The sequence below is a fragment of the Leptosomus discolor genome, chromosome 7, assembly GCF_034619465.1.
Source record: "Leptosomus discolor isolate bLepDis1 chromosome 7, bLepDis1.hap2, whole genome shotgun sequence".
Lineage (NCBI taxonomy): Eukaryota > Metazoa > Chordata > Aves > Leptosomiformes > Leptosomidae > Leptosomus > Leptosomus discolor.
This window is the reverse complement of record NC_141397.1, coordinates 37,928,405-38,072,184: the sequence shown is the minus strand read 5'-3', so window position 1 is coordinate 38,072,184 and position 143,780 is coordinate 37,928,405. Positions and strand designations below refer to the sequence as shown.

Here is a 143,780-nt window from a genome sequence, read left to right as displayed (position 1 = left end):
CTTGATAGCATAACACATGTTCCTATTTGCTTACCCTCTTCACTCAGAAATGGTAACACACTTCCCATATCCACACCAGGAAAACCTGCTGGATGCTGTAACATAGCAGAGAAAGAGAAAAAGAATGAACGAGAGACACCTTCCCCAAGAAAGTGCAAATACTCATGGAAGCTGTCGAATTTGAATTGTAACAGTGAGCTGAGGAAGCTGAGGGCATGCTAGTTTTGCAAGGATTGTTGGAAATGGTGTGTTGGCCATGGTCAGGTTGGACCTTTGGTTGTGTTTAGCTACTGAAAGATTAGACCTTTTGAGAGTCTATTTTTTTTTTAACTGGAGTGTGTCTCTTCTCACTGTGCAGCAAGGGATGGATGTACTCACGAATGTGTAGGCTTTTCTTTGCAAACCTCCTTTCTTTACTTTGAAGCTTGGTATCTGTTACCTGGTCTCATGGTATTGCGTGTTTGGGGGGCTGGAGGCTCCCTTGTACCAGGATGAACGGGAACAGAGGTGGAGAAACTCCAGTCTCCCCGAGCCCCTTGAGAAAGACAGGAGCGGGGCTGGAGGCAGAGTCAGAGAGCCACTGGCCCCAGTGGTTCATCATCTTGGAGATACACGCACCTCTGCTGAAGGCTTTGGATACCCTGCAAGTGTACCTTGGGCAGATGCCACTGCAGATGTGTCACATGAGCTTTGAAAACATGGTTTTTTGCAGTTTGGACTTTGACCCAGGCAAATGTGGGAATTTCTGCTCAAGTGTTTTATTTCTGATGAAGCAGTGTTTGGTTTTATTCAGACAGGGCAGTGTATTTTAACCACTTGGCCTCATTTTGTGCTTGCAATAGGAAACAAGCATAGATTTTGGGTTTATCATTAATTGCTTGCCCTTGCGGTGATCACTTGGCACTGTGTTCCAGCACTGACTTAGATTTCCTTCTATTCCCCTTCCCATGTTGCAGGCTGCTGTAGACCTTTGCAGCCAAGTCCACCCCTGCTGTGACACCCCAGCGAGTCACCAGTGCCCTTTGATGGGCCATGGCAGGCTCCGACAGCACCTGCACTACTAGTGCCTGGACATGGTCATCAATGGCTCCCAAGGTGCTTCGATGTTGGCATCCACAGATCTCTTAATTTACCTTTGCAGAGAAGGAAATACTTGGTCAGAATGAGCTTGTCAAGTGATAAATTCATGTAGCTGTACCAGCTCTGCTTCTTCTCAAGGCACACACTGGCAGTCTCCTCCAACCTAGGGCTCAGGTCTGCCCCACAAATACAGAAAACTTTCAGTGCTCTTAAATATGTGTGCTTCACGAGCAAGTTAGTACTCCCCAGAGCAAGTGGCCGCTGTGGGTTCATCCTCAGGATGATTAGGGAATGTTGCAAGATTTGAAGGTGTCACTGCTTATTTGAGAGGAGGCATTGTAGACTGTTTGGGCATTTCTTAAAGTGATTTCTCCCAGCCTTTGTCACCTCCTTTTCATCGTCTTCCCCTTTTGGCAGCCCTTGGCAGACTGCTTCTCTCTCTTTATTGATCAAGCTCTTTATCAGTTGATCGACTGATCACTTGTTTGACCCAGAAGTTTTACATATCTGCCCCAACATTATTTTTTGTCTTCCCAACCTAGATTTATCACTGGTCTTTTCTTTTTGAAATGCAAGGTTTTGCTAATACTCATTGTCCTTCCACATCTCTAGAGGATATGGCCTTTCTTGTGATCTCTGTGATTCATTTGGAGGCACTGAGTGACATCTTTCTGCATAGCTTTCACTCTCCTGCTTCCTGGAAAAGCAGTCAACATCAGCATCTGCCTACCTCACAGTCTACCCAGTGTTTGGGTCAGGACAGGCAGAAGACCTCTGTTCATGGGTCCATCCTCTGCTCTCGATTCATCTGGATTAAACCCAGACCTTTCTCACTGCCTTTTCCACTCTTCTCTTCATGTTCCCTTTTTTCTTGTGTCTTTCCCCTCCCGACGAGTGCAGATAACACATTTCCTTGCTAGCAAAGCTGTTACTCTGTGGGTTTTCAATGGAATGGGTTTCATTCCTCACCCACCATCTCTGCTATGTGCTCTCCAAGCTGAAACATCTCCGTTTGTTTTGTAGGCCATGGAAAAAACAAAGCAGTGGAGAGGGACATAAGTACTCCAGAATTCATTTCTCTGGCAGCACAGTTAACTAACATTGACCCACGGCCACTTCTGTGGCTCTTGCATAACGCTTTAAATCGAGTGCTTCTTTTGTTTTGTCTCCAGCCCAAGAATTCATCTTTTAATAAGAATACTCAGAAGTGCCTCTGAAGGGTATGGGCTCATAAGCGTCACTACCGCGTCACAGATGTGCAAGCTTGCACTTACTCATGGGGTCCCCATGGTCTCCAGCTACTTTGATTAATGAGGGTCCAGTGTAGTCCTTGCTTTCTCTTCTTGCAGATGCACGCAATAGAGCCTCAGAACTGCTTTGCCTCTTCAGGCATCTTCTCCATGACATCACGTGTGCACAGCTGCTGCTTGGAAAGCCTCGGGAAAGGGGAAGAAAGGCTCACAATGTCTTAAGCAAGCGTCTGGTTTCCTTTCTTTTTTGCCCCCATGGCTGGAGAAACAGCGCACTTCTTGTATAACTTATCCTGCCTAAGGTCTCCAGAAAGTCAGCTGTTAAACCTGACTCCAGCTATTTGTTCTTTGAAAGTCAGCCCTGCCTTGCTGCTTGTCTTTCACATGCCCATATCCTTGTGATCTTTCAAGAACTTGTCCACCCAAAGCAGCAGAGACCTGCCTATCCTCCCATGCTGGGCCTGGGATTTGAATATGATGGGTGCTGTGGTCAGAGCTGTGCAAACCTGACCTTTGTTGGAGTTTAGGGTCCTAAATCACACAGGTTTATCTACAAATAAAATACACACTCTTAAGTGTCTCAAGCAGTTTAACTCATTTTGTGGGGAGATGTGAGATATTTCTAAATGGAATCAGGAATGAAGGAAGCAGGCTGCTACATTTTAATTCTAATTTTTCCTATATATCAAGCGTTAAATTAACATGCGAGGGAGAACACTACTGAAGAGCTATCTGCTGTTTAGACAGGCATATCAGGATAATATTACTCTGCGGTTGCCTGTGGTTTGTCTGGATACTCCTGGAGCTGAACCAGTAAAGACTGTAATTGTGCTGCTACTTGAGGCTTCAGACTTGGTGCTGCAAATCCTCCCCTCTGACTACGCAAGGTTTGCTTGATGGTGTTAGGTAACTATTCCCTGTAGGTGATTTTTACCCAGGCAGGGCGCAGAGCTCCTCAGAAGATGTGAGAGAAAAGGGAGAAGGGCTTGGGCAAGAGACTTTTGTTTGCAGTTCTGAGGGTGGTTGGCTTAAATGTTTGTTGGAGAGAGGTTTTCCCAGCAGTGTTTCAGTAGGGAGGTCTAATTGGCACAGGAAAGATTTTGCAGTCAAGAGGATGGTTTCTACTTCTGTATGGTTGGTGTAATGCACAGACTATTTCAATATCATCCTATAGATTTAATTTTTATTTTCTATAGTGAGAATAAGAATTGCTGTCACAGCCTTCAACTTGGAGTAATTGAGTTTAAAATCAGATCCCTCTTCAACATATTTTATTTGCTGCTTGATAAGGGGCACTGAGGTTTTGGATTAGTTAGCATCAATATACGCCACCTCTGGCTCCACACAGCTGGCTTGTACCATACACGTGCATGTCGAGTACTCCTGTCTCTGACTAAATGGTTCGTATTCACTTTCACTGAAGCTCAGTTATAAAATGCTTCAGTGCACTGAATATGATTTTTTTTCCCCTTCAATCCAAGTCCCAAGAGGACTCACTCCAGATATCCCCACTCAATGAAATATTGTCTCTGCAGCCGGAGGAAGCAGTCTCTTGAGTGTGGACCTTGAAGCAGAGGAACAGCTTATTTCTAAGCAACCTTTTGATATCATTAAACCTTCGATCTTTTTGGGATTTATGGACTTTGCTAAAACATAGGACTGACTCTGGATACTAAATGCTTCATTTTCACCAAATTTATAATTATTCCCTTTGCACGTTTCATGTCATATAGCTGTGTGGATAGTATCATTGTTCCCATTTTATAGGTGAGAGAGTTGTGTTGCAAAGAGATGCTTGGAAAATGTGCACAGGTCTATTCTGCATTGCTGACTTCCTCTTGCAGTGCTAGTACAGCTAAGGGGTACTTGTGTGTGCGTGTATGTCCTGATGTGTTTGTTGTGCTGACTGGTAAATCTGTTACTTCTTTTCCTTGTTTTTAAGGTATTCTAGCTCCCTCAGAGTGAGTGTTTCCAGAGGCGACCCTTTTCACCCATAGAGCAGAGGTGGGAAGAAATGGGAGGAAGCTCCCCCTTTTGCAAGTCAGTGTATTTGACCACAGTGACGGAGCCTGAGATTGTCAAAGTCCTTTAAGGAGTATGTGTTTCCAGGTGTCCTTTACTGTAGGAGACAGTAAAGCTGGACACCCAACTACGCATCGCTTGATCATAGGAGCTGCTGGTGTCAAACCACTGTGAGTCAGCCATGTGGGACAAACGACACTTGGAGTTCCCCTGAGTCCCAGGGGAATTGGCAAGTGGATTTGCACAGGGGTGGTGTGGAGACAGAGGTTAAAGCAAGCAGGGCCCAGACCAGGCTGCAACCATATAGGAGCTGAGTGGAGATATGGGTGGATAGGCCACCCTCTGCAGGAAACATGGAAAGAGGAAAATGCTCACTGCTGGGTAGACTGACAGCTCTCTGCCTTGCTCCAGTTCCAGCTCAGTGTTTTGTGTTTTCCAGGGCCATGCCAGCTCTTAAGCCAGGGACAATTAGGGCTGTCCCTAAGCTTGCACATAAAGACTATCATATCATGGCAATTAACCCCATTACAGGTCGGCAAGGAATGTCAGGACTGGTTTAAATTCCTTGCTCACTCCTCATGAGGCTAAGAGCTCATTTAATGCTACCACAAAACTCTGAGTAGCCTTGTGGACCTGGAGCTCATGAGATCTTCCTCCTTTCTCAGTCCACCAGACTGTCCTTGAATATTGCTCACAGTTGCTTATGACTAGCAAAGTCACATAAGAAAAACATGAACATTTTCACGTAGGGAAAAAAATAGTCCTTTATATAACAAACAAATTTTAATTAAAAATCTTGACTTCTGCAAATTTCCATCAAAGATCCATGAGGGTGCCAGCACTGCCTGTTCTTTATGAAGGAGTGTGTGGGGCTGCCCGTTGTACTCGCTCAGGAAGACTCCTGGTTTGAGAGGAAAGAAACCACAGAGACCACATCTGCCCATAACCTGCAACATCTGCTGAATGAATTAAAAGATGAAACTCAAACTAACAACTAATCCACAATTAAGAGATGTGAGGGCATGGTTCTGCAGTAGGTAAAGTTTGCATTTGAAAGGTTGCTGTGTGAAGGCTAGTTCTGATTTTTTCTATTCCTCCAAAACCCAACTCACTGGATGGTATCTCACCAGTCCTTGTTTTCCTTTGTCTTCCCAGTACACTCACACACACACCAGAGACTCAAAGAAGGCAGTAGCAGGAAGTTTAGATTTCATTTCCCATGCTTTCCTATCTGTAAAGCCGATTCCTGCTAGTACATGTTACAATACCCCTGTATTTGCTTGCAATGCTGGGGAAATAGCAGAAATTATAACACTCCTGATGAGAATGTTACAGCTTCTGATCAGGGTTGCCAAAAAATTCCTTCCATGCCAGTTGCCCTCCCTGAAGCTGCCACTGCAAATGCTTAACTTTACCCTGGCATCATCACTGATTGCCTCCATACCAACCTTTTGGACATGTTTATGGCTGGAATTAAGAATGTGTTTTTCGTGTCTTCCATGTTTTCCCAGGTCTCTGAGGCACCAGGTGCTACTGGAGAGGATGGGGTTGGAGATGCTGCCAAAAGAGCCACGAAAGCACAATGCAAACAGCCTCCTCTTACTGAGCTTTGGGAATGCTCAGATCTCAACTGCATTTGTACCCTTCAGGCAGTTTCTGGTTAAGAGGAAGCATGAGAAGTGCTGCATTGCCCCAGGTTTGATCTCCTGGGAGCTGCTGAGGTGTTAGTTGGTCCACCTTGTTGCTGCACACTTACCTGTTGTTTTTGTGCAAGCTGCATGGGTGCATCAGCACTAATTTGTATGTGTCAGAGACATATCAGTATAATACATGAAATGGCTTTTTTTTTTTCCCCACCCCCCACCTTTGCAGGCTCCCAGAGGCTGCCAGAGCTCCCCTTTGGACTCCAGAGTCCCATTGAGATCATGACAGCAACGTTTATGTGCTGTTCTAATGCTGGTTTTTGCAGCGTAAGTGCTTTTTAATGCATAGCATTACAGCAAGCGTGTCCTATTCTCTCCCTCACAGAATAGCTGTCTGGAGAGATGTAATTCCAGCTTCTGTCTCAGCACACCGTTATTTACAAGCATGGTTATATGCCCACATCAGGCATGGTTAGTGCCACTGCTGAGCACTATCTAGTTAATTAGGCCCACGCCATATGAGAACCATCTTGACAGAATAAATGTTTTCATCCTCAACAGGCTCAGGGATCCCATAACTGCATCCTGAAGGCAATAGGACTTTGGAAGGGCGCTCAGGGAGTGATGGGCAGCAGTGTCACCCAAGGAGACCATCATGAGGTGCCACCACTCCCACATGCAAAAATCCAGCAGGACACATGTAGTGTGTCACGTGGGGTGGCTAGTCTTGTGGTAGCTCCCTGGCCGCGGAGGGAGACTGATTTGCTGACTGCACCCCCACAGGCTTCTGGCTATGGGTTTGCAGGTACAATTGTAGGCATTGGCCAGGGCTGGTAATGCTGCTAAGAGTCAAGAAAGCACCACAAAAGCAGCCTCCTCATACTGGGCTGGTTCCTACAGCCTTTGGCTGTCCCAGAACAAAAGCTCTGCTGGGGACAAGAGCTCAGCCTGAAGCAATACACCTCCTGAAGGTACTCTGTGCCAATATCTCAGAGGGAAATATCTGATCTGATGGTGTTCTCATGGACCTTTGCATCTCCTGCTCTCAGAGGGACTCTTTCTCGAGGGGAACTGGAAGCATCTGTAGAAAAGCAAAAGCCTGCAGAGCGTCTGTGTGAGGCTAGGGATTCATTTACTCTGCTCCAGGGAGCTTGTGGGGGAAGATTGCATGCACTATTATAAGAGCCATAACACAATCTTAAAAGAAATGTAACTATTGTATCTCTGTTGCCACCTACACAAAGTATAGGTGAGAAAGCCCATGTTTCATGAGATGTATGAAGGCTCTGATCCACCTTCATCAGTGCTGCTACCTGTATAAAGTGAGTAATTGCAGTGAAGTGCTGGTCACACGCCCATTGTGTTGGGAAGTCTCCAGGAGAGCTTCAATTAGGAGGCAGAAGCCAATGAACTGCAGTGTGGGGAACCTCAGGGAACCTTTCCCAGATCAGTCATAAGAGCCAGCCCTTGTACTCTGCTTGTCACTGGCATGTGACAAAGTGTTCCATAAAGTGCTGCCTATGGCACTTCCCTTGCACAGATTAGGGTCATGGGTGAGCAAAATGTCTTGCCCAGGGTTGCCAGGGGGGCCAGAGGCAGAGCTTGGTTTCTGTGTCCTAGAAATGGTAGGTATCTTTGGCCTCTGCATTGAACAGTTGTTCTGTTCATGGAGAGATGTAGGAGTCCTGGCTGGAAAACAGCAAAGTATCCCTGGCCCCTGCAGCCCAAAGGACATAAGCAAGTAAGATATGATAATAACCAGTGCTTCAGGTGCTACCTGGAGAGATTTCAAACACCCTTGTTGTCTTTGGGGAGATTGCCAGTACGTTCATCTGTTCTCTGGGAAGTTGGCCACCCCAGGGGTGGTTTGCTCCATGAAAATGTCCATCTTCCACTTGCCTGCTGCTTCTTTCACTGCAATGAGGGGCTGCAGCCATTTACGGCACTGAACCTCCAACTAGGCACTGATATCCTGCTTCCCTGGTGGGATTCAGCAACCCTCCCAGCTAAACAGACCATCTGTCCTGGTCCTCCTTCTATTCAGAGGTACCGAAAGCTCAGCTGCTGTCTCCTGCCAGGGCCAGAGTCTTCCAGGGTATTCCCTTGGACTCATGGTTCCCTCATGAGCTAGGAGAGATGGTTCACAGCAAACAGACTTTACCTTTTTTGTCAAGGCCATCAGTTTCTGTATGTTGGTAGTCTGAGGTTACCTTGTCCAGGTGGCAAACAGGAATCTGCCTTCTGCATGCAAGAGCTGCCAAGATATAAAATCCAAAGATGCTATACTCTAAAAAAGCAAGAATTGTGTTACACTAAAGAAACCTTGCTGACTGCTTCTCTATACCTATCTGTACTATTGCTTTCCAGTGTCTATGCTTTTCTATATCCCTTGTGTTGCTGCAGAGGTTCCAGTTTGCCCTGAAGTTCAGCACAAATGAATTCCAAAAGCTGTTCACCTGGATGCTCCTGTGAACTCCTGGCAAGGAGGTCAGAGAGGATACGAAAGATGCTGGATGTCACACAAGGAGCACAGAAGCAAAACGTCTCCTTGGTGTTTCTGTAGCTGTGTTCATCTGAAGTGAAAATCCATGTCCCGTGCCTGCCACTAAACTCCCCCAGTTTGGGCATCCAGCGACCAAAATTTTCTCCAGTACCAGAGTCAGCAAAAGCCCAACAGGGGTTGTTGGGAGAGGCTTGGTGATTGGGAGCTTTCTGCCCAGTTGGTAGGCAGGGCAATGATGTCCATGGCTTTATTTGGGGTCTACTGTGTCTTGTAAAGATGAAAGGATGTTCAAAACTCTTGCCCGCTCTCTCAGCTTGCAGTGTGGGGGGATGGAGGCTGAGGAAAAACTGATGAGAAAATATTTCCTAGCCTAACTACTAAGTGAGGGCTTTCTGACGGAGAATTTAACCTCCAGGACATTGTTATTTCTGTTAGATTTTCTGTATTTTAGGTACTCAATAAATGATTGCTAAAGTAATTCAGCATTCTTCTCTCAATCAGAAAACAGCACCACGTCAGCTATCCAACCACACTCTCCTTCAGTAAACAAAACCCAGGCAAGGTAGGTACGTGGGTGAGAAGGTTCTGAAAGGTCTAAAACACAGGTCTGTGGTTGGCGACTGTAGGAATGAGGTAAGCAAGAGCTACAGGAAGACATCCACAGGGAAGTGACATCACAACCAGTTATGGGGTGGCAGCCAGGTGTTGCAGTGCTCAGCTATGCCATGGAAACATCTAAGTGACTCCCCACCACTGAAAAAAGTGTGGTTTTCTGTCTTTCAATGCCCTGGGGCTCTTCCTCATGTCTTGTATTCTCCCTGGAGAGGAATGGAGCCCCAACATTCACAGAGTGAATGACACTCAGCATTGCACCCTGCATCAAAGTTATCTTTCTGTTGTCTCCATCCCTCTCTTGGTAACCTTCCTGGGATGGACTTACTGTATTCTTCTTTGTCTGGTTCCCTCCAGCTGTGTGCGTCCTTTGCCTCCTTCCAGCCCAATGTACCAGCTCTGTAGGGCTGTGTCCCCTCTTCAGTGGGTGCAGCCCTATATCATGATGCCCACTCAAAAGTCTTTTCAGCCTTGTTGTATCTCAGATGGGTGAGTTTGAGGGCTGGAATTGGAGGTCTCAGGTTCAACTGGGGCTTCTGCCACTGTTGTCCCATGGGATCTGAATGCAGCTGTGTCCTTTCATCGCTGTGAGATGTAATTCATCCACATGTACAACAGAGCTCTTCCATTCTGCCTCTTCAGACCTGGGTCAGGTTTAATACAGTCTGTGAGAAAAGCTTAAAACAGCAAGGTATGAGATTGAATTATGGTCTGATCTGCCACTAACAGAACCTGACCAGCTCCATTATTCAATGTCGAATCACTGCATTTGCTATTAAAACACAGTCTGAACTTCCCTAATTTCTGTCAGGTTAGGACCATATCCATCATTCTTGCCTGAACCAGCACCGGGGCAGTGCAGATAACACAGACAAATTTAATGTGATAAATTCACCTTAAGAAGCTTGCTCTAGTGGTACTGGGAAGGGAGGGGCTGGGCAGTCCTAGGAGGAAAAGGATGGATGACAGCAAGCTGCGGTTTGACATTGCACGGGGTAATGAAATTGCACAGTGTCTCTTTAGGAGGGCAAGGTCTAACTGGCCATCGCACTTTGACAATCTGACTTAAAACTGTGCTTAGAGGGGAGGTGACAGAGGAGGGAGTGGTCCCATGTTCTGGTGCAAAAGAAAGGGAGCAGAGACACATAACCACAGTTTCTTCATGTGCAGGTAACACTACCCTTATTGCAGCCATCACATCATAAGGTTGCAGCCTCTTTTTCATGGGCTGTGAACATGTTAGAAACCAACTTGTGCTTTCTCCCCAGTGATGCCATCACCGGGAAGGCAGAGGTTTCACATCAAATTCTTCACCTTGGTCACTGGTTGGCATCAGCCAACCAGTATCTGCCCTCCATGTGGGTAGATACTCCTTGGGAAGTTGAACTTGAACTGCTTGTTTGCAGCATCCTAAATTGACCCACGAAGTCACCAGCAGATATCTGGAGAGTTAAACAAAGACTGCTTAACCTGGTTCAGTTGTGACTCATACCAGGATTTTAGCTCTTACTTGCAAAGGTGGAAAGCAAGGCCATTAACTTGCTGGAGCTCCAGACAACCTTTGGCAGAAACTCCTTGTTTATGTGCCATCTCTTCCTTTTCTGTCTTTCTTCTATATCTGTACTAATTTTAGAAATACAGAAGTATGAAAGTAAGTCTCTCCCACACTGGCTAAAAAAAGACAACTAGAGAAAGAAGAGCCCAGAGGCACACCAGGAGTGCTGTAAACCATTATAACCGTTTTCAAGGGTAAGCAGAGTCTGATCACAATGGACATTGACAGAATTCATTAGAGAGAGAAAAAATAAAAGACTTGTCATTACTAGATCTAATGAGTTGGCACTGGTGAAGAGGGACTTGTCACCATGGAAAAGACCAATATTGGGAAAGAAAGATAAACAATTCTAGCTGGATGGAGAAGAATTATCTGGCCATTATCTTCTCCTCATTGCTGGTATGAGTCCAACCAGCAGGACTGCCTTTGGAGAAGTTTGTGTTTCATTCATCTTTGCCTTCAGCACATCTCCTTTGTTGTAAGAACCAGGGAGAAGGCTTTGAGGACCCAGCTGACCTTCAGAAATTAGTGGATGAATCTACCTCACAGTCAGCATGCGGAGTAGTAAGTGTGTGAACATGTGAGCATTGCTCCTTCCAAAGGTGGATATCCCAGGAATGCTGAAGTCTATCTGGGTTAAGTCCAGTGTTACAGATTGTTCTCAGCTAGTAAAGCTTCCTGTGTCTTTGTTAGACCCTGTGTGTGAGGATTCAGCACTGGAAAAGCTTTATCCCTCTTTCTACCTGCATTCAGGATGCATCCACTTGTCATGACAACCTCTGCTTCTTGATCTCCCAAGGCTTCTTTCTGGGCCAAGTATTCATGGACAAGAAGAGGGAGCGCTTTAGCTTTCATCAAAAACAGCTTCTTCCATGTTATTGTCCTTTTAGAGTTGCCATGTACACATTCATTACCCAGGCACGAGAAGACAGTTGTTTTGCAATTCATCATGTCCACATCCTGGATCAGCACTCCCATCCTACTTCCATGACCCTCTAAACAGCTACCAGAGGATTTGGGGGGAGGTGGTGTGTACACAAACATCAGGCTTGTACATACTGATGGGCTTCACAGATGCTCCCCAAGGGACAGACGAGGAATGGAGCAGACACTAGGGACGAGGAAAGAGTGGGGTCATTCCTGACTGCCATCCAAAGCACAGCCTAGTGAGGCCAGTCCCAGGAGCTCTGTTAAGGTATCAGGGAACCAGATTCTCACAGAAGGTTACAGGTCTCTTGGGACAGGCAGCCAGCAAGGAAGCTGGACACGTCAGCTGCAAAGGTGCAGCAGTGCTCTCTGTGCAGCTCAATCAACATGGTGTTCATACATGATGGTACTGGGAAAGCACCTTCCTGAGAGGGTGAGAAAGGCACTGCTCATCCTGTAGGAGCAAGGCTGGCCCTGCCACAGCAGAGCATCTGCTTAGAGCTGATCTACCTATGCACCCTCAGAAAAGCAAAGGCCATCAGTGACTGAAAGGACACAGGCATCAGTGACCTTTACCCTAAAGCTGCTGTGGCGAGGGGATCTGTGCTTAGGTGTGCAGCTTCAAATCCCACAAGCACATACGTGAGGCTTCCTGAAGGAAAAAATATGCAGACAGAGGTAGCACCGGCTCTCTTTGTCTTTCTTCCAAGCCCATCTGGAAAGTGGTAATGCTGAACTAGAACAAACGGAGGTTTATTATGCTTCATGCAGACATTCCTGATACTTCCTACTAAATACTTGTGATGGGTTTGTTCAGGCACAGCCTTTGCAATCACCAGGATAAGGAAGGCAGCCAAACCCAAAACCCTAGTGCCAGAGCATTGGGAGTCTATAAATTGTGATGGCTTGTGCATGAATAGACATGATATTTCCGTGCCAGTGCCCAGAGTAGCACTCACCACAGAGATCTCCAGGGCAGTGTAGGCCCTCCGCTGTCACTGTCATCAGTGGGTGACTCTATTCATGTTTTCTTCTTACTCTTCAAGGGAGCAAGGAAGGTCTTATGCAAAGCAGCATCACTTAGCAGCCCAGTGGAGAAGCGTGTTAGACATATGCTCAAAGGAGTTTGTGAACAACACTTGCGTCCAGTCTGTCAGCCCAAAGGATGAGCCTGGTGACATGGCAGTCCCTGATGGGAAGATGCCAGAATATATGTGGCAAATCCAGTGGAACAGGAACTCAAAAGAAAGGTTTCTCTTTCTCTAGTCTCTCCAGCTTTCATCTAGTTTGCCTCTTCTGGGTTGTCCTCATTAGGTTTCTCCTAGGGTTGACTTTTTTTCTGTCGCAGGTCCTCCATCTCAAGTACTTCTGTGTGGACAGGATTGCACCCAAGGGAATATGTTCTTGCCAGGGTACTAAGGCAGTGTTTCTTGGTGATGTGTCTTAGCCAAGGAAAAGAAAGGACTGAGCTCAACATCTTGCAATTGGACCTGTGAAAAGGCATCTGACTCCCAGGATTTGTTTAGAGGGAACTAACTGGCTTCTTCATCGATTGTGCTGGTGAACTGAGATTGGGGAGGATCCGCATTCCCTTCTGCACCACCATCCATGTGCATTTGTGAATACCAGCAGATACACCTCGGATGGATTTGTTGCTGTGTATAATTTTGTTGACAGCATTATATTGGCTTGCATGTGGTCCCATGCATATCATCAGGCATGATGAGATGAGCAATACTCATTGCCCCTTGCCTCCCATCCTCTATACATCTCAATTAAAAGGTGCCATTGAAGATGGTTTTGTAAAATGAGCCATCGAGTCTGAGCAGCGCAATGTGTGGGACAGGGAATGCTGTGATGTCTGTGCGCCGCTCAATTATTCATTTCCTATTTCTGCATATACAAAAGGTTAATCCATGAGGCGCCTGCCACACAGGGAAAGCAGCTCTTTGGAGACAGCTCCATATTAATTTTTTTTTCCTAGTGGTTTTTCAAGCATTATCTCTCCTCTGTTTCTTCTCTTGCGGGGTGTGGGGAGGAGGGAGCATGAAGGATAATGAAGAGCTTCCTCTTCCCAGGCAGACAGCTTGAGAAGAAACTTGATGTGGCTGGTGTAGGCAGGACGGATGATGGGTTACTAAAATGTTGGAGTTTTAACATGGGAGTCCTCCACCTCTCTAGTCCTCACCTTCACCAAGCTTTACGCACTAGGAGAAAAATGCCATCACTGGAACTGTACCTCCCTCTTGTCACACTCCTGGGGAGCCTACCACAGAAACTGACAAATGCCCTCATGTTCAAAGGTGCTGAATAGATTTGTTGCCTTATTAAGAACGATGTCAGCCAGTCAGTCCTTTGGGCAGACTGTGCTGTGTCCTCCAGTTCACACTGCGGAGCCTTACAGTGGCAAAGTTTGTCCTTATCCCCTGACATTCAATGAAATGGTGCTTATAAAGCATTTGGAAGAAGAAACTGCCACTTTTGCAGTAAGACCAGCTAACGAAACAAGGGAGGAGGCAGAATGGCATGGCCAGTGCTACACTAGCCTAGGAAGAAAGGTTTTGGAGCTGTGTCCTCAGCATACACTGCCACAGAAAGCACTTCCTTCCATCAGAGTGGTTCATGAGAGAGGGTTGCAGAGCTCTACCTCCTCCTTCTTTCCCTGAAATATGTGTTTTTCCTTGACATCCAGGGGCTTTGTCTTGCAGAGCTTCCCTTCTGTGGGAGAACTCCAACAGGACCTTTGGAGAAGTGCCAGGAGACCTCCTCATGGCTGCCCTCCACTATGTCATGGTGCCTGGGACTCAGGATAAGTTTCTTGTGCTGCTCTGATCTGCCAGGATGTGCAGGTGAGCAGCGATCTGGAGTGGAGGCTGCTCCCCATGTCAGAGCCAGGAAGTGCTGTGTTGGCTCATGCTTCACCCTGAGCTGTCGTCTGGGTCGATGGGAAGCTGAAGGGACACAGTCAGCCAGGTGTGACCCCAGCCACCCATGGCCAGACCTTCTCTGAGTTGGCCAGTGACCCTCGGGCCCTTCCATTACTCATCCTGCTGGACTGATCTCATGGAGACAGTTTGATAGTTTGGCTTGGTATTAACCTGTTGAATGGGAAGTTGCTATGGACTGGAAATTGAGCCTGTCACACCAGAGTGATTCTCATTGATGGTGTTTGATTTGTCATTAATATTAATTGCAGTTTTTGAGGGACGATCACAAAGATTTGCCACATGTTAACTGTCTCAGCAGTATTTGCCATTGGAGAAACATAAATACTGTCCAGAAGTTGTTCTTGAAAGGCTGAACGTCCTCCTGTGATGAAGCACAAAGATGAACTAAGAAGAGGTGCCCAGAAGTCCTAAGTGCAGCAGGTGAAATGGAGCCTGTGAGACATGCTACCCTCAATTCACAAGCCATCCTGTAGCTCCTGGGGTAGGATGGGAGGGGAAAGCCGGAATCTCCTGAAAATCATCAGGATTATCAGGCAGATGTGTGAGGCACATAGGCAGCAGTTGGATTTCCTGCCACTGCTGTCCCAATGCCATGCAGACCAGGTGAAAGCTACTCTGTTAACTCAGGATAGCCTGTATGAAGACACCATACTGCATCTTCTCTTGCCACAGCAGGCCAGGCCATGCAAAAAAGGCACCTTGGAAAGACTGTTCCACCATTGCCAAAGAGCCAAATCACCTTTGTGTGGGTCTGTGGTTTCCATGGTGCATTTCTGCCGGTCCAGCAAGAAGTAACTTCATGGCTGGAGGCCACATCCACCCTCTTTTCAGTAACAAGATGGTGCTGCTTATAGAAATCGAGGTGGGTTTATAGCGTCTGTGGGTTGGCTGACGAAAAGGGGAGCCTGGTGTTTCTAGATGAATTGTACCATGAAGGGATGCTTTTCTTTACACAGTTATCGAAAAATAAGGCTGGTTGACACTGGTTGTCTAGGCTGCTTCTGTACTCCACTGAAGAACATGAACGGCTTCAGCTCCACACTCAGAGGCACTGGCGTTTGGAAAGAACAAACCATCCCTTGGTGGAGCCAGTATGCCCTGCTGCTCAAGGAAGAAGCACAGATGATATGATTGGATGAGGCACCTTATTTTTAGATGGTTGCAAGTCGTGAAAGGAGTTAGTGCTTCTTAGTCATTTGGTTGAACAGAAATACTTCACTGATATTTCTAAAAAAAGTCTCAGAGGAAACACCCAAGAAGAGTAGATGTTTCCTTTTGGTATTTTGAAAATTAAAATTTTTGCATTTGCATTACAAACACTAGCTGAGGATCAAGAGAAACCTAAATGAAATTACAAATAAAAGGGAAGAAAACCTATCTCTGCTAATAGGAAAGTTTGACCAAAACTGTGGAGTAAGCAGGCACCCTTTCTGCAGGAATATAGAACTTTTTCAATTTAGAGTTGGCCAAAAGAAACACCAGTTAAACCAAAAAGAAATTTTTTCTGGCAGTCTGCTACAAGTAGAGCCTGGGAGTCAACCGGGATGGAGGCAGTATGTCAGTCAGCTTATGTTATGTTAGCTAAGAAATACTGTTTCAGAAAGATTTTACATCTGGCTTGGGGACTTTGAGGAAGATCCAAAGTTAGGTTTCAAAGTGTGCCTGGAGGGGACTATTTGTTCTGTCATTGTCCGAGACAAGAGTCTGGTTCTTGGGTGAATATTTGTTTTAGCAGAGCTTTTAATCTATAGGCAATTGAATAGATACAACCTAGACGGCTGCTGAAAAGCCATTTGAAGGTGTGCAAGGTACAGGGGATAGAGACCTTGACTTGGGGCTGAAGGCAATCCTATCATATCATTCCGAAGTTATGTATTTGTGTCTCTTAAGTCTGTCTATATTTGTCACCATTTCTTTCAAGAAAGGTGCTCTAAAGAACTGCTCTACACTGCGCAATATTATCAGTACATTACTATTACGTTTTCCTGGGCAGAGACCCCAAATTTAAATCTACCTGATTTTGACAGTGAAAGCAGGTGAAATGTTTCTGATCCAGCCTGTAATTGAATTGAAATATGGCCTGTGAACTGAAAAGGTCCTTAGCTGCCATGTGAAACCTGGACAACCACTTTCAGGAAGACCTGAACCGTTGGTGGACACTGGAGAAGATGGACTGTGAACTTCTCCAGATTTAGTGCTCTGGCGCTTACAGCTCCAAAGTCCAGAGCTGGCCGTGGAGGAGGACTCCAGGCTGTTTCTTGTGGCCATTTTGCCAAATCTTAACACTCACCCGTAAGTAACTCAGGGAGATAAAGCTGAGGAAGGGCACTGATTTCTGTTCTGAGACTGACCAAGTAGCTTAGAGGCTGAGCATTTCCTAATTATGAAACCAGAGATGCTAATACCAGTGAGTATTAGCTAACACCCATTTCATTCCTGATGTAAAGGAGGGCTTGATCTGTTTGTGGCAATTGCACGTTGAGCTTTTTTTTCCCAAATGCTGTGGACAGCTTCTGTTGTCACACCATCCCAGGAAAGCTGTTGCATAACGAATGGAGAATCAGGAAAAATGTCTTAGAAGAACTAACGCAAGAACTACTGAAGATTTAATGAAAACTAAGAGATTCAAACAATCAAAGAAAATAGTTCTCATAAATTTGAGTGTTGAACTAAGGAAGTCCTTCGTGCAGGAAGCTACTGAGGCCAAGAACTGAGTAAGATCTGGGAGGTGATGCAACATTTGCATGCACACTAAGAGCTGTCAGTGCTGGTGCCAATAACTGACCTGAAAATGCAAAGGTGAGCAGAAATTCATGACTGTGTCCTGATCTCTAAATATTGGAGACCTTTAATATCACATCAAGGATGTGATATCAGGGTCTGAAGATGAAGGAAATGCAAGGCTGTTTGCTGTGTCTCTTTCATCACCTGATGAAGCTGGTCTTTGGACAGGTGCTGCATTCAGAGGGGCAATGAGGCAACAGATATTTGAACTGCACCTTTCCAGTCCCCCATGACTTGCCTGGTGAACGCACTTTGGTGGGAGGAAAGGAATATTTGCTGCATGTTCCAATGAGACAAAGACCTTGTGGAGATTTACACAAAACAATCCTCCTTCCAGACTGTTTAGAGTCTTACAAAACTCCTTGGTTTAATTGAGAGATAGGTGTTTCAACCCAAGAACACGCAGCTAGGAAACATGCTCATTTTCGTGCTGCTCTAACCTGCATATTAAGCATACATGAATCCTTCTCACATGCACAGGGGAGACCTAAGCGGGGCAACATCACAGAGATAACACAGCAAGTCACAGCCCTCTCCTGTCTCCCCAGCAGGCACACACCCACACAAATTTGAATGCAGGATTTTCTGCAAGTATTAGGTTCCTCCGGGTTTATCTGAGAGCAGGCTGCTCTAGTTAAAATAACACTGTGCAGCAGAACAGAAAATAAGATGTCACGGCAAACTAAACATCTTCACTTTCACCACATACTAAAAAGCTCTGGGGTGAGTAGAGATGGGCTAGCGGCAAAGGGACCATGCAGCCCTGCCTGGCCCCTTGATGGGTGAGTTTAACCGGTCATGCATTTCTATCTTGTCATCATTCCCAAGGAAGAGCGGCGTGAGAGGGTCACAGGCCAATCCTATCTTCTAAGACGTCTTTAATTTTTGCTACCAAAGAATATATTTCATTTGCAAGAACATCTTATTTTCTGTTCCGCTGCACAATTTTATTCTAACTAAGGTGGTTTTCTCCTGGCTAAACTCTAAAGAATGCTCCAGCTTTCTTTTCAGTAAGAAGAACTTTTGGAAAACCCACTTTTACTTATTGGTTCATTTTATTTCCTGTTCTTTTTCTGCCATGTTTAGTATGACTGAGTGACCAATTCAATAAAAAATGAAAAACTTGTACAGATTGTGTAATAAAGCAGAACAGGTTACTGAAGGCTCTGTATTATGTTTTTGATATTCTTTACAAAATACAGATTTGAAATAGAGATATGCTGAATAAGATGGGTTGCTGATATTTCATTTCAGTTCGTATTATTGCTATGAATAGGAACAGTCACCACTATATATCTTCTGAGACATCCACAGGGAATACACTCTTGGGAACTGCCCTGTCGTTCACTGTAAGTACAAACCAGAGCCTTGGAAGTGCTCCTTTCCAACCTCAGGAGATGAGACGGCAAGATCTTTGGGGCAGGAACTGTCATTTGCAATATGCATTGTGCAGTGCCTGGTGTGAAGGCATCAGCCCTCCCGCTCTTGGGTGCAGTAATAAAGACAACACTCCTTCCAGTTGCAGCTCCCCAACCCCTCTTGGATGAGGCTCACTCCACATCACCCCACTGCTCCCTTTCCATTACCAAGGAAACCCCACAATGATTAAACAGAATACTTTGCCCAGTAAATATTGATTTTCTGCCTGTGTGTATGGTGTATGTTCATACAATATGTGTTTTGCTGAGATGCCCATCCCAACTCAGCATGTCTTCTGCTCAGCCCTCATCGCTGACAACTTTCTGCATGCAATATTTGCTTTATTTTCCCTTTGCTGCATTGATATTGAAGGTTGAGTGCAGCAGTTGCTTGTGTCCAAGGGGAAAGGATAGTAACGAGGTGGTTGTTTTCTCTGTGTAAGGGATACTGCGGCTGGGTGATCCGCAGAGGCGGGCATCTGCAGAAATGGCACCACATTGGTAGGGAAGAACCAATGGTACATAAGACAGTGAGAAGCTTTTTTCCACCTCCTTTTTGTGGGAGTTGGCTAAGACAGAGTGTGGTTACAGTGCAATCTTATCTCTGCGCAACAGGGTTTTTTTGGGGTCACTTCCAGGTGTCTTCTGCCTTACTCCTGTGTTAGCACAATGGTAGCACTGCTTTGTACAGGTAAAAAGTTCAGCAGCTTATGGAGAAAATGTTATCCCTCAGCAGCTGCTCATGAATTCTTTTGTGCCAGCAGCAGTGCATGAACTATTCTTTGTTGTAAGATAAAATCTGACAGAAAAGCATAGCTTCTGACATAAAAATCTGATGCAATTAAGTTTCTGTGCACAGCTCATAAACTTTGATATGGCAAATAATGGCTAAAATTGATCTCAAATCCAACATTTAAAAAAGTACCCAACCCCCCCACGTTCCACTGAATTGACTCCAGGTATCCATCTATGCCAACTTTGTGTAGGCAGGTAATGTTTTTCTTTTAAAGAGAAATATTTCTCAACAACAACAAAAAAAATAGGACATTGCGGATAAATTCCAGGCAAAGGTGAACTTCTAGCACTGCATATTAGCAAAACTCATTCTGGGGAAAAAGCTGAACAAAAATGACACAGACCAGCCTTGAGGAATTTCTCTTCTTGGGCCAGCCATTTAAGAAAAAAACAAGACCACACGCTTGATTTTATCACCAGTTTAGATCACAGCTTTAACTGTGAAGCTGCTACCGGACACATTTGTGTCTCTGCCATGTTTGCATCTTTGATAAAAAGCATGCTTTGGAGGTGAATTAAGGTTTCTTACTTATGCCATATGAGTCAGGGGAGCAGGTGGGAGATGGGGACATTGCCACCAGTGACAGAAACATGGTCTTTGCTCGGAGGAGATGGGTAAAGACCATGAGCTGGGGACCAAGCATGGTCTTTAGAAGACATAAACAATGATGTGAGCATCTTGAGTATGAAGCAAAATAATCTGGAGAGGGAAAAGGACACTGTGAACACTAAAAATATCAAACCATTGCACTGAGCAGAGCTTCCTATAGTCTTAGGATAAACCCTGATATTTTCTGTTTCCAGTAGTCAGGGATGGGGTAGCACAGCTCTGGTGCCTGGTGCACTCCTTTATTCCAACTTCTAATGCAGCCCAAGTGAGCTGAATGTCAGCGTTTGTGGAATAAACTACTTTAAATACGAGCAAAGGCATCTGAAGTTGACCAAAGACTATTCATATTAGCTAAACTGATAACAACATAAAAGAGAGACTAATAAAATAATGTTTGGAAACAATCTTAGCTAAAGAAGGAGCACAAGATTCCCTGTGTCCATGCATGCAAAATACAGGGGAATTTTACTTCCACTACTGCATGCCCAGAGCCTAACAGTCACCGTGTCACCACATCGCTGAGAGGTGGAAACGAATACCTGAGCAAAACGTCCCTGCAAAGAGGAATTTCCTTAGATACCGCACTTTGGAGATGCCAAATGATCCTATTACAGACTTATCAAAGCGGTAGGGATTAGTAGAGATAAAACAACTTTCAGTACTGGTCTCTGCCTTTCTTTGCTCTTTTGTTTGTCTAAATAGCTGTTTTGGTGAGTGCAGAGAAATAATAGGAGGCAATTATTGCTTCATGTAATGTTCCATGTTTGGTTTTGTAATCCTTCAGTTGTGTTTATTTTCTTTTTAAGCAAAAAAGTTCCCCCTGGAATACTATAATCGTCTTTTAGCTCTCCTCCTGCAGAAGGGCTCCTGGCTTTGTATGCACCTGATGGCAACACAAGGTTAGCAGCATCCCCAGGGCTTGGTGCATTGAATGCCCCTTGTCTGGGCTGCAGTGCCGAGATCGAGACACAAAACAACGAGAAAAAATCCACCCAGCAGCCAAGCACAGAAAGCTCCCTTACTGGCATTCCTCTGTGGCATCCGTGGCTCAGCTCCTTTCACCTTCAGGAACCCAGAGAGGGATTTTGAATGGTACGGAAGAAGCAGAGGAAACCAGAGGGCTTTTCAAAAGCAGCTTTTCGACGCCTTTGAAAAAGCTGACCTTATCTGAGCTTTTAATCAGCTTTTAGACCCTGAAAATTTCTATCCATCCTCTCCTTAGTAGGTGATCTCTTCTAAATTCTCCTTAGGAAGATCTAGTGGGGGGTTCACTTCCATTTCCATGCCTTGTCCCTCCAGCCTCTCCTTAGGAGGAACAAGCAGATGTCCGAGAAGCACTGCTGTCCCCTGAGCACCATTAAGGGGGACTACTGGGGTCTGGAGCTACGGGATTTTTTGGGGGGGAGATTTTGCCCAGGCAAATCTGTGTCAAATAGTTCTGCAGGCAGCACTGGGGATTTCAACTGTAGGGACATCAGCTTTTTCTATTGAATGCCACCCTGGAGGCGGAATCAGTCGCCTTTGCTGGGAGCCCCAGCAGTCAGGTTGCAGGAGATGGCATCCCAGTAGATTTAAGAGCTGGTCCTGTCATATGTGTTGTGTATCTGCTGATTGAGGCACTCCAGGAGTGGGTCTACTGACTTGGTGTTACTGCCTGGGTCATGAAATCATGAAATCTCATCTTCGCTCTGGAGAAAAGTCGTAATGCGCCTGCTCCCTCCTGAAAGTACATAGCCCGTGTTTAGGAGGGTAGGCACAGAGCCAGTCTTTTCTGATGTATATTTGCATTCTGTGAAAATGTCACTTTGTACCCAAAAGGACAAAGTTATAACCTGTTTTCCCCCTCCACTCTTCAAGTCCCTAAAGAAGCGATGTAAGACTGCAGAGCTGTCTGGTGATCAGGTACCCCTATAACCAGAATTAGCAGATTGCAAAGTTTAAGCATATGTAACTTTTACTCATGTCACACAGATGACTGACTATAATCACAAGAATATTTGCATGACCCTGGGTTGCCAGGCTATAAATATAAGCCTATGAATGGTTGTGCAGAAGCTGGAAAGGAAAGACATGTTTAACTACTTTGCTGGCCTGAAATGATAGTCAGAGTGGATGAAGGTGTCGTCAATGGAAAATCATCCATGGTCAACTTGGAGGCAGAGGGTTGGTGCCTGGTGCATCTCCAAGGTGGTGTTCATTCTGCAGAGCCCTCTTGCAGCTTGGTCTGGAACATCACCAAACCAACAAGGTACACCTGAGCAGGGATGTGAATTTTACCAATTTGTATCTACTCTGACACAAAGGCACCCCAAACACTATGAACCTGTTTACGCCATGTTTTGAGGAAAATACCACTGATCAAAGCAACAGTCTTGTGGACTGTTAACTTCAGCACAGGGGTGCTCCCATGGACGTTAAACATAAGTTCACGCTTAAAATGTTTTGCTGAGCTGAAAGGGCTCTTCCACTTATGATTTTAAAATACGAAGAACAGCTCATTTGTTCTGCCTGGATTGTCTCTTTCATTTGTGCAAGTTAGTTTTGTCTGGCTCCATAAATCCTGCAGCTGGTCCTGGGGAATTACATGGGCCAGCACTCAGCATTAGCTTTGTGGGCTTCTTCTTACTCATATGCTTACTGGAGTAAACAAACCCGGGTGCCTTGGCTAAGTGTTCATAGCGGATTAAACACCAAGCCTTAACTGATACTTATTGACAACAGCTTTTGCAGCAAAGAGAGGACAGGTGATGAAATTCAAGAAATACACATAATAAAGCTCTAGAGAAGTGTGCTTGGGAGCTGCAGGGAGAGGAAGGAGATGGGGAAAATAATGCATAATTCACAAGGCAAATTAATCAGCCCTCTTTCCTCTGCCTGTTACAATTATATGGAACACGAGTAATCACCAGGTTACTATTTTTTGTTATTATTATTTTTATACCAGGAGGCTAAACTGGCGATGGTGATGTTTAAGTGAGGACGAGCCAAAAGCTGCAGTCACATTCAGAATGGTGCCTCACCAAGATTTCTATCTAGTTGTGCTTTCATTGTTGAAAGGGCTTTTTTTTTTTTTTTTAATTCTTTCCCCTTTAGTTTGGGGGGGAGTTGAGGAAAAAGGAGGGCAGGGGTTGGTGCGCATTAGAGCAGAGAGATTGGGTAAAATTATTTTCCTTCATGCTTGGCTAGGTCTCAGTGTGAAAAAAGGGGACCCAGCATAGGGCTGGTGGGAGATTGCAGATAAAAGCAGCTTCATTTCTAACTGACCTTCCATGCATTCGGCCTGGCCGGGGGAAGGAAGGGGAAGGAACAATGAGAGCCACCTCCAGAAAAACCATCCCTGAATACCTACACCAAGCTCTGGCGAAACGAGGTGGCAAAAAAATAAAAGCAAGAGGCAGGGCTTTGCCTGGAAACGTCTTCGATAACCCCCAAGGAGCTGAGGGCTGGCACTGCTGTGGCTGTGGGCACAGGGGTCCCCGGGACCTGTGGTGGTGTGGGATCCACACAGCCATCAGGTCCAGAAGCTGTCAAAGCAGTCTAAAGAAGTCAAATCTCAAAGCAGCTGGATGGTCTAAAGAAGGCAAATCCAAGTCCTGATTCAGCAAGAGATTTCATCTAACACTCCATTAGCAGGAATAGCTGCAGGCTTGAAACACACGCATGAGCACCTGACTCACCCAACCTTTGTATTTCAAGACTTTTTGAAAAACATATGCATTTTATACCTTAGGAGGAAACAAAACTTTGCATTATACTGACTGTGACGTGAATTGAGCAAAGGGTCTGCTGAAGGATGCAGGGTGCAGGTGGTCCTGTTTGGCACAGGTGGAGGGAGTTCAGTCAAGGTCTCCACAAGACTCACTCGTTTTAGCTTGAGAAGGTTGTTGGTGCTAGTTGGGTCCCTCCTGGAGATAAGGTGGTCTTTTCTGTATGCCTGAGTGGGAGGTGTTTCTTTATGCAGACCTGGAGTAGCTACTTCTTTTTCTGTCTAGCAATCAAGCATCACATTTTCTCTTTTTTTTTTTTTTTTTTTTTTTTTTTTTTTTTTTTTGGCTGTGTGTGTAAAATCAAAAAGGGGAATAAACCTTTTTTTTTTAACTTAAATTCCAACTGATGTAAGAGGCTCATCAGACCTTGGTGTTGCTCTGTGAAGTGTCTGTTCTCAGATGACAGCTTCGCTTAAATGCTGAAGATATCTTCCAGGTTTCTGGCCTCTAGCATAGTCCTGACAGTGGATGGTCTCAGGGACACCTGCTCCAAGATAGACTGGCCAGTGCAATTAGAACAGAAGGTCTCTAATTAGACAACAGACACCTTTTGGGATGATGCTATTTTGCAGCGGGAGTGAAGTGGTTTTGCTTTGCTTGTTTGTAAATTGTGCTGGTAATCAGGAGCCTATTTCCTGAAATTTTCTTGGAGATGTCACTTGGCTCCCTGGGAAACCCCAGGGTGTTACTTTCATAAAACTTGAAGTATTATAACTTCAAACATAAACATCAGATACATTTCAACTAGCTTCCCAGCTGAAGCTTTTCCAAGAGACTTTATAGTGTCTTCTTCAAAAGACCTGCATGTGAAAACAGCTAACAGAGACGCTTTCATACAAAAAGCCTGACATACAATGGTTTCTGTATATAAAATGAAAGGTGTAACACTTCCTTCTGTTCCTACCAAGTGCTTTTCCGGCAAGAACCAACCTCCTGCCATCAAGAGCTGGGCTCAGCTTGTAGGTATCTTTGCTGAACCACCCAGGTGCCTGTGCAGGACTGAGCTGAAATAGGGTTTGGGGGAGGTTTGCTGAGCAACCTGCCCTGATGTCTGGGCCTGCAGGGAGGTCCAGGGGTGCAGGTAGGTCATCACTCCAAGCTGCCTTATGCTGCTGAGCTGGGAAGCCCTGCTGTAAGATACCTACTGGATTTCTTTTTTTGGCTGCTGGTTCTTCTTGTACTCTTTTAGAATCCCCTAAATTCTGCAAATTCTTGTTGCTTCAGATCCTCTGTCCTCCCCCTTGACTGCCCCTGACATCAGGACAAGACAAGGACCAGCCCAGTGAGTCCTTTATGGAAGAAAGATGTGGAGTAAAAATGCTTTCTTTACCTTAATAAATAAATAAATAAAAGGAGGTTTATAATTTCTCCAGAATGGAATGCACCTGTCAGCCTCTTTTCTCAGGCCTCGGCTCTGTGGAGTACTTCAGTGCAGTTCTAACTTGAATTGAACGAGTTCTCCTCCTGCCTGGCTTTGGTTGGATGACTCATGGGTTCCTAAGTTGGTCACATCCTTCAGGGACTTGCCAAATTGAATGGAGCCTTTCCTTCCCTCCAGATCCAGGATGAAGAATCAGTGCTAGTGTCAAACAGACAGCTGATTCTTCAGCATCTCGCCAGCCTGCTTTCCAAACCTGCCTCCTGCCCAAGCTCATGTCAAAATGTTCTGCTTTGAAAGTTGCACTACAGTTTTGTTTGACAAGTGGAAGTGCAGAGGCATGTTAGATACTTCATAATGTTTCACATGGGAAACAATTTAAGCTCTTTTTAGTTTAAAAAAGTCTTTTCTCAATGTCTTGTTAACCTCTTGCTGCCCAACTGGAGGAAATATTCCTGCACACCTAAGTTTGCCCAAATCTTTATTTCCAGTCTTAGAATGGTACTGGAGGCACTGTTAAGAGAGCATTGACTTTGAGTCAAGTTAAAGAGACACTTTCCATCATGTATTAAAGCTGATGGACTTCACCAGCAGTAGCACCCCACCCACGATGACCCTGAGTGGGTTGCAGTGCCAGGAGAAGCCTGCTTTGCCTTCTGCGCCATCAGCACCGAAGGAATATCCAATGGACTTATAGGACCAAAAGGAAGTTTTCACTAGACTGTAAATTCAATTCTACCCACTCAGTGTTGCTTCCCTTTGATGCTTTAAAGTTTCCCAGGGAAATTTTAGCTGATCTCATCATTTCACTTTAGGTCTTGAGCATCTTCTCGGAAGCCCAGTGAGCTCTTTGTCCTGTCCCTTGCAGGCACTTGGTTACTCCTCTTGTTCCTTCTGGGCTTGTATTGATTAAGGTGTCTGCTCAAGCCTGCACATGAAATGCAGTACACAGCCCGAATTTCTCCTGTTGCTTCAGCCCAGGGAAATCATGCAAATGCATCCTGCTTATGCCACCTTTCACCAAAGGACAGCACTGAAGTTTAGTTGTATCTTGGGGAGAGATTTTGAGAGGTATGTGCTCTGGTCGTGCTTTTAGATCCTAAAGACAAGTGGGAGCTGTTGTTTTTTTCATCCTACCATACAAGTAGGGCAGAGCACAAGGGGCCCTGGGGCATGGGCAGCAGGGCAAATGCTGCTGTTGTATTTTCCCATCCTGTTCCCTCTTTAATAACAGCTGACTGCCCTGTTCCTTTACCCCACAAGTCCTATCTGATGTCAGGAAAGCCTTCTAGCTAACGTAGTTTTCAAATTAAAAAAAAATTACTTGTTATCCATCCAATTTCTGTGAGAGGAAATTCTATTAAATCCCCAGAAGAAAGTGCATTATAGCTGTACTTTCAGAAGCAGACCCTTGAATAAACTTTTTAGTTATTTCACATAACTTCCATTATGACTGTCATTATGAAGCAGATGAACATTTTCTTGAACAATTAGATGCGGGTGTGTGGAATAAAGAGTGTATTTTGCCAGAGATCATTGAAACCTATCTGTTTGGGTGATTCATTTTCTTCCAACTAGGCTGCCCATAATAAGCTTTTCTTCTCTGGCTTTGTCTTGTTTCTCATTTCAGTCAACCACAATGCCCGAAGAATTGAAAGAATGTCTTTCCTCATGTCCTTGTGCTGTGACTGAGCCTGGCAAACAAAAAAATAATTTTTTTTTAAAAAAAGCAGAAAAAGAAGAGAAGGAGGAGGCAGAGCAGATTAAAAATAAAACAAGCACTGTTCCTTGTGGTGATGGTAACTTGGGGCATGAGGGCCTTGAGAAATGTCATGGAGTAAAGGATGGGAGATGGACTCTTTCTGCTCTTAATTGGAAGTGAGAACACATCCGGGTGCATAAGAGATAGCAGAATATCTCTTGTATCGGCCTGGCAGTCATATCAGGTGGAGCCACATGCAGGCCTGAGGATGCACAGAAGACCTCAACTTCTGCTTCCACCACTTCAGTAAAGTAACCTGTGTTAGTAAAGTGCTCCTGGTGACCTGGTGGAAAATTGGTTATCCAGGGTGCATGTGTGTTGCAAAGATTTACCACCTGGTATGCAAAGCTGAGCCCAAGGAAAGGAAATGGTATGTAAAAATCTTTACAAGTACAGGGTGTCCTCTGTGCATCTTAATGCCTTCTTTGCCTCAGTCTTTAATAGTAAGACCAGTTGTTCTCTGGGTACCCAGCCTCTTGAGCTGGAAGACAGGGACAGGGAGCAGGATGAAGCCCCCGTAATACAAGGGGATACGGTTAGCGACCTGCTACACCACTTAGACACACACAAGTCTATGGAGCCAGAAGGGATTCACCCAAGGGTACTGAGGGAACTGGCAGAAGTGCTCACCAAGCCACATTCCAGAGAGGTGATCATCCCCTTGTACTCGGCACTGGTGAGGCCGCATCTTGACTGCTGCGTGCAGTTTGGGGCCCCTCACTACAGGAAGGACATTGAGGTCCTGGAGCATGTTCAGAGAAGGGCAACAAAGCTGGTGAAGGGTCTGGAGAACAGGAGGCTGAGGGGAGACCTTATCGCTCTCTACAACTACCTGAAAGGAGGCTGTAGCGAGGTGGAGGTCAGTCTCTTCTCCCAAATAACAAGCGATAGGACGAGAGCGGATGGCCTCAAGTTGTGCAGGGAAGATTCAGATTGGACATTACAAGAAATTTCTTCACTGAAAGGGTTGTTAAGCACTGGCACAGGCTGCCCAGGGAAGTGGTGGAGTCACCATCCCTGGAGGTGTTTAAAAGACGTGGTGCTCAGTGACATGGTTTAGCGGTGGACTTGTCAGTGCTGGGTTAATTGTTGGACTCAATGATCTTAAAGGCCTTTTCCAGCCTAAATGATTCCGTGATTTTATGTTTCCCACGTCACTACACCATGGTCTAGGATTGCTGACAGAGGTGCAACAAGCTCAGCTTAATGCTTTGCTCAGATCAGTTCTTCCTGACAGTTTTTCTTTGGAGCTGATCAAGATGTTACTGTGATTCACAACCAGGATCTGCTGTTGACATGTCCAGCAGCAAGGAGCCCCATCAGGCTCCAGTGTCTGTCCTGGCGAAGGCACCTCCTCCTCAACATGGCTCCCTCTCCCTAAGGGCAACAGCTTTATCCTGCATGTAAAAGTGCACCTTACTTCTCCTGTACCGCACAGATGGTTTTAGCGACTCTGATTTCAAGACGGTCAGCCTGGATTTCTTTGTTTTGATGATTGTCTTAAAGCATGCTGTGAAATCACGACTGCACCTCACACTCACAGGAGTGGGTGTTGTGATTCTCCTGCTTGGAGAGCTCATAAAGCAGTATTTTTTCCTGCACAAGGTACATAAATATACCTGGGTAATGAGAGATGACTGATAATACAGGTAGATTTCTTGAGGATGCTGTCACTTAACAAACAAGTAGGTTTGTAGTGGGCTAAAGCCATATTTCCATTGTTCATCCAAAATTAAATACCAGCCTGCTAGGTGATCCCTTACTGTTTTGCCTCTTGTTGCAGGCAAGACAACAGCAGTACAGCTGAAATCCATGTCTAGTGGCTAGGACTGTAAGTGCTCATTTCCTGGGGTGGTTAACACCCAAGGCCCTGTGCAGCAGCCTGATATTTAGTTGGTACTGCTGCAAATGATGTGGAAATCTCCTGGCCACCTCTAAGAATGCTTTGTATATCAGTTTGCAATTTAAGAAATTGCTGGAGAGTCTAAGAAAATAAAGAGCTTTCTTTGTTTTTTTTAAAACAGCAGAAGCAGCTGACTTGGGGTCTGCCCTGGGCTTCTTGTGGATATATATTAGCAGGGATTGAATTGAATGGAAGGTACTGGAGAATGTGAGGCAAGGGAAAATGTTTTCATAAGAAAAAGAAAAGGTAAAACTTAGGGGAGAAAGCAGAGAATGTGAGACCTTGAACTGAGCCTCTTCGGGGAGGGGGGAATAAAAAAGGAAAAAAGTGCCCACTTGAATAATGGACTAACTAGCGACCTTGAACATATATGGTGTGCATAATGAGAGTGAAACAAAGGAACCTCTGAATATGAGGCATTCTTAGACTGGAGAATAATAATCACAAGTGGCAAATTAAAAAAAAAAAAAGGAAGACATATAATGTAACAGGAGTAATGGGGACCTGAACCAACTTGAGATGAGAGAAATGACTGAAGGGGTTTAGCAATAGGTTGGGCTCATGAATGGCCTAGTTACTGCTTGCAGCATAACCAAGATTTTCGTTCTGCTCCAGGAGGATTTTGTTGATATTTTATTATCTTTGCCTATGTGTAAACTCCACTTCTTGCACAGACCCCTGGCCAAATTTGGGAGGGGGGAGTTTCTCAGCTCAGTTCTGCTACACAGCCCTACACAGTCCTCCCTCTGCCCTCCTTGTAATGCAGCCCAGCTCCAGCAGAATAGCTGGCAGGGGATGGTGGCACCCATTGATGCTGTAGGGTGGCATCAGTTCACTCTAGTGAGGGATGTGGCTTGATGCTTATCACTGGGCTCAATGGCTCTGGCAAGGTCAGTGGACATATGAAAGTGATAATGCTCCCAATTTGTTACCAGCATTCTCCATAGGTGGTGGGAACTAATGCACATCACCGTGAAATAACAAGAGCTCTCGTACTGATTCCCAGTCTATTACAGCATCTCAGATGAGTGGTGGCAATTCCTTAAGCCAGCTTGACCACTTGTGGATAGTTTGTTTCTTTCTGTCTTTGCTTGTGGATTGTCTATTTATTGCTTTCTTATTCTATTTTGAGTGCAAGTTTATCACTGTGCTCACCTGAAGCCAAAGTCCCTGCCCATGTTGTAGCTTCCCAGGCTCTTTTTCATTGGCTATGAGTGTTGCAGGATATTTAACCCCAACAGTGAGATATCTTGCACTTTTCCTGACCAAATCCTGTATGCTATAGCCCCTTTGTAACTGTTACTCACAGCTGCTTCTGATTTGACTTGAATACCTCCAGGAGAATTGTCGTAAATGCCTTCTCCAGATCATCAACGAAGATGTGAGCCTCACTTCTGAAGTGCTCCTTTGCATGTAACCCTAGTTTGGTTTCTTCTCAATAATCAGAGTTACTTCTTTATGTTGGTGGTTTTGGCCAGCTTGAGATCCACATTGCAAGATTTCCTCCCCGATCTCCCCTCAGTTTGTTGTTTGTCAGAGGCTGTGAGGGCTGTTTTACTTTAGCTTTCCTCTTCATCCCTTCTGTCCCCAGAGCTTGTGAGTTTGTCCTCCAGGACAATGCTGCTCCCTATGCCGTGGATGCATGCAGTCCCTACCTGACATCCCCATGAGCAGGCTGGCCCCACCACCTCCCAGATCTCTCATCTTCCCAAATGGTACCAGCTGAGAATAGGTTTTTCTGTTCACATCAGAGGTGGAATTTGTGTGCGTCTCTGGGCTATGGAGGTAGATGGCACTGCTTGTGTGCACGCGGTTTGCCACATGGGCAGATCTTCGCTGCATCTATGCCTATACCTTGGTTCTGCAAACTGGCACTAGAAGATTGCATATGAGGGAGTTTGTGGAGCCAGTTATCTCTTCCTCTTCCAACCCTGGCTGAAGCCTCTAACCACTGGTGTAGAAAACTCTGACACACGGATGTGGCTTTAGCCAAGCTTTGCAAAGCCAATGAGGCTGGATTTTTTTGGTGGGTTTCCTTCCTATGAGGATGCCACTTGGCTGCTGGATCCTTCTGATGGAGGACCCATTCCTTCACACAGCCCAGCAGGCCCTGCTATGTTCCCCTCTGCCTGGCTTCTACTGCTTTGTGTGGATCTTTGTGTTGTCCTCATTCTTCACACCACAAAAGATTAAAGATAATACTAATACTAATAATATAAAACGCCCTTCTGAGAATGGCCTGCCAGCTGGTATTATGCCATATAAAGACTCTGTGAAATAGCTTGGGTAATTTACACTCATTAGGAGGAGAATGCAGTAGATTAAAGGTAGCAAGGGTGAATAGCTTCCCATTTTTGTCAAACTTGCCTAACCTTTTATTCACCTGCTGAAGCCATTATTTTATAATAATAAAAAAGAGGAGAAAGAGCCTTGCATGAACTTGGGGAGAAAGGGAGAGAGTGCAAGCTAGAAGCTATTTTCTCAAGAGAGAGAAATGCAGCATTATAGATTAAAGGTGAAAAGACAGCCCTCATTTAAATCAATCCACCTCTCCGAAGCATATTTATTCACAGATTAATTAGAGTTGCAAATGAAAATGATCTGGTTGGTGGGAACATTATTGAGGCCTTTAAAGTGCGGGAGTGAAGATTAAAAGGAAGCACACTTACCCTTTCCTTATGATCTGAAGTGGAGATCAAAAGAGTCGGTGTCAAATTAACAGCCCTGATGATTTCTCTCTTCTTCTAGTTCTCTGTTTATTATCTAAGGCTCATGTTGATACACGCAGTATGAAGACCTGCTTTCCTAAGCAGCTGGTGCATGAAGTGTGTACGTAGGGACCCTTTACACAATTTGGATCAGGTAGGAAGGTCTGCAGCTCTCTGACATAGGGACATGGGAACATGTGTCTGTAGGATGGAGGGAAACCTTAACACTTTGCCTGTCAGATGACATGGAAGGGAGAAAATTTTCATTTTATGTATTGAGGTGTTGTAGGGATTTGTTCAAGCTTCAGTAATATAGGGCAGATTAGTTTACCTAATCTATGGTTAAAACTTGATTAATTGAATGCCCAGCCTCTTGTGAGCCTGTGGGATGGATTTGGGTCTTGCTGTTGGAAAAGAAACATGATTTTGCTCAGCTTGAAGGGAGGGGAGGCAGATTCAATCATTGTGAGACTCCACCAGGAGCAATACAAACACAGCAAAACAAGGAGAGACTATTAAACCTTTCTTGAAGATGACAGCAGAGGTGAATTGGCACCAGGCAAGACTGTACCTTGTCATGAGGTCTAAACATATGCCTGTTGGTAGGGTTAAGAGAACTGTAAACGCTGGTGCAGGCTGGTTGGAAGCAAGAGAGAGGCGACAATGCAGACCTGCCAGGGAACATCCCAGCGAAGTCCATCACACCAAAGCTTCTTGCCTCTTGAATTGCAGGTGCTCACTGGGGGAAGATGGTAAATGTCTGCATTTGGAGGCAGAGGGAAAGATGTGCCATGCTTTGAAGATCTGGCACCACACTGGCTACGTAGGGGAGGGAGATGCATTACTGACAGTGATACTGTAATGGGAAAAGGTTGCTGGTTTGAGAGATTGACCAGATTATGGCTAATTTAGCAGGGCAATTCTACCATCCTTCAGATGTAAGAAACCTATATAGTGAGTAGTGGTTGTAGATATCCTAGCTGTTCTTCATTTTCAAGGCAGTTTCCAGTCTCAGACTGGACTGGCATACTTGAGCTTGCTGGAAAGCATCAAGCTCCCTTACACTAAGCAAATAAGGAGAAGGAAAGATTAACAGCATCAGCCTCCAGGAAAAAAACTTCATCCTCATCTTGCCCTATGGAACATGTTATCATCTTCAAAAAAACTCCCAACAGGAGAGAAAGCAAGTTCACGCCCAGCCCTCTGCAACCCCAGGCTTGAGAATAACTCTGCTCAAAGAATCATCTCAAAAGGACCAGAAATAAATTCCCTTTGCTGAGATTTTTCAGAGCATGAAAGCTGTATTTAAATACACTAAGAGGAAGCATTTTGAAAAAATATGTTCATTATAATATCATCTTCAAAAAAAAACCCACCCTGGATTGTTCCATATTTAATTTTATAAAATGAAAAGAAAGATGCAAGAAGGGATGTATTGAAAACATTTTCCCTAAGCATGTCTCATCTTTTTTCTGAATTTTGAAGCTGGAAAAGAGACATCACCCGTAATCTTGTTTTTCTTACATGGTGGCCTTACCTGTGCAATGAATGCTGTATAAGCTGATCTCTCTCACCACAGACTAGCTCTGCTCTGGTATTTGGATTTGTCCCCATGTGTCTAGTGAGGATAATGGTAGCAGCAGTGTAGACAAGGCTCAAGGGGTTGTCCAACTGGATGGCTGCAAAATAACAGAAGTCACTCTCACTTTGCAAGCATGCCAAAATATTATAGATGCTGCATATGTAACATAAATGCACTTGCTGCAGTAGTTCATAATTTTTTTTCTGAGTCCTATTAGAAAGAAGAGATGAGAAAGGGAAAACCAGCTGAATACTCTGTTTGTGTGCTATCAGCATGGGCAACACAGAATGACCCTGAAGCACTTATAGGAAGGAGGAGAAGCAGCAGCTAGATATATTTACTGGCTCTTTCTGAAGCCAGACAAAAGCTTTCATTAAGAACAACAGTTTGGGCAGCTTCCTTGTGCTCATTGCCTGATAAAAGGGCTGACCATCACTCCAGAGGAGGCTATGCAGAGGTAGAGGCAGCCCAGCAGACTCAGCTGAGCTGTGGCAGAGAGTTGTCTCAGGATCTGGATCTGCTTTGAGGGAGTGCAAACAGTTGAGTCCATCCTGAGCTAGGAAGGCAGAAAGTCTTGGCTAGTGGTTTGGTACCGGCTGCAAGGGTTGGCAATCTTCTCCTATCAGTAGGTGCTGGTGAATCCAAATACATCCAGGTGATCTGGTCCATGGTCCTGTTTTTTATCAGGGGGAAATGATCTGTCTCGGTGCTACAGCAACAGGATGTGGCTGCTTTCCTGAAACCCATCCCTGAAAAGTATCAAATGACAACACAGTCCATCTCTCTCTGCTTGTACTGCTTAGGTCTATGTACAGAGGATGCCACGCCCTGAACTCCTGAAATGTAATATTTTTTTCTTAAGAAGTCCGAAATTGGAGACACGTGAGTTGGGTGCTAATGGCATGGCATGTTTGGGACCCGAGGGGCTGACTCCTCAGCAGGAGACCTGGCCACCCTGGGGCAGGCGAGCCATGAGTGATTCTCCCACCAGCACACGGCCTAGATAGCAGCTAACATAGGCTGAGGGATTGTTCCACCTATTTCTTCATTACCACACATCTCTGTTAATTTGCTAGGGTACTTCTAGGAGATTTGGCATGTTCCTGTGTATGCAGCTTTTCCTTGCAATTGATTTCTTCCACCATAGATAGCCTAATTCTTCCACCTTCTCTATAAGTAACAACACAGATTCACTGGTGGGGGGGTGGAGGCAGGATTTGCCCCAGCTTTTATTTAGCTTCTTGCTTCATTTTTTTTTGTTTTGTTTCTTTGTCAATCCCTGTCCTCTCCACTTTGCATGTCTCTCCACAGACATGCAGGCATGGCATGCTCTGCCTCCTGCTTGCCGTACCAAGCTACAAACACAAGTTGGGGGTGCTTAGGTATCAGGGGCTCAGCATGTTTTGGAAACTGTGCTCTGGCCATGCCAAAAGTTGGCTTGCCAAGTCCAAGAGAGGACTCGAGGCACCTGCTCCAGATGGTGTGGGCTCAGCCAGAACTCCTCCTCTCTGCTGCAAGGTGAATGAGCACCATAAGTGCTGTGACAAGCATTTTGTTGATTCCTTCTCAAACTCTTCTGTATGTCCTGAAAAATCCAGCCATGAAGAATTCCATGAAAGAGGTCAGATCTGGCTTGTGTAAGTGACTTGGGAATCTTTCTGCCATGGCTGAAATGGCAATTTCAGTTTAAAACATGCACTTTTCCTCTTGAACAGGAGTTTGTGTTTGAACGTGGATGCAAATGAGCAACCTAATCAGTTTTTTTTACTGCAAATATTTTGTTTCTGGTTTGAGAAAACAAAGCATCTGTGTGTGCTAAGCCACAGTTTGTGTTGAGTTTTCTGTTCTTATTTTGGTTTTGCCTTTGACCTGTCCATGTAGGACAAACAGTTTGCATCTAAATGATTTAAATGAGTCGGGAGACTTGTTCCCCTCCCAGCTCTGCTGACAGGTTCCAGGGTGTTTTCAGATGCTTTCCTGAATTGATAATTTCTAGGTCAAGGAGAGTGTTATCGTTTTTTGACCGTTTGTCTTCTGCTAATCGCTGTCAGCCTGGAGATTTATGCATTGATAGTGATAGCAGATGGGGTCACTTTTAAGAAGAATTCACACACCAAACAGTGAAAGGCCTGTTGAGCTCTATGGCATGGGAGCTTTTACCAGGTAGACTGCACAGGGACTCCACTGTGCTGAGAACATTTCTGTTTTTAATGGAAGTCCACAAGCTGAAGCCTTGCTATTTTTCTTGGAATAAATGCATTTACACACAATTTTTTTTTCATAGTTTTAATGGGAAATTGTCCCATTTGTTGCCCAACATCCATGGTTGCCCGTGTCTGCCTACATGCTTCAAACACACTTGGTGTATGTAGGTGGTCCTGCACTATGAATGGTGAATCTGGTTCAAGGGGTGTCCAGCTATACTCCAAATATTTCATCACTTCCTGCAATACAGACCTGTAGAACTGAATAGCAAAACATCTACTTGCATCCTGGTTTCTTTTTCCAGTGGAAGGAAAATCTGCAGTGAGAGAGCAAATCTAGAAAAGTCAAGAATGCCAGAACAAATCACTGCACCCAAGTGGCATCTCGTAGAAGAGCAGGAGGTGGTGGATCCCCTTGCAATCTTTACACTAGTATTCAGCTGTATGTAAAACTGCAGTTCCTAGAAAACCCATTGTGTTAATTTCTTTTGACCTTTTCAAGACCATATAAATCAAATCACATTTTTCTCTGTGGTGAATGTGATGATCCAAAGGATCATGACATACTTCCTAATTTTTGTAGTCTGCTTAAACAAAGAATTGGATCAGAGTTACAAAAATAAAGTAACCCAAATATGGGAAAGGATGCTTCTCATGCTGCTGTTGTGGTTTTTGTTTGTGAACTTTAAAGTAAGTTTATGTTAAGAAACATCCCTGCTTATTGTTAATGAAGAAATTGAGTGCAGACCTCTCCTCTTCTGTCCTTTGTACATACACAGATATTTGATATACGTATGTCTCCCTATATCCCCATCTGTTAACAGGGATTTCAAACTTGTGATTTGCAGTCCTTTTCTGAGTTTAGGTCTATTCTCTCCTAGTCACCTGTGTCTCCCTCATCTCATCTTTTACTTGAGCAAGCACATCCTTGGGACCCAGATCTCTTGTTAGTCTCCATTTCTTTCACTCACATAACATTGTACCATTTTCCTGTACAGATGTGGGAGCACAGCAGTATCTCTGCAAGTTCTTTCTTTAAAAGGGACCAAACAAATCAACTTTAACCAAAGAACTGTGTTTCAGGACAACTTCCAAATGATTTTCGGAGTGGGGAATTGTGACCTTGAGTCCTGCAGCAACCCAAAAATGTGTGATAGGGGACTATAAGGTTGTATTTTTCTATTTTCCTAATGAAAACTCCGTGCTATGGATCAGCTAATCTTGCTACACGCTAGGTTAGGGTTTTATCTCAGAGAGGATGTGATCCTACAGCTTTGCTCCGTGACTGGAGTGGCTTCTTTGGCATGAGTGGTGGAAACCTGGTACAGAGTATTGTCAGCTTCAACAGGTCAAAAGACATAGGAAAAAGGTTCTTACATAGTGCAAGCTCAGGCTCGCTCTTTGCCTTGTGGGTCACAGATGCTCATGATGAGTTCTCCCCTGCCCTCTTTTCTGTTTGCTGCTCTGGTAGCTGTGTCCTTGAAGGTCTGAGATGCACAAGCACATTTTGCTGACCTCTGGTTTTGGGCAAGTGCCTTGTTGTTGCAGGAGGTGGCATGTGTTGGGACAGCATATGTTGAAGGGGTTAAATTGGCTCAGCCACTATGTCATGCCAACCAGTAGTTTTATTGTCAGAACCCTGAAAGTTAAACTGGGTGAAACAAGAAACCAGCCTGTGGACCATGACTCTGCAGCCACCAGCTGCCATTGTTGTCTATGTGACATCTGGAAAGCATCCTATCCTGGTCTGGTGGGCCAGAGGGGTGGCAAAGGGCGGACATGAGATGTCCCAGCCAGAAAGTATATCCTGAAAAGAGGAGTTAGGATTCTCTTTGCCCACTTTGAGCCATGAGAAATGAGGTGAAACATCCAAGAACAAACATTTTGTGAATAGGTATTAAAAAAAAAGAAAAAAAAAATCCTCCAAGTACCCTTTGAAAGCTTCTGAGCACTGGGAGTGATGCAAAGCTCTGGTTAATGGACACTCCCTAAAGTTCCCCCCTCCATGTACCACAATTGATTGCAGTGAGATTACGATGCCATTAAAATTCACTCTGCCCATAAACTAATGCTGTGGAAAATGCTGACGTTTATAGCAGCTCCTACAAGAGACATATTTCAGTATGAAAGTGAGTCCTAATGCAAGAACTTTATTTAGGTAAAACAACATCCAGGGAGGGGGGGAGGAGGAGGAGAGGTGGTGGCGATTGCAGAGAATTTTATTTCTTTCAACTAATAGGTATACGGATGCTAAATTTAAAAGACATTTTTAATAAATCTATTGGCCTTTGACAAAATCAATCCAAACCCCATAAAGCAAGAAGTCACCCACTTGGTATTAATGAGGCTACATTTGCATTTATTTTTCCTTTACACTAGACAAACCATTAATTTCATGTTTATGCTTCCTTTGAAGTCTGAATGCTTGCAGATAGATGGCCACATCAAGTCTCCTGCTGCTACATTAATATTTTGCTATAAATGATAAATTTGACCATTTTCTACAACACCCCTTTTTTCTTTAAGAAAGCTGAGAAAATGCGAGCAATAAGTCTTAAGCCCCTGAAAGCTTAGCTGTTTTTTTAAATACTCTGTAGTCATTGATTATTAAAGCAGTCATAGCTTTAACTTTGGGTTGCATTTGATGGCACCCAGAATTTTGCCACTGTAAATTGAGAGATGTTCATTAACAAATCAGGATTGCTCTTTTGGGAGATCATCTTTCATTTGACTGATGCAAAAACTGGACACAGCCAAGTCACCTCTGCTTCACCCCATCTCTGGCCTCTGAAGGTCTCTTCTTACAACTTCTGGCTGTTTCCATGCAGGTGAACTACATCCTTGTGCCCTATCAGGACAGCAAAGGTATGTTTCGCCAGTTTTACAGTAATTCACTTATTTTGTTCTTTTTCTTTCAGGATGTTCTATCGCCTACATAGCTTTCTGGGAGTAACTGCTATCAGAAGCTCCCCAAAACACTGGGTCCTAGAAACAAAGGAAAAGACCCTTCTGAAAAACTTGCAGGAGCCTAGGGATATGGGTAAGAGGGAGACTTAACTCCTGCAAGGGATCTGGGAAAGTTTTGTAAGTTTTAGGAGTCTGGACCCTTCTTTCAAACCACAGTCCCAGATCCAGAGAAGGGCACAGGTTTGGTGATGCTCCATGTCCCCTTGCTTGATGTGTGTCTGAGAATGGGTTTTGTGAACTCAGTATTGGTGGATTAGGCCTCTCTTGGGTGGAGTAGGACAGCTGATAGCAAAGAGAGCCCTTGCAGCCAGTGCACGGGTTTGTGTGGCAGTAGTGAAATCCCAGGAAAGACCTAAGCTGGGGCTAGAGAAATGGTGACTCTCTGATGGAAGCATTTTCCTGTAGCACAGAATAAGGACTGGCTTTGAGGCTGATATTCACATCTCTCATACGTTGCTGGGCATGGTTAGCGGGGCTGTTGAGACACTGCAGAGGATGTACTTCTTTTTATACCACTTCAGTGGGACTGGGGAAGGGATGTCCAGCCGTCCTCTATCCAGCATGTTAGACCTTCTCCTGAGACACTCCTAGAAATTGGCCCAGACATTTCTCACAGACCCTGCACCTTAGAGAACATGTGGCATCCTGACTGTCTAGCCCTTCCACAAGTGCAACGCTTCTGCATGTGTGCTCTAGCAGGGATTTAGATACTAGCAGACACTCAGCTGCCAAAAGAGAGCTTTTGTGGTCTATGTTTCTTGATGTAGGTGCCTAAATTCTTCATTGATCACTCCTCAGGGGTTTTCAGGTCTAGCCTCTGCCTGTCACTCCTTGCTTCTGAAGAAAAACACAGACCTGGATCTTTCAGGGCAACTGCAGGGCGTTTTGAAAGAGATGATGATGTGTTTCGGTGCTTTTGTCTGACAGACAGAGCCCAGTGTTGCAGGAAGTCCTGCTGCCACACCGACGCTGCCTTTACCCATGGGGTGGGGTGCTAGGGTGTGAGAGGCAGATTAAGTGGGCTGAGAACTGCCTGAGACCCAGCTGTGACTGCAGTGAGCCCCAGTGCAAGCTACGTCTGCAGCAAGTTGGGTTTTGGATCCCTTCCAGAGTCGTCTGGCAGCATATACCTGATCTACAGTCCTTTTCAGCTCTACTGCTGTGTCCCATAGTGACCTGGGGATGCAAAAAATGGATGGGACGCAGGGATGGCCAATAATCTGCAATAAAACTATAGATTAAGGGCTTCTTCAGCGTCTGCCTCTTCCCCTTTCCACTAGATCTTTTATCTGTTATCTGACAGGACTCCCAGCAGCTTATGTGGTGGAGGATATGAGCTGCATTTTCCTCCTCTGCCCTAATTGGAACTGTCCTGTGCACACACTTCCTAAACCAGGAGCAGGGACCTGAGCATGAATTAGCAGATTAAATATAATATTTTTTTTTTTTTTAACAAAACATCCTTTATAGCTATGCTGGGGTTAGATTTCAAATAGCCCTTGTTTATTTTCTTTGCCAGATAGAGTTTATGGAGGAGGGAAGGGATGCTATATCAATAGGGGAGTGGCTATTGACACTTGGTGCTATGAAGTGCCTTTATGTGCTTTCAAATGGCAGGATTATACTCCGGATGGCTCAGTGCCTGAATTGTCTCATGCTCTATTAACAGCCTAGATATGGAGGCGTGAACTGATCTTAGGGGTCTGACATGAAGGAGGACTGAGTATTGAACATGCAAATTGTACCCACTCTGGCTTTTTCTTTTTTCCTTTTTTTTTTTTTCTTTTTTCCTTTTTTTTAAATTGAGGACATATTTCTACTTCTACAGATATTATGAAATTCAGCCTGCTGAGATTCACACCTGCTTTCCAACATACCGGGGAAGGATTTGTGCAGCACAACAGTCTGACACATCCCTTGCTAAGAGTTAGGCTGCTTAATTCATTCAGCTCCCAGTGTCTGGACTTGAAAGGTGCACATGTCCAGCCTTCATGCCAAAAAAGTCAAATGAGAAGCGTACTTAAAAAAGAAATGATGCCTTGATTCAGGTCAGTAAAGGATGTGATATTTCAGAAATAACAAGACTTTCACAAGAACAATGTTTAAGTTTCCCATCTCAGGGAGCAACACTGATAAACACAGTCTTAAGGCAGGTTTTGTGCCAATGAGTCCCAGTATTCAAGATTTGTGCCCAGCAGAAGCTCAATGTTTAGCCCTACTCCAGCTGACCCCTCTTTTGTGCCTGCCATACTGCCAGCTCCTCACATTCTGAAGACAGTGAATGTCTTCTGGCTGTATCTATGAGTTTTTTCCTTCCCCAATAAGTATGAACATGCAAAAGATCAAGTGAATGTGGTAGGCACTTCCCATTAATAATTACAAGTGTAAGCAAGAATTAAACAAATAAGTCTTGAGTTACTCTCATGAAAAACTGAAACTCAAATAGTGATTTCAGAAACCAGCCTCCTGCCTTTAATTTCGTATTTTGGCCTCTTTTTTCTTTTTTTCTTTGAAAAAAGGAAAATACGTCTAGCGTCTAGGACCTGGGAACCACTCCTACCCCACACGTCTCACTGTCATTAATGTCTCTTCTCATACCATAGTAATACCCATCTCAGAAAGTGTCTGAATATGACAGGGAGTTTGGGCACTGGGGATCCTCCCCACCCCTTCTGCAGGAGTTGTACTCATGCTCTGGGGAGGGAGATTAGCTGAGGAGACATTTCCCTGTAGCCCTCAAAATGTGCCTTTGAGTGGAGCTGGGTTTGTAGCCACAAACCAAAGGAAACCTCCCAAGCTGCAAAACCAAATGCAAGCGTAAAGCCCAGACAATTTTAATGGTGGTGGTTATTAATGGTTTTGCTGCACCTTGGACCTGTTAACTTGTACTCCTTGGGGGCAATGCAACATGCTTGGAATAACCAACTTTACGTGAGCAGATCACTTGTTTTCCCCTCTGGCCATCCACTCCTACTCTGATGTTCAGGTGTGTGTGTTCATAAAAGGATATAGTTAACAGCATCACCACAGCTTCAAGCTTCTGCCAAAGCTGGAACCTGTGCCCATCAGAGAAGAAGCAGACCCGGAGTGGTGGCTATTACTGGTCCTGATTCTGCTCATTGAAGAATATCAAGCAGAAACTCCTCCCTGTAGAGATGATCTGCTGTATGGCATAGAGCCATCACCCATGGGATGAGGCATCAGAAGATTACATGCTACTTCACATATATGACAGAGTGGGCATCATCAGTAACTTTATCATTATATGAGTCACTATCAGATCTTGGGGCGTGGATTTTAGCTGCTCCATTGGCCAGAGTCATCATTCATTTACTTCTCGATAGATCAGTAGCAGTTTTTCTTATTCCCATTGCCCCCTGCAGCCAGCACCTACTCAGCTAAGGAAACTTGGAAATGAGGGACTTTTAAGGTAATTCAGAAGAACGTGATGTCTTTGCCCTACTTCCACTGCAGATCACAAGGTGAGAGGATGATAATAGAGATTTTGTGTGCTGCAGGCTTTCTTCGCTCTTTGGTTGGATCCCTGCCCAAGAAAAAGCCACTTGAGGACTGTGGTGCCCCAAACCTTCCTCATTTCATCATGAGCACCAGTGACCTGGATTTCCCACCATCTGTTCCAGGCATGTCTTGGTGAGTCACAGTGGTGAGTGAGCCAGTGCCACAGAGTCCTCCAACTATTTCTGCTGGAGGGGAGATGAGCTGATGGGTTCTGCCCATCCTTTCAAACCAGAACCAGGGAGATGGAAAGGGAGGGAAATGGGGGGAAAAAAGAGGAAGAAGCGGAGACACAAAGACTGATGGTTTGCTAGAAAAGGAAAATAGTACTCACCAGTCTACTATCCGCATTTTATTCTGCATTACTATATGTTGAGACTTTCAAACTGGTTGCTGGAATCAAGGCTGAAATTAGTTTTCAGCCATTCATTCATAACTGTTATGTTTAAAAAAGAAAAAAAAAAAGAGAGAGAGAGAAGGTGGGGGAAACAGAAGTAAATACAAAAAGAGGAATGTTAACATGTGTGGCTCAGAATGTATACAGCAGACAAAGCTCTGCTTGTTCTTTGACAATGGCTTTGAAAAGCAGGTGTCATAGCAGCTGTACAAGGTTAAAGCACAGGGACCATTATGTACAAAATGAGTGAGTCTTTATCCAGAGTCTGCTTCAGCTCTTAAGAATGTGCTTCCTATTGTGCCAGTGTTTGCTGGAAGGACTCCATATATACAATGGAGAAATTTTTCATTTTCACCTTCCACCAACCTCCATTCCACCATCCAAATCTACAGTTATGGATATAATACAGACCTCTGGCATTCAAGGTCCTCATTGCCCTATACTTCTGAAACAAAAGCTATTGTGCTGCACCATGAAAGCCTGCCTGCGGCAGAATAAAGCCGTTCAGCAGTGGACTCTCAGAGAGTATTTGTGAGGCGCTTTCTAAAGTTAAAATCCTGTTGAAAACAAAACACTTCCAATTAAAAATGTTCTCTCATTTTGTTTTGTGTTTTTGGTTTCCTTTTCTCTCTCTCCCTCTCTTGGAGATGTTCAGAGAGATGCTCATATAAAAAGGCAAGGGACCTGTCCTTGCTTTCATTATCAAAGGGAGAAGATGGAAAAAGAAGCAGGAATGCACAGCTTGGGAGACAAGCAGTATCATTTAAGAAAAAAAAAAAAAAAGTTAAGAACCAGGCCAGGAGGTATCTTCTTCCCAGTAGGCAGTGGGATAGGCTGATGTGCTCTGAAAGAAGATATGAGGCTCAGCATCTACACTTTTTTTTTTTTTTTTTTTTTTTGGTAATAACAAGCATGGGGTGTAATAGAACCATCTCACTCCCAGCTTTTCCATACCCTTCCCCATAGCACATCCAGTGTGCCTCAGGTCTCTCTTAGAGGGAGTGTGACAGATGGTCCCTATGTTAAATAATTTGTCCCCTGGGCATGTCTTTTAGACATAACAGTGTAACAGGGTGTAAGGAAGGCATGGAGCTGGTAGCTGTTCCCATTGCCCACCCCCAGCCCAGCCCTACCTTGCTGAAAATAAGCCATCAGTGTCTGGCAACCAAATATATACTGAAGCTACAAAAAAGATTAGTGAGCACTTTGCTGTCACCACCAGGAGGTGGTACTGGGACAAACCCAACCCCTTATTTCAGAAATCCTGTCTATTTAGGGCTATCAGTCCCTTCTTTCTTTGGGATGTGCTCCCATACTTGTGGCACAGTCCTTGTTGGCCTGTACACCCTTTCTGGGCACTGGAAACATCAGTGCGTATCTGAGGAGGCATTGAAAGGCTTGAGTCTGCCGTGTGTGTTTGAAATGAGTCAAACATTGAAAGGTTAACAAACTGGCAGGGAGTGTAATGTCCCCAGGATGATGATTCACCCATCTGCACCACATATAGGATATGATGTACTAGAGGAGGAAATTGCTTGTTGTAAGGAGAGGTGTGCACAAGGGTTATTCTAATACCTAGGATTTGTGTCCTCTATGGCTCGAATTGCCCAGATTTATAATTGTATCTTGTCTTTGGGTTTGGAAAAAGATAGTAAAATGATTTGTGTGTGTGTGTGTGTGTGCAAATAGTTTGGGCTTAATTTTTCTGTGGCTGGCTCTTTTCTGCGTTGAGTTTTGCATTTTTTATTGCATATCTGGTGGGGGTGTGGACCCAGGCAAGGGAAGCTTTGATTCAGTACTTGCTGCAACCCATTGCAAGCATGACTCTGTGTAAGCAATGTCTCTTTGAAATGACTGCCTAGCTTATTATTGACACCAGCTTATAGCAAGTCTTTACATCCATGATGCAGAGATGGTGAAGTGGAACTGAGGTTGATAAGGAGGAGGAATTAAGCCTCAGGACCCCAGTCCTTGGACGCCAGCAGATGATAAAGGCTGGAGCTGTTCTTTTTCCAACCTTGGGAACTTGGGTGGTAGCTCAGATGCCATCTGGGAGTCCCTGGGCAAGCATTCTGCTCTGATCTTCTTTCCAGTGCACCCCGCTTTCCTGACAACCTCCCCTGCAGTATGTAGTTTTCATCAGGACCTGCTCACACTCTATGGGCTGTTCTCACTTCTGCTTTCAGCACTGATTGGGGTATGCATGATCACGTGCAGGTGTTACACGCTGCTTATCAAGCTTTGTCCATGTACAGTATTGGGTAGCATCTATCTGAATGTGAATTACTGTTGTCTACTATACTATATACTAGGCTCTGAAGTTCTAAAGTAAAGGCAAGAAGGGACAGGGCAGTGAGACAGGGGAGGTAAGGGTGATTCGCAAGTCAATGACAGCCTCTTTCTACAAGATCCCCAAAGTAATACACATGGTATTTCCATATCCACCAGTGCAAGGCCCTGAGGATAAGGGCACTTGGGGTGCCAGGGTAAAGACTGCCACAGCAGCCTCTAGGCGTGTAGGTGAGCAGTTACAGTACTGCAAGTGAAGGACAAACATCAAAATTGCATGTGGGAGAGGCCTTGAGTGCTACACAGGATACAGCACCCTGCACCATCCCCTGCCTTTTCTCACCCTCTTTTCTCTTACAATGGGGAGGGACCAAAGCAGGATCTGTATCTCTGGATGTCTTATGTCTGTGTCTCACCAGCAGCATATTGCTCTTTGGTTTACATTTGCATAGCTATCCATCCTAGTGTTATAACTTCTCAAAGTAGTGTCTGGCTTGAGTTTTGGGTTTATACTGAACATACTTCAGAACTGATTTTATTACAAGCCAACTTGTCTTGCCACTTTGCCATGCAAATACATTCAAAAAATCTAGTGAAGAACCTTGTTTCCAAATTGTTAGAAGCTCTTGAGCTTCTGGCTGTGTGCTCCTGAATGCATTTTATGTGTGTTGCATTGCAACCACCTGAGTGCTTATTAAATACTGCATGTAGGAAGCAGTTGTATTCACCTCACCTTTGTTCTTCCAAATATCAGTTCTACTCCCAGTTTGTTTCTGCTACTGGTAGTAGCACCCACGTTTTGTGATGCTGTGACAGGTCTCTGTGGGAGCTGCTCACACTGGGATCCTTGAGGAGCTAGTTCCAGCTGACACCTTGCAAATGACAGCTGCAGTTTCCCCACTGTTCTTGTTTTGCCCAGAGCACAAGCCCAAGAATGAATTAATGGCAGGCATGGGAGGAGGATGGACGTCATGGCTTGGTGTCTGGATATGGAGGTCTTCTGATTGTGAAAGCCAACATTTTGGGCCACAAAGGTAGAGGGACAACTTCATTGTCTGTTTCTTCTTCATGACACACTTCCTCCCCACTCCGCCCCATTCCCTTTTTGAGGTGAACACATGTCTTCCAGAATTAAACCATAGTAGCAAATGGCTCACAAACTGTCTTTCTGCCTCTTGCAAAATAGCCACCGGGCAGTATCACCATTCTCATAAGGGACTTCGTGGATTCACAGTTCTTGTGTGGTTTCAAGGAGAAGGGAGAAATGGAGCTAGAAAAGCAAGCCGATGTAAAGAAATGAGCTAATGAAGTGAGATCACAAAGTGTGCAACCCCAGCCGCTTGTATCTTTCTCTCCAGTTACCTTGGTAACTGTGTAGTGATCTGATGTTGCTTAGTTTTGTACCCTGCAAGTAAAAGAAGCTCAAAGTACCCATCACTGGCAATAATATTTGTAAGATATCAAATTCACCTACAAAACATAACAATTAAGTTACCGACTCACCAGATACTGTATTGAAGGGGGAAATACATCTTCCCCAAAGCCTGGATAAAATTACTTCTATTTTCCTACGAGCCAGCAATTTAGTGCATCTTTTGATGGGATTTCTTAGGGCCACATGAAAGGGATCACAACAGGACCACTTTTTTCAATGGCATGGTTAGCTGAATCTCTGCATCGTTTCAGTCTTAGGTGTCTCTGCTGATGATAATGTTGTTTAAAGAGAGATATGGACTCCTGTTCAATAGAAACAGACTTAAACTATGTTTGGATGGGGATGGACTTTCTTAATGGAGAGCTGAAAAAACCACCAGCTCACAGTGGTGTAGAAACCTCTCTGACAGATGATAGACATTGATTCTCATCAACAGTGAGTCTGGGTAGGTTTGGATCCACCAGCTGCCTTTCATGTCATTGGCAAGGCACTGCTATGAACTCACTGGTGGGAGCTTTAGTGATAGAGGGGGGTGACTGTCATGACCTCATTCTTTCCCCCAGTTGTCAAATATTGAGGCATTTCTTCTCTCTAAGTGTGACAGGGGATGCTACTGTATCCTGGTTACTTTCCTCATCAGTCCTCTATCTCTATGGCTGCTCAACACCACTGGGTAAGATAGTTTAGGGTGCTCAGCATAGAGGAATGGACCTTTATCCGGCCACCCTACCTGTCCAATCACCAGCTCTTGCTCCTATATCTCCCCTTTCCAGCCTCATTTGTGGCCCCTGACCCTGAGGTCTAGGGTAATGGTGTCATACAGGCTCAGTGTCTCTGGGCACCATGCTGTTCATATGGTTTGGAGCAAACTGTGGTCAGCTTCAGACTTCCTTGGTCTTCTTGGTCCAAGAGTTTCCTTGGTCTCTTTAAAAAACCTGCAGCAAACTATTAAATGAAAGGCTCTATGTAAGTTGAGGACTTGAACAGGAAAAGGAGATGGGACAAAGAGTTAAAAGTGGGACAATTCATCTGGGAGGAGAGGAAGCAGCACTCCTCCACTGAGGGCGGAAAAATGCCCAAATACCTTATTTAGTATTGAATGTCAACTGCTTTCCAGCCTCTGCACCTGCAGGCATTGAAATAGCACGAGGAAAGTTAGGCTTGGAGTATTGTCAGCTCTGGATTCAAAATCTGAGTGGCCAGAATTTTGCAGGTAAATTCAGCGCTTCTGTGGGGGAAATGTGAATTACATATTTGCACTGGCCTCTTTTCCCATGCTGTTTTCTGTGCAGTTTTGCAAGGCTCTGGGAGACTGGATGCTCAGAGCTGGAGGGAGGTGATTTGGTTTAAGAGCAGATGTCTTGGAGACAAGCAGGGCTAGATACAAAGCACTGTCTCCTTGTGCATCCAGGTAAAGTGTCAGAGGCCCTAGTGGGGCTGGCAAAGGTCTTTAACCAAAAAGTCCAAATCTCACTTCAGAAAAAACACATGGCTTGCCTTTGCTAATACTGTAAACCAGCAAAACCAGAAAAAAAATTCAAACAAACTAACTCTCTGGCTGGATATTAGTCTAGGGGCTGATCATGAGAGATCTGTATGCATGATTTACATCTTAGTTCACTGTCTGAACACTGACAGTCAATCAGGCTCACCAAAACATGGAAAATTAAAAAAAAAAAAAAGAAAAAGAAAAAGAAAAAGAAAAAAAAAAAAGTCCTAGGGCTCCCAACCCTACTTGCCTGCATAAACGTCTAATATTTGTCTTTTAAAGGAACAACTGTAGCCACATCATTACAGAGAGAACAGGTAGAAAGATCAGGCCAGAGGAACTAGCACTGATTTGAAGTTTGCAAAGTGCTTCCACTCACTGCTCAGACCAAGCCATTCTTGCATGGTGAAATTCACAGAAAAGAGGAAATGCAGGTCAGACATCAATAAAATGCTGTGGCCAAAAGCTGGTCCCCGCCTTTGAAAGGAGAGTCAGAGGATGATGGATGGATGGATGGATGGGCAGGGGGAGCGGGAGGGTGTTTTTCTTTTCCAGTGCCCTGAGCAGGTTTGCAGGCATCCAGCTTTGCATTCAGGGCTGTACAGCCAACTGGCCACTATTGACAACACAGTCTGACAAGTCAATAAAAAGGAGGAAAGATGAAGAAGAGCAACAAGGCACCTGAAATGGTCTGGAAAGACTGAAAAGACTAAGTATGTAAAGGCTGGCTAACTAGTGTCCTGGAGGGAGCAGCAAGGAGGGGGGTGGTAGACAATGTGGACTAACAGCCTTTATATGTGTGTGTGTATATATATATATATATATGTAAATTTTTTTAGTCCGTGTTCAGTGATTCTGCAATGTCTCAGATGAAGCGGCAGAGTTCTCCCATCAATTAACCCAACAGCCCTTTGCACCATGCCCTCGAGGGGTGCCTGTGTCCCGCTAGGGGAAACCCCTGTGCTGTGGGGCACAGGATGCGTGAGGGGGCACTGTCGTCCTTTATCTTTGTGCCATCTCCTTGAAACAACAAAGCAGGTCTCTGGATGGAAAACTGCAGAAAACTCCTCCAGACAATAAAATGATTCAATTTATTGCCTATAATAGAGAAGTCCGTCATAGTAGGGCAGAATTCCGGCCAGCACTGGATGGACGAGTTTCTGCTGCCATCCTGTGGCCACGGCCCCCGCTGCTTTGCCTGAGCCTGGTGTCTCTTTTTGAGAGATTTCTGGTCTGAGCACGGTGGAGGCAGATGTCCCTCGTGTCCCGTGAGCAGCTGCCTGCACCTATGGCAGCATGTGCTGGGGCTGCTCTTCTCCACATTGCTGCTTGGGATCTCCCTGCCATGTGCATGGCTCATGATGTGTGCTTGATGCATTGCCCCTGCCAGCCTGACATATTTACAAAAATACTTTGTTGTGATATTTTTCCCTGGGTTTAGATCTGCAGGGTTAATCTGTGCACTCTTCTCCACCACAAAAAGTTCATTTTTTCCCAAGCGGGGTAGGTGTGTTTCCATGACTCCTGCAACAGCAGAGTCATGAAAACTCCAGAGATCACACAACTCCCAACAAGACAAAGTAATTAAAAATCTTTTTATATTCAGGTCACAGTCCAGAGATTTCTTTTATTCAGATCAATAGGCCTATCAATACATTTAAAGCCAATATCAGCCAGGCACCCTGTGCAGGGTCAGGGTGCTCTCAGAGTGACATGAGGACAAAGTGAGAGGCTCTCGTACATGCCACATGCTCAGGGTCTGCAGGATCTCCTCCTTCAGCCTGTGCCTCATGCAGAAATTAATTAGCCAAATATTTGTGAGTTGCTTTGAAAACACAAAGCCCTGGAAATATTCTTGATATTGCCAGTGACAATATTTATAGTGTGTTTTTTTTTTTTTTTCTTCTACGTAATCAACACGTGTTAAACTTTGTCTTTGCTTTGGTTGTGATAATTTTTAATAATTTCACTACTTGCCACATCAGGAAGCAGCTTGAGAAAATAATGTAGATGAAAAAGAGGATGGAGGCAGGGGAAAGTTACACTTAAAAGTAGGAAAACCCAGGGGGGAATCTGGAGTTTTACCCTGATTTGCTCAATGAAGAAGAGGAGATGAGAGAAAGGTAACTTGGAAGAGAGCAGCCTGGTGCTCTGCATGGAACTTGAAATTCCCACCCAAGAGGGGAGGTTTGGCCAATACAAATGCAGTAATTTGGCACTCCTATCTTTTCTACTAAGACATCAACCCAGTGTATGCTTTAGACACCCTGTAAGTCTGAAATGGGGGCTCATGCAGCCTTACATTAATGGCATTGCACAGAAAGAGCTACACTCTGCATACTAGAATGATGTGCTAGCTCCATTTTGGTTGCTTTTCCAACAAAGTTTACCTAACAAAATGAGTAGAAGAAATTTTAAAATAGAAAATTGAACCTTTTATTACAAAAAAAGAGAATATTTGCTTTCCTTGAAAGAGCAAGAGACAGCAGCAAATGATACAGACACAACAAAAGCAAGTATAGAAAAAGTCTATTTTTCTAGAGTGAAACCGCACTTTTCTATGTGACTTTCTTGTCTAGCTACATGTAACATCGATGGATATATCTGAATGCTTCTGTATAAATTATTCACTAATGATAAACCTAAAATACAAATATAGAATGTGAAGGATCTTCAGGCACAGCCCCTAATAGTCTGGAGACTTCTTTTCCTTCCTTGCAAGGACACTCGCTTGCAGCAGTGGCTCTCACCGGTGGCAGAACTTCTCAATTCCCAGACTGTGTAAAAAGTTGCCCTAGAGGGGGAAAATAAATCCTGGCTCTTAATAGCTATGCAGGGGATGGTGGAAGAACTTATTCCTCGCCCTTTGTTCCCAGTGGACTCTGCTGGAGCCTTGCAGGGACATCTGTCCTCATTCCTCACATGCTGCATCTTCCCTCTTTCATTCATCCTGAAATCAGAGACTCATTAAAACCCCTCCTTGTTTCTTTTGCTCTACTCAGAGCACTGTAAAACAGGCTGAAAGGCACCTTGAGATGTCTTCTAGTCTAGTCCACACAGGCTTTCTTAGAAGTAAGAAGTAAACACAAGAAAAAAAAGTTAAAAAGAGGATGATTTAGATGAGTGTCCTAGGCACTTTCTGCCCACCAATGCAGAACACCCCTTGCCAAAGTAAATTTTGTCTTTCCAAAGAAACTGGAGACAGATACAAGTGTTCTATTCAATGCCAGGCTTTAGGTCTTGAGAAAGGTGGAGCTGTATAATTTGCAAGCTCAATTCCTGAATTTCCAGAAAGAATCTGTTGGTGTCAAAGCAATAAGAAGAAAACAAAGGCTTGGAGAAGAAAGACTTGAAATGGTGATTGTGACAGATGTGTCTGGACCTTTAGATTCTGTCCACAAAACCTGAAGCAGGAATTTACCATCTGTTTGGGCTTTAGGTGTTAAAAATCACCCTCCTTCCTCCACAAAAAATAGTTGCTGCTGGTGGAGTAGGTATAATACGGTTTTCCTATGTATAAGAATGATGTGGTTGGCACATGCACTGGTGGTATTTCAGTAAGTCACCCACTTCTGCCTGGATGACATAATGACTGTGATGGCAGCATCCTGGTGGGTGGGATGGGTCTGCAGGGGGTCACACCTGCTTCCCTGTGATGCGATGTGGGAGCACACAAAGGTGATGCTCTTGGCTAAGAGGGAACACTGATCCGTGTTGGGGCTCTTGCAGATAGGTGAGAGAAGCTGGGGTATGGTTGTATTCACTCTTATTTCCCTCCAGTTACCTTGGGTCACCTCCCAGGTAACCTCTCCACCCCTCCAGAATTCTTGCTTTGGTGGGCATCCATGCTGCAAAGAGATTTGGGCATAGAGAGGGTTTGCCAAGAAGATTTAAGATTGGGATTCGAGCTTGAGATACACAGATGACAGGTGGGGGCGAAGTGGAGCTTTTCTGGTGGTGAAGGTCAAGAGGCTGAAAAACACGGTGCTTTTGGCAAACCACAGAGAAGTAGGGCACCAGGACACACTGATGAGAAGTGACACCACAAAACACTAAGTTGTGCCTTCTGTGAGCGGTGCAGAGATCCATTTTGCATCATGAAACCACTGAATAAAAGCATCATCATCCTTGCAATAATGTTCAGTGTTAGCTCTATGCATGCCTTGGATATGGCAACTAGAACATGCCTGCTCCTCTCTCCCTGCAGCCTTTGTGCAATCCAGTACTTGCTCAGTTAAAGTGCAACATGGACTTTCAGAGCCATTTATTGAGGAATCATTAATAACTTCTTAAATACATAGAAGCTGAAAAATCTCTGTGGCCCAAATCAGTGTTTAAAGTTATTCTGAATGCCCAGGTAAAAGGAGTTTACCATTGCACGTCAAATTTACATACTTTAATGTATATAGTATGCAAAATCTTTCTTTCTGCCTTTGACAAGCGGAAAACTTCTTCATGAGTTGCTTGCAGTATAAAAATAAACGAAGGTAGAAGGATTCAGTACACCATATTGCCTTGAAATATTTGAGCAGCAGCATGTCATCACCTCTGAAGTCCTTCTGCACATCAAACACACTGACCTTTCAGGCCAACACTCCTTATGTGAAGACTGTAGAGGCTGAGTGTGTCACAACATGCATAGAAGATATTGCAGTTTTATTCCACTTTAACCTCCATTTCTGCTTTTCTTGGCTTTTGAGTACTTAAATATGCAACTCAGTGCTGTATTAGAACAAGAGGAACAGTTTGTATTGAGTTGTAAACATAATAACAAAACTTTGATACACTGGAGGGGGCTGAAGTTGTGCAAAAAATACAAGATTAGAGAATATGATTCATGTAGTGAGACGAAGGTATAACTCCCATGCCACCTAGAAGGAAGATAACAAAAGTGGCACACATGATATTTGTATACAAATGCATGAGTGGAAACAGCACAAAGCGATCAGGAAATTATTTAAGGTGGGAAAAGAAGGCCTATCAATCCAAATCTGGAAAAGAAAGGAAACCTAGGCTGGCTGTCAGCAAGACCATTGATTTATGAACAAGTACATTATGAAAAGGCACTGTGTGCTCACAGGAGCTCGTCCTTGGGGACCACTCCCACCTGCTTCTTCAAGAGTACCTGTGCTGTTTGGTTCACAGCACTTTGCAGTACAAGCTTCTGCTGTCACTCAAAGCCACCAAGTCAAATCGAGTACATCTATTAGTATGGGCAGTACTCAGATTCTTCCTTGCAAAGCTCTGATTCAGGAGAATATCCGCTGTTCAGGAATGTATTTAATTGTACAGCTCATTGCACATGTTCTTGACTTGTATTAGTGTCATTGAGGCAAGATCCTGTACCTGCAGCCTATTGCTTGTTCTTCCTTGCTCGCAAAAGTCTCTGCCCGGGGTCCCAGATGGAGCTTACTGGTCATCTTCCTCCAGGAACATGATTTAAACAACATGTTCCCAAACACCAATAAATCTAGAGAAGACATACTGGCAAAAGCCCTGCCAGCTAGGTTCATAAAGGTGTCTAGGTGTCAATACAAGGTACTGTAGCCCCTGTAACAGGGGCTAATGTTGTTCACTTGTCCTCTAGACCCACTCGAAGGTCCCAGCTCCTGTGCACTGGTCTGGTCTTTCTGCTTCCTTTGACAATAACCTTGTCTGGGTACACTTCAGTGCATGTTAGTTTTAAGACCAAAAAGTCAATGGTAGAAAAAGGAAGGCTGTAGAGGTAAATTGAGGTTGGGTGGGAACAGGGGTTTCCCTACATCTTCAAACACTATCTCTTGTGTTGTTACCTCTCCAGGGTGTTTCCTTATCACAAAACAGGGAAACAAACAACAATTAATGAGTTCTCCTGAACTCTTTTTGGTGGACAAAAGCACTCCTGCCCATACGTTTCCTCCTCTTCCTCCTGGGGACAGGCAGGAGTGTAGCAGTTGAGTGGTTGCATGTGGTTTACCCTTCCAGAGAAGCTCACCTTGCTGGGGCATGTACAAAGAGGTGTCATGGTTGAGATAATGAGCTTGTGGAGGGAAAGTGCTCCTTGCTTTTTGAAGACCCTCATGGAGTGAAGCCATGGTTGCTGCTCTGACCCACTGGGAAAAACAGAAACGTGCAGTGCAGCTTTGCTGCATGTGCCCTCCTGGGCTACAAATTCTTTCTTATCTTTCTCCTCTGAGTCACCTCAGCCAGCCAGTCCTCCCTGGCTAATTGCAAAATGTACTCTATGTAAAGTTTCCTGGTGTGCCCAGCATTTCCGGGACAAAGCTAACTATGCCATTCTGTGTTAGAGGCCACCCAGTGATGGAAGGAGTAACTTCTTGGTGTGGCCTGGCTCTTCTGATGGTAGCTGACTTTCTCACTTGGTGACTAACACTCCTGAGTCAAATTTGGCAATAGAAGTTATGGGCAGGTAACACCATTAGAGGTCTCTAACCTTATATAGGTAATGAAAAGCATAAATACATTTTTGGGACACGTGGCTAAAAAAAAAATCACAGGAAAGTATGTTTTGGCTGGAGTCACACATTTCTTCTGAACCTCCTTTTTGCATCCTCTCCTTTCCTTTTGCTTTCCTTTTTTAAATCTCTTTATGTTCTTGTAAGTAAAGTTAGAAATAGAAATGTCATTTTGAAATGAAAACTAGAAAAACTTTTCACTTTGCTAAATTTGCATATGAAGATCCTGGCTTCTCTCTCCCCAGATTAGTTTTTAAAACCAGATCTGGAAGAAAACTGTCCTGAGCTCATCTGCTGACACATTCACTCCAGTTCTGTGTTTTCCAGTATGTCTATTCTTTGCACAAATCCCAGGCAAACTGAGTGCCCCCATCTCCCTTAACCCAAACCCCTTTCTAAATAACAGTACTTCAGTGCCTAGTCCTGAAAATGGTTAACCCACCATTTCACCTGGGCATACCTTGTTTCAGAGAAGCATCTGATGCTTGTACCACTTTCCAAGCTCATTTTTACTGATCTCTGGCAGGTATCGCAATTGCTGTGCCTGACAGTTTATCTGCTTCACCATATAGGAGTTCAGCAAGGCCGGGAAGGAGGGATGCAAACAAAAGCATTATTAGCATGTTATTTGGCTCTTAATGGCTAGAAAAGATGCAAGATTCTTTTGGCACAGTGGTACTTTTTTTCTTCCAAAAAAAAAGGAGGAAAAAGGACTTTAATTGAAGCCTGCAATGTTGTATAAATGGAAGATCTAAGTTTTAATTGAAAAATAATTATAACCACTTAATCATTTTAAATGAGGGCTGTAATTGCAGTCAGTTCATAATAGCCAAATACAGACACTTAGATTCCCGCAATAAAGCAGGGATGGTACAGCTTGATTCGCTAATAGCTCTTCCACTTCTCTCCTCTTTTGTCTCAAAGATTAATTCAGGCAAGGGCTATTAGTGCCGTTAATTGGTTCTGCAATTTAGACCTTGTGCTCGTGAATGAGTGACTGATGCAGACCTATCAGCCAATAATGTGAGCACTTTGTCAATGTGTTTCTCATTGTCCGGCTGCACATAACTCCCCCGGCAGCTCCTCTGCCACCCAACCCTGGTTCCCCAAAGGGATCAAGAAGAGTGGGTCTCCGCTGGGGTGAGGGATTCACTTAGCTTTAGATAGGTCACCTAGATGCCTTTGAAATTACGGCTGGCTTATGAATAAAATAATTAGGCAGTCAAGATGTCCTCCTTGGCAGGGACAGATCCTGTATTCAACAGAAATCTTCTCCACCGTGCTGGAAAAAGGAGGTTCAATGAGGTTGTGAAGTTGGTGAGATGTTAGATGGAGAGCAGACATTACTGGTAGGAAGGGGCTGCTGGCTCTGGGCGGAGTCCGACGGGGTTCCCCTTCCTAGGGGGGGGTAGTGATGACTAAAGCCAGTTTAAATCACCAAAGTCACAAAGAACAGCACAAACTCTGCTCCCAAACAGGTATTATTTTTCACTTAAGCAGTCACGGCATTGGTGATGGGCAGTGGGAACAGCTGGTGGGCACAACTGGTGGGCCTTGGGCTAACAGGAGCAGCTGGTGGCACCCTCTCTGATGAAGTCCTTAGAAAAACACCCAGGGAAGGCTTTGCTCTTGCCATATCTGTTCTGTGGGAGGTAAGTGTCTGAGACGAGACTATGCCATTTAGTCTTTACCAGAAATAACTGATATTTTAGGTCTAGCATAAGTGAAACTGCAGGTCTAAACTGAATGCTCTGTCCTCCTTTTCTGTTCTGTTTAATTTTAAACTGGTCTTCTCCCAGAACTTTTATTTCTAAGTTGTGTACAATTTATTCTTTCTTTCATTTTATATTAATTATATTAATTTGTTGATGTCGATATGTTGCATTATACTGATGCAAAACTATGATATTTATGTATTCCATTATTTATTCGTTTTTTACATTTTATTTATCATTTTTCCATAGCTAATTTGAGGCTATTTCACAGAAAAAGCCAAACCCACCACCACCATTTGCTGAAAATCCCACTGTTGAGAGCAGTGTTGGCACTTATTTTTCTCCAGGCCTGTTTTATCAGCACAAGGAAGATTTTTCTGGTTCTACTTCTATCTGGAAGAAAACAGATGGAAGAAGCAGAGTCAGGCAGTGCCCTGGCCAGCATGGGTGAGCATCACCCAGCAAGCATTAAGCTGTCTCTCCCAAGGTCCATCTAGGGGTGTTGTCCTGAAAAGAGGTAAGCTGGCTCTCTCCACACATCTCTTCATGTGACACTTCACACATAAAGACCATTAACCCCTGTAGACAGGCAAACTCCAAGTCATCCACCTGTTGTAACATCTTCATCAACTTCAGAATCTATTTTCCTTCCTCTTAAGCTGTTAGTTTGGAAAATTCACATGGGTTTGACACCTAGGGAAAGAGTATGAAAACAGGTTGTCCTGGGCTGAGTGTTGCCTTACAGACATCCCACTTCTTCTGTCTGCAGGACCACCAGAGCTATTAGAGGTGGAGGCGGGGGGTGGGGGTGTCAAACATTGCTGAGGTTTGGTGGTGTGCACAAAGCACATGAATATTCACAGGCACGCATTTATGCTTTAATCTTATTTGTAGCATCAAAAATATATTTACAAATATGCTTCTGTAGAGTTCAGTTCTGGTAGAGTTCTTTTTATCCTGAGAGGAGATGCTGTGAGATCTTTGACTCTATGGAGATATTTTAATTTCCTGCTGTTTTTTTCATACTGGAGGTGGCAGCTATTCAGAAAGATTTCACACTGGCATTCTTTCAGTTTTTAGAAATAAAAAATATGTATGTTTTGTAGGAGAAATTTATCAGACCTAGGGAAGAGGTTGGGATGAGTTTAATTTTTCTGTTTAAGATACTAAATTAAGTACCAAAAAATGAAGAAAAGACACTCTTCACCCTCCTTTTTTTCTCCTGTTGTTTAAACCTGGTGCCTTACAATGACTAAATCCTGCTGATTAAAAGCGCCTGTATTTCATACCAAACCTTATTCTGACACTGTTCACTGGAGGGTGGACTAGTTCTTGCTGTGCGGAAAACTACAGTCTAGGAATAACCTTTTACAGAAAAGGGCAGGATGAATTTTATTTCAGTGCTGGGAAATCAAGAAGGAATTGCTCAGATGAGAGGCACTGTGAAAGGTGGGCAGAGGAGGGGAAACAGCGAAGGCAAGAGCCCAGGATGGTGGTTGATCCTCCCAGATGACCTGGGTGAGAGTTGCAGATTGCACTTCAACATGAGAAACAGTTGTTAAACGTGCTGGTGAGTTTTGAAAGAGGTAAATAAGTGGTACTCAAGTTGGTAAGTTTAGGTGGTTGAAGGAGTTCAGTCTTTGATTATTTTCACTGTGAAATGCTGTCAGTAGATAAAACTGTCCTTATGGTTATAGTCATGAAATTTCTGTTTGTGAACAATGCTACTCACACACCAGGATCCTACTCTTCTGTCTGCTGTACATTGGCACAGCCATTGAAATAAACAGAGTGATGATGTGGCCAAGATCCGTCCCTTTGCATGTATATAGCGCACCCCACCCAGGGACTGAGGTGTTCCAAATGGAGATGCATTTTTCAGACCTCCCAGGTTGATCGAATATAAGGTGAATTTATCTTTTTAGTTAATTTATTGAAAACAATCCCTGGCTGTCATGAGTCTTTCGCGTCACCAGGTGATTCCGGTTGTGACAAACACAGGGAGCGTATTTGTGCTCTAGTCGTAGGCTCTATATTTAGCTCTGTGATACCAGGAAAGCTTTCCGTGATTAAGCTATGTTGACCGATACCGAAAGTAATTATGGTCACAATGGGCAGCAGGTGAGGTGTGTCATTGGGCCTGGGTATCACTAAGTCCAAAAAAGGGTCTGGGAAAGAGAGTGAATTACAAAAGTGTACATGAATCACCAATCTTGTTCTTTTGGGGGAAAGAAGGAAAATGGGGTAATGTTATGTTTAAACCAGAAGACTGTTAGTGAGACACGTGGAGTTAGCTTTTCTCTGTTCAGTGTTTACTTTTCGGCACTACTTTTCATGAATGATGTGTAATAAACTTCAGTATCAGGCATAAGGTTTTCAGAATTGATTTTTGAGACTCTGGGATCAATTATCTCAAGTGAGAGAAACATCTCCCTCATGGATGCTCTCTGATGGCAGGCCAGAGCTTTATGAAAAGTAGAGTTGTTCTGTTTTGAGTGTGGGAATGGACTGGATGACTTTCCAAGGTCCCTTCCATCTTGCTTTGTTCTCTCAAAAAGATGCAGAAACAAAATGATCTCTAGGAGCCAACCATTATGTTATCACAATAGGTTGGATCTCATTCAGAAACAGCTTCACAGGAAGTCTGTCTACATGTGAGACCAAACATCTATGAGAAACTCAATGGTACTTGAGCAAGGGTGAACGCAGCTGGCTCATAGTGGTCCACTTCTTCATGCTCCCTGATGACCTTCCCCTTCCACCACCTAAATGTCACTCCACCGGACCCCACTTCTTCTGAAGTTTCCTTCCTGGACCCTCCATGTGCTGTATGTGAGTCTGGTGCTGCTGAAACAGGGCTCATCATCTCCTCCGTCCCACAGAAAGCAGCTCTCCAACAACATACCCCTTTATTCTCCAACTGTAAACAGTTTGGCACCAGTGGAAAGTTCAGCTAGGATGTGGTGGGGGATGTAGCAGAATGGGCAAATAGACACTACCCAACAAAGTGATTTTCTGTGATAAAGTCAAGTGTCTCATCTTACAGTAGTTTATAGCAACATGTCTGCCTTGCCGTCATCCTTTGTCCATCTAAACAAGTCCAAATTCATGTTTGTATGAGAGGGATAAAGCAATAGCAAATAAGGATACACTTTGCTTCTACCTATTTTTGCCATGGTCTGCCTGCCAGACTTGGTCCTCCCACAGCAAACTGCAAGTTCACACCATTCACTCTTCAGCAACTGCTGCCTTTCCCATGGGCTCCCAGCCCAACCTCACCAAGCAGCAAGGTCCGTCCAAACATTGGTGTACTGTCCTTTGCTATACGCTATCCTCTCTTATACACTGTCTTAAATGTTTTTGTTGAGCAAACATCCCCGGATAGAGGCGTGCTAATAAATGCCTCTCCACTTGGTTCAAAAGTATCATCCTTTCCAGGAGAGGATTAGGGTCTCCATAATTTTTGTGTTTCATTCAATTTAAACATCACTGTGTTTGGTCTCCTGGAGTGCGCAGTTGCTTGTGCAGAAGCTCTCCCCTGGCTGTTTCGGAGGGTCCCGCTTGTCCCCGCCTGCCAATGCTGGCTGCACCTCTGCCTGGAGGGAGAAGGTAAACAGAGCGAGACGTTCACGCCGTGCGTAACAAATGGCTCTTGGTACTGAGCAAGGGAAATTATCTCACCGAAACAGATAAAGGGAAAGGGTAGATTTGTATGGTGCAGACCAGATCTCTCCTGACTCCAGTCTGTGACGTAGGTTGTGCCTCCAGCTAAAAGTCCATTCTGCCCTGGCTGCCTGCCCCAGAGCTGGCTTGTGGAGGTTTGTGTGTGACGAGGACCTGCCTACTGAGCTCTTGGCACCATGTCTGTGACAATATGCCAGTCCATGGGCTTCGTGGTGTCCGCTTTAGGAATAGGAGGCATCATTGCGTCAACATGCATGGACCAGTGGAGCACGCAAGACTTGTACAATAACCCAGTGACAGCGGTGTTCAACTACCAGGGCCTCTGGCGCACGTGTGTCCGAGACAGCTCCGGCTTCACCGAATGCCGTGGCTACTTCACAATCCTGGGTCTGCCAGGTAGGGCTTGCTGGCCGCGAGGGCAGAGAGGTGGGAGGGCAGAGCCACAGGCAGGTGCCAGAAGCCATGCATGAGAGGTGGCGATGGGTGATTTTTGGTGCAGAGCTGTGAACCAGAATTTTAGCCAAAATGGACCTCCTGGAGGCTCACACTGTTTGGATGACAGGTCCTTTAGAGGTTTCTCAACCTGAACCCCCTCCCATGGGCAAGCTGAGGTTCAGCAAAACTCATTACAGCTGTTTATGAATCAAGTTCCTGAGGTGTTATCCAGGCAATACACCTGGGGCAGCAGCTGCTCTGTGGGGTGATTTTTCCCCTGTGGTGTGGGTGGCTTGGGTATACAGTCTTACCCCAGATGCACAGCTGTGCGTGGCTTCTCACCAGAAACCATTAATATTCTTGGCATTGGAGAAGATCCTTTTCTAAGAGGATATGTCACAGTTCAGCTCACTGTATTTCTGTACGGGCTAACACCACCAGGCTGGATTTCTCCCTAATTCTCCTTTGGTTCCAGTTTTTTCTTCCATGGGTATCATTCCTGTCCTGGTTGTGCACAGAGTATCTAGGGGTGCAAACAATTAGGTTACAACAGGATTATCTGGGTTTTCTTCTTGCCTTAATACAGTGAGAAAAAAGGCACTTAGACTATTGTATCCATCTAGCCTCTGTACTTTGACACAGCAAGAATGCAGGGAAGAAGCCAATTATATCAGCAAATCATTGCAGAACTTCTACAAAATGGCATTTCCAAAACACACAGAAATAAGCATTGTGCACAAAAATTGCTTCTTTCACAAGTAGTCTATCTCTCTGCAAATCAAACCAGTATAACCCAATGTAGCTGTGGCCTCAGACACCAGTAGGAGTGGTATTTCATCCCCTGAGCTGTATTTCCATGTCACTCATCACTGGATCCTTGCTCCCAACTGGTGTCTAGCGTTAGCTGCGCTGTACCATCCCTGTGCAGGTGCCAGGGATACCTGTGAGCACCTTCCTCTTGCTGGAGCCGCAGCTTTGAATAGCCCAGTTTGTTCACACAGACTCCAGGGTGCAAATATATATTTTTCTTAGAAGGGCATGGGCCTGATCCTGCCTGGGAATCCAGTTGCACAGCCCCTAGCAAAAGCTGTGCGCTTGTAGCAGGTATGAGTGACTGAAGGATGACATCCAAAGAAGGATGTTTGTGCAGATCTTATATTCACACACTGCTATCACAGTCAGTAAAGCCAAGCAGTTTCTCCAAGGGAAAATGAGTACAGCAAGAGGCAGGGGAGGCTGGTAAAACTTGACTCCAGCAGGCTAATTGCTTATAGGTAAAGAGATTAAAGCTGGTATAAGAGGAACAAACAGAGGTGTAAAAAGGAAATCTCCCCACTCACACATGCATCCGTAACACACTGCAGAATTTCCTTAGTTCTTCAGCTCTAAAAGCTTAAAATTACAGAAAATGTAACTCTACAGAAGAAGCAATTAAACTTTTCAAGTGTTCAGCTCTGGAAAATACTTTAATCTTTGAAGACACCGGAATAGTTGACATCTGGGGTTTTTTGTTCTTTCAAAATACCTCCGTTGCTAACCTCAGCATTACAGCAAAAAACTAGCAATTTTTTGCAATTCCCAAGCCTCCAGACTGGTGTCTGTAGGGTGGGTATTAATTTCCTAAAATGGAAATACACAGCAATGTTGGGGGGATGGATTTCCTTCATCTAACAGATGGGCTGTGGGAGATCGTTCTGTCCCTCTTTAGCTACATCCAGCAAGCTCTGTGTCTCCCTCCCAGTTGCAGACAGATAAAAGCACCCTATTTTAAATGTCAGGGTTTCTAATGAACAGGTCAGCTTAGAGTGGAGTTACCATGTCTGTTTGCTGGGCTTATTGCAGCTGCCTACAAAAAGAGATTAATAAAAGCCCAAAGAACAAAGCATAACCTTTAAAAATAAAGGTGGTTGGGACCCTGAATCCCCTGAAGTCACTGCCCTCATCCTTGGTGCTGTTGGAGAGACTGTGCCTTCCCTGTCGGTGTGTAGGTATATGAATATTTATATGCTTTTGTCCCGATGAGATGCTTTTTGTGACTGGTGCAATCAGCGCTGCCCTACAAAGTGAGGTGCACTATTTTTTCTTTTTTCCTTTCTTTTTAGTGAACAGGGCTTGCTCTTCTGAAGTCACTCCCTTGCTCGCCACCACTGCTTTTTCCTCCTCTTATATATTGTCTGACACTTGCAGTCTCTGGAGAAGCTGGTGCAAAAACAAGTGCCCCTCTGCTGTGCTTTATAGATTGGCTCAGTCTCCTGAACTCATCTGCTCCTACAGGCATTTCTTCCCACCCACTACTAGCAAAGGGCAACTGTATCCCAACCAGGGAGGGGGTAACCATTGCTAAAAAATCAGATTATTAATTTGCTAAGATGTTATTTAGGCAGGTCATCCCAATGTTTATTTTAACTGTGCTACACCTTGATCTCCATTAAATGCCCCTTGCTAACCACGTCATAGTTAATGGTTTGTCAGCATTTCCATTAAAAACCCCTATTTATTATTCTGACAATGGCAATTTATATTGGGAACAATAGTGCCAGAGTGAATAAAAATAATAGGACTCTAGCAAAGCAGCGAGGTGACCTGAGTACATCAATGAAGTTTTGGTTTCTGAGGAATTTTTTTCTCCATCCCTCGCTCCCATAGCAAAGATTAAACTTGTCTTGCCCATCATCTATCTTCAATTTAGTTGGGGGAATTTTAATTTCAAATAGATGGAGGAAAAAAATCAAATTAATAGATGAAAATGAGAAATAACACAGCTAGTTTATGGCTCTCACCCTTGCTGCTCAGCTATAAACAGTCAGTCTCTGGTGCAATATGTCACTCAAGAGCTAAGTCTGTTCTGATTTTGCTTTCTCTTACTATTTTTTGCTGTTTGCTTTGGTGTGTCTACAGACCTTACTGTGATTATCTGGAGGACACAATCTGAATTTGAACACACAAATAATAGACAAATAGCAATAGCTGAGCTCTAGTAAGGCTGGTAGTTTCACCTAGCGCGGAAGTCACAAGGCACTTTCTGCTAAAAGGAGCATTTTTCAGTTGCTTACAAGTTTCGTAAACTACAATAACATGGGCAGTAATTTTCCTGTTGTCTCCCTTCATCTCTTTTTTACAGACCTCTTCAGCTAGACCGGTTCAGCCATTTTTGAAAGGATATTTTGTTCTCAAGTCAAACCTCCTTTTGACCCTTTCAGAAAGGCTGAGGCATCTCTCTGCTGTGGAACAAAAGGCTGGTGGCTTGAAATATAAGAATATTCTTTGATTTTCCAACAGCAAACTTTGAAAGTCTGAAAGCACCCTGTTAAAGTCCTCCAACTAGTAAAAGGATATGTGTAGCTAGAGGGGTCGGTGTAAAAAATAGCCCATGGGAATGTAATCCTGACTGTCCAGAATTTTGCATAAGATACCTGTTTTTAGTTTTGCTGGTGCAGGCTACCAGAGACAAGAAGATGTTCACTGAGGAGAACTGATGTCTCAAAAGTCTTCATGCTGGCGTCTGCACTTTTTTCTCCTGTATTGATGTTCTGACAAGGTTTTCTTTTATTTCATATGACCAACTTACATTTTGTGGCACAACCCTAGTAAAACCATGCTCTGGGGATTTTGGAAACAGGGTAGCCCACTGGCCAAGGAAACAGCATCTCTGCTCCCTGGAACTATTTCATGCCTGAAGTTCGTAAGGATGGGGACTGCTAATTGCCACTGATGATGGCCATGGCATAGTCTCTTCTAAGCTCTGCTTGCTACTTAAAACCTTTTAACCCAGTGAGTTCAGCTCCAAATTTTGAAACATTTGCAGGTAACTGCTGTAACCTGCCTGAAGTCCTTTGAGACTATGTTTTGTGCGCAGAAGAGTTTAGGTAGCCCAGATGGGCTGGAAACTTGATATAACCTACCAAGAGTGTGCATGAGGCTGTGGTGGGTTTGAACTCGCAGTAGGAGCTGAAGGAGGTGTAGAGATGGGGAAAGAGCTAATGTGAGACCCTTAGAGAGGTCTCAGGCATGCCCGTCCCCGATGACACTCAAGGAGGGGAGAGGTGGCTGAGAGCCCAGCAAGGGATGTCAGGAAGCTAGATGCATGCATCACATCCTGGCTAGTGTCTTGTCATGAAATGACGAGAGATATGAAAAATGATCCTAAAGGATTTGGGCCAGAGAGGAGCCAGGCAAGAGAAATGGCAAACGGCTGTGGAGATGTGGGGCTGGGCTACAGCTTACAGGCGTGTAGGGAAGGATGTAGCTTCATGCACCCCAACTCTGCTGAGGGATCTCGAAGGCCCCTCTGGACCACTTGAAGACCAATGGGGTAGAGGGTCTGAGCTGGGATGCGGGCCTTCCGTGACCCCCTTTCCCCGTTGAATTTCAGAAAGACCAGCCAGCCACCCTCATGCTATGGACTGGTGGACCACACACTCCTGGAGGCTATGGTCATCACAGCAATGGAGGGACAGAAAAAGAAGGGTGGGTTTACTTTATTTCAGTCTGAACAAGCTGGAATTGACTGGCAGGGTGTGAGCTATATTTGTAAATTTTAAAGTAAACATGAGCTGTAGGCGACTTTTATGGGAGAGGCAGTGATAACATACAGGAGTTGCAATGGGCCCAGTGAACGGTTTTGAGATAATACAGAGTCCACGCCTGGGTAGATAAAGCAAGTATGAGCTGAAATAAAGGTTGTGGAGGGGAGCGGTCACAAAGTACCCTTCCTTTTCCTATGTTGGTTAAACCACTGGAGATGTCCCAATACTCAGAGTGGGAGCCCTGTTCTCTGCTTCTTGGTGAAAAAGCTTGGCCTTTTCACGAGCTGTCTCCACCGTGTCCCTTCCTTAGATTCTGCTCAGCATTACCACGTGGCATGGCAAGTCCCCTGGCCAAAGCATTTAACCACCTTGCTGGAGACTAAGCAACAGGCATGTGCTTGGAGGCAGATCCCCATCCTTCAGCAACTCCTGGTCGTAGACATCTCCCAGGGGTGGCTGGAAATGAGCATCATGTTGTAGTAAAGATGCTTCGACATGCTCTACAGCTATCCTATTACCCAACCACTTTTCAGGTTGTGCTCTGGGCCAAAAGTCCAGATAAAACTCTCAGGTGATCTTCTGTTATTGTCCTGGGTGCTGGGAGAATGGGGTGATGAGTATTTTGCAAAGGGAAATGGTTTTTTCCTTATCATGAGTAGCTCAGAAACAACCACTAAAAGTAAGCTTAAAATAAGAATATTTCAGAAAGGTGGAGAAAATGGGCTAGGTGAAGGGTTGCGCTGGAAACAAGTTTGTGGTTTTTCTCCAGAACTTTGCTTCAACCAGCCACTGAGGAAGATGTCTGTGGAGCTTTGAGTTCCCAGTGTTTACAAGTGTGATGCTAATCAGAGCACGAGAAATGTCAAGCAACTAATACTGTAATGGTTGGATAGCACCTTAGGCAATATTCTGAGAGATGAGCAAATAGAAACTCCCCCAAAACACAATAATCCTTTGAGGTCAACAACATGTGGAGTGCTGAGCATGGTTAGGTGTTTGTTGGCTTCTTAGCTAAGCACTGCAGCATGGACCTAATTACTGAAGGTGCTTTTTAAGCTCTATTTTTGGGGACAGCAAGCATGAGGTTTCAAAGGGGAATACGCAACCCAGTAGTGGTTTATCCTCTTCAGAGACATGATCTAATGTGGCCCTCAAGTCAAAGACAGACTGATTCCCCTGGGCCTTCTTGCATACCTCGAGGCTGTTGATGATATTTTTTGATTGCTCCACGATTGCTCTGGGGCTTTGATGCCCCTGAGTAAGAGGGATGATGAGAAGCGGCATTCCCCCATCAGCAGGGGAAAACTATATCCCCAAGGAAAGGTTAGTGAAGCAGCACTGCCTGGGTGGCAGACTCCAGCTCAGGGCACAATTAGGGGCAATCCATGGCATGGCCCTCTTTCCAATAGGTGTGTTGAGGGGAGCAATATGGCTCTATTTCACACTCCAATATGGAGTGTGAAATGGTGGAGGGGGAGAGGAGGAGAAGAGACAGTTCCTATTGGCTTGAAGAGCTGCTCCAGCTGCATGCAGCTGAACCCAGCAGAAAGGGTTAGAGGAAGGAGTGGTGGCTCCCCTCCCAGGAAAGCAAACACGCAGGCATGGCGCATGGGAGTGTCACCTCCACTGGTATTCATGCATCCATGCAGATGTCCAATTTAGCAGAAAAAACAGTAGTTTAAAAAGTGATTGAGGTTTTTAGAAAAAAAAAATGGTGCCCTTTGTATTCTCCCCCCCCCCCGCCCTTTTCTTTTTCCTCCCCAGGGGTTATTTTTAGCTGTGACCCGTCCATGGGTCTATTTTTCTGTGCAGCCCTGCAAGCCGCTGCACACCAATGATGCAGGATGACATCACCCTCGGGAATAGGGGTTATGTTTCAGAGGAATATCTGTTCCTGAGACGTGGTTTAAAGTAGTCTATCCTGGGAAAAGTGATGTGATCTCTTGCCACTAGATGGCAAAGAAGGTGGCAAGTCTTGGGGCATGAAGAAGGAGAGAAGTCCTGGACAGCTGCTGAGGAGCATCAGGGCCTAGGTGCAACCAGCTTTTCTGGATTGGGACACAATTCTGTCTGTAGGGCAGTAAAGGATGGGATGGAGAGCTGGACATACTACTTATTTTAGCACTTATTGTCCTACTGGCTTCTAGGTCCTCCCCAGCCCTTGTTGTCCTCCCAGCTTCTAGGTCCTCGCCAGCCCTGATTGATCACAAAGTGTTGTCCAAGATGAGGAAAGTTAATCAGCATGCCCTCTTCCCTCATTGAGGATAAACAGCTTTTACCCCCTCTGGTTCTTGAGGGCTCACTTCTATGTTTTTTTGTTCACATTATTATTTTTACTGGCAACTTCTGACCTTTAGATATGTTGGATCTAGCCCTTCCTCTGAGGTAAACTTGCCAAAGTCAGTGAAAATATCTAAACTTGAATAAAATTGCTGGAAGCAAAAAAAAAAATCTTGTGCCTAACCCAGGAGGACTTTGATGGCTGTGTTTTCTGGCCACTAGACATGGGAATTGTGCTCTATAGCAGAGTCCAGTGCAAAAGCATCTCTGTCTGCTGTCCACCAGCTGGCTGCACAGCCACAAAAGCAAAAGGGATATCCTGAGTGCTTGTTCTCCAGAAGGCAAAAGAAATAGCCAACATGTAATATCTCCATTGCAACCCATCCACCCACAGAAATCAGCCTCTTCTCTTTTCCTGGAGTCTTTCACATGGCATCACAACCAGGCAATGGTATTGATGGTGCGTGTGGCACACAGAGGTATCAGAACTGGTTAAAGCTGGAAGTTGTTTCTAGGTCAGGATTGAAGTAAATCAGCCAGAGCAGGGTATTAGATGAGAATGGATGAGCGTGAAGTCTGGAAGGTCCTTGTAACTCACTGTGCTCCATTGGCAGAGTGGTACAGTGAATTTATATTGCTCCCCCAAGCCCAGCACTTTTCCACTGCACAAAGAGATAATGAGTTTCCTAATTTTTATATCCTCCGCCCCGTTTTCCAGGGCCATTCCCTTAGTCAATACAGACAAGCACCTGTAAAAAGCTACTTTCCAAATGGTCCCCATGCCCTCCCTTTCCTTCTTCCCAAAAGTCTTTCAGTGGGGCCATATGAAGGGTGATGGGGGTGTGGGCAGCAGGACAACAGGTTTGCAGGAGTTTTGCTGGATCAGCTTGGGGCTTTTGGCTTTGTGCTGTGAGTTGGGCCATGATCAGAATCCGAGGCAACCTTGGTGACACTCGAAGTGGCTGCAAGGAGTGGCCATGTCCCTGATTGTTCTCTGGGTTGAGCCAGTGGCCCCGCATCCTCCTGCAGAGCTCACTGCTGGCATCCCTATCTATTACTGTGCCCCTTGTGTGGGTGTCTGCCTGGGTGACTGGGTGTAGTGATGTCCCTATCTTGGTCTCATGGCAGATCTACTCCCCCTTTGCATAAGCAGAGGGCCAGGGAGGCGGTGACCTGGGCTAGGTGCTGTGTTCAGCTGGGAACATGGTCCTTCCCTCTGCCCCTATCAGCACACTTGCACCATGCCAAGCATGCAGGAGAAGCCTGATGGACAGCAAAGGGTATCAGTGGGGGGACGGCACATGTTCCAAGTGGGTTGCCCAACACTTGACAGAGCGTGGCTGCTTAGCTTGGGAAGGACAAGCACCTCTAAAGGACAAAAGCTCATATCTCTGGCCCTGCCAGCACAAACCTACCCAGTGAGAGTAAAACTGGACTATCTTGCAAAAACACTTTGAGCAAACACACTGCTCAATGGAAAGCATCTGATAAGAGCTGCTGCATTTCTGGTGGCTCAGTCAAGAGGACTTCAGTGTTCCTACTGGGTTTGCGGCTTCATCAGGACTGTCTCACCTGCTCTCTCCAGGGGAGACACCATGTCCACGACCATCTGTCAGGTGATGGGGTTCATCATTTCGTCGCTGGGTGTTGCGGGGTGCATTGTGTCCACTGCCATGGATATGTGGAGCATGCAGGACTTGTATGACAACCCGGTCACAGCCGTCTTCCAGTATCAGGGACTGTGGAGGAGCTGCGTGCAGCAGAGCTCTGGCTTTACAGAGTGCCGGCCATATTTCACCATTCTTGGGCTGCCAGGTAGGGGCAAAAGATGTAACAGGTTTAACCTAGGTGCTTTCCTGTAGCTCTGCAGAGTTTTAATCCAAAAGCAGTAGCAGATGTCTTAAATCACTTTGCAAGGAATAAAATTTTCAGGATACTCAGTGTGTGAGTACAAAAATAGGTGCATATTTGTTACCAAAATAATAACTTTACTCAGTGGAGGTTACAACCTGGAGTGTATGTAGGAGATCTCTGGATGAGCACCATGGGTTCAGCCCTGTTGTTGGCATAAATCAGCACAGCTCCACTGATGTGAGGAGAGTACGTTTAAACCCACAGATAGTATGTTCCTTTGAATTGAAACACAAGGAAAACAGCTGCATGTAATTTTGCATTGTTATCAGAATAATGGTTTCTACAGAAAACAATTGTAATTTTTTTTTTTTTTCCAAAGAGAAAACTGGAGTTGAACAAATCTGCTGTGAGCAGTGTGTGTAGGAAAGGCAAGAAGGGGAAAGGTGAACTCAGTCACTTCACGTTACCTTCAAAGTTTTAGTGGTTACAGAATTAGATTGCAGAGGGGTATTACTTTCTCGTTTGCTTGTTTACTTTCCCAAAAGAACTGTTTTTCCCATCCCACTGCATGTGAGGGTATTTCAGTGCTCCCAAGCTAGCTGGACCCACAGGAGGGGAGTGACCAGCCTGGCTCGCCATGCCTCCCTGTGAACTGTCGTGCCTGTGCCCTGCCAGGTAGCAATAAGTACAGCCCTGAGAGTGTTTTTCACTCTTGGTGCACAATTGCAAATACGTAAAAGCAAGCAGTAATGTAACCAGGCCTTTTGCATCTGTTGATGGGTATGGAAGAAAGCATGATGTGGGCTCTCAGCCCTGTGTCTTCAGGGATGCCAACCTTGCTTCCATACTGTGAGGGAGGAGGGAGTGCTTTGCTGAAGACTGGTGTATTGGCTGCAGTGTTTGCTTTTTGAGAAAAGCCCGTGACAATCTTGAGGGGTGCAATGGAATAAATGTGTTTCTCAGGATTGCTAGGTGACTTCTTGTTCATTTGGAAGAGCAAAACAGATGTTTGTATTCCCTTTCCCTGTGGTACCATTTGTTTTAAAAAATAAAATTAAAAATATTTATTAAACAATATGCACGAATGTTGATCAATATATATACATATCCTTATAATGCTGTGTGTAGGTGATTGTGTTTTGAAAGAGCAATGAGGCAACGGTAACCATCATTTTGATGCCTATTTATCATAATCAAAATTTTACTTTCTATGTTATTTTTAGGTAACATAGCAATAAGGAAACATGCAAAGCAGTCACAGGCATTTTCTGTTGTGTCTGAGAGATATTCTGTCAGTTTTGTTCTCTTTGTGTCCATTTAGTTGATGAGTACCTTAAAACGTAAAGAAGGAATGCCCCTGCTTGAATTTGGTTAACTTAAAAACCTCATTTTCCCCCTAAACTTTCTATATGCCATTAATCACAACTAGTCATAAAGCTAATTTTCTGCCTTTGTATTTTGTATTAGAACAGAAACGCAGGTGATGTTAGTTTAGATGACTTTAAGTTTTACTTCACTCACCTCTTACTCCTCACAGCAGCACTGGGGAAAAATACAACTCTGCAATTTTGCTTACATCTGAAAAACACAGTGATGCAAACTGTGGTTTCAGATCACTGACATTTATTTTGGTGAATAAGCTTGCATTTTTACTATTTTCTGTGCACACCATCCCTTTGTATGGAAATCAGGTGTGCAAAATGAGCAACCATATGTGTGCAGGTATGAAGCAACGTTATCGTACCTCATGCAAAATGTGTATGCAAAACAGCAGGTAGTTTTTGTGCTTGACTTTAACTATAGGGCTGTTTGCTACCTAATGCTCCTGATACAATTTTTTTTTCCTTAATTTTGTTTGTCTAAGCCCTTCCACTCCTTCCTTCTAGTGAGGTCATTCTCCTTTATAAAGCAGCTCTATTCAGAGGACTTTTGATGGATGCCAAAATTCACTTGAAACTGCCGTGCTTTGCTTCCAAATAGCTCTCGCTTTCAGTCCCACAAGCCGAGTGGAGAGGCCTTCATGCCACAGCAGACCTGCGAGCACTTTCTTCTCCTTTCCGTCTCTTTGTGGAGATGGTGCATAAGTCAGCCTCATGGAGAGAGGAATCGCTGCTGATGGCTATTTTGCATTTTTTCTGTTGTCCCCTGCTGTGTTCCTCTCTCTCCCCTTTCCAACAGCTGCAGATTGCTCCATTTCAATGGAGATTCACCACACTTGGACTTCAGTGCTCCAGCAGAAATGCAACATCCCAGGAGCTGCTTGGCTTGGCTTGCCTGTTGCACCCCTCCATGGGCACCCAAAGCACTGGGACCTCTCTCCCGGGAACCCACAATACCTCTGTGAGGTCTTAGCTTAGGGTCACTTCTTAAAGGGTTGAGACCACCACAGTGATGGCACCTAAGAACCATAAGGTCTGTAGGAAGCATCCCAGGAATGAAGGACTGTCTTGGGGAAAAGGACCTTCCATCATGATCCATAATGTCTTACGCTGTCCGGGAGCATCAGCCTCTCCTGTCTGCTCTGAAACAAAAGCAGTTGCAAAGAAATTTAAGTGACTGTAAAGACAAATGAGTATTGTGATTTTCTTCTATTTTCAGCTTTCTGCTTTGCATCAGGTGCTGCGTGAACAACCTTTGAGGGCTGATAAGGTGTATCCACCAGCTTCTCATACTCTGATGAATAATTACTAATGAGCTCACACCTGTGGGCTGATGAATGGGAGATTGAAAATCCCAGGCTCGTTAGTACTTGTTATCAGCTGATAAGGGAAAATTGAGTCATAAGAGCAGCAGCCCCAGTGGGACTGTCAGATGGGAGAAGGTTGTGTATTCCCAGTCTGTGGAATGGCAGACTGCTGGCTTCTTTGTGCATCATGATGCCAGCACAGTTCTGCTCGGGTTCGTGGTACTCTACAAGCAAGGAGACCCACATGGGCACCCCAGCACCCACCCTTGCCCTCCTAGGGAGGGTTTATAAACCCTTCTCCCAATCTGTGCAAGGCCGGTGGGGTCTGCTCCTTGATCTCCTGCACCAGTGCCTCTTGCTCCACTTGGGCCATATGGGACCCTTGGGCACCATGGTCATCCTGGCCAGCCCAGCAAAAGGGGTGACAGGCAGGCTAACTGAAGTCCTTGGGGCTGTATGATATATTGCCTTGCCCTTCTCAGTTGTTCATGAGCCCATATCATCTTCTCTGAAGAGGGACAGTCATGCGTGGGGAGCATCAAAGCTAAACCTAGGGCTGTGAGATCTCATGGGAGGGCAAGAAGAGGCTGCAAAGATATGTGCTACCTTATTAGAAAATCACCATGGTATTCAAATGCATGGTCTTTTTCCTTCACTTCTCTATTTTAAAAGTTGCAAGTTTTTGCTTTTCCCTCTGCTTTTCTGCTCCAGCCAAGAGGAGTCTGGAGGGTTTTTGCTACCTTCAGCTGACTGACTGCAGCGCTCAGCTCCCACAGGCATGACCCATCAGCACCACAGCCTGACTCCAGCCAAGCATTCCCACCTTGGGGGGACGTCAGGCTGCTAAACAAATACAGGGCTGGGGTATTTGCGTTTTGCATTAATGAATGTGGACAGATTTATACAGGACTGAGGTTACAGTTACTCTTTGAAAGGATATGCTTGGGGAGGTCCTTGCCAAAGCTTCTTGCTGTCTCTTGGTGTATTTGTGATGTTTGTCAAGGTGATTTTCTTCTTCTGTGCCGTGTATTTTACTGTAAAGCAGGACAATACAGAACTCCATTTTGAGTCACACAGTAGTTGGAAATACCACAGATAGCTGTATGGAGCTGTCTGCTTTCATCGCTGCTTGGGGAGAAAAAAAAAAAAAGCTTTCTCAATCAATTCAGTTATGAAACAACTCATGTTTATCCCAGGTGCACACTAACTCCTCTCCACGAATTTCAGCTGAATTAATCATGATTGGTGCCAATGAACATTTCTGAAAAATTATGTCTAAGCCGTCAAAGTCTTTGGGAAGTTGAGACAAACAGCCACATTTCCAGAGGTGCCCCAGATATTGCCGAGAGTCCATCTGGTGCCCATCTTCCAAGGATTTCTCCTTTAATATCCTTATTTTTAGACAGAAACAATCTTCAAAAACCTCCTGGTCTCTGATGAATCTCATTTCAGTCACTCAGCACGGCTCTTGTCAATTTGTTTTGCAGCAATGTTCCAGGCTGTGAGGGCCCTCATGATTGTGGGTATTGTCCTGGGCATCCTTGGTCTCCTTGTGTGCATTTTTGCTCTGAAATGCATCCGTATTGGCAGCATGGAGGATTCTGCAAAAGCCAACATGACTCTGACCTCAGGCATCATGTTTATTGTTGCTGGTAAGTGGGTAGTGTCATGTCTTTCACGTGCAAGGCATTATAATTGCCTGGAATCGAGGACTGGGCAAGTCTTCATGCACTTCTGGTCATAGGAGCAACCCAAAGCATTGATGCTTGCACGAAGTTATTGGTGTTTGTATTCCAGCCTGGTCTCCTGGGGTCACACGGCTTCTATCTCTGCTTAGTGAGAAAACCAGAAGTTTGTATTGGACAGAACATGGAAGGCTGAAAAAACAGCCCACAGATAAAAAAGAAAATATATCTCTTAATTCGTTATGTGTATACTATTGTTACGTGCTATTATATACTTTATTTATACATAACAGTTTTTTGAAGAGTCTCAAGCTTTATACATAATACTTTTATGAAGACTCTCATGGCTGTGGTAGCCTAGCTTGTAATTTTTAAATACCTCGGGTTATCAGGAAGGCTGCAGGAACACCTAGTGTTGTGCAGCTTCCTCAAAATTGCAAATGCTTAATATATTACTTACAGGTTTTCCCACAATTTTTTGCAGGTGAGTAATCAAATCAAATCCATATCCTAATGAAGGGAAGGAGAATGTCCCTATTTGAAATCCTTACAGTTGATCAGCACTTAACTTTTGCTGAGATATGAGACATACAACACAACTTAATGATGTACAATAAGTACCAGTTGGAAAGAGGAAACCACCTTCTGCAACACAGCTTTAATTCTGCAATTAAAATCTATCATTTTATGTATTTGAGTCAGCGGATTCAGAATTTGGCTGATGAGAATAGTAGAAAAGCCCACTCATGCATTCCTGAAGAAAGGCTGTCTACAATGATGACAATGTGACTGACTCTTGGGATGGGACATCCCTTGGTTGAGTTCACCCATCTCAAAACAAGTCTCAGCTTGCTGATGAGTTGGATCCCCATGTGCTGTGGTGGACATGGCCCTTGGTCACACCTCTGTGAGCTGGAAGTTGCGTTTCTTCCTAAGATAAGTGCCACTCTCAGGACAGAAGTGTTAAAGACTGTGACACTGAAGTATAGGGGGACCTGAGGCACCCTCCCGGGTGCTATGAGTAACTGGGCTTCAGGAAAGACCCAGAGGTCTTGGTGGGTGTAGTGAGGATAAATAGGATTTGGGATGCCCAAAAAAGCTGGAGTCCATGTTTTTTGGCAACAAACACTGACATGACCTTTAGCTATGTTTTGTACCTCCTTCCACAGTGGTGTACAGTACAATGATGGCCTTTGTTAGCATAAATCACTCTGCTAAGGAGAGCAGTAGTGAAATGGCAAATCATAATGCCATTGCTGCCAGGCTCGTCATGGCTAGGCGTCACAGTGATCACTTGTGCAGATGAATGGCAGTTCCTGACTTTTGAGTCTGGTCTTCCAGGCTACCTGCAGAGTCAGGCAGGTGTCAATACCTGGTGATGAACAGGTTGTGAACCAAACGTATCTCCTCTTCCATGTGACAGACACATGGATGTTTTCCCATCCAAAAAAATAATTTCTGATAGGCAACCTTTTGTCCATGTTTTTCACTGTAAAAAACCCCTGTAAACTGTACTACTGGATATTTTCAGCAGCTAAAATGATCTGTTTGTTAAACTAATTTTCTGAGAGAAAACACATCAGCAGGAAGATTCTTACTGATATGACTTGGGATTTTGTAACGTGACATTATGTTCTTGCTGCTGGATTGTAAATGTGTAGAAATCCTGGCAGAAATGTGTAACACATTGTGGGTCCCCACTTCTGCTGAAGATACATTCCAGGACATAAAGCAGTACACATTTCCGTAGCTGTAAGGTGCTTCCCCCAGGCCAAAGGTGACTGCTTGTTCTATGTGGGTCTCAGTCTGTCCTTCTGTCTGATCTCAGGCCTGTGTGCCATCACTGGAGTGTCCGTGTTTGCCAACATGCTGGTCACAAACTTCTGGATGTCCACAGCCAACATGTACCAGGGAATACAGAACGTCCAGAACAGGTAGGTGGTCAACTGGCTCAGGGTGCTTCACAGTGTAGATCTCCCTCCGGGACAGGGTGTACTGCACCCAAAGGAAAGGCAAGCTCTGGGTGCATATTAGTCTGGTCCCATGGCTTGGAAGTTTTATTGAGTCTCTTTCTTATTTGCACTGGAGATAATTTATCCAAGCAAATTGGCTGGGATGTCTCTGTTCAGGCAGCACAAGAAGGAGGTAGAAAGCCGACTGATGATGAGTCTGCAGTTGGAGTGGTGCTCACAGGAACTTCTGCAGGGCTAGAGGGAGAATGACAATGTCCAGTGCATTTCAGAAGAAGCAGACTGGACCACTGTCACAGCACTAACCAGCCACATGTCTGTGTTTCGTAGGTACACCTTTGGCTCAGCCCTCTTCGTTGGCTGGGTGGCAGGTGGCTTGGCCCTCGTAGGAGGCATCATGATGTGCCTTGCTTGCAGAGGGCTGGTTCCAGAAGAATCACGGTAAGCCTCTCTGTGGTAGTAGACATGGGAAGGTATTGTGTGAAACCTTGGGTGTTGGGATAGCATACAACCAGCATACCACAGGATATGTCTGTGCATAATACCCCTGTTGCAAGAGTTATCATGATGATAAACTATTCGCCCTGTATCATGGTTCAAAAGTGACCATTTCCCTTCCCTCTTTATGTGAATTGCAAACAAATAGAGAGGGGAGGAGAGATCAACCTTAAAATCTAAAATTTGCAACGTGCTGGCTAAGTCAGGCCCATTAATTGCAGATTTGATTGTAAATTGCATAGCAGATCATCAGCAGGTGTAGATTGCATCAGCTGAGCTACGATTTACATCAGATAGGGCTTTGTACGTCTGCATATCTGGTTATTGTATGTGGCTCCTTCACTCAACCAGGGATTTACTCATGGGCAAGAAAGTATGAGTTTATGAAAAAACATGAAAGAGGTGTGCAGCCTGTCCATGGATGGTTGGCTCTGAGCTCATTGAGTGGCTCCAAGTGATGACACAGTACGAAGTTGCCTAAAATCCAACAGCAAACGGGATCAGAAGGTGCAATATTGGGTAGTCACAGACTCTCCAGTGGCTGATGTCATCTTTCATGTCCTTTTCAGTTACAAAGCAGTGTCCTACAATGCATCGGGACGGAATATTTCCTACAGAACGGGGCCATATAAGGTTGGTTCCGGGTATGAACCTGAAACGAAGACTAGGAAGGGTGCGGGATATGAAGAAGCTGCTCGAAGTGAGGATGGAAGACGCTCCTACCCTTCAAAGTATGACTATGTCTAGCAGACTCTCTGGGCTTGAGTTGTGCTATCTTTATTAAAAAATTTTTAGCTTCAGAAGCAAAAAGTATACACAAACAAAGCAGTCTGTAAATAAGACTGTGTTTTCTAGCATGTTTCCCCTGCTCCGAGGTTGTATCCTCACTTGCTATGAACATTGGTTTTATTCGACTACCTGTTACTATGCCTGCCATAAGGAGGTCTATGACGTAAGTAATGCCTTTTTATGCTCTCAGAGTAGAACAGTTTGCTCATATTTTACTTATAAACTCTGTTATCTGGGACCAGGATTGTGCCTTTGCCCTTTTCTAATTCTTCCAATAGGTTAAAATTCCCATTTAGTAATAGGGGAATAACTCAGATGTAAAAGTGATGTTACCCCATTGCCTTCTTCCCTTTGAGCAGGCTTTCATGCAACTAGGCAATGTCATCCCCTACTTTTTCAGAGTTTGGAGAGGTGAACAGTATCCCACAACCTCAGCGTCCTCTGTTCATCAGAAAAAACAATGTTTTGCTGAAATGATAGTATATTTTTGCTCTGGATTTACCACCCTTTTTTTTTTTTTTTTTTTTTTTTTTGGAGCAGGTTGAAAGGCAAAAATTGTAATCTAGTAGTCTTCTATATTATTTTGTTATGTATTTTAAGTAAACTCAGTTGTGTCCCTTTGGCTGTGGCCAATGTGTACAGACCCCATAGTCATGGCATTTTCCTCCCTGGCGACTGTTTCTACTCAGACACACCTTTGCTTTGCTTGTTGTATTACGATGCTGATCTGCTGTGATATTTAATCTGATCTATGTTACATGGACATTTGCTATAACCCGTGACACCAAAGTGTATTTATTTCTTCTGATCTCTTCAAGGAATATGTATAATCCACTGTTATTCCTATGCTACATATTTGCTATAATAGCTGAAATCCTCTGTGTGTAACCGGTGTTCCTGCAGATGTCATCTTTAATGAAGCCAGAAGAATTTCTCATTTAGAATTAATTAGAGTTACATTTGGAGCAGAAATCCCAGGGAGCATTAGATGTGTAACTCCATACTAACATCAGGACTTTCTTGTGTTACTTCTTCCCTCAATGATCTGAAGATTAACTCCTTAGAGGGACATTGCTTCTTTTAGTCAATCCATCAGAGATGAAGGTTATTTGAAGGGGTCAGAGGAAAAGACACAAGATCTTACATGGGAGAGGAGAGCTGTGTGCCATCAGCATGTCCTCCCACCTGGCCCTGCATCACATCCTGGCGAAGCTCTCGAAAGTGCCTGTGAGCACAGCAAAGAGTACTGAGGGAAAAATTAGAGAGAAAAAAGGGCTCCAAAACCTCTGAAGCAGCCATTTTGATAGACAGCTGCAATAGGTTTTAGCCCCACTTGTAATGATTATAAGTTCTCTGCAGGAGTTTACTGGCAAAACTGTTTTAGTGAAGTGCTGATAGTCCCTTGAGTCGTTTCATGTTCTGGAGGAATCAAAGGTAGAGCTGAACATTTCTCCAGAGCTGGACCTTTGGAAGGTCAAGCTACCAGTCTAGCTGGCATCTCTGGTGGCTTGTATGAATAGAGGGGACAGGCTGTCTCACTGAACATCAGTGCTCCCAGTGAGAACAAACTGTGCTCCCTGTGAGAACAAACCGTACTCACCAGCTCTTCATAACCATCACCCCTCCATAACCTTCAGCTCTCCATAACCACCAGCTCTCCATCACCACATGGAGGCACATCTCCAGCACAGGCCTGGGAGCTCTAGAGAGGTTGCACTATGGGTAGGTCAGTGAGAGGAGGAGGGAATGCCTGGCAGGGTGCTGTGCCAGAGGCTGATGGCTGGAGGACGTGACCGCCATGCAAAGAGGTGGGAAGAGCTTCCATCCAACAGAAGCTCTTGGTCCCATCTCAGTGTGGAGGTTGGCCTCTGCTGCCACCTGGGATAAATCACTACCCCTGCTGTATGACACTGCTGACTCTCACTTCTGTACTAGCAAAGGACTTATTTTAAGGATCTGGTTTTAAAGGAGAACAATTTCGTTTTGCAGAGGTAAATCCTGTCCTATTTTACCAATATGTTTTACAACGGTTTTGTCCCCATCTCTCAGTACAGACTCAGCTTTTTTTAGTACAGACTCTGCCTTTTCTTGCATGCTGGATTTATTTTATTTGTTTGCTTGTTTTTTACATGAATATTAAAAAAGAAAAAGTCTTTTAAGACCAAAAGCACTGTTTTCATTTGTTCTCTCCTCATCATGAACAGCAGGTACCAACATTCCTGCTCAGCTAAGTTCACCCCAGCTTTGGATTCTGCAGGTTCTTGGGAGCAGTATGGACAAGTATGTGTGGTTGAAGGAAAAAATAAAAGATGAGGTTTTTTTTTTCTTTTATAAGATATAGTTAGTTATATGCTGAGACAAAATAGCAGAAAAACAGATGCATAAGTTTCAGGGGACACCAGCCCACTGATGCAACGAAATCGGAGGTTCTTGCTGGGACCCTGGGCTTGCTGAGGAGTAGAGTTCAGCAAGTGCATTGTTCTTTTTGTGTTTGAGGCCACTTTGATCAGATCAGCATCTGCCAGACTTTCAAGGTAGCAATTAAACACTTGCAAATACTTCGTTGTTCTTAGGAGGGTGGAAAAAATGCTGATATGCTCTCACTCCTGACAGCCTCCACTGGAAAGGGGCTGAAAAGCACAGGAATGTTTAACTTAGATAGGGAACACTTAAGTGGTGTTAGGTAAAGGTACACAGGGTAATGAAAAATACAGAAAAACACCGAGGAAAATTTGGAATACAAGTTTCCGACTGCATTAGAACAAAAAAAAAAGGTGCACATGTAAAATCACAAGGAAGCACCTTTGGAAGTTACATGATATTTTTATGCAACACAAATACTCTGACAAACTCACCAGGCTGACTATCTCTTGGTTTCACTTTGATGTGTGCAAGCGTGTAGATGACAAGATTGCAGGCAGAAGCATTATGGAGAGCAGTAGAGAGCTGAGACAGAGCTGTATCTGGGAATTTCTGCCCTCAGTAGATTTCTCATCTTCCAACATCAGTTTTCATTTCCTTACTTTGGCCGAAAACTTACAGTATGAAAAATTTTAATGCAGCAAACTTGACTGAAGAAAATAAAATTCCAAAGCAGAGCATCATTTATTTATAAGCCTGTTTGCAGTGTAACAACATCTGATATTACAGATGCTCCCCTCTGTTTCTAGCCATAACAGACCTTATCTTGTGGTGGGCACCACTGTGAGTGGTGAGCATCGTGCATTGGAGGAATGACAGCATGGGGAGAACCAGCAACTGCAGCCATGGAGCTGCAGTTCCCGCTGCAGAAAGAACTTCATATTTCCCTGTCTTGGGACATGGACCCATATATCCCTTTTTCAGTTGAACTGATCTGTCTCCTGAAAGCCCTGCAGCTACTTGGGGAAAGCTCTAGATCTTTACTGAGAACAAAGTTCACATTTCCAGGCTGTCCTCTGCATCCCTGCAGGCTAGAAAAAAGATCAGGATACCCTAATTATTTCTTAGAGTTTGAGAAAAAAACAATATCCAAAAGCCTCCCTAGGATGACATTATCTTGGTGGCAGCTTATTGTGTCCCAGTGCTGTTATTGGGTCCCAATGCCCACATGCAAAGGATGCAAAACCCTGTGCCACATCCACAGCCCGCAGTGCTAAGTGCCAGCTGCATGGGGAGGGGAGACACCCCGGGGCCACCCACCCAAAGCACAGCCAGCTGCTGCATCACATACTGTTCCTGGGTCCCCCAGCACTGCAGGGAGGCACTTTACCCTAAAGCGTGTGAATTCAGGCTCTGAAACTCAGCACCACGTGTGTAACTGAGCTGCTCGAAGCAGCAATGTGCTGCTCTCACCCTGTTACGCCGCAGACAGAAACTCGTGGAGGGTACGGTGCCATACCGAGGCATGCAGAGCGAAACCATCGCCATCCTGCCTTGCTGCCTGGCTGCAGTTTGGGAGGAGCAGTTAAATATTTGCTTGGCTGAACTGGGCTGGCTGGTTTGACCAATCACACAGCAACAAGAACGTTTGTGCCTCTAGAAGTCTTTGGCTGAGTAAAGCCTGGCAATAACTGGAACACAGATACTGCAGATCTCTTGGCCCCGTGAATAAATCCAGTGTTTCCTCCTGCCACTGTTACTGGTGGGAGAGGGAAGACACCCCCACCACCACCACCACCCCCCCCACGACTATTTTGCCTTCATTGTCAGTAAACTTCAGGGCAAAGGATGTATTTGGTAGCACTTGCAGAGCCAAAGGAGATGAGTCAGGGAAACGGTGATCAGTGATGTGTGTAGGTGCATATGTGCTTGCACTCAGAAATGGTTTTGTTTCCATAAATTTGATTGTCCTTTGAAAAACGCATATCCTGTTTCAGCTAATTAAATATAGTCTTGCCTAACAAAGCAAATGCTGAAAAGACTGTGTGTATTATCTGCCAGAAAAGCTCTGTATGGGTTCTTTCTGAGCTTCTACAATATTTGTAAGTATGTGAGGGCACAGCAGATTTGCATGGACTTTGACCAAGGGAAGCAAAGTCGCATATCTGAAGCTACAAATTGGACTATGAGATAAGAACTCTCCTGAAATCTATATGCAATTAAAAGCCCAATCTTCCTTCCTATAGTGACAAGGTTATTGCTTTTATATAGCTGAACAGAGATGAATGAGTCTATGGATTAATAGCACTAAGATTTATGACACTGTGCTTGCCCCAAATATTATGGGAGAACAGCACTCCGGGTGAGATATTACAGCTGAATAAATTTGATAGGATTTTTCTTTTCCGTTTTTTTCAGCTTGGTATTACTTGGGAGAGTTGTGCTGCATTCAGAGATTATTAGTGTTGTGGTTTGAATATCTACTGGTTGTCCCATGTATATTCATGCTTTATAAAATTACTACCAATAACTGGAGCCCCACAAAGACAAATGTCATTGAGAAAAACAAAACACAAAATATACTATTTTGAAGAGCGTGAGACTCCAATGGCATTAAACTCTTGGCAAGGGCCTGACCAATGATTTCAGTATAGCTGTGCTGCTTTGTCCCCATGGGAAGGGGGTCATGCCTATGCCCCATGGGTGTCCTAAATGTTATGGCTCTGTTACAGTACCTGCAAGCTGTAAGCTGGTTGTGCAGGCATCATCTGGGAGAATGTTTGTAAAAACAGGCCTTAAATTTGTCATGGCAGTGCAAAGGTCCCTTTTTCAGAAGGAAACCCTGATTTGCATGGTTTCTCCTTCATTAAATTGGCTACTTCTCTATCTTGCCATCTCTGAACTTGTTTCACTGTTCCCAGAGACTCCAGAGAGGACCAAGCCAAAGAAGTCACTTCTGGTAGGAGAAACAAGATGTCAGCAATTGGTGAAGCCCACGGAAAACCCTCCATGCTGTGCTGAACTGAAGACAAAGTTGAAAAATTAGGAGGAGGAAAATAAAAATCTGGGGGAATTTAAGCGGAGCAGTTTGGGTATGGGGATGCAGGTAAGGGCAGAGGGTGAGGATTGGGCTGCTTGCACTGGAGGAAAGGTAAAACCATGCACAAGAAAAAGCATGGGTGCTGGAGAGGCCCAGCTCCTCCAAATGATGCCATGATTCTAGGGTTACATCTTCCACCATTTAACAAAACTTCAGGGTTGAGTGGGGTATTTTTTTAGCTTTTCAGGAAAAGCCTTTGGGTGTTAAGCAGCATGGACAGGCATGTGTGCTCCACCCATGGACCGAGCCTGCTCCACCACCCTCCAGCAGGCAGCAGACTGGTGGTGCACAGCCATCACATGCCTGTGGGCAGGATTTGACTGGACGAGCGGGCACGAAGGCTTGAAAGGGAGGGGATGCTGTGTCAGGCTCTGAGAAGTGCTGGTAGCATGAAGGCAGGTTTGCAGAGGCCATCTCTGCCTGCAGCAGACTTCCCATTGCTTTTGCTGCTAACAAAGTCACGTTGTCTCGTGGCATTGCAGCATTGCATCTTCAGAGGGTGAGGGAAATGGATTTTGGAATCAGCTTTTGTTCCATTGTGGTCCTCCTGTGGGAGAAGACGAATTTTTTTCCTTAATGCAGTCACAAAGAAATCTTTGTGCAAACAAAGTATCAGGACACCTGTCTCCCTATTTAACCTCAGCTGTGAGCGAGAGTCCCCTCTTCCACTTCTGACTTTCTTTTGCACTGTGTGCTTTCTGCTGGCTTTGTTTTCTTTTGCTTTGTTTTCCTTTCCCCTGGCTGCAGTGATTCACCCGCTCAGGGAGCATCCCTGCTGGTCGCTGCTGGTTTGGCATCGTGCAGCACGGCTTGAGCACTCAGCAGTGCCAACGGGCACAGGACTCATGCCAGGTACGCTGCAACATGTCCCAATTTGGTGTCAAGAAAAGGACAGTACTCTAAAAAGGGGCACACAAGCCGTTGCTTTATCCGGGGAAGGAGTCCATAAAACAACAGGAAGAAGAAATTCGAGTAAAATTTCTTTTCTGGACAAGACACACTGATGGAGCTGATATCGTTGGAGTCCTCTCCTCTCCTCTCCTCTCCTCTCCTCTCCTCTCCTCTCCTCTCCTCTCCTCTCCTCTCCTCTCCTCTCCTCTCCTCTCCTCTCCTCTCCTCTCCTCTCCTCTCCTCTCCTCTCCTCTCCTCTCCTCTCCTCTCCTCTCCTCTCCTCTCCTCTCCTCTCCTCTCCTCTCCTCTCCTCTCCTCTCCTCTCCTCTCCTCTCCTCTCCCCTCCTCTCCTCTCTTCTCCCCTGTGATAACCCAAGGTGAATCTCCAAGGCTCTTCCATGCCCACTGCGCATCCTCTGTCATGTGGCTTGCTGCAGCTTGCAGCATGCAGAGAACAACATCCCATGGAACACGCTGGCTTAAAATTTCCAGTCTGAAATCAAAATGCATTGACTGTATCTGTATTTATTTATTAGCCAGAGTTTGAATGTCACTTAGCACAAGGCTGTCAGCTATTTTTGGAGTTTCCCAAACTTAAGGGAAGTTTTTCCCCCACCTTTTTGGCACCATCTGGACTTAGTGTTGAGCACATGAAGCTCACTGCAATGGTTTGAAAGCACCTCAGGCATCAAAACTGCTGGTAAAATGAATGCAAGAGTGGTTCTTGCACTTGTCAACAGGTGAATAAGTGTAGGAGCAGCAAGAGCAGCCAGACCTGGGGCTGGCAAGGTTTGTCAGCAGCTGACAGAATGGGTGTGATTCAGATTTTAGCACCTTGGCACCGACCTTGCCACGTAGTCAAGGCAAAACTGCTTTTGCTTTCTGCCCTTTGTCTTACCTATTTGCTCTTTTGGGCAGAAGTTTATTTCCCCATTGGTTTTGGACCATGCCAGCACCAGACCCAGGGCTGCTGTATGGCAGGCAGTGAGGGCAGAGGTGTGTGAGTCAGGATAGGTTTCCTATCACCCCTCTCCCAGGAGCAAATGCTCACTGCTGCCTCCACCTGTAATTTTTTACAGGTAAAAACATCTTTTTTTTTCCCCAGCTGCCAATACCAGTGCTCTGAAATGGGTGAAATCACCCCTCCTTTATTTAATTTATTAAAATAAGTGTTTGTTATGATAGACATCCACCAAAAAGAACAACAGCTGTTAAATTAAGCATGAAGCAACATATCTGGCAATAGCACTCTAAGCAATGAATAACACAAGCCAGGTATAGTTCTTAAACTTGAATGACTAAAATGGAAAAAAATCCTTTTCAAGGTATGTAGCTACAGAGCCACCCATTTGGGTGGGTATAAGGGCACAGGTGACTGTGCACATATCAGGGGACATGGAGATTCGCAAAATATGGGGGAGTTTCTCCATGTTTGCAAACAGTTATCTGGAATACACTCTTGCTGTTCAGTAAAATTAAATTTATAGACCATGTTCTGCTCAGCCCTGGTTGGGCTTTCTGCTCCCCTGGCATTAAAATCCACGTGCAAACATTAGAAATAGGGAATGCTAGAAGTCTGAACCAGCAGTGGAGTGGGCTGGAAAAGAGAAGTGAAATTGAGAAGGGCCAGTTTTCCCTGTTGCATTTCCCAAAATTTTTTAATTTAAGGGATCAAGATCATAAATGCACTGCTACAAATGTACAAAATAGAGAGAATTAGGAAAATGAACTTAGTTTACACAGATCAGCATTATCAGCAGAATCAGGTTTATGTGGTCATGTTCACAGTGCAAAAAAAAGAAAAATCCACCAATTTAAGAAGGAAAGGAGGAGGGAGACAGCAGCTGTGGCTTGTTACTCTGTCCGAGTGCATTCAGTCCAGGTTCCTCCTAGAGCAGAAAAGAGACCTTTTCCATCACACTCAGGAGCACCAGAAAAGAGAAACACAAATAGAAGGAAAGCTGCGTTCTCCCCTCCCTGACTCTGTTTTCTGGATGCTTAACAGAATAAAAAAATACACACACAAGTGCCAGGTTATGTCCGGTGTGGAGAGCTGGCCCCAGCCTGTGGGATGCAAAGTTGAAGGACAGCTGCTGGGGCTCCAAAAGCTCATGGCACTGTCACAGACACTGTGTGACTGCTCATGTGCACGATGAAGGCAGAGCAGAAATCACTCCTTTTCAGACCATGAAACATTTGTCCTCCTTGGTGCAATCCACAGTGTCTGGCCAGGGAGGACCGAACCCCACTATGTTGTCTGGGAGAGACCCAATATTGGGGTCTCCCCAAAGAAGGACAACCGGAGCCCAGGAGCAGCCCTGGGGAGGCTGCAGAGAGGCTGCTGTCCGTTTCTGGTCTTGTGGCACCATCCAGTGGCTGCTGGCAGAGGACCGTCGCTTCCCTGTCACCACCACGTGTCCCCTGGCAGCCCGGCTCCCCAGGGCCCTGGGGACCGAGGTGGTCCCCCGAGCACCAGTGGTGGCCCGGCCAGGTCCTCCAGCGAGGAGGTCTCCAGGTCACTGCTGTCACCTGAAAACTGGAGAGGAGCACAGAGACAGTGAAGGGGAGCAGCAGGGCCAGACCCACAACCCACATTGGCACTCCATGCCCCCCTGCTACAAATCAACAGGGGTTTCTTCTCCATCAGCCTGATGCAATAATTAAAGCAAACAGGGCCAAACATGGTTCCATCAACACACCACACAGGAGATCCTTTCTCTGTTTGCGTGGCTTGCAGGTTGTCCCATAAACCTCATGCTTCCTTTTTTTTTTTTTTTTTTACTTTGCCTAGAATTTCATTGTCATTGCAAAAATTAAAAAAAAAAAGTATTTGTGCCAGGCCTTCCATGGGTAAAATCTTTTTAAATTTTTCTTCTTCTAAAAAAGCAATTTGATTCTGACACTGCCACCACTTTAATTACATCAGCTCTCCCCCACAAATTGAGGTTATGTTTAAGTCCTGTTTTAGTAATTTAATAATTTCACCATTGCATCACTCCAATTATCTCTGGATTTGTTCCAGAGACCTTTTCTCAATTTTATTCTCTGGCACTTACTGTTTTGCTCCCAGTTGGATTAATAATGATTTTTTTTTTTTTTCCCCCAAAGAGGGTGAACGGGCGAACATTAGGGGAAGGACAGACGTCTGCAACTGGATGAAGGGGCCAAGGGCCAAATCTCTGCTGCTGTGAGTTTGAACTCCCTGTGCACAGACTATGCCCTTTGGCACTGCTGAAGGGTAGGAGCTGAGAAGAGAGTATGACATGCCTTTTTCATTTTAATGGAAATTATGTCAGAAAACATTCCTGTGGCCATTTGCACAAGATACCTGGAGTTTTTTGGTGGGCTGGCTGGTTTTGGGTGACACCAAGCTCACAGCTGGAAAGAATTTCACCCTGCTGGGTGGTCTCTGTGCCACCGCATCCAGGCATCTCTCTCCAAAAGCCTCACCATTGTGGGTGTGGCTGTCTCTGTGCAGGGCAGAGCAGGTTAAGCAGGGAGCCCCAAGGCACAGTGATGGCACAGCTGGGTGAGAAGAGAGGGGACCACCAGCCACTCCAGGGTGAGTTGGCTTCTAAATAGCTTAAACTCACTAGCACTGTCTGGACCCATCCCAATGTTCCATAAAATCATTAAATTTAAAATGTTAGACCTGTGTGCATGTTTTGAAATCTGTAAGCATAGAAACCTCACCAGGTGATTGCAGTTTAGAAACCAGAGAAACTTGAAACCTGTTAAGCACCAGTGATGCTGTTTGAAAAACCCTTATTCCTCTTATTCTGATTTGAATATCAAGAATTCTAATTAGTAGATATTAGTAAGGATGACTAGTGATAATCTTAGGTAGATCAGTCTCAAATAGAATAAATGATTAAATATAAAATAAAATCTGTATTGCTTATGCTGCTAGCATGCCTCTGTAAAATTCCAGACCTAAGGTATTCATTAACCAATAATCTCTTAGTGGTTAGAAACAAGGACAGTATGTTGTACTCCAAGATGTCCGCAAGACAGGATTTATGACGGTACCCATTGTATATAATCTTTGAATTATGACCAAAGCAGGTACGAGCCAAGAGCCTGTGAGCCAAGGACATGTTCCTTGACCACACATGGTCAATTCGGGGAGTGGTCGAGACCTCCGACTCACGGTCCACCTACCCAAATTACACCACCTACTCAAAAGAGGACAACAGAGGACTAGGACTGAGGCTGCGCGCTAATTTGCATCAGAAGCGAGAAAAGAAGAACCAATCATCGAAAGGATGAAATTAAATATGTATTGTATAAATTAACTATATATGAATTTACTGTATAAATATCTGTTGATTGCAATGTGCAAGCGGACATCTTTGGGAAGGATCCCATGTCCCCGGTGCGCATGGTGCGCATCGTTATTAAAGGGCATCTCATCTAACTGTGTAGATAAGTTTTTCTCACCCACTGCAGATTTGCAACACTGGCAGAGCTGTTTCAGGAAGCAAATGTTTTCCGCATAGGATAAACAGGAGTTTCCCTCCCCAAGCAAGCACTGAGTGGGTAACACTCTGGTGCATGCAAAGATGCTGGAGGAAACCTCCATCTGCACACACAGCCTGGGCTAGCGGTGTGTGACACAGCACTGACAGCTCATTTTGGCCTTGGACACAACATAGCCATGGGCAAGGAGTATCTGCTGCTGTCTGCAGTTAATGCATAGGTGAGAGGTGTCTCCTGCTGTCCCACAACTCTCCAAGGGGCCATGGGGCAGTTCCCACATCATCCCCTGACACATGGCTCACATCAGGTTTTACAGCATATAGGAAACAGTTAAAACAAGCTTTCCTCCTTGTGTTTGAAAGCTTTTTGGGTCCTGTGGAGTCTCCCACATCCTCTAGACAGTCTGTTTTCCCCCTGCACAAAGAAAGAGCTGCAAGATTTGTTGCATCCTAGGAAAATACCCTGGCAGGATCAGGCACAAGTTGCTGATGCATAAAGCTACCAGTGCCCTGTTGCCTGGCTGGGGAGGGGGGATGGTGGGGTAAGAGTCGTCCCACTTCAGCCCCAGGAACAAGGTGACATGGCGGCGCTGGTGGTGCTAACCAGAACTGTCTCCACCACCTCACTGAACCACAGTGGTTGCTACAAGAACAGAGAGTACCTGAAGGAGCAGTTTCCTCCAGGTCCAACCCGTCGGAGTCAGTCTCATCCCCCAGCACCACTGTGGAGAGCACTGGCTCTTGCTCAGCTGTCTCTCAGGGGACAGGGTGGGCTGCTTCTCTCCCAGCATTACTTCTGAGCTGGTGCACAAAGAGATGGGTCAGGCATGGTGTTGCTCTGGCATCCCCCTTCCCTACTCCTGAAGCAGACGAAGGGAAGCCCTGTGGTGCTCTGAGCTGTGATCCAGCCCTGAGCAGGGCAGCCCATGGAGAAGCCCCACGTTCCCCATAGACATCAACAGGTCCATCACACCCACCAACTGCAAACACCTTGCTGCTAGCATCTCTCACAGATACTCACATCCATACCTTGCCTGTGTTTGGTATTGCTTTGCTTGAGTTTAAAACCTTGATCTGGCTTTCTTTTGCTCCTGGAGCAAATAAGTAACTCCTTTTCCTCACCTGCTCTTGGTCACAGACAAGCTCTTGGTCACAGACAAGCCCATCTTCCTTTCTGCTGCTGTCTCACACCCTCTCTATGTTGTTTCTTCTCTGCATGGTCTGCACAGTTTGTCCAAGATATTATTTTACATCTTTAATACTTTTGCTCCAAAACCCCAAGAGAACTCCTTCATCCCTTTGTAGAGGTTCTGGGAGGGGAAGAAGGAGGCAAACACCAGTGGGAAATGCCCCATGTTCTTCTCCAGCACCATGTGGTGGGTACAAGCCCTCAGGTCTGAATTTGCTGAGTTGAGTCAGCCCATATAGACAGGGACACCCCAGGAAACTCCTTTTCCAAACAAACCTCTCTGGGGTGCCACATCACCCACCACTCAGCAGTTTCCAAAGGTGCTGGTGTTTGGGCAGCATTCAGCATACTTGAGTCCAAGTTGTGGCTGAGGGTCCCAGGCACTGCCCGCCCGCCTGGAGACAAAAAGGAGGTAATGGGACTCACCTCTGGCGTGGGACAAGTCCTTGGTGGGGGCTGCTGGCTTTGGAGGTCTGCAGGGTGCTCCACAGAGACCTCGGGGGAGAGGCTGTGGGCGGAGCGGCCTCTGGTCCGAGGAGCACGCTGGGGGATCAGCTAGGCTCCAGGCTCTACTGCAGCTGGTAGCACCATGGACTGTGACCCACAAAGGGACCTGTGGCTTTTTGGGCTTTGAGCTGGAATGCAATACTGAGAGCAAGGAGAACCACCACCCACCCCCTGGTAGTCCTGTGGGCTGCCCTCGGGAGAGCTACGCAGCCCATCCAGCATGGTGTTGTGCAGAAAAATGGGGGAAAAGGGACTTGCAAACACTGCCAAACCTGTATTTCACTCTGCTGGGGCTTTTGGGGAGACCTGACGTTTTTTCCTGAACATGTCAGGCCGACCCACATGAGATCAACATACAGAGAGCCATTGCAGAGTCCTGTATCACCCTAAATGCCCTTTCCTGCCCTTCTCTGTCTTGTTGCCCCACTGGGTTAGGGCACAGCATCCTGTGGCCATCAATAGGTGGCCACAGGTCCCCACAGTCGGTATCTAGAGAGGACAGGAGGTCACTTCACCTGGGATGACAGAGAGGTGTCGAGGCAAAGCACTGATAGGCTTCTGGCATCGTTTGACTTTCCCCCCATGCTTGGACCAACTCGTCCCTCAGGTGGAGCAGACTGGGAAATTTCTCAGCCTTCTGTTGCTGCTGATACCTGACAAGAGCCTGGAGGCTTTTGTAGGTCCGAGTGGAGATTCCCTTCACAACCTAAAGCAGAGGGCAGCTGAAGAGTCTGACATTGTCCTCCCACAGCACCAGGTGGTCAAACAAGCCCTCAGCAGCTTTATCCGTATCTCAAGAGCATCCTGCAAGCTCCAAGCCCTGTCCAAACCCCAAGGAAGCTCTTGCCAGCCCTGACTAGCCATTGTTTCCCCAGCACAATGTATCCCATGTGAACAGCACACATTTGCAAAGCCCTCATTTGCTTTGGTAAATGACTGCTGAAGAGTAATTCTCACCTGTTTTGGGCAATTTCTAAGCTACAGGTTAAGTGCACCGTTTTCATGTGGGAGGTATTTACAGCTCGAGGAGGTTTTACAACCATGAATATCCTGGGCTTGTAAAGATGTAAAATGATGAGAAGTGAAGGGTGAAGGGAGGTGTAAGTCTGTGGGTCTGGCTTTGGGCACCTCTGCTGCACTTGACACCACCTGTGTTCCCGAATAACACGCTGCAGAAAGAGGGGACACACCACAGCCCCAGCCTGTGTGCAGTGAACCCACAAGTGCTCCTTAAAAGCACCTTCAGGAAATAATCACACGAGGAGTCATTCAGTCACTGCCTTCTCTTTGTGACTTCAGGACCCAAAGCAGAAATCCTGCTTTGCTCAGAAACCTGGGTCGATGGAGCAATGCAGGTCCCCAGCAGCCATGCTGCTGCCTGCCCGCTCACTGCCCTTGCATCAGCTCTGCAAGGTGCTAGGTGGTGGTGTTGCATTACCGGGAGCTCGGGAGGACTTGTAGGAGGTACTATTTAATATGCTTGGCATGAAAAGGACTTGGACAATGAAAGTCCCCTTGAAATCCCCATGACAGGGGCTGCTGTGCCCTCAAACACCCTCCTTCCCTAGAAAAGAGGGAGCCCCAGGTAATTTAGCATATGAAAGGCTGCTTGTGAGAATGATTTGCTGGAGAGCTGGTAATAACCGACCTCGGAGATGGGAGCATGGCAGTTTATTCTCTGTGCTACTGTGTGATTCTGCCTCCACCTTCCCATTTGCCTCTCAGGGTGTGATTGCTCCAGAAGAGGATTTTTTTTTTAATGTTTGTTAGTGCTTTGGTTGTTCCCCCCACAAAAACAATCCATTCAGAACAGTCTTTGTGTCCCTGCCACCAGCTCAGGTCTGGCATTGCAAATGCTGGCACTGCAAGGACAGACGTACCCTCTTGACCCCCACGTTCTCCAGCTTTTCCTCCAGCACTTCCCCCAGAATGGGGCGAAACTGCTTCAGGAGGTTTGGGTTTCTCCTCAGGGCTTCCAGCAGCTTCTGCTTCCCACTCGGGGTGGCCTTCTCCCTGTCTGGAGTAAAGGTGGGTGCTGGTACCAGTGCAGCAACATGTGGGCTGTGCCCTGGGGAGGGAGTTGGTGGGACCCTTCTCCTCTTTGAGGAGATGGGTCCCACAAGTCCCAGAGCAAGCAACCGGCTGCTCTCAGCAGACTACAGCCCTCTATGAAAGGGGAACTTTCTCCTCTAATTGGATTAATTCTTGCCCACTACTTTTCCAAAATCCCACCTGCAGCCCAGCAGCTGCCTGGGACAACTTTCCCAGGTGAAGCACTGTCAGCAGGGCTGGTCATGGTGCTGTTGTACTCTACACAGCTGAGAGGAGACCAGCAAGCTCATCCCCTCTGCCCCCAGCCCATCACCTCACTGCCAGCTTTGCACAACACCCCCTTGTCCTCACTGCACAACACCCCAAGCCAAGCGCCAGCTTCATCCTTGGGATAGGGATGGTCCCAACTCCAGTACCCACCTGATGACTCTTCATCACCCACCACTTTAGTCACCTCCTGGGTCACTGCAAGGAATAAAAGAGCCTGTGAAGGTCAAAGATGAGCTGAGGCCCAACCCCAGGAGCAGGTGCTGATCACTACCTGGTTTCCTATACGAAAAGTATGGACACACCCACCCCTTTAGGGATCCAAGGCTGGCCCAGGTCTGGCACCATCCCTTGGAGAACATCCCCGAGGGAAACCCCAGGGCACCCACTTGCTCTGCAAGGCCACTGGCTGGAGGATATCAGTGGGCAAACAGCCCTCTGCTACCCCTCAGGGCTGGGGTCAGCTGGGTATTTGCTAACAGCCATCCCTGTGTTACAGCTTTTTTTTGGTTTGTTTTCTGAACAGCAGCACCTGGCTGGCTCTGCAGCTGTGCCACAGGCATTAGGGAGTGGAAAAGTCCCTGCTTGCTTTCCCTGGCACTTGATTATAAAAAAAAACAGAGTGTAAAGAAGAAACCACTGCATGCCTCAGCTCCTTCTTTTTATGCAAATAACCACCGGCATCATTTTGGAGGAGGCACGGTTGTCCGTTTGCTGTGACCACTTGATTGAAATCTCATTCCTTTGGGGTATGGCTACAATGCAAAACCCATCCAAGAGACAAGTCAGTTTTGTGACAGCAACCAGAGCTGTTGTCTATGGTGTTACAGCAGGTAGTCAAGGGACTAGAAGGTGTCCACTCCATAGCTTTGTGTGAGAGGACATACAGCCAGCTCCCTGGAGAGGACTCCATGGCACACTATTATAGAGGGAGACAGAGAACACGTTGTGGTCTGAAGGGCTGTTAGCTACAAAAAATTTATCTAGACCCAAATTAATTCACTTTAAAAATGCAATCATTACCTTCAGGTTTGCTTGCAGAGAATAGCTTGATCTGTAAAGAAATGAACTGGGCATCATTCAAAGATCATTTCTTTGTCCATAATTTTGGGTAGTTTTTTCCTCTCTCTGCAGAGTATTATTAAATGCATTCAAACAGGGAGCAGAAAATAGTAAGAGCCTAAAGTGGGCATACACACCCCAAGAGCTATTTCCCTTAAGCAGACCATACCTGTAAGGGGTCAGCCTAGAGGCTTTCCTTTCCATAATACGATCACTAGCATATCAGATGCCATCCTGTTATATACACCACATGCTATTTATGAATCTGATAACAAGTAAAAGATGTTCCAAATTGTAATGCAAAGTGTTGTTCTGGTAAGTTGGTGGGCATGGTTCGTGCTGACGATATTCATGCAATGCTTCGTGTTTAATGAGTGCAAAAAAAGAGATGAACATAGCAAAGCATTACAGAATGGACTTGAAATTAGGCTTAGTCTTAGCAAATATTTTAAGACTGCTTAGAGTTAAACATCTGCTTAAACCCTCATGATGAACCAATGATGGGATTTCGTGACTTTGGGCTGCTCCCCAAGATGGGTGCTGAGAGCGCCCACCTGCTGATGGACACAGTCCATAACAGCCCGCTGGTCCTGGGATGCGGTGGCACGGAGTGTCTTGTTTTCTTTTTTCATTTGAAAGGGGTAAAAAAGGGAACAAGAAGACTTGAACATGGTAAAAAGGTTTGGAGTCACCTCTTCCCTTCACCAGCAATGGCAGCTTTCTGGATTTTTATTCATTATTGAAATGTACTCAAAGGGCAGATCTGGCCTTGAGGAAGATATACGGCCAGCTTCAAAGTTTGCTGGCAGCAAACTCGTGTCTTCCCATCATCCATGATAGGACACAGCTTTGGTCACTGAACATCCTTTATTCTTTCCCCTTGATAACATAATAAATATCCTCTGTTGCCCTGGGGTTTGAAGTCCAGCCAAGGCTCATTTAAAATGTGTGGCCCTGCTCTTTCTACCTACCACTTGCTGGGCTGACTTGCAGAGAGGGCATCCCCAGTTCTTCTGAAGAGAGGAGTCTCTTCATCTCCAAGCTTTGAACCATAAAGGAAACAAGGCCTTTTCTGACCGAGGTGCCTGGGAGCTGCCAAGGACATCTGGCACCTACCTGGACCTCCTGTGCCCAGCTCTCCATCTGCAGGTCCTTCGGTGCCTGTCTCTGCTTTGCCCTCTGCCAAATTAAACACACCGGCATTCCCTCCTCAGGTTGCAGGTTGGGGGCTTCTTGTGGGCATGGAGCCCCAATCACATCCATGATCAGAGAAATTCAACTTCCCTTTGGGTCTTGAAGGACGGTTGGCACCGTAACGGCTGTGCCACTCCCAGCTCACTCCGTGCTCAGGGGTACTGTGCACGGTAAAGCCTTCTTCAGATGCTTTTAGATGTTGAGAAGGAGGGTGATGCATGGGTAAATATTTCTTTTGATTATTGTGGTGAGCTTCTTCAGTGCTCTGGTAAAAACGGGTTTCCCTGCAGTAAGCAGGGCTGACCTGGGACTGTGACATGCCCTCTGCACCCTCCAGGTCCCATTTCTGGACTTGGACTGTCAGTGTTCTACACCAGCAGGAGCCCATTGCTACCTGAACCTGAGCTGAGAGCAGATATTCACAAAGCAGATGCATACAGAGGTGCATGGATGTGAGGCCATCTCCATCCACATGCACCTTCTGGGATGCGCAGTAGGAGTAAGGATATGGGTACTGCACTGCTCACCTTCACCGCCATCCTCTCCCGCTCACCCCGCAGCTCCACCCAGCTTGGTGCCCACCGCCATGCCTCCTTGGTGTCATCGTCCTGCAGAGTCCCCAGGTGGGACTCTGCCGCCTCTCTGGCCTGAAGCTCCTGCAGTTTCTGGAGCAGGGAGAGGAAGGAGCTGTGTGTCCCACAGGAGGTTCTGCTTTCCTCCGGGGGAGCTCAACCTTGGCAAGCCACTGCTTCTGACCCCAAAACTCTTGCGTGCCCCAGGAGCAAAGAAATGAAGCCTCTTTGGGTTGTACACCTGTGATGCCACCTGGACCAGGTGAAGCAGCAGGCTTGGACATCCCCTCGCCTGCCTTGAGGAGCATGAGGGGTGCTTGCTTACTCCCTCCATGGCACTGCTCCTGCTGGCCATGTCCTTGAACACTGTGAGGAAGAGCTGCCTCAGGCCATCTATCTCTTCGTGCAGCTTTGTCCTCTCCTCTTTCCACCTTTCCAAATGTCTCCTGCCCTCCTCTTCTCACTGGCGAGCTCTCTCCGTTTCTTAAAGGGCGTGGAAAAATCAAGGCAGGAGATGTCTTGGCTGGGGCTTCTGCCCTGGCGCCACTGGGATGAGCACCAACGCTCTCATTACACGCATTGCTGCTCAGAGCCTGCCTGCACACTGTTGGGAGATCGAGGCAGCACAGCATCCCAAGCAGGCACGCTTACACAGTCCTTATTTCCATGTGACCTTTCCCACAGGAATTTCTGAGGGCAAATTTTCCAAAGAAATAAACACAAGCCTCACCATAAAATATTATTCTGTGACTTTTTCACCTGTGCTTTAAAAACGTCCTATGTTTTACCATTGCTTCTCCTCCCTCCATTTTTTCCAAACAGGCAGCGATGCCCTCACCTCATACCTGCTCCCTTTGCAGCTTCTCTGCTTCCCTCTCTGCTTCCAGCTGCTGCTGTGTCTCCTGCAGTTTCGCCTTCAGCTCCTCCACCTCATCCTCCATTTGCCTCATCTGCTTCATCTTCTACCTCTCTGCAAAGCCCAGGAAAACAGAGGCACCATGAGCAAGGGTGCGATCTGCCAGCTCCTACTGTGATTTTGCTTTGGGTGGGGTAGAGGATCCTATTAAAGCATCAGGCAAAACTGCTGTAGGGTTTTCAGCGTGGAGAGGCAGGTAGGTGAGCTGCAGGAAAAAACATGACAAATGTGATCATGTGGCCTTTGATTTTTGTTAATTATTATTATTTATTTTTGTAAACTTGGAGAGATTATAGGCTCGTGGGGCAGCACGGCTTTGCACTGGGCTTGCTCTCTCCAGCAGCCAAAGCGCTCTGCTTGGACATTGCAGGCTGCACGAGGAAAGGTGCCTCTAGACCAAAGCTCAGCCTGTTGCATTGCATCAGCCCTGGGCTGGGGTTTCAACCTGCCAGCAAACAGTAAAAGCAGCTTTTTTATCTGCCAAGTTCAAGTGCCAGATGCAGGTGAAGCTGGAACAAGGCTCTGCGGCTCTCACGCATGTTACGCCTGCAGCTTTCAAAGCTCCTTTGCAAAGGACCATCAATTCCTTGCCAAAAAAAAAAGGGGCATGGGGAAGGTGAACTCATCTCCTACTCTAGCAAAACATTCTCCCAAATGCCTCAACATAGCTCCATCCCCACGGTCCCACAGAATCTTCAGGTGGAGAAGATCCTTAGGGAAACTGAGGCACAGAGATGAGCTGTAAATGCACACACAGTCTCGTATTCGACTGCATGTCCTACCTCTGATTGAGGGAAAGGCAGCAAGCTGAAAACATTCAGCCATATTAACAGAAATGTGGAAGAAGAAAGAAGTTATAAGAAGTTGTCTTTAACCTCCTGTGGTCACTTTCATTTCCAGCATCTACATGCAGTGGTGGAAAGCCTTCCTGTGAAAGTGAAGAGAAGTGCTCACCCTCCTCAGTGGCCTCTGCATGCCGGCGCTGCATGTGGTCTTGCAAGAAAGAGTTGTTCATGAAGGCTTTATCACAGAGGTGGCACTGGAGAGGGGGGAAAAGTCAGTGCAGGGATGGGGATCTGCAGAAAGGAGCACTCCCCATGTCCCCTGCCTGGCAGACAAAGCTTTGCTGCTTTAAAGCAAAAGGGAAGACTGCAAGGGACATGGCTGTTGTGTTGGAAGCAAATAGATGGAGGGTATTAGGAGTTGTTTCTGTTTGAAACCAAAGGAAGGGGAAGAAGCCAAGATAGTGCAGGGATACCACTTGGGGAAAAAAAAAATGCTGCTTTCTGCAACAGAGCGGTGCAACAGGAGGACCAAAGTAGCTGTAAGGTCCTGGTTATAACAGGGTCTTGTGCTTGCAGGGGTGACTGGGCTGTATGAACCTCAATCATCTGGTTTGAGAGGCTTTTACCTTCTAGGAGTGAATGAGTGCGTTGATTTGGTGATGGGGAAGCAGCAGATGAAAAAGGCACAGCCAGCAGGCTTCCTGCTCAAAGGGTGGGAAAAGGTCAGGCAGGGGGGAGCAAAATCACCACCAAATCCAGGAGCATCCAGAAACCTTCCACTGGTCTGGAGGATGCTTAAAGTCTCCCTGGCACAAGATATCCCCAGGACAAAGGGACTTCATGATACCTCCCCAGACAGCCCTCTACAGCCCCCTCTCACACTATGTGCAGCTCTGACTAGCTGTAGTTGGCATCTGTGGAAAAAAGGGAGCTTCCCTCTGGGCTGGCAAAGACTTTGTAGTCTCCATGAAGGTGATGAGCCAGCGCCAGCGAAAGCAGTAGGGCCAGACAGCACCTTTGCTGGGGCCAAGGTATAACCACAGCAGGCTACAAAGGCAGGATGCAGTAAAAAGCATCCTTCATGGGGCTGTGCTTTACACCCCTTACGCCTTTTCACCACACACCTTGCAGTAGGTGTTGGGGCCAGCTTGCTGGAGGAGTTGGTGTGTGGCAATGAGCTGCTTCTACCTCCTGCTCTCCTCCTTCACCCCCCGGAGCTGCACCGTCTGCTCTTCTGCCTGCTGCTGGGCGTGAGCCAGCAGGATATGGGCAGCTTGCAGGTGCTGGGTGTGCACGGCCAGGCTGGTCCCCAGGCTCTCTTGGCAATGAAGCAGGTACTCGATGCTCAGCTGGGCCATCCTGAGCACCTTCAACAGGACAGGGTCCGCCAGCTGCCCACAGCGGAGGCACCACTCCTCATCCAGGTTGCAGAAGGTGATGCCAGTGATGTGCTCCTGGAGAGTGGCCACATCCACCTCCCAGGCCACCTGCTCCACGTCGATGGCACTGAAGCGATGCCAGACCACTCCAACGCGACGGGGCTGGAAGTGAAAGGGGGGGTTCATTGGGATGGTGAGTCCTGGGGATGCCCATGGTACCCCTGCAGCCCTGGGCATGGGCTGGTGCAGTGGTTGGTAAAAGCCTGCAGAAAAGTGCTGGAAGGCAAAAGGGATGCATTAGAGCTGACTCCGCAGCCATCCTCCGGCTCCACTGCAGCCCCCGCCAGCCTGCACACACTGCAGGCACTGGGGAGCAGGTAAGCAAACAAAAAATGTGGCAGCAAACAAAAAACCTTCCTTTTCCCTCCCCATCCAGAACTGCTATCTACTGCTTTGCCAAATTCTGCAAAAAAACCCCATTCTGTCAGTTTGTTCACCATCTGCTTTTGGTAAGGGAGACTTCTAAAAGTGTCACATTGGAACTCCTTACAATAAACTATTCTGAATGAACTTGTAAATCCCTTCTGAGTGTATCTGTTTTAGGGAAACATGATTAGCCTGTTTGGAAAACAATACACGGTAAACACTGGACACATTTTAATATCACAACAGTCTGCCGCCTTCTGTGGTACCTTGCTCTGACCTAAACCTAGATCACTTCCAGAAGTGATGTTTGCTCATTTTCCTAGCTGTGTCCTAAACAATAATTGAACACACATAGTTAAAATACGTAGTTTTAAATCTGTGAAATCGACCTATATTGTTCTTAGTCTCTAGCTAGGGACTTGCTGCTGCCCCACGTTACAATTTCCTCTCTGCTACACCCACCTGCCACCTTTAAGATACTTCATATTTTTAAAAAAAGCTCTTTGCTGAAAGGCCACTTACCATATTTCTGGGCGTGGATGGTGCTTCCACACAGACTGAGCACCCCGGGACGCAGAGCAGCCAGCGCGGTGTTGGTGTGTTGCTGGGTATGCTGTGCACAAAGGTAATGCGGCTCCCAGTCAGCCCACTGCCCTGTGCATGCCTGTGCCTCCTGCACAGCCTGCAGCTACTTCTGTGCTCCCAAGATGAGGACAAACAAGGTCAGGCAACCCAGGGAGACACTGAATAACTGTGTGCATGATGCTAAAAAGCCAAGATTTCCTAGACTCTCCTCTGCTAACTCAGAGGAAGAGGGGAGAGTGGTTATTGCTGCCTATTTGCAGCAGAAAGAGTGCCAAAATCAGCTCTTTTGCACTAATTTCAGTTCCCAAAATGTTGTTTGCAAGCGGGAGGCGGCAAGACATTTCTCCAAGGCTCTGTCCCACCAGGCACACAGCGTGATGGTAGCATGGGCAGGGCAGGACAAGGGCAAGCAGCTGCCAGGCTGATCCAGCCCTGCCTGCAGGGTTTTCCAACCGAGAGCCTAGCAGAGCCACTTTTCATGGTGCCTGCATGTGTCCTGGGATGAAATGATCCCGTTCTCATCTCTTTTTTTGATGCTGAAGCAATCACAGGCTTTTTCCCAGGAGTTATCTGGGTTTGCACAGGGTGGAGTCAGTTAATACTGATACTGCAGCCAATGACATCTGCAAGCCCATCAGCATTTTCAATCCCATGGGACTGCTTTTCCACCCCTACACCAGGGTCTCCACTACCTTAAACGCCAGGATTACTTCATCTGCATGGTGCTTCCTGTGTCTTTGCAAGGCTGGTTTGCCCTCAGTCCAGCTCAGCAGCACTCAAACCTATTGCAAACCCTGCAGAGTCGTCTCTTACTCTCAGAGACAGAAGGTCTCCTCGTCCTGCCCTCCATAAGCCTCTTCACATCTCTATCTTTGCCTCTCTCTAGTCTGCTTAGTCAGTTTGTCAGGCACCTAAATAGCTTTTTGCCTGTAGTCCTGTCTCCCACTGGGGCCCCTCCCTGTTGCATGCAAATACTAGGGGTCAGTGACTGCTCTGAACCGGTCTGGGTTGATCTGGGTGGCTCTTTTAAGCACTTTTTTAGCTTTACACCTGTCTTACCTGACCCTCTCTTCTTTCTCACCCTTCTCTCTCTCTTTCCACTGCTTCAATATGGGAGGAGACAGGAAAGCCTTAATTCAGGGCTGCAGCTAAGCTAGGAAGAGGTTGCACGCTGCTGCAGACAAGGCATGAAAGCCTCCAGAAACTGTGGATCAGTGTTGACATTGTAGTTAACCAGTTTCCCTCTAGGGCTTGCTCATTTTTTATCTTGTTTGGTGCCTACCTAAAAACACCAGATCAGCAAGCCCTTTCCCTTCCAGGCTTGTATGGCCAGCAGAGATCATTATTGTTGTTATTGCTGTGATATATATACTGTTAGCAGCACTGCAATGTCAAACAACCCAAATCACTGCATCAGGGAAAATGAAGTGTACATATATAAGTACATGCATACATATATATATAGATAGGTGTATATACAGGTGTAAATACAGCCCTGACTCACAGCTGCATGTTATGTAGACCTGTTGGGTAATGGTGCATAGTCCCTGCAGGTGAGGTTTTATTGCATGAATTAACCACTCCTAAAGACAAGAGGTTTGTAGGGACCACTAATTAAAAATCCCCTAAGGATCTACGGCATACCCCAGGGGGTAGGCTGTGTTGCACAACCTCGTTAATATTAACAAGGTCTTCACGCACCAAAGCCAACCGTGTTTCAGCTGCCCGTCAATGCCGACCTGCTGCTTAGCAGCATGGCTGTGATTGCCCCATCGCCTGCTTCAGGCGTGCCTGTGAGTGCTGCAGTCTGCTGGCTTTTCCCCTCCATTTCTCACAGAATGCTATATATAAGCTTCAGCAGGGTGTTGGTAAAAAAATGATGGCAAAAGCCATCTTTATCACCTACGAGGGAAATGTTGGTATTCCTTCACTAGGACTGAGATTTTGCCCACTGGGTGATGAAGACTTTGCCCTCGAGGGGTGTGGGTCAATCGCAGAGGTAGCAGATAGCACCACCCAGCAGAGCTTAGAGCTGAAGGCAGTCATTTGTACCATTTCCACTCCACTGTGCAAAAACCAGCTCCGCCAAAGTGCTGGTAGAGCTGGGTCTCAGAAAGAATGATGGGCTTTTATTTTCCAGGCTGGGCAACAGTGTGTTTGCTGTCCCAGCTCACAGTTGCTTGGTCAGGCTGTTGCATGGTCCTTTTCTTTGCAATCCTTAGCCTTTTGCAGGGAAATCTTTCTGTTTCCTTCTCTTCCACCCTTCCCCATCACCATCCTGGTGCCCTCCTCACCTTCCTGAACTACTCAAGGCTTCTTCACTCCCTGCAAAGTCTAAGGGTGCCCCAGGTGCCAGCATTCCCCTGCTGATCTGGGAGCCTGCAAACTTTGGGAGATGCCTTGCCACAAAGAAGAGAGGTGTCAGGAGACCCAGACGCTGCTTGTGACCTGCTCGAGCAGCTTCCCAACCTCCTCCGGAGTCTTCCCAAATGCAGACATCGCCTCCCTTTCTCAGCTTCTCCTCTCACCAAAATGTGATCTCCTGGGACTCATGCCAAGCAGCAGCAGCTCACTCAGGCAGCTGCAGGAGAAAGCCCCCATGCAGGTTCTTCATCAGCCATGCTTGTTGCCATCAAGCCCTGCTTTACTAAAAGTCCTGACAGAAAACAACAGGCAGGAGAGAGAAGTGAGACAGGGTCGGACCTCATTTGCAGAGGAGCTGCTATGTAACACAGCAGAGCCTTGGAAATGTTTCTCGCCTGAGCTCATCTGCAAAAGGAGCTCGAGTGGGTGAAGTCTCCACCTGTCCTGCAGCCCCATCCCTCCCTTCCATGGACACAGCCATTGCCCGGAGAAGGGAGCCTGGAGAGTTGAGCCATAGGGCAGAAAAAAGGCAAATTACTCACTTGTTGCCAGAGACAGAGATAATAGACGGGATGAAGACAGAAGTGGAGCTATGAACGTGGGCAGAGGCAGCTGGGAGCAGCCTGGGGTCAGTCCAAAGCCATGCAGGGAACAGGGAGGACTTTCTAGGCTGTAACCCTACACTCCTCCCCTGCATCTCCTTAGCCCAGGAAAGTCAAAGTCATGGAGGAAAAGCCACTACCGATACCATAGGCAGGCAAAACCTGCTGTAATGGAGCAGAACACAAAGCTAAACCAGTGCAGACAGCACTGGGGTGTGAAACTCATGGCCTCAGGCTGAGCCATGAGAGCTTCACCCTGGGAAAGGGAACAGCAAAATATTCCCCCATGCCACGTTGCTGCTCTGACAACCCACAGCGCTCATCTTGGCTGCCCTTATGCTGGTGCAGCTTGACTGACTATCGGTTACTGGTGGGGGGACATGGGGCTGGAAGGAACCTTGAGCCCCATGTCCGAACACAGCACGAAGCGCACGTAAACTCTGTGTGGAGAGGGTTTTCTTCTCCCAATTAATCCTGCTGCGACTTCTAGCTGCAGAAAGTGGGCTGTCGATTGCAGCATGTTCATTAGCTGCTGTGTTTACAGAAGATAGCATTGTGCAGATGGCAAACATTCGATGACTGGCAACTGATCCACCCCCGCCTTTCTGCTCCCAAGTTAAAAACAGCTATTCAGACAGACTTAGAAAAGATTTGCAAGCTGGGATTCTTTTCCGGGGGTTGGGTGGATTGGCAGAGCAAGGAGTTGCATCGCTTTCTGGCAGAAAAAAAGTCACTGAGTGCACTGTTTGGGTTAAACGGGATTTTCGAATAGCAGGACAAGGTTGACCAGAGCTACTGCATCTCATTTCCAGGGTAGTTGAACTCCATTTATTTCAAAGGGATTTAGGAGCCCTGGAGGGCCATCCCTATCCTTTCTTTGTGCCTCAGCATCTCCTTTCCGTGAGTAGGCATGACTCTTTGCAGCCAGAACTGACCTCGGAGGATGGGACACTGCAGCTCTTTCCTGGAAGGAGCCAAAGTAAAAGTGCAGGAGTACAGACATTTAAAAGCGGGAGTCATTTTCCAGGGGCATGCAGGGGAAAGCAAGCTCAGGAGTGGTGGTTTATTAAGCATTTTATTTTCACTTGCACTGGTAAGGTCCCTCTCAAAAACGTAGGGTGTAAAGTTCATGTGAGAAAAACACAGATTAATGAAAAGACAGTGGTTTGCGCTTCTCTTCATTAGCAATTACCATCATCCATCCTCTGCTACACATTTACATTACACTTGCCTCAGAGGCTTCTGCCCAGTCCAAAGCCTGTTGTGTTTTTAACTTTTCTGACACATGGGTAGCTGCCAATAGGGCCAAGAGGTGCAGAGATGAAATTCCTCCCAGGAGGCCATGCATCTCTTTAGGAAATTTTCCCTTGGAAAAGTTCACTAGTAAGGCCTGTAAGTCGTTTTGATTCAGGAAGGTTTGGTTCATGAGCACCAATAAGAAAACAGAACTGAGGTAAATGTGTCCTTAGTGTCACGGGAGGCAACGTCCAACAGATACCCACCACCATTCTGCACATGTTCCTTAGTGTCCCAAGGGAGTAGGGATGGTGGTGATGAAAAGGTCTGTCTTTCTCCTACAAAGCCAGCTACTGACACCAGTGCTGACTGTGTTTTGGGCCCAGGATGGGGAGGGCTGGAAGGAACACCCACCCCTTCCCCCTTACATCATGTCATGCAACATCCTCAGAGTGTGTGAAATCCCTCAGCTCTGCGTTTTGGATCAGGTTCTGGTAGGTGGTGGGGCAGTAGGCTTTGTAAAGGTTTTCAGCCAGCGTGTTGCTGCCCGCGACCACGGTTTTCCGATTGTGGTTCATGAAGTTCCACAAGTGCAGCGCATAGGAGTGGTTGAAATTGGGGCTTTTGTCCCACACCTTGTAGTACCGGCTCCAGGCTGGATATGGTATGGGGTAGAAACGCTGAGGATTAAGGAAGGAGACGTTCTGGCAGCTGTGGTCCTCAGTGCCTTTGAAATCCGTAAGATTGCAGATGGTTTTGAGCATCCTTGTCATTAAAAAGGGCCCCTGGTTCCCCCAGACATTCCCATTGTACTTGAGAACAAAGTTTTCCATGCAGTCCCAAATAAATTTGTGGTGGGCAGGGAAGCCAAAGATCCCATTGCTGGAGAACTGCGACTTCTGTGCCGCTAGGAAGCTTTCCTCAGGGATGGGCCTGATGGAGATGACATCTGTGTCCATGTAGATGCCCCCGTACTTCCAAATGAGTGCCAGTCTGCTGGCATCAGAGCTGATGTGGACCCAGTTCTTCTCCTGCTCCGGGACAACCTGCAGGTTTGGAAAGGCAAGATAGTGATGCCACTGACAGAGAGCAAGCCACGTCCAGCCATTGGATGCAAATGGCACTATAAAAGTGCACCTGCACACCTGCAAAAGTCACTGGCTGCCTTTTCTTCCTTCAGCTATTGGATTTTATCGGAATAAGATAAGGGGGCAGTACAGAGCAATGCTTTGTTAATATAAAGGAATGCAGGAACATTTCATGGGTGTTTTGATGGAACTTACAATGTTAAATTAATGACACCATGAATCATTGCCTGCTATTTCAGTGGGACACAACCCACTTAACAGACTCCCTGATCACTTCCAGCTATTTGAAACAGGCTGAAGGGTTTTCATTGGCACTGTTGGTATTTGGAGTTGTTTTTTCTCAGGAGACGGAAGAGTTTAGAGGAAATACATCTGCCCTGCACAGAGATGGAGCCAAACAAATTTGACAAAAGCTACTTGCAAGAAGTTTGCCAGGATCGTATTTCTGGGGTGGAGCTTACAAGATCCCACCTTGGTTTTGTGTATTGCTGTTACAAAAACTAAAATGTCTCCCAAATCTTATCTACTGCAGGCTCTGTCAGTGTGTGGCAGCATTAACAAGCGCTCAGATGACTCAGACAGCACATTTTGTTCAACCAGCTTCTGTCGAGAAAGACTATTAAGCAATGTTTTATCAAAACATGTATGCAATCTATTTTTACCAATGTTTTGTTTGCCAAAAAATCTGATTCTCCAGATAGGGGGGGAAATGCTGATAATGTGTTCAATAAACAGATTAATACACTGCAAACATGGCAAAAATTAACCTGTTCTGAAGTAAAAAAAAAAAATTACTAATTTCACATAGCCAGTCCTGTGTTCCTCCATTCATTTTAAGGCTACTTCAGACTTTCCCCCTGCCCCTATTTATAACTATTTTCCTATTTCCCTATTTGCCCCTTATTACAACACTTACCTTGTTGTACCACTGGAGCAGAGGGGTCTCCTGGAAGACAGTTTCCATCTGAAGAGGAAAAATGAAGACATTCTTCATAGAAGACAAAAGCGAGAAGGCTGCATAGCTGGAGTTCATGTCCAATGCTGTGTCATTCGTAAGTCCCTTCATGAAGAGGATGATGGGCCGGTCCTGGTAAATCCTGGAGGCAGACTCCACGGAGCAGGACACCAGCGGAGGTGGCTCCAGCCGCTCCGTCGTCTCCAGAAAGATGATGCTTTTGCCGAGGTTCAAGACCTGCTCAGGTGTCAGGAAGTGCTTGGACATAGGCATATAGGAGAAAAAGCAGCCAGACAGCAGGGAGATCTCATACAATATACCTGAGACAAAGAAGAAGCAGAAGCATATCTGGAATTTCTTCAACATTCTTGCTTTCCGTGGGCCTTTGGGGTCATGCCTCAGATGTGGTTGCTAAGGAGAGACAAAACCAGCAAAAATATACACCAGTGTTATTACTTAGCAGGACCGGGAAAAGGTAGGACATAGCTTTGGACAGCATAGCATGAAGGCAGTTTGGTGAAGCTCATGCCTTTTCCCCAGGACAAGCCTGGCAAGATGTCTCATGGTGCAGAGGGCTCTGCCCTGTGGGGTGACATGCTGCAGTCCCACCTCCTCATCCCCAACAAGGCAGGGGGAACCAGGAGACGTCTTGGAGGAGGGACATGCAGCTTTGTCTCATGGCACAGCTATGTAGTCATTGGGTTGGCAGAGAGGGAAGGACCAAGGGAGAGATCAGGGAGAGCAAGGTGAGAAGGATCACCTTGTCCCATGGCAAGGCAAGGGCCCCCAAGCCCATCCCTGGGGACAGCTGGTGTAGCAAACTGTTCCCAAGTGCTGCAGCATCATGCCAATGTGTGCGTGTCCACAAGCAGGAGATGTCCAAGGGATCTGAGGAGCAAGTGTGCTTCTGGAATTAGGTGGCCAAGGGGACTATAAATGCCAGTGAGGGGAAGGTCATGATTACAGTTTGGCATCTGTCAGCCAAAGATAAAACATTAGCATGTAGGCACCAAAGTCCTTTGCCTGATCTGGCTCACGCTTTGACCCTGAAGGCCGTGAGGGACTTGGGTCCTGCAGGCTTGAGGGCTGCAGAAGGACCAGAGAGGGGCAGATTTAAGGATAGATAGCAGATGGGTTTGTACAAGCAAAGAACTAGGACCTACCTGGATTATTGTTCTCACAAATCCACATTTCCAGCTTGTTTTCTTGCCATCACGGTGGCTGGGCTCCCTTAAAGCCAAGCTCCCTCGTGAAGACACTCAAACAGTCTGAAGCATGCAAAGAGACTTCTGAAGGCAGGAGACTGATACATGGAGGAAAACTGGCTCTGCTGCAGGCCAAATCTCAGTCCCAGAAACGGTTTGGAGCCAATGGGACCCACCTAGAAGGACAAAGAAGGGACAGCTTTTAGGTGAGACTCATCTCATGCCTACATCAGCCTGACCCAGCTCCTCATTCCTGGTCTCACCACAACATAAGCCTGTACAGGATCAGGGAGTTCCTGCTGGTGAGAGGCAGGATTGAATCTTATCTGCATTGCACTGGTTGACAGGCTCATGATGCAAGGAAATTCCCTCCTGAGGTGTCACCTGGTTGCTCACAGCCCACATTTGCTCTGCAGAGATCATAAGCCAGGGTCCAACAGAGGGAAGACACTTTGAATGACAGCCAAATGTCCACACAACCCCTGGAAGTGTTTAAATCTGGATTAATGAAAAAGAATGGGAGGAAACACAGCTCTGTGTGCTCAGATAATTAATGAGACACATTACCATGTCACCCAGCCAGAATATAGAGAAGTCCACAGTGTAGCAAAGCCCGTGGAAATTCTACTGCAAGCACCGAGTGCATGCATGAAGCTGTGTCAGCTCCTGATCCATTTCTCAGAGCTAGGTCTCATCAAATTAAATATTAAAGTAATGACTGTTCCTATCAGTATGGCTTTCCGTGCTGCATAGCAGATTTTGTTGGTTTTGATTGCCACTGCACAGTTTCTCATTACATCCTGGGTTCCCACAACAGCATGGGTGAAGATACCAGGGGTGAAGTGGGTGATAATGCTATAGCCACCAGGCAGCAACGTGGCTGTGGGTATGACTAGCTAGACAAAGCAGTCTGCAGAGGAGGCAATACTGCTTTTTTATTATTGTTTTTTCCCCATCTTTTTTTTTCCCAATTTCTCTCAGTGCCCCAGCACTCTGCAGAGGAGCCCCTGCTGTGAGAGGCAGCACCTGGCACCCAGGGCCTCCCTGCAGATACTGAATTTCATTGGAAGACAGAATGGACAGCAAATACAAGTGTTTTGGAAACGACTTGTTCCCAAGCCTGCAGATAACACAGACTGTGATGCAGAGTGCTTCAGCCCCAGCAACGTTCAGGTGCAGCATGAATGCCAACTGCTGAGCCCAGCGCGAGAGGGCTCGGGAAATATCAGCAGAAGGGAGATGAAAATAAACTACGTTACTTGAACTACAAAATTTCCTTCCATGTTCCCCTTCTGTCTCTTTCTCAGACACATGCTTCTGACTTACTCCAGCCATTTGAAAATAAAACAGAAAGAAAAAGCTGCCCCCTTGCAGCTCCCTCACCAATATCAGCTTGGCCAGATTTTCAGGCTTTTTTTTTTTTTTTTTCCCAGTCCCGGCTCTGACCTAAACCATGCCTGCTGCTGTTTCTGTGCTGCTGTTCCAGTGCAGTCCAGAGACTGGAGCTCCCTCCCTCTGTTTCTTGCAATTTTTATATCTTGATGTTACTCTCTTGGCCATGTTTGCTTGAAGCAGAAAACCCAGGCTTTGCTTTGATTAGAAATGGGACCATCAGGACATTCCCATTACCGGGTTAATATTTCTTTTTTGATGGCCTAAAGATCTGATGTCTCAGGTCTTTATGAGCAGCCTAGCAAAAGCGGTGCTCGCAATAGTCGTTCAAATTTAAAATAGTCCAGGAGGCATTTTATTTGCAAATTATGGGGAGAGAATAAGTAGACACTCCAACAGAAACCAGCTCTATGTACAACATTGTGAAGAGAAATGCGAATCTTCATCGTCTCATTCTGGGAAATTGTTTTGCTTGGTTGGTTTTCCAAAACCCCTATGCGGGGAGTTACAAATTCTCATCACATTTGACCTGGAGGCTGCTGTTATCAAAATGTTCACTTCCCTGCTCAAGTTAAAAGGACTGCAGAACTGAATGTTAAAAATAAATCCTAGCCATTGAATAGATTACCCTGCTGAGTGGGTTGCTTTTCTAGATGCAGCAGACGGCATGCTGGCTTGATGGCCCATCTTGTAAAGATATTTCTTTTCTCGGGGCAATTTCAGTATTTCAAGTGCAGGATGAAAACAGGTGGGATACTACAAGAGAGATTACTACGAATACCAGTGCACTACAGCACTGTGACTGTTGTGTGATAATTCCTCCGAGGTGTCCATGAGACACATGTGGCAGGAAGGTACAGCAGGATTTTTCAGTAAATGCCACCGAAGGGAGCAAATCAACCTGCCAGGGTGTTGGCAGCCATGCACACCCCACACCCCCTGCACATCACAGCCTGACACCACAAATGCCAATGGCAGCCTGGCCAAAGGGATCCCTTCCCAGGGCAGCCCACCGGACATAATCAGCCCCGCAGGGACTTGGAACATGGGCTCAGCTTACACAGGGACCAAGTCTACACCTCATTTGCCAAAAAGATTTTTTAAAATAAAATAAAAAACCAACACCTGCAGCTTTCAGTTTGCACAGCCCTTTAGTTCAAATCTGATTCAAGTTTTAGACTATCTGAAGCAAGTCACCTGCATGATGAATTCCAATTTTTGCACTGCAGGTAAATAATACACATTTGACAATGCCAAACTCTGCTGTCACTGAATCCTCATTCCCATGGCTCCTGGGCATCCCTTGGGACTCAAAAGAGAGAGTCTTGTCAATCTTGTCTATGCTAAACGCTGCGGCTTTCCGCTGAGAACCAGAGGGTTTTGCATTTGGGTCCACACACACCCAACTTGGTGACTGTCCTTATTTCTCCTGGCAGGGGGAATAATCCCAAGGCAGTCCCTGTTTGTAACACACACATCACTTGAACCGACACTGGGTTTATTTTCATGTCTTCACAGAATCTGCTCAAGTAAATTACAGCTACGAACAAGCTAGCCCACGTGCATGCACTTCAAAGCCAACTTCCTTACAGATTTAACACCAGGCACATTTGGAAACCTCTTTCAAATGGAAAACCTGTAGAAGAATATAGAGTATTCACTGCAGACTATAATTAATGCAGCCGTTTGGACGTCCACATGCAAACGACGGGGCTTCTTACTGCACGGCTTCTCACCTGCTTTCTGATTATACAACCTGACACATTTAGAGATAAAGCAAAACTCACCTCTTGGCTGCAAAAAGCAGGAAAAGCGTGCAGTCTGTGGAGAAGCAAAGCCAAGCTGAACCACACTGGAAGGTATCCACAGCCGGTGGAGAGACCTTTGCCTGTGCCAGAGGAGCTACATTGCCTCTCTACTATCTTCTGCCCTGCTGGGGCTTAGAGCAGCCTCATGGCTTGCTCTCCACCAGCTCTGATGTTTGCATTCTTGGTGTGCTGAGATAAGGCCGGGCAAGGAGCTAGGGCTGTGTTTCAAAGGTGCAGGCACACAGGAGCATGCAGTGTAAGGTCCTTTGGGCTGCCAAAGGTGAGTCTCGCTGCTCTGCAAGAGTCAGAAGAGATAGGTGGGACTGAGCAAAGTGGGTGCCAAAAGGCAGACCATTTGCACCATTTGGGAGTGGTTTGCAGCATATTAAGCCTTTTCTCTTTCTGTCTAGGACTGTGCTAATGGAGGCTACTTTACTGTTCTTTGCCCTACAACACTTTGCTGGAGTGGCATTGATGCTCTGAATACTTCCAAGGAAGGTAACAACAGGGCTTCCTACACAAACAGATCCCAAATAACACCTCACATCCAGAACTGGATGCCTGACAAGCTCGCATGCCTGCCCAGCTGCCCATTGGAGATCAGGCATGTGAGGAGGTTTGCTGATCTGTCAGAGCCTCTGCTTGTCCCCACAAGGTGTCCTCAGGATGTCTCAAGGGGTACAGGAGCACCATCAGGTGCCCCCAGGACTGGGATGACCCACCTCAGGTTGGAAGGATTCCCCAGAGCTTTGTTTGCCCTGGGGTCTAAGGGCTATGAGCTTCAGTGGTCATCCTGTGCCAGGACAGCAGAATTTCTGAGACAGAGGTGGACTTGTAGCATCAGAGACCTCCCAAGTGCATTGCTCCTGCAACCCTGACCTGTGCTGGACCAGCACCACTCAGCCCATGCGAGGAGACTAGAGCATCCTGCTGGGATGCAACCCCTGGCTCCCAGTCACCCACAGCAAGCAGAATCTTTGCAGCTTCCTTCCTGCTCTTTTTGCCTTCTCCTCCTGATTTTTGGCAAGGCTATATATCCAGGGCAGCTTTGTCCAGCCAACGAGCGCCGGCAGCCCCGCATATTGTGCACATGCAAGCATGGCAAAACCACTCATTTGCCACTCAGAAAACCATCTTTCTCCACCAATAGCAACCGTTTAGTGCTCATAAACTACCAAAAAGCACTCAGCTCATCCCTCCACAGCTTGTGATGGCAGCAAAATGCCAGCCTGCCTGCTCTTAAAAATTAGCCACTGAATATGCCTAGGCTGTGCCTGTTCACTCCTGGCCAGCTCCGGGGCACCTCACCTCGCCCCACAGCAGGGTGCAAAGGGCCTGCCCGCCCCCCTCCCCCCCCTCCCCGGCTTTGTTTGCATTCCTGCATACGTGTTTCCTGCTGCGGAGAGCTAGTGGAGGATGCAAGAGCAGCTAATGTTGCCACAGCCAGGCAGAACAAACAGTCCCCATGGAAAGCCATTGAGATATTCAGGGCTTAATCAGCAGATAGCACCCTGGACAAGAATGCCAGGAGGTGTCCAAATCCAAAGTTGTCCCTTGGGCAATGACGTAGGTGAGGAGCCCCCACACCCCGACACACCTTTCTGTGAGAAACCCTTTCCTTCAGCAAACACTCGCCCAGGTCTGTTGTTTGCAGTCTGACCAGGAAGGAAATAGGATGGCCAGTGCCCAGCTCCAAAGCTGGAAGCTTGGCCAGGCATGAACACATCCATCCATCCATCCATCCATCCATCCATCCATCCATCCCTTCCCAGTGCATATATGTAGCATCTGCTGAGCCTAGAGGATACATTAATACAGGGGCATGCGTGGGAGCAGATAGCAGCTGTTATTAAAAGTTTCAGCCCAGCTTTTATCTTACACAGTGTGAAAGCATCCCTCCTCCTGCACCAGCTCCCCCCATTGCTTGGTGGGAATATTTGGGAAAGCACTTTAAGCCAGAAATGGGGTTATTTATCTTAGGGGATTTGTCTTTCTACCCCTGCACCTCTGCAGGCAGAGCCCCAGGATTTGGCTGGGCTCTGATCTCCTAAATGAGCATCTTTGCCTCAGAAACATGCTTTTGAGGGCTGGACTTATCCTGTCTCTTAATATGTCAGATGAAGTGAGGCAAAGCTCTTTGAACCCTCTCAGATCCTCACCTGGATGTCATGAGCTGTCAGCATCTCACCAGGACTCTGCTCCATTCTCCTGCTCCATGGTGTGATGGGCCAGATGCCACTGCCATGGCCTTGCCTGTGCCCTGCCAACCCAGTGAGTTTGGGCTCCCAAAAGCCTGCTGGAAAGGCAGTGGGGGGACGACAAGCAGGCTCACACACACCAATGAGCCCAGTCTGCATGACGCTGGGGGCTGTGCTGGTGGATGGGGCACTGCCAAGTTACTTGGACTGAGATCGCTGCATGCTTCACACCCCCACAAAAAGCATTAAATACAGGGAGTAGTCAAAATCCTGGTCTGCTCTGCATTGCCCTATATAGAAGCCTGTTTTCTCCTTTGCTACACGGGGAGCCCAGAGCAAGCAGAGGCTGTGCCAGGTCCACCTGCATCCCCAAGGGCTTGGTGGAATGGCTGAGGGAGGCAAAACTCACACCCCTGTGTCACATAAGACATCTGCAGCAGACTGAGGTCTCAGTTCCCAGCGAGGCTGGGCTCTCCATGAGCCCAACCAGCCACTGGTCTGGATTTGGCACCAGCAACATTCAAAACGATGATTTCTCACCCATTCAGAGGAGTAGCCAGGGCCTGAAGGCAAGCATCCCATGTAGGCACTAGTGTTCCCCTAGACACATAACACATTATAATATTTCCATATGCACCCTCAGCATCACCGAAAACAGGTTGTTAAATAATATTAAACAATATCTAATTTTCTAAACCTTACCAAAGGTTAGCGCAGAGGTTAGAGAAGTTCCTTGGGGGCTTATTACCTGCTCACACTTCCCATATCTCCCTTCTGAAACACAGACAGTTGTCCCAAATGAGCCAACTGATGCTGTTGTTTGCTGAAGTAGCTCCAAAGACCTCTTTCTAGAAAGTTTCAGCCCACCTGACAACTATCTTGGGAAGTTACAGCAATTAAACTCAGGTACCTGTTGTTCAGGAGCTGTGGTTGGTGCCCTATGCACAGCTCATCTTTTCACCATCACCTTCCACTGTTTTGCTGTGCACTTCCAAGATAAGTCTGGCTCAGCCTTTCCTATGAACTCTTAAATAGGGAGAGACAGTAACTAGACCCCCCTCACCTCCTCTTGTTCTGGGTTGGGCAAATGCAGCTCCCTTGACCTCTCCTTACAGACCCTCTGTAACCAACCTGGTGGCCCTCCACTATGCCCTTTCTGGTTTTCCAATGTCTGTCTTATACTGGGGCCCCAAAACTGGATGCAGTAGCCAGCTATGCACTCCTAAGTGCCAAGACAAGGGGATTACGCCCTTCCTCGCCCCACGATGCTCGGTTTTGAGTAAGACCTCTGGAAGACCAGTCTGAACGTTCACAAATACAGGAAGAAACGTGCCTGGATTTGCTCCCTTCATACACTGATCCCTTCAGGCATCCTACTTGCTGTTGTTAACTCCCAACATGTATATCTTTTGGTATTTACTGAAAGCCTGTGTCTTTTTTAGAATTATGTTGATACGGTAGAAAACTCATTTGCTCCTTTTGAGCAAGTTATAAAGTAATGCTTTCTTTGTTATTTTAACAAATTATTATGTTATTTTATCAATAGCTGTCACTTGGGCAACTGTAAACCACTTGTACCTTACATGCATAGGGACAGAAAAGAAGCGAAGGTCTTATCACTTTTTTATGAACAGAGGGACCCAAGAATTGCATGTCTCGAAAGCGAGTTTGTCAGTCAATTCATAGGAAGGCAGGGCCATAGGCACTAATGCATGAAGGAAAAAGTATTAGAGGAAGGAATGCAAGGAGGTGAATTGTGCCAAATTACAAGCAATTGTAAAGCAATGTGTTTGTGCTTAAAGGTTTCCATATTTATACTTCTAACACTTGCAATGTCCACACAGCTTTAGAGATAAAGCAAGTGTAACAACTAAACAGGCAGCCACCATATCTGCAATATGAGAAGAGTTTACTTTTATATGCCTAATTTTACTTTGTTAAGCTTTTTGGAACTTCCCAGCTTGTGATAGCATCACTCCCTGCAAACACACGTGCTTTATTATAGCCGCCTTCTGCTTTAATTTAATCAGCCTTTGTGATACGAATTTATACAAAGTCATATCAGGACTTTGGGGAACTAACTGATTTTGAGTGTTTTCTGCATTGGACAGCCTTTGTTTTTTTAAGAGGGGTTGTCAACTGAAGACATTTGTTGGTACAACATAGAGGGAGATGGTTTACTTGGGGGGGGGCTTCTAAATCTGCTTTTACTTCATGGAGGCTTTTTGTGCTGGTATATCAGAGTGCAAACACTATTACACCTTGGGGGCCTTACCTGGCAAAAAAAAAAATCTAAAAATCTCCTCTCATTAGAAACAGCTCTGTTCCCTCTGAACAGAGCCAGTGTAAACTACCAGTTTACATGCTACAGATTCTATTTCAGCCACTGAGATTCAGGCTGTGTCAATCCTGCAGTCCTCGCAAGGCAAAACCCCCCAGCAATCAGAGCCCACCAGCAATTTGCAGGCTGTTTGTGTGTGAGCAGGGCCGTCCAGAGCAAATCCACCTAGGTCCTACCCACTGCCACAAGCCTGGTTTTGCTGGACCCCACACAGCTCCTAGCCCCTGAAAAAGAGAAACACTGGAGGATGGTAAAACTCCAGACAAGTGGTTGTTTTGACTCTTAGAAAAGGGGGTTTTGTAACACAACAAGCATTTGTAAACACTCTGTTAGCACAGTGCCCTGAGCAGGTTGATCTACCCCACACTGATCCCTGCTGTCCCTCTGTTCTGCTCAATGGGGACAGAGCAGCTGATGTCATCCCCTGAATAATACCAGAAGGAAAACTCTGGCTGCACCACCAGGGGAGCAGGCATGTCCAGTCCCACCGCTGTTATTGTGAGAAGGTGGATCCAAACACACAGCAGGGCCAGGAATCGGGTGCTGAGCAGTGATGGATGCACGTCTGGAGTAAGTGCATTAGAGATCTACAGAAAAAGTCTATCAGAAAATCATGCTTGATTTTATTACCATTTTGTGGACAGCCACCAACAAGAGCTTTCTATATTCATGAATTCATCAGATTCATATTTCAAAAATAATATGGTGTTATTATTATTATTGGAATGAGTTTCTCTATTATGTACTGACTGATTGTAACTACTTACTGCCTCCAGCACAGGAACCACCTAAAGAATAATACAAGCGAATAATATTTCTGTAGTGGTTCCTACAGGGTCGTGCTAAGTTTTTTTTTAAGTGAGAAAGGTATTAACCAGAACAACAGCAACAATCATAACAGAAATAAAGTCATTATAAGTTTTTTTTTTCAGATAAATTTAGTTTGGGGCACATGACTTAGGCTTCTGTAAGATTTTTCTTGATTTCTTGGAGCTCTGCCTCTAATAACAGCTTCACACTTTCCGCCTGCTTTATCCTATGTACGGAGGAAGGAAAGGAAAACAAATCTCAGTGGAATGACTTCCTGATCCAAAGATTGCGAATGAAGACAACAAGTCTGTTTGCTTCAAACCCCTTATCGACACCTATAAGCCCGTTTGTTCCCATGGCCCATGTGTGCCTCCTTGGCTCGTGTACTTTGGAGGTGGGGCTTTCCCTGCTTGTGGGCACCTTTAGTACTGTAGCTTTTATTCTCGCAAGCTTGTCTGTAAAACGCTGTGCATTGACAAAGAGCAGAGGAGATGAACCAACTGACCATAAATTATGCACTTGCAAGCTAAATCTAGATAACTAGTGGACAGAGCGGATAGGCTGTGATAGATGGCTTTCCTCCAGCTAGCTGACAGCTTGGGGAGTAGAAAAAAGGCAGAAGGGGCTGCAGAGTTGCCTGGGAGGCACCTCAGCAACAGTGCTAGTGTTGCAAATCTGCAGTGGGTAAGAAAAACTTATCTACACAAAGTTAGATAAGTAGAGACGTCCTTTAATAACGATGCGCACCGGGGACATGGGATCCTTCCCAAAGATGTCCGCTTGCACATTGCAATCAACAGATATTTATACAGTAAATTCATACATTGTTAATTTATACAATACATATTTAATTTCATCCTTTCGATGATTGGTTCTTCTTTTCTCGCTTCTGATGCAAATTAGCGCGCAGCCTCAGTCCTAGTCCTCTGTTGTCCTCTTTTGAGTAGGTGGTGTAATTTGGGTAGGTGGACCGTGAGTCGGAGGTCTCGACCACTCCCCGAATTGACCATGTGTGGTCAAGGAACATGTCCTTGGCTCGCAGGCTCTTGGCTCGTACCTGCTTTGGTCATGATTCAAAGATTATATACAATGGGTACCATCATAAATCCTGTCTTGCAGACATCTTGGAGTACAACATACTGTCCTTGTTTCTAACCACTAAGAGATTATTGGTTAATGAATACCTTAGGTCTGGAATTTTACAGAGGCATGCTAGCAGCATAAGCAATACAGATTTTATTTTATATTTAATCATTTATTCTATTTGAGATTGATCTACCTAAAATTATCACTAGTCATCCTTACTAATATCTACTAATTAGAATTCTTGATATTCAAATCAGAATAAGAGGAATAAGGGTTTTTCAAACAGCATCACTGGTGCTTAACAGGTTTCAAGTTTCTCTGGTTTCTAAACTGCAATCACCTGGTGAGGTTTCTATGCTTACAGATTTCAAAACACGCACACAGGTCTAACATTTTAAATTTAATGATTTTATGCAACACTAGCATGGCCCAGTATCCCCTGCCATCCCAGAAGGGTTTATGGTAGAAGTAACGAGTCCCTCTTCACCCTAGTTATTTCTTCCCCATTGTGATCAGCAAGTCCCCTCACTACCTCTGTCAGGCTCCTTCCTGACCTCCCTTTCATGCGATCAACATGGTGCCCCCATCCAAAGAGCTGCCATGGCATTGTAATATAGAAAATTAGCAAAACACAAGACTTTCCAAGAGGCCCAATCTAGTTGTCAGCATATTTTGACGTGAGTCCAGTATAGCATGGATTCAAAAAAGATGGGATCCCACCATGCCAAAACACAACATTTGGTTGAGCATCTGCCAAAACAAAACTAGCAGACTGCTGGGAAGACTGCATTTTCAAGGGTTTTATTTTTTGTAGGCATGCACAATGGCAAAGAGGATCACTGTCAGCGTCTTCAGCTCCCCAGCTTATGTGAGCAAGTACCTGCTGATAGCTGGGTCAGCTGGAGGGGACATTTATTACAAATGCTAGGTAAAATTTAAACTTATGGCCCCAGTGTGATGGCAAGTTGCTCTGCTGTCACGTTGCTCTGCTGTCACACTATAATAATCTTGGCATACTCCCATCCAGAATTCAGGATTTTCCCCTGCAATAATGTGGAATAATTCTGCTGGTAAAGGTGGCAAGGATTGGTGAGTGAAGGCAGACAGTTACCTGGAATAAGAGGTGGGGAATGAAAACAGCCACATCTGCGGCGAAAGCAGGACCCTGGAGGGGACCCAGATGAAGCGTGAGGGGTTGGGGAAATCTCCATCCCATTTGGGGAGAAGCAGCACATGGTGTGCAGAGGGGAGAGCAGAGATTTCTAATGAGTTTTGTGGGTCAAATGGCACTGATAGAACCCCCACAAGCAAATGGATTATAAGGAAAGTAAGGGAAGATAAGGAAAATGAAAAGCATGAGCTAGCCAGCTATGGATGTGTTAACCCCTTTTTAGTTATACATGAGATTGTAGGACAAATTCTGAAGGAAACATTAATTAAAGGCACTGAGAAAAATGAGATAAAGTGCAACACAGGTTTACCAAAGGCAGTTTGTGCCAGACTGTGCTGACATCTTCCTTTGATAAGATAATTGGTTTTCCAGACAAGGGAAATTTGGTAGATCTAATCTATCTAGAGTTCAATAAAGCATTTGATATGGTGCCGCATGGGAAATTATTAGCGAAGCCTGAGAAAATGAGAATTAACAGAAGAACTCTGAAGCAGACGCAGCAGCAGGATTGTCACGGGGAAACAGGACCAGCGACAGGTTGCTGGTGGGCATTCGAAAACCCTGTCTTGAGGCTGATCCTGGTACAGGCCCTCCATCCCTACGGCTGGGAGCAGACTGGTGAAGTTTGCTTACTTGCCTGGGTTTTCCGCAGCGGGACTCAAATGCGCTTGGAGCTCACGACCTTGAATACTTTGGATGGTATCATTGCTGCAGACTTTGTAGGGATGCACTTGTACCATGAGATGGCAATGTTGTTCCACCAAAGAGCATCACTCTCCTCATCTTCCAGCTCTAGTTCACTGTCTGGACACATTTCAGCACGTACTCCAAGAAATATCAGTGACTGCAACTGTGAAATGATGATGATGGTGGAAGCTAAATCAGTCCCTGTGTGGCACAAGCAATGTGGCTCTGGACAATCAGCCTTCGTGTCTTGAGACTGAAAAGTCACAGGTGACATGGGAAGAGAACACATTTAAATACGCCAGGTGAGAAATAAGGCATTGCTATCTTCACTGCAGATCCAGTTCAAATAACCTTCCCCAGCGTACAAAAAAAAAAAAAACACCAAAACCAGGCAATGTTGCTCAGGGTAAGTGCGAACACATACGCATGTGTGCATGACAGAGAAAGAGGGAGAGTAGGAGACAATTTTATATAAAAATAAAATCTGCTTATCCCTTCCTTGTATTTTTAGCTTAAATTACACCCAAATGCCATCTGATCAATTCAGCTGAAATGAGCCCTTAATCCTAATAAGTCTTGATCACCTTTTTAAACCTGGCGAAACAGCAGGGAATATATTTGCCTTAAGTATTAACACCTTGATTCAAATTTCTTTGGCATGTATCTAACTTACATAAGCATAAAATGTTCCCGTTAATATTAAACAAGAAATTGGAGAGGGCCAAAGAAGTGCTTTGGGCTGCTTTTTCTCCCCACATATCATGTCTGTTCACTCCAGCTCCTTCCTCAAATGAGAAGGTATGGAAGGTACATTAAATCTTTACGAATGCACCAATTAAGGAAGCAGTGGGTTTCTCTGCCTGGGCTGAGCTAAATACACCCCATTCGGTCCCTTTCTGTGTACTAGAGATGTTTTAATCTAAAGGAAGGCAGAGAACATCAAGCGAATAAAAGGCTTCTGAAGACACCCGATATGAAAATAGCTGATGCCGAGTTTCACCTGTTCTGTGACAGATTTAGCCAAGGATAGGACTCATTATTTTCTTTAATTCTTTGATGAAAGCATGGAGGAGCTCATTATTCCTCAAACCTAGAACAATTTTGTCAGTTTTAATAAGTCTTCCAGGGGAATTTTAAATATTGAATTTGCCAAAGGATGCTGTCTCAGAGAAATGTGGGTGTTAGCAGTCCACTGTAACCCTTCATTCAATCATTAGCCACGATGATGCCTCCTGAATGTTGAAATTCATGTATTATTACTGTTACTTTCTAGATTTCTTACCTTTTTTTAGTACCAGGGCCATCACTTCTTTGCCAGTGGTAGCCTACACAACAAAATTGTTCCTTTCTCCCGCTCATTTCACAGCTACCCAGAAATTTCTTTATGTTGTCTATCACTCACTAAATTATGGGTTAAAGTTGTAAGAGAGGAAGGGCTGGTAGGCAGAACCTCTTTTTATAGCAGTCTTGCACAAGCCTGCCCCAGCTGTTCCAAACTAGTGTGGACCCAGTGGTGTAAATCAAGATGTATTAATTTGTATGCAGTTGTGGTTATTTTTCCCAGCTGAGTGTTTGATGGGGGGGTGGGCGGGGCTTTTTCTGGTAACCTGCTCATCACCCTTTGGGCTCATCAGTAGACCTGGTGTTGAGAGCGCTTGTGGAGTGTGAGCTTCCCTGGCCCTGATGGGAGAGGAAAGGTGTGGGGGAATCCTGAAGGTGGTTGCATTTCCATTGCTAACCAAGAACAAATTTAGTGTCAGCAGCAGTGAGAGCACCGGCAAAAAAATGGATGGTGCCGGAGGTGCTCCCATGGAGATGGGGTCAGCTGTGCCAGGGAAGGTGATGGGAGGCATCAAGTGTGCCACTGCAAGTGGGTATGAGGATGCGGATGAAATAAGCAGTGCAAACCTGCCTGTACTGGGAAATAAAGCAGTGAGAAAAGAATAAAAGTTATTGTTGCAGCCTGATTTGCAGCTCAGTGCTCAAAGTTGTAGGTCAGCTGGGTGGGAGACCCTGTGCAGGTCTCCAGCTCAGCTTTCTTCTGGGAAGACTGAATATAACCCATTGGGAATGTGTGTTACCCTGCAAGTTCACCTCCAAAGCAGGTGGAGGTAAAACTTTTGCAGGATGTTGATTTCTAATGGATACATGGAAATAAGGCTCCCCTCCTGGAATCCACCCAAAAGGCCACACCGATCTCACAACCTTGAGCAACGTGAGTCTTGGTCTCCACCTTCTACACATTCTCCTGCAGGACCAAACACTGGCTTTTTAAATCCTTTGGAGTATTACCCTACGTCACCTCCTTACAGCCGGAGCACTGTGGAGATCCCAACATGGTTGTGCAGATATCCCTCCTCCTGTCAGCATCTTCCTTACTGGAGCCCTGCAATGACTGAACAGCTGTAGAGCTCCCCTCCCATTTAGCTGTAAATAAAAGGATCGAGGTCTTCACCTCTGGAAACTCATTGTGACCCCATCATTATGCAGCCATGCCCAAAACATTGTATTAAACTGGCAGGGAACATAAATCTGTGAGGAACTAATGAAGATGCCTAGGACCACTGCTGTCCATAGCTGTCTTGTTAAGATGATCTAGGAAAGACAGGGGGGCCTTAAAAAAGAAAAAAACAAAACAGAGATAATAGACTTATCAAAGACAGAGACAGAATATTGTCAAGGAGGTGTTACAGCGCTGGATGAAGTATTGCAGAGCATTGCACTCACAACCGAGTACCACTGCCAATGGGACTGGAGGGGGCATTTATCCCTTCAAAACTTCAGTGACCTTCATGGCCCATCCAAAATCGGCACCATCCATAAAGGCAATGAAAGGTCCCATCCTGTGACCCATCCATCTCTGTGACCCATCCATCTTCTCACTGTTCAAAGCAGAGTAGACATGAAAGCCCATTTGGTTTTGTCTTCATGCCAGTAGGGACTGAACAGTTTGTGGACGGTGTGATATTAGGGTTTCTCACTCATTTAAAAGGCCTGAGATCAATATTTTTATGAGAGGCAGGAGAACTTTCAAAGGCACCAAGGGTGGCTGGAGCAGAGGACTGAGGTGTGAAAATTTGCCTAGGGGATTTGTACGCCCAGTGCTGGACGAAGTGTTTGGAAATCTGGAATTGCGTACAATAGACAGCATAGACATCACAGCTCATGCTGTCTTTCCAAATACTCAGGGGTTGGTACCCTCAGGGGCAATGAGAAAGGACATGAGTTGTTCTATTGGTAAAATTAGCCTCTACCAAGTCCAAGATCCTGAAGCTGGAGATGGCACTCGAAGTCTTTCAGTGAGGAAGGTGGAAATGCCAATGGTTTTGGGTTCAACTGGCACCTCTGCGATGGCTGATGGCTGAGCCTGGTGTGCTCAGGAAATTGTCCAGGTGGAGATAGTCTGGTTAGGAAGCCTTGGTGGCCAGAGTCATCTGCCTATGGATGACAGCAAACCAGAGTTTGATGCAGCAGTGAGCCTCAGGTCCCCAAACTTGCGCGTCCTTGCTCTTGACCTTTCAAAATGACTGGCAGATGGATGGAGAAATTGCATGGGACAACAGAGAGTCAGGTAATGATTTTAAAACTATTTCCAAACCTGCTGCTTTGTCACAGTTCTCAGATATTACAGGACAGAATTACGCTGGCTTTTCAGGTAATGAAGGTGCTGATTTCCCCTAAAATTGTATTTTGGCCACTCATGGTGCCGTCGCTGTCCCAGCTGCCATTGGGGATCCCAACGGCACCAGGAATCAGGTGGGTTCCCACTGTGTTCATCTGTCAGCAAAGACAACATGCCAAGAATGGATTAAACCTCAACACCAGAGTCCTCGGGAGGCCTGGTACAAGCCTGCGTTCCTCGCTAATCCTATTCTCTATTAATTTGTTATGCCATTAACACCTTGCACATTTCTTTCTCTCACTGCTGTGCTATCCTGAGAGACTTCTGGGGACCTTGTAATATGATATTTTGTTGTTTAGAGTATAAGCCAGCAAACTCTTCTCATCTGAGCCTAGAAATCCCTTGATAGAAAGAAAACCACTGCTTTGTTTCTTGCAATCAATACTCTCCATTAAGATCTGTGTCTAACAGCTCTGAGTCCAAGTGAATAACTCAATGAGCTACCTCTTGCTCTCTTAAACCTTCGGAAATAGTAAATGCTCTTCTAAAAGGAACAATTTGGTATCACAGCCCTGTCTAGATGAGGCAGGGGGGCAGCTTTCCTCTCTGATGTATGAAAACAAAATTGCTCATGATTTTCAGAGAGAGCAAGAGGGCAGAAAGAAATGTGCCCCCGCTTCTCTGGAGAGCCCCACAGTGGTGGGTGAGACATTAGCTGGTGTAGACCTCTCCTCCCCAGCACTCGTGCACTGGCATGTCAGAGCTTGCAGGAGGCATTAAGGTGTAGAATCTCCAGCATCAATCCAACAATGGTAGAAATTGTGCAGTTTCCTGTACTTTGGGGAACAGCTGTGAGCTGAGCCTGGCCTTGCTGCACTGGCTGAGATGTGTGGAGTGTGGCATCTCAGGAGATTACAGGGAACGTGGTGCTCCTTCTGAGCACAGCCGGCTTCAAGCTATAGGGCACCTCAGCATGGGCAGGATCCTGCTGCATTGTACCCACACTGAAAGTAAAAGTTTACCCTCTCCAGAGGGCTCAGTTAAAGCCTCAGGAGCCTCATGGTTAGAAACCTTCTTCTCATTCCTATCTTAAACCAACTTATACAAAGTTGTCCTTGTGCCTATTAATACAGGTGAAATCAATATTATTGCAATCAAAAGTAGTACTGATATTGATGCCCCTCTTCTCTTGGGAACACCAAAACAAACTTTCTGCTTTAAGCAGGGAACCTGACAGCAAAAGATTTATGTTTCCATCTACGATGGCAAACCCTTCAGGTGATTCTGCCATAAAACCATACATGCAGCCCTCAAAGATGTCAGCTGAGGCAACTGCAACAGAGTATTTCTCCCTGTCCACATTTCAGAGAGAAACTCCAGCCAGAAACAGGCTTAGAAAAGGCTAAGAGAGTGATGACAGAAATGGAGAGCCCATCTGAGAAGTGCTTGGTGCCCAGAGAAGCATGCTCATTAAGCATTGCCTGCTGCAGCGCTTTGCAAAACATGTGGACCTATGAAATGCTTTTCCTTTCCCACCTGTCATCCCACGGAGCATGCCACTGAGTGAACAGTAACTGAATATGCTACGGGAATGCGATCTGTGTTTATTATTGATGTGAAGGTTCATCAGTTAGCGTCCACATGATCAATACTTTATTATTCCACCAATCGATTCCTGCTTTGTTTGTGGACTTTGTCCAATTGATATACATTAAAAAGTTTAGCAGCATTGATAAGGTTTAAATCACAAGCTCTAGATGGAGAAGAAAAAGAAGCCTCTTATAACACAGAGCTCCCAGCACTGCAATATCTCAGGTGCAGTGAGACCATGCAGGCAGATACTGCTTGGATAACCTGGACTGCTCTTCTCTCCAGGCTGGACAGGCTAATGACCTCTTGGTCTCATAAAGCCTAATTAGAGCTAGACCCTGCATTAGAATAAGGTGAACAGGTTCAGGAGGGTTTGTGCGTGCAAAGTTGCTGGGGGAAACAATAGTCAAGAGGCTGTTGCTCCCTGACCATGTCCCTTGTGGGCCCTTCTTGGTATAGGGTGCTGTTTGTGCGGTGCTGGTAGTGGGCATCTTTCTCCTAAGAGCAGCTGAGCTTGGGCTACCAGAGACCCCATTGGGTTGGGAGATTGATGCTGGTGCCCTTTGAGGAACTCTCTGCCAGTCCAGACTCATTTCATGACATCCTGGCATCTATTTGAGTCCTAAATGTCCTCATCTCAGGGTGATCCTGACCAATGCAGTCTAACACAAGGAGCAGGAATTCTCCTGACAAGCCAGGACTAAAATTCCATGCAGTCCAAACCTGAACCTGTGCAGCAGCCTTGAAAAGAGATCAAGGAGCTCCTGGCTACTTTGCCTCAATGAGCAGGACCACGTTCCTCTGACTGATCTTCCCCTGGCCATCTGGTCGCAGAAGAAAACTTTTGGAAAAGATGTAGATCTGAAGTGAAGTCCAGTAGCTTGCCTTGTGGCCAGATGCAAACAGAAAAATGGCCCTACACAATGAATTTCACTGTTGCAAGACAAGAAGTCCCCATGCCCTGCCCAGAGAGACGAAACCAAAGTGGTGTTCAAGTTGTATACGGTGCATTTACTCACTATACCCTCTGCATACCCTGTGCAGTGTTTTGTTCTTGGGATTTCACACTGACTCCCTCTCCTTTTATCCCAGGCTCTGAATGGCTCTGGCTCCACATCCGCCCACTGTTTGTTTGCAACACCCTCTCATCTGCAAATAGGCGAGGGGGGTGAGAGTGGGAATTGCAGTGCTGAAGGCTGGCCACAGTGGCGTGGGGCACACGGCCACTGCTAACTAGTTATCTACCATACAAACAAACCTGGGGACACTCCGCTTTAGCTGGTGCCCTGCCAATCCCAATGGCCATGAAGGCTATTTCCTACAAGTGCTGTTTTGAAATGATTCTCCCACTTTATAATGAGGCGCTGATTGTCTCTTGACTCCAACGAAGAGTTACATACCCCTCCTGTACAGCCCGTTTCTGGCTTCAAAGGCACCGCAGATGTGCAGAGCCTGTCCTCAGAGCATGGCATCCCCATCTGACTTCTTAAATACTAGACTATGCCATTCTCTAGTATAGCCCTGGTAAGGACATCATCCTTTGGACTACCCCCTCCCTTTTTTTCCGATGATTATCAACACAGGAGTAAAAAATATCAAGCAGCTTTAGGAAAAATACCCCCCCCCCCTATATATATATTACCAAAAGCATCCTGATTAAAACTGATTTTATAGCAGGATGCAAGCTGCAGCTGGAGTCAGCTTTGATTTGCTGGCCCCTGCTCCCACCAAACTACTTGTATATTATTCACAGTTGTAAATTGCTTTGAGATTTCTAGAAGACATTAGAGCGGATAAAACCCTATTTCTCTGCAGTGCTTTTAAACGTCCCATTGTAAAATCTATTAACATTCAGAGGGATGCATAGGGATGAAAGGCAGGGGGAAAAAAAAAACATCGCTAAGAGTATACAGTGACCCAAGACTCATGCAATTTTACCTGGAAATGAAGCTTTCGTCAGTGTCTTTTCTCCATGGGGCTTTTCCATTCCTTGATGTAATCTGAACATTTTACTATTTCTGTCATTACTGAACAAAAGGGTGAAAATGTGATTTTTTTTTTTTTAAATTAAAGGGCTTTCCCCCCCCCTATAAAAACGGTAAAAGAATATCAAATTATGGCCTGACAAGGTACACTTCTGAAAGAGAATCACCAGAGTACAGCAGATCTATATCTTATCTCTCTATGAAATTGCATGTCTATGCGGTAGCATTGTAACAGATTTCAGCTGGGCATAAATTCGTAGCACTGCAAGGTCTAAATAGGAAGCTTATTGGAGCCTAAATTGCAAGTGAACTATGTATGAACCAATTTCAATACTAATGAGCTGTTAGCCACACAGTTGCAGAATATTAGCAAGAAGCTGTGGCTGAGATTGGGGGTAGCTATTCTTCCCTCTCTGCAAGCCCCAAAATCACATTAGCCTTTGCCTGGCGCCGGGACAGGGATGAAGGGAGACATAGCTCTTCTCACCATGGTTGGAGTCCTTAGTCAGCATGAGAAGCAGGAGGTGGGTCCCTGGTGGCAAAGGTTAACCCAAGGTGGACAGGCTGCTGTTTCTGCCTTCTCTTCACCCCATGAAGAATCAACAGATCATGTTTTTTCATGTGTGGTTTGTTGTTTGGGTTTTTTTTTTTTAATAGGAAATAGTGATTTTCAATAGAAGCAAAGGGACTTACTGTTCTGGTTGAAACATCATCAAAACTAATTTTGACAGAGTTGTTTTCTTTTGTCCAGACTTTATGGAGGATCCACAAAGACCCACCTGAGGAGTGCAATTAGCTAAGGGCACTGCTTTTATTGAATATGAAATAAACGCTTCCTCCTCCTAATACAGTCTCCTTGAGCTGGAAGTCCTTGCATATTTTTAATTGGTGGGTTTTCTTTTTATTTTGCTTTCATGATGTATCCTTTGAGTAATTCATTCAGATAGGAAATATTTTTAACAAATATTTTTTCAAATGGTGGTTGGATTACTCGCTCTAGTGTTCATAAATAGCTTTTCTCAATAATAAGGTTGCATATATGGTTTAACAGAGAGAGCTGTTGATTTATGGTAACATTAAGCATGTACGTGAACTCACATTTGAGACTGATAAATACGAGTCTTTAATATGCACATTCATCATTTTTATGTTTCTTTTACAAAGAGGCTTTGAGTTGTGCGCATATTATAAAATTACACCAAAAAGAATGCCTGCATTACATGGGAGCTAAGGCTGTTGAGGAGTAATGAAATATGCGTTTTCTGGTGTTCTGTGTGCAGGTTTGCTATGGGAGCAGTATAAAATTTATGATATCCTAAGCTATTCGTTTTCATGGGTTTTAAGAACTTGGGCCTTGTAAATGCTGTTATGGGTAACTGTTGAAGCAGTTGTTCGCTTGCAGCTTTAACTGCTTTTTTAATGACTGAGTTTTATTATTATCGTAATTAGTAAATTGGCCAGTTTTTGATTTTATGCTGTTTTTCTTCCACATTTTCAGCCTGGTTTCTTATGGTGGTGAAGTTGCCACGCTGGCTGACAAGATCTCCCGTAACCCTTTCTAAACTGTGGCTTATTTCAGCCAACATTTGGGTGTGCAGATGACACCTCCAAGATAATTAAGTTCCTGCGAGCCTTGTGAAAATTGCTAACTGAGCAAAGGGGGTGGGGGAGGTCGGCAGGATTTGGCAATTGGGTTTGGCAGCAGCTGGCTGCCCACACCAGCCTGGAGGAACCAACCAGCCAAACTCATCCTGCAGCTGGATTTCTAACAAAGGCATTTAGGTGATAATAAACATGAAGTCTTTTTCCTTCAACTCATAGCAGAGTTCCAGATAATGTTAACTGGGAGAAGCGTGTTTTGGTATATGGGAAGGCAACTGTTACAAGCAATAAGATGTTTTAAGTTCAGTCATTCTCTGCCCACCCATCTGCTCACCTCTGAAACATTAGTTTGGCTTTTTGGTTCCTCTCCTCTGTTTGTCCGTTTCTGCCTTGTTTCTCTGCTTTCTTCTTTTTCTCTCAATTTTATTCAGCCCAGCAATGTGCAGTCCTTCCTCCCATCCTACTTCTCCTCAATCTCTCTCTGCATCACCTCTTTTAGTCTACCAAAAGAGTGTTTGTGGGGGCATGTAAAGCATCCTGCTTTAGAGTCAGTATTTCCAGGTGTTGATGAAGATGGAACATCTCAGCATCATTGTTTCAGGCTCTCTGCAAACTCAGAGATGTTACCTTGTCACAAATATCTGCTGTCTACAGTTGGCATGGACCCCCATGGGCTATGGGTGGAGAAACCAAATGAAAGTTAGCAGCCTGCAAAGATTGCCCTCTTCCAGCCCTGAAGACCTCACTCAAAAAAGGAGCAAACGGGTTGGTTTCCCTTCCACACCTTGAGTCAGGGCACAGACAGACACAAGGGCTTGAGACCTGGAGCTGAGCCTCCCTAAGGAGACATTAAAGAGCCTGTCAACGTGGTCTGGTACTTCAAACCATCAACTTCATAAGCCCTCAGCATTTTCACGGGGAAAGGAGAGGATAATGAGCTGCATAAGCACCAAGAGGAGCAGCAGCAGGAGGGAGAGGAGATTTCTCCAGGTGCAGGGAGGTGGGAAGACCTGTAACACTGATTTCCATTAACGTTTTCAGTGGACACAGAAAGATGCTTTCTCACTCAAGCAAAGGCCCTCCTATCGAGTCAGGACATGAGTAACCCATTTGATGCAGTGCCACAAAAAAACACATGAAAAAGAGGATTAATACCCCTGTTGCTTTCCAGTGAAGAACAACATCCCAGTAACTGTGGGGCTAGATGTGGGTGGATGCTCAGACCCAGTGAGCTGTAAACTGAAAACATCACCAGGGAGAAGCTGGGATGGGAGAGGCAGGGTGAGGAGCCAGAAGCACTGGGATATTGCAGGCTTCTGTTGCCATTCCTGAAAACTAACAAAACCCTAAAGAAAAGCTGCATGGTTTTCTTTTTTTTTTTTTTTTTAGGTGGATAGGAATGTGCTCACCTTAATGTCATGAACCACTCTTGTGCTACCTACAATGCACGAGCCACACCACTGCTGACCTCCTGGCTTGTCCCTTTTTTGCTATAAAGCATCTGTCAGGGACCATCTGAGGCTTGGTAATGAGACAAAAACCACCCAATGTAGTCATCTTCATTATGGATTTGGAAAAGATTTCAAAGTAATATGACTTAATCTGCAATGAAGGAAACAGTAATTACACTACAGCACCATTTTTTAACAGTTTCAGGTATGAATTTGCATAAGCTGTCTACATGCTTACCTAAAGACAAATTTCCTCAAGCATTCATCAGATATGATGGTTTAATCTTACTATTAATGATTCGTAACACACTTTCATACAGTTAGGGTAGTGCAAATAATGTGAGTTATTAGTGTAAGGGGACATTAAACAATTTTTCCAGTCAACTTCTACACCAGCTTCACATAAGCTGCGGGTCCTATGCATTCATATAGCTCAAACTCTCTGTACTCAGCTGGCTGGATCTATCATTGGGGATGCTTTTGATGGTTTTGTGTGAGAAAAACACCCCTAAAGGATGATTCGTCCCATTGTAAGACAAGGAGACCTCAGACAGTTGAGAAATCACCCATTACAACCCTTACAAATCCAAGGTGCCTAGACCTCCAATCAAACCAAAGTATTCCTGTCAGCATCAAGGGTTTATGAACATGTCTCACCAAAAGCTCCATTTGCAGAGGCCTGTGGGGAAGCCCATAAAGTTCCCAGAGGTAGGTTTTGACAAAGCAGAATGGAAAAGAAATCATTGTCTGAGGTCTGGTGCCGGCTCAGATGATGGAAAAGATTTTCCTGGCTGTCCTGGATGAAAGATGCCCAGCAAGTGTGCCCATTGCACTCTCCCACACTCCAGTAATGCCCATGTTTCTTGCCAGGAGCATGGTTGTCTGGTCTTCTGTATTCTAATCCTCCCTTTCATTTTTTTATTTATTCCCAAGTGGTGTAATTGGGAATATCCTCCGCTCAAGGGGTATAAGCTGTACACATTGCCCTTGACTTGTTTTTTGATATGCTGCTCCAGGCAACATGGAAGAACCTGTGAAATGCAACTGGTAAGTGCATTTTCAGATCTTTTTCAGAAACATATTATTTGAAAAATAATTCTTTGTGGGGTGTTTTTTTTTTTTTTTAAACCAAGCACTGGGTTCCAGCTCCCAAAATATACCATAGCTTGTCATTTGAAGAGGGCTTTGGAAATGAATGGAGCACTGATCACAATTAGTACAAAGTAATTTAAAATTATTTGAAGGGCTTTCATAACATGAAGTGTTCCAATAATTTGTAATTACTTAATGTTTCACCTGCTCTGATTCCCATTTACTTCCCGAATCAAGCCCTTGAAGGGCTTTGAAGTGGCACATTTGAAAACGAACAGGGCAACCTGGAGTAGCTGCTAATTCTAGAAGCACTTCTGGTGCTCCTGCATAACAATGAGGGTTTTTTTTGGATGCAATCCCCAAATGGTCATTTACAGTTTATCCCCCAAGGCAGATAGGAAAGGCTAAGGTAAGGCATGGGATGTCTGAATGCAAGTGGGATGGGCACCCCATCACCCAGTGGCTGTGAGGGCAGCAGCAAGCATGGGAAATGTGCTTTGCAGACCACCTCCAAGGGAGGTGATGCAAGTTGACCTGTGAAAAGTGATGGAAAGCCACCGAAAAGGAACAGAAAGGTCCAGGTAGTGACTTGTCAGAGTGATGTGAACACAGCTGCAGTGAGTAAGGGTTATTACTCCTCCAGGGCTCCCACATCCACCCCCATCAGAAGCAGGATTTGCAGGACTGATGGTCAAACATCTGGTCATCTCTTTGGTCAGAGCAACTCCAAGAGGTCACAGCTGAAACCAGACTCCATGGACTGGCCTCAGAAACTTGTCTTACATGTTTGGAGAATCTCTTCTGATTCCTTCTCCCTATTCTGCCTGTCCCCAAGGTGCAGGAGAGCAGGACTCATACAGAGAAATTATCTTGAAGAGTTTTCACTAATTTTAAGCATAATCAACTAGTGAAGCCCACTTAAGGCTGTCAATTGTTACACAGTGATACTTTATAGACTAAGATCATCCTCGCGTAGCGCAGCACAGGTCCTCCCTGCTGCACACAAGCAGACCCCTGGGAGCACCCAATTTCAACCTTCCACTTTAGAGCTGGCCTGAAGCCCGTAGAAAAACATGGCTGGAGTCAGTAGCAAACCTTAAATCTCAGGACATGGAGGACAACCAAACAATTACCAACCAAGGTGAAAAGTAATCATAGGCTCATGGTTCTGGCTAGCTCTGAAACACGTCTATGAAACACTTTCTCTGGGGAATGGAGGATATTGTGTCACGTTGAGCATAGCCTTCATGGAAGATGCTGTTTCCAAAGTGTCTCTCCAGACATATTTCAGGAACATGTCTAACAAAACAAAACTGTTCTCTAGGATCTGTTACAGCAAGAACAAAAGTTTAAGGTGACACCTGGGCACAACTGGCTAACTCAGGTCATTTGCGCTGGCTGACTTGAAACTGCTCATGGCCTGCCTAGCATGGCTGGGCTGTGATTCTGTCCCAGCCAAGCCAGGACAGGGATATACAAGTGTTACAGCTTGTTATTGCGCTTTGTTTTTGTGGACGTTAAAAAAGCTATTCAGCTTCAAAGTGTCTTCTGAGTAGAACTTCTTACATTGCAAATTGTTCTTAATGAATCCTCACATCAGAGAAAGGAATCCATGCTCGCAGCTTGGATGTGAGGGGAAAAAATGCCCCTAAAATATTTTCCAGCTAAATTTCGGAACTAGAGAAAGAATTAATGCCTTTTGGTGAGCTCCACAATCTTGCTTTCCTCAAGCTTGTCTGGACTTAGCATTCAAACAGCAGCTCAGAGGTATCAGGCAGTGCCTTATATCCTGTATTTTCTCAGATCTTTGTTGGGGAAAATGGACTCACTCCCTCTTCAAAGTGTGCCTGGTTCTTTAAAAGATCAGGGTTGAGAAATGAAACTTTTAGGAACACTCTGCTATGGACTGCTTGTAGTTATTAAAGCATGTTAGTGGCCCAGGAGAGAAAATTTACTCTGAATGCATTTGGGTGTAAACATCAATCTGCTGCTGCTTGAGACAGAAGGTATTGGCTTTTGATGGCACAGTGCAAAGATCTTGCCATGGGGCCAGGCTGCACCACGGATATGTGTTTCTTCCCTCCGTGGTGTGGCTCTGGTGGTTGCATTGCAACAGTCCCTTGTGCTGGTCCTGCTGATAATGAGTCTTCATTAATTTTTTGAGAAGGGGGATGTGATGTTGCAGTTACTCCTGGTGCCCCAGCAATGATTTCGGTGTTCCTTGGTGAAGAAACAGGGATGTGAAGGAGAGGAGGAAAAGCATAAGGAGTCTAGAGCAAAGGACTTCTCATTCTCCTCTCCCCCAACAAGAATAACATGAGACCCATCCAGCAGAGAAATGTGGATGCTTTATACTGGCCTGAATTTCATTTCCAGCACTCTGCCTTCAGGTGGTATTTTGGCTTACTTTCTAGATTTCCATGCATAAGAGGCAGAAAAGCAGGGAGGGAAATGGCTGCAGTTGTTTCATTAAACCTAGGTTTTGACACCGTTCCCTTCTGGAGACCCTTCAAAAGGCTCCTGAGTCTCTCATGAAATGCAGTTTGGTTGGAAAACCAAGGAACTCATGTCCCTGCTGAGCCCATGTGTGCTCCCAGCCCACGCTTGCATCGGTATGAGGAAACGTGGGTTTCTCACCAAAACAACCCAATCAATTGAATAAACAAGGAAATGGGTCCTCAAGTGGCACGGCTCTCAGGGCTTCAAACCTGACGTGCTGCAGAGCAGCTCAGCAAACACGGCATGAACGAAGGTCTGGGCCAGCTCCTCCTGCCCAGGCAAACACACGTGATGGCATGTGGACCATAGCGAACCACCTCCTCTTATTTCCACAGCAAAGTATTTAATGAATGTGACAAGGAAGGGCAAATATTTACACTGATGAGCTCAGGTAGGCAAGTAAACCAGGCTTTTAACAAATGAGACAAACATTATGCACACGCTGTAATTCAAAGGAGAGTTTGCATTTTGGGTTTGGGTCTCCAAAGTTGCTCTGTTCCTTCGACAAACTTCTGCAAACTGCCTCCTTGTCAAAGAGCATCAGAAGCAAAGACATTCAATTAAGTCTGTGCAAACACGTATAGTATTAGCAATCCTAAATTGGGATGGAGAAAGAAATTAGATTTGCAGTCACATTAGATTAATTTTTGCCTCTTTGGCAAGCTGAGACCAACTTTCCCCTTCTCATGCTGTTGAAGTTTCACATTTCAGCAGCAGCCCTGTGCCCTCCAGCACACAGTAACCACCTCTCCCATCAGCCTTTTGTGACAAATAACTATTGTTGAAACACTAAAAGTCCCTACAAAGCCTCAACTAAACACAACGTTGATCTTTTTATAGGCTCTGTGGGTTCAACTGGAGAAAATGAGGCTTGCTGGTGCAGGGGCCGAGCGCATCTCACCCAGTTGAAGCTGTTGCGGCTGCAGAGAGAGATCTGTGCTGCTGCTGACATGATGCAGAGCTGCTTTGGAGCTGTCGCAGCTTCCCTGTCTGCAACAAAACATTTGCAACGGTGATCCAAAAGCCTGCGAAATAAATCACACTCCCTCCTGCTCCTCGTGTGAGGCAGATGCTCTGGCAATTAAGGAACATGCATCTCAGAAGGTCGTCCGTCAGGCTGGGACATGGGCTCATGCTGAACGGAAGGTGGGAACAGGCTCAAAAAGGAACAGCAGTTCCCCTGTCTTTTTACAAAATCATCCATCTACAGCCCGGTAAGGCTGCCCTAACGCACCAGCTGTGCTCCTACCGGGTACGGATGAGGCAGCTTGTGTCCCTGGGACTCTGCACGTCCCAGGCAGGGCAGTGTGCTGCCTACAGACCTTCATCTCTAGGGCTGCCACCCCAAGAGCCTCTTTGCAGCAGCAGGGTGGAGGTGGCTGCCTTGGGGTTTGGGGTTCTACTTAGCAATGGGGACTTAGGGGTGCCTCCTTGGCTGGCAGGTCCCAGGCTTTCCCCTCTGCCAGGCTGCAGAGTTTTGGGGGTCTCAAATCCCATCCAGGCTGTCCTAAAAGCCACAGGCTATTGCTTTGGGCTATCAGTAAGAAAGCTAACAAAGATTTCCTGCCCTGCAAGAACACCACACATCAGGGGAGCCCGAGAAGTTGAGAGTGGAGAGGCAGTAATTTGTTGTTAGATTTTGAGGTGAAGCCCCAGATAAGTAGTAATTTAGTCAAGAGACAGGTCTCAGGCTCTCTCCTGCTTTCCCAGCCAGGGTGAGGGGGTCCCCTCTGCGCCCCCAACCCCACGGCTCCCGGTGCACTGCAGCACTTCCCCCAGCGTCTCAGCCAGCAGCACAGGAGTGCGAACTATTGATGAGCGGGCATTGGGAGCTCATTTAAACAGATGGGCTTTTAGGAGTGAATTAGAGGAAGTGCGCAACTAGAACACCATGAAAAATGCTTATGATTCCTTGAGCTAATCACAGCAATAATGCATGTTTACTGACAAGGCTTTCTTCACGTAAAGAGCAACACCCATTTATCCAATTTATCCATTTATCTGGAAAGCAGATATCACAGTAAACAACGACTTAGAGGCAAGTCCACAGCAATAAATCAGCATTTTTTTCTGAAGAGTAAGTTGAAGGACAGGCCTCGGCGTAACAGCTTTGCACCTCAAGTAGAAATTACTCAATTCTGAACTGTGAAAGGACACCAGCAGACCTTGCACCTAGCGGGTGCTGCATTTTAGTTAGGTTTCTTCTTCTTTTGCCATGCCAGCACCAGCCTCTGAGTTAAGAATATTATCTTTGCTTTGCTTTAGCAGAGGACTGTACTCCAGCTGAGCATCCCCATTGTTTACAGGAAATGACAGTATTTTCTTATTATTTCTCATTATATCCCTCACAATCAAATCGCTTTTCATTCTACTCTCTAGGCTAAATGACTTCAGTGCTTGTGATGCCTCTCTGCATTGTGTTGTTCTGGTTAATTATTTTTTCTTGATGCCAAAAAGCTAACAAACAGAAAGGGAGAAAGTGAGTGGAAAAAAAGAGAAAAAAACCAAAAAACCAAACCCCCAATTTTTACATGATTACAAAAATATTTACTTTCTTTGCATGAAAGGTGTCCAGTATGATTTAACATTTCTAGATTCAGTAGCGAAAAGTAATTTCTGCTTGTAATTAAATGTTTATATAGAGTCTGCATCCAAGTTTGCCTTCCATAAATGGGAAAGCAATTAATGGCTTACATCAATGCTATTTGTCTCCTTCTTCTTACAAGTCTGCCTGACAGGAGAACAGTCTATTACGAGGAGGAGATACCTGTTTGGGTCAAAAGGATGACTTTTTAGGAATATGGATTTGAAGTCCCAGTCTGCTGACGATCTATATTTGCAGTTCCTATCATATACTGAAAGATTAACGAGAGATGGGAAAGGCAGGACCAGGATGGGAGATGTAATAAAAACCCAATTTGTTATTTCAGCAACAAGAGAAACATCTCGATAGATTGGTTTCCATTAGAAAGAAAGAAAAAAAATCCTTCACTTCTTGTCTTTAATGGTGGTGTCTATTGCTGTTGATGGAGACAGCCAACAATCTCCTCTCCTCATCAATTTTGATTATGAATTCTCGTCTGGAGGTGGAACCTAATTTTTGTTAGAAATGTTTGCCCACAGGACAGCAAATGTCAGGCTGACCTGAGAGCTGTTCCTCACTGGCTGTCCTTTGGGTGCTCTTTGCTCAGAAAGCTGTGTACGACTTACTTCACATTAATTAGAGCCCCATACATCATCCTCTCCCAATTTTTTTTTTCTACTCCAGGCATCACACTGACATGTGTCTATGGACAGCCCACATTTGCTGGTGAGCTTTCTGGTGGTCTTTGAGCCTCTTAAACCAAACACGTGAGAGCATTTAGCAAGCTACATTTCACTATAAAATGTGTTCCCGGGTAGCATTCGCATATAAGCATGTCATTGATGTTTTCGAAGCGTCAGTCTTGCCAGATGTGTAATGGGGAAAGCTTCTGCTAATGCTCCAGCTTCCCTCCAGGATGCCGTTTTGGCCTCACGAGGGGAGCAGCTGAGCATATGTGTCAGCTCTGCGAACATTTGCCACCGAAACACTTGGTGGCCTGTATGGAAGACATGCAGATCTGGGTCCTGGGGCATAGGAAAGCCTTTGCAATGACAAGAAAAGCCCCTTCCTTGGCTTGATGACCTGCTGAAAGCTTACACAGCTGCAGCAAGTGGGTTACAGCAGCTTCCTGGGGAACCTGAGATTAGAGATTAGACTAAACCTCCTAGCACAAGCTCCGTGACAGGTCCTACTGCAGCATGAATCTAAGGAGCTAAAAGGATTTTTGGGTAGAAATCATTGGGGCAGTTCTGATTGGGAAATGCCACCAGTGAGCAGAGTCTCCTCCCACACGGGAGGGCACCTTGAGTGTGTCTGCACTGTGGAGCTGGGAGACCGTAATTGTTTAAAGCACCTTGGGTTAGGGTCTAGACAGTGTGTAATAAACTTGTTCAACAGGAAGGATAAATGAAATAAAGGGTGAACAATCAGCCAGAGAAAACAAAGCCCAGACATTCACAAGCACTGAGCAGCTGAGGGGGCTGCCTCTGCCACCCAGGTGTCCTAGACATCATGTGTCCCTGCAATTTTAGTGCAACTGATTCAAAGCACAGCTCCAGCAGACCCTATTTTGGACTGCAAATGCCCAGCACATCTTTAGAGCCATGGATGGATTTCTTCACCCTGCACGTGCAGCGGTAGCCCTTCTGAAAGCTGAATATGCTGAGCTGGGTCATTTACAGAGGGGAAAAGCCTGTTGACCTCTAGAATGTATGAAGACAGCTTCCTGTAATAGGTAGGATGAGTCCCCTTGGAAGAGCTTCTCTCACATCACATTGGCTAGGGAAGGAGGCTTGATATTTCTGAACATTTCATTACAGCACTCGCTCTATATGCAGATCGTGCGTGAGTGTGTGCATGTGTGTGCTTAGGAAACCTTCAGGCAGGGGTGGGAAGAGCAGCTTCCAATGCACAGAGCAACAATGCTCTCTTTCCAGTGCATCCCTTGGAGATCATGGAGAAACAAGTAAGATGTTTTTTTCCTTCTCTGCAGATCAGTACCTGGAGGGAAGGAGAAAAGAAAGATGACTCTTGCGTCTTCCTTCATCCCTTCCCAGCTTCATCTCCTCATCCCAATTCATGCTCTTTGGCATCCTCAGCTCCTATCCTACTTCGTTCCATCTCCTCCTCTACATCCTTTTCAGCCCTGTCCCACTGTTAATCCTTCATCTTTCTGCCCTCTGTCCCTCCCTTCTGATTTCTTCATTGCTTTTCTCCTTTGGTTAGAGCCAATCCTTTGAGGTTTCAGCTTCCAGTCACCAACAAATAGCTATAGAGATGATGTAAACTGGCTTTCTTAGGAGCTATTGGCTTGGGCTAAGTTTGGGTGAATTTCCAAGGGGCCACCATTGACCTCAGCTACTCTGCCAAACAGCATGGGCTTTTTTGCCTGGGAGCATGGAAACTCCTTAAGGTTGTGAAACTGTTTAAATGTGAGAGAGAAAAAACCAAGATTTTGCTTATTACACTTTTCAAGGAAAGATGGACCCTGCTAGGCACCCAGCCAAGGACATTTCAGCCCAAAGAATTAAAAATCTAGCAAAATTATAAGCAGGGTTTTTTTCATAAAGGAGATATTGTCAGGAAACTGCAAACAGAAGTATTGGTTCTTGCTCTGCATAATAACGAACAGTAATAATTGTGTACCATATATGTGCTCTCATCTGCTATTTCTCTCTCAGAAAAAAGTATTTAAAATAATTTATTATGAAGATATATTCAGAAACTAAGAATTCTGAATTTATTATTACTATATATTATTCATATAATGACAACACCCTAAGTTTGCTCAGCACTGTGCAGAAAGAGAGGAAGATAAAGCCTCTGGCCCAAAGAGACTTCTAAATAAATGGAAATAAGGTTTGGATCTGTCTGTGTGTGTGTGTGTGTGTATAATTTTTAAGTATTACTGAAGAAACTGTGGGGGGAAAATTGAATTATACATCAGCTTATTCACCAACAGGAAAAAAAAAATGGGCAAGTCTGCATGCTCTTGATAACATTTTAATAATTTACAAACTCAAATTTCACCCTGGGAGTGACTTTCATAAGAAGTAAGAAATCCTGTGACTGTAAATACAGCTGGAAGTAAGCAGAAAATCATGGCGAATCCTCCGCACAGGGAGAGGAAGCGGCAGGAGGAGAGGGGTGACGGCTTGCGTGGGCTGCAGAAATGGGGACCCTCTTCGGGGGCCTTGTTGGAGAGGACAGTGGGGATGCAGCAAAGTGCTGGCTGCCCAGAAGCCCACGTTCAACCCCTGGCCATGTCATGTCCATCCTTTTGCCCCCCTGGGACATGCACAGCCTCGCTCTGCATGCAGGGAAAAAGGTTCAGAAATCCCCTGCAAATCCAGCACCGTCTCCTGGCTGTGCCACGTGAGGATGAACTGCACATGGTGAGGCCGAGGGTCAGATGCAAATAAGACAGCTGGGCAGTGCAAGCTCCTAGAAGAGCATCCCTTAACCATCGTCAGAGTAAACTCCAATTTTAATCCTTATGTCCTCAAAACAGCCAAATTGCAAGTTCACTTGTGCTCCCTGCATTCCCTTGAAGAGTTTTCCCTGTGGTAAAGCCCTCAGACACTGAGATTTCATGCTCTGTGGCAAGTCCCACTGTCCTCAGCACAGCAGCCATGGAAATGCTGCTGTAGGTGTCTGTGCAAGGAGGATTTCTTGCACCCACAAGGTCTGACTGTCCCAAAACAACTTGTGAAAGCTGCAGCTGGAGGGGTTTGAGCAGCAGGCATTCATATGTCCAACCCATGCTTGGTGCCTTGTCTCCCACTGGCTGCAGCAGGGAGAAGGAGGTAGAATTACTGAGATGTCACGGGGGCTTATTGATGGACACCATGAGCACAATGGTGTGTTACAGTCACTTGTAGTGCTGTGCACCACCTTGCCCCATTCCAGACCTGCCTCACCTGTTTAGGTGGCCACCAGCCCTGTGTTGGCCCACGTGGGCACAGAGCTTGGGGTTTGGCAAGATCACGACAGCATGACAGCTGATGGTACAGTGTCAGGGCCAAACCCAGGGCTTACGGGGTGGGCAGCACTGCGGCACAACCTTGTGTACAAACTGCTGAAAGTGCCTTGAAACGTAGGAGTTGTGGCTTTCCCACATTGCTGAGAAATCTGGTATCAGCCAGGAAAAACAGTGTCAAAAGTGTGAATGCCATCCTTTAGCTTCCCTCTGGTCCCTATCTGCAATGCTGCAGTGCGCGCAGGTACCAGGGGATTGGTGACAAGAACACCAGCGCGCATGAATCTCTCTGTGATTGCTATTCACTGCTTTTTTCTGCTTCTCAAGCTGCTTTGTGTGAATTTCTTCACCCAGAGAACACAGGGTTGCTGTGTTCATTGGAAGTGGTGTGAATAAACCCTACCCCTGCTAGCCGGTCACCCTCACTGCCTCTGTTTCTGGGTGGTTTCTACCCCTGTGATTATTTTGTTGCCCAGGGGAGCTCGGGGGCGATTTCCATCTTGTCTTAGATGGAGGTGCTGGCAGGCAGCAGCATCTGGAGACGTGGCAGCAGGCAGGCAGGCGGGTTTGGAAACCCAGCTGGTGGCATAGCCAGGGGATGGGGATGCCAAAAGCAGTGCACTGAGACACGGTCTTGCCTGACCGCCTGCAAGAGGGCAGCTGGATCGCTTGCATCTCTGAAAGGCACATCTCTGTCACTCCCTGCTGAGAGTGGACAGCGGATGTTTCTGTTCGGAGAAGGCTTTGTTATAGAATTCCTCCTGCAAAAGCCACCTTGGCAGCACGAGCGGGAAGCTGGGGCCTCCATTCAGATTTACAAAGTCCCTCTTTCTTCTTCCCCATTAATATGGGAAGAGGTCACACTGAAAACTCCCTGTCCCCGCTGTGTGTTCCTTTAATGTCGCTAGAACATTTCCAGGCACGGGAGGCTGCGCAGGTTTTTGTCTAGTGAAACCCACTCTCCCACACTTTGTCTTCCCCAAGAGGCTGTGGAAAAGCATCCCTCAAGCAAATACGGTGTCCCTGAGCAAGCTTGCCTCCCCTGGCACAGGCTGGCTGCCCTGACACAGGGAGTGTCGGAGCCAGAGAGCCAAAACCCAACAGTCTGTTAAAAAAAACAGGAGGAACCAAATAGTTTATTAGCAAAGACGCTGTTAACAACACCCCTCAGAGTGGTGATGGTTGCCGGTATGTTTATTTGCCCTGTGGAAAGGCTGTTGGCTGCATCTGTAGAAGGTGGCCTTTGGAGACAGCCTGTTGAGGTTCCTGCTCAGCCCCGCTCAGCTCGGCTTGGGGATGTGCAGGATTTGGGCTCTGGAAGCCACTAGATGTCAGGGTTACTCCATCACAGGCGTGACACCTGCCAGATGTGGCACAGCTGGCTTGACCTGAAGGAGGCAGGTCCCCTGCCTCCCCCCAGTGCAGGCCAGGGCCAAGCAAGGCACAGGAACTGTAAGTCGTACCAGGAATTAGGGGAAAACACAGAAGAAAGTAGGATGAAGTCTTTGACCCGGTACTTGCACTATCTGCCTCTTGAACGACAGCCACGGTTTAGTTTATCCAGTGAACTTCTGACCATTGATGTTTCACGAACAGCAACCTCAAATGGTCAAAAGCCTATCCCTAAAGTCAGGAGTATCTTAAAAATTGGTTGCCAATGGTGTCCCAGCCAGGAACGTCCATTGATAGCCAAAGTGGGTTTGGTTTAGCTGCTGGATATGTGTCAAACCATCACCTGAATCCCCCACCTTTGCATTGACAATGACTGTGAACAATCGCAACCCCTCAGCCCCCAGCCCGCCTGTCCCACTGCTTGGCTGGAAACACATTTTGATTCAGTATCATTTAGCTCTTAAAACCACCCTCTTCTTTGTTTAAAATCGCCAGCACCAAACCCTACTGATTTGGGGGGGAAAAAGTGAGAAAAAGTTCTGATTTTACGAAAGTCAGCGAAAGTTCAGATTTTACAAAGACCCCAATGTTTTCTTTAGATTAAAACAAAGTAAAATACAATGTTCAAATGAAACTGCACAATTTTCTAAAATGTGCCACTTGTTTTATTACATTTATTCTAACATTGTAAGCTCACTTCATCTCATAAATAAGGATTATACAAAACTCATTTTAATGTATTAGAAACTAAAGGAAGTTATTTCATTAACAACAGGAGTATGCAGCAGCAGCAGCTTAAATGTTTTGAGACGTTTTTCCCCTGTGGAAGTATGTTCACTGGATTGGAGTTAAACAGCAGATATGGGGATATCTGAGCTTCGATAGATCAGATGCTGAGCTAGTAGTTGACCTTGCTTCTCAGCAGATACTTTAGAATGTAGTGCAAGACCCTCAGTCCTTAAACACTTTCCTGTCCCACCTTAAGATTCATCCTGATCTCTGGAAGAGAGTAACAAATTTGAGATATGCAGCTTCATATCATTTCCAAACCCTTTTCAGCCATAGCTATAATAACTGTGACCTTCTGACTATGCATTTAATGCCTGAGCTTTTTTAGTCTTGCAATGTTCTTGGACTGAATGACTTTCTGTGGTGAGAAGTCCCATGAACTAATTATGCTGTATATGAAAATTTATTTTCCTTTCAGTTCGAATTTCTTACCTTTATGGGAAAGCAGGTTATTTATTAGGAAAAAAATAGCTCTACCACTTTTTGTAGTTATAGCTTCTAAGATCACCTTCTCACTGAAAGAATCAACAATTAAAGTTGGCTCTGAGTTACATCACTACTTAGTCATGATAGATACGCAATTTCATAGTTTTCATTATAGAAAATAGGCAAAAAGTACATCAATAAACTATATAATGTGAAGGAATACTGATAAAAGCATGCTATTAGATTCATTAGTGCTAATCAGAAGGAAAGCATCTATGGTTACTCATTGATAATACTCAGTTAAAAAAGCGGTTTCTTAAGGTGAATGATTTTCAGTGATACGGGATTGCTGAAAAGAGAGTCTAAAAGCAAATGTCAAACCTGCCTCATTCATTGAGTGTTACCACTAAAGGAAGGGAATAAACCCTTAGATGAGATCATACAGTTAACATTTTTATTATAGATAAGGGCAAAGGAGAGAACATAATGGCAGCAGAGGAGATGGTGTAAGGAACAGAGAAGACAGTGAAGGTCTGGGTGAACATTTCTGCTAGTGATGGGCATTGCTTTGTAACTACAGCATCGCCTGGTGCATCTCATAGGGGAGAAGGTGTGGGTGTTGGGGATGCAGACAGAGATGGAGGACAGCCTGGGACCTCCTAGCATATGGAGGAAAGAGGAGGTCAGGAGAACAACCCCAGATCTGTAGATAGGACTGTGGATGTGACGAGAAGGTTTCTTTGGATAGGATCCAATTCAACAAATTCATTGCCATTTTAGACTTGGTTACAGCTAATGAATTGGTCATAGAAAATAACTGTGGTGACTAACAATAAGAAGGTCATTCAAAATTGGAGAAGAAGGAAATAAATGTAGATCTCTCAAATTCACAAGGGAAAACTTGGGGAAATACAGGAAACTTGTTAGAAACTTGCTAGAAAACTTTGGGGCCTGAAAGTTAAGAGTCAGTTTGGAAGTTGTCTGACAAGTAACAGGGAAAATATGTCTGCAAAAAATTCCAGCTATGACAGGATGACTAACTGTCTCTAAAAATATATTAGCAGTAAGTTGAGAACCTGCAGAAAGGATAGAAAAAAGACTGATCATCAAAGAGAGATGTGACACAGCGGTCAGGAAATGAGGGGGAGAAAATGAAAATTGAGAAGTTCAAACTTAACTGGAACTTGTAAAATATATTAAAACCTCTAACAAAAGACTGTCTCTAGAGCCTCAGTTCTTTCTTGTTCTTTCCTTGTGTAGCTAGAGATTGTAGCTAATCTAGGTAGGACCAAACTGAAAATGAATGTGTTTCTAGGGATTAGGTTGAAGGCTGAAACGAAGATGGAGCTGCAGGAACAGAAATGAGGTGGATGCAGAATGAAAACATCAGTGCGCTCAGACTGATGGGATGAGAGTGGGAGAGGGGACTGAGACAGCAGGAACAGTCTCCATCCTGAATCCCAGGATACTTCCTGTGGTCTTGCAGGTTTTCTGGCACGCGGTGGATGTCCAGCTGGTGGGGGTATCACCCAATCGAAGAGTAAAGGCAGCACCTGTGTTTATGAAAGAAAAAAGCTGTGACTGGAGCAACTATAGGTGAGTTATTCTGTGTGCAATCATGTGCAAGACTGTAGAGCAGGTCTAGAAGGAAAAATCAAAGATTTTGAAGAAACACATGGAAAATTGAGGAAAAACCAAACATGGGTCTACTCAAGCTAGGATGCCTTCTAAGTAGATCAAAGCAGGCTGAGCACTGGTAAAATCACATGGTGATTACTGATGGTCAAGGAGATCCCTGCAAGACCCATAAGCTAGATAATATGGCAGCAATGATCATCCACTGCTCCTGCCCAAGGCATGCTTTTGAGCTCTCCATTTTCAACAACAGCCCACTCTATCTGGCAGTGAGCGGCAAAGCCCGGGACTTTCAGTAGATGCTGGCCTTCGATATTTCTACATAAGGCACAAAGGAACTATAAGCAGCTCACCTTCTGCTCTGGGGCATCACCTTTCCTAACAGCATGGGTGTGAAGGTAGGAAGACTTGCATCTGAAAATTAAAGAGAGACTTATTTGTAGCACCTCAGAAAGACAGAAAGGGTCTCTTGCTTCAGCTTCGACTCTGCCACAGACCCTGGCAGGGGTGCAGGGTTCTGGTACAACACTCAGCTCTGCGCTTGGCTGCCCTTTGGCAAGTTACTTCGTGGCTCTGTTTTCCCATCATGTAGATCACAGAACAGCATTACCTTGCTCTGTGTGTACATGTGTCATCTGGCACCATGATGGTTTGATCTTGAAGCCCGTTGGTCTAATCATGATGAGACGTACAGATGTTGGCAGAGGCAAAGCGTCAGATCAAAAAGCATACAGACTTTAGCCAGACTACAGAATTTTTTCTGTGATATGGACAAATATTGACTGGGGCCGGTTCCAACAGCCTCCTTTCTTAATAGATGCTCTAACATTGAACATGAGCGGTGACAAACTGGTGCAATTACTCACCATGCTACTAATTTCTCTACCTCCATTATTGATTTTGGAAACATTGTTTGAAAATAAAAAGGAAAAACTCCCCTCATTGTCTGTAATACCTAAATGGAAATTTAATCCCTTTTCCATCTACCATCCCCTCTCCGCATTTATTTTCAAGACACATTTTGATTGTTTTGTTTACTGCTTACTGTGTTTATGATTATTTTAATAGAAAGTGTTATGCGATACATTTTGTATGAAGGTCACTGCTTAGATATTCTCCATCGATGCTTTATTTGAGCAGCACTGATTCGTAATGAATTCATGCCAGCCTCTTGCAGGGGGTTCTCTCCATTTCCAGATGGGGGTCCCGTTGTAATCCAACATTAGCAATGTGCTGAATAAATAACATTATCTGCCACGGTATTTAGCAGTTGCTGCAAATAGTGTAAAGGCCACTGTGAAGTTGCTGAGGCCTATCATTTCACCCAGCGGTTAATATACTGTCAATAAACAGGGACACGAACAATGCTGGAGCAGTTGGCTCACCAGAAGCCAGAGATCTGGTAAATGGAAGATTTCATCTTTTCTCCAGCTAGATAAATACTCATGTGTGCTTCAGGCGCTCCCCTCCTCTCAGTGTCAAGCTCTGAATGAGCTCCGAGACACCAGTCCTCACTAACAGAGAACCGAATCTGGCTTTCTTAAGTGCCCATTTCTCCCCAAAGGATCGCTCTCAGCATGCTGAAATCATCATTATTTGTTTGTCTTCTGTGCAGAACTGTGAACACAGTTGTGTAGCACTCAGTGAATCCTTGATGTTCCCCACGTTCCCACCTGCCTTTCTCCCTGCTCCATATTAATGAGACAAGACTTGTTTCATCGTCTTGATCTACTTGCATGGGGTGTCCCTCCTGGCTCTGACCTCTGCCCCGTGAAGTGATAAATGCTTGAACTGCACTCATGGTGAGCAATGTTGCATGAGTCCTAAGCGATACCACTTGGCAGAAATATTCCTTCCGTGTACTGAAAATAAGAGGCTACATCCACTTGCATTCACCTGGTTAAGGTGTAATGACCATCAGAGAGCAGGTCTTTCCCAGCTGTGAAGATAATGGCTAGTAAACAAGGATCTAACCTACCTCCACAGGAGTTTTAGTGGATTTTGTGGGCACCTGGACCAACCAGGAAGAGGGAGTAAGCTTGTACCAGCATAATCATCTCTCTAGACCTTGGCAGATTACAGTCTGTTTGGGCAAAGGATCTATTTCAATGTGAATTAAGTTCTGGGCCAGGTAATGCTCCCCACAAACACTCTGTCAGACTCTAATGGCAGGGGTTTTGTTTCTACGTGTAGTTTCTCTCTATTTATAGATTTCTTCTCCATGAGCTTGTCTACTCCGCCCTTGAGTCCAAGCAGAATCTCAGCAGTCACCATGTCCTTTGACATAGACAGCACGCAGGGGAACC

At 45.5% G+C, this 143,780-nt stretch overlaps 3 protein-coding genes across 4 annotated transcripts; 1 reads left to right on the top strand and 2 right to left on the bottom strand.

Moving 5' to 3' along the window:
- The first annotated feature begins 59,574 nt into the window (after window positions 1–59,574).
- CLDN18 (claudin 18) lies at window positions 59,575–76,079 on the top strand. Of its 2 annotated transcripts, none has more exons than XM_009948683.1 (5): window positions 59,575–59,794; window positions 72,667–72,831; window positions 74,693–74,798; window positions 75,165–75,275; window positions 75,902–76,079. In XM_009948683.1, the coding sequence occupies exons 1-5, from the start codon at window positions 59,575–59,577 to the stop codon at window positions 76,077–76,079; spliced, it is 780 nt and encodes a 259-aa protein (XP_009946985.1). The 2 variants fall into 2 exon arrangements, with proteins under 2 accessions (XP_009946985.1, XP_009946984.1); XM_009948682.1 differs by lacking the exon at window positions 59,575–59,794 and adding an exon at window positions 68,235–68,454.
- Window positions 76,080–84,877: 8,798 nt separating this feature from the next.
- Window positions 84,878–97,060, bottom strand: DZIP1L (DAZ interacting zinc finger protein 1 like). The gene is given in 12 exon segments (XM_086468551.1): window positions 84,878–85,009; window positions 88,567–88,666; window positions 89,244–89,353; window positions 90,528–90,664; window positions 91,120–91,164; window positions 91,795–91,885; window positions 93,145–93,207; window positions 93,750–93,887; window positions 94,120–94,248; window positions 94,640–94,760; window positions 95,661–95,749; window positions 96,620–97,060. Coding segments are annotated over 12 exon segments (1,596 nt in total).
- A 5,461-nt stretch (window positions 97,061–102,521) lies between these two features.
- Window positions 102,522–105,407, bottom strand: A4GNT (alpha-1,4-N-acetylglucosaminyltransferase). Its single transcript, XM_009948684.1, has 3 exons — window positions 105,294–105,407; window positions 104,092–104,541; window positions 102,522–103,133 (listed from the first exon to the last, which is right to left on the bottom strand). Exons 2-3 carry the CDS (start codon window positions 104,494–104,496, stop codon window positions 102,522–102,524), a joined length of 1,017 nt encoding a protein of 338 aa, XP_009946986.2. The 5' UTR covers window positions 104,497–104,541; window positions 105,294–105,407.
- Between the last annotated feature and the right edge of the window lie 38,373 nt (window positions 105,408–143,780).

Coding starts and splice junctions, on each gene's coding strand:
- CLDN18 (XM_009948683.1), top strand. CDS start 59,575: ATGTCTGTGACAATATGCCAGTCCATGGGCTTCGTGGTGTCCGCTTTA. Junction 72,832..74,692: donor CATCATGTTTATTGTTGCTG/GTAAGTGGGTAG, acceptor GTCTGATCTCAG/GCCTGTGTGCCATCACTGGA. Junction 75,276..75,901: donor CTGGTTCCAGAAGAATCACG/GTAAGCCTCTCT, acceptor TGTCCTTTTCAG/TTACAAAGCAGTGTCCTACA.
- A4GNT (XM_009948684.1), bottom strand. CDS start 104,496: ATGTTGAAGAAATTCCAGATATGCTTCTGCTTCTTCTTTGTCTCAGGT. Junction 103,134..104,091: donor TGCTCCAGTGGTACAACAAG/GTAAGTGTTGTA, acceptor CCAAACCTGCAG/GTTGTCCCGGAGCAGGAGAA.